This window comes from Emydura macquarii, unplaced genomic scaffold, assembly GCF_026122565.2.
Source record: "Emydura macquarii macquarii isolate MOO-44397 ecotype Brisbane River unplaced genomic scaffold, CSIRO-AGI_Emac_v2 contig_1253, whole genome shotgun sequence".
Classification (NCBI taxonomy): Eukaryota; Metazoa; Chordata; order Testudines; family Chelidae; genus Emydura; species Emydura macquarii.
In genome coordinates, this window is record NW_027131390.1 from 47,157,887 (window position 1) to 47,295,342 (window position 137,456).

General features: G+C 43.4%; 2 protein-coding genes across 6 annotated transcripts; one reads left to right on the forward strand and one right to left on the reverse strand.

The window, feature by feature from the left end:
- Positions 1-5,952: 5,952 nt before the first annotated feature.
- Positions 5,953-77,364, forward strand: FN1 (fibronectin 1). Of its 4 annotated transcripts, XM_067548702.1 has the most exons (46): positions 6,086-6,257; positions 7,920-8,048; positions 9,159-9,296; positions 11,671-11,802; positions 12,107-12,244; positions 15,054-15,212; positions 16,880-17,083; positions 17,943-18,122; positions 19,961-20,137; positions 21,819-21,971; positions 24,036-24,164; positions 25,724-25,867; positions 30,527-30,648; positions 32,098-32,275; positions 32,629-32,805; positions 33,709-33,837; positions 33,966-34,055; positions 34,819-35,013; positions 36,932-37,204; positions 40,261-40,527; positions 41,722-41,816; positions 42,406-42,574; positions 43,099-43,185; positions 44,083-44,274; positions 46,374-46,646; positions 47,726-47,908; positions 49,274-49,363; positions 50,153-50,422; positions 54,020-54,136; positions 54,625-54,789; positions 55,678-55,833; positions 57,063-57,176; positions 59,828-60,097; positions 63,187-63,374; positions 64,973-65,060; positions 65,312-65,488; positions 66,985-67,074; positions 67,337-67,516; positions 68,079-68,168; positions 69,413-69,891; positions 71,249-71,387; positions 72,901-73,065; positions 74,017-74,142; positions 74,715-74,821; positions 75,722-75,832; positions 76,574-77,364. In XM_067548702.1, the coding sequence occupies exons 1-46, from the start codon at positions 6,122-6,124 to the stop codon at positions 76,646-76,648; spliced, it is 7,446 nt and encodes a 2,481-aa protein (XP_067404803.1). In that variant the 5' UTR covers positions 6,086-6,121; the 3' UTR covers positions 76,649-77,364. The 4 variants fall into 4 exon arrangements, with proteins under 4 accessions (XP_067404802.1, XP_067404803.1, XP_067404804.1 ...); XM_067548703.1 differs by lacking the exon at positions 46,374-46,646; XM_067548704.1 differs by lacking the exons at positions 46,374-46,646; positions 59,828-60,097.
- Positions 77,365-80,234: 2,870 nt separating this feature from the next.
- On the reverse strand, positions 80,235-108,890 carry ATIC (5-aminoimidazole-4-carboxamide ribonucleotide formyltransferase/IMP cyclohydrolase). Of its 2 annotated transcripts, none has more exons than XM_067548705.1 (16): positions 108,682-108,890; positions 106,691-106,817; positions 104,119-104,195; positions 102,973-103,039; positions 101,258-101,346; positions 99,994-100,145; positions 99,753-99,909; positions 94,547-94,672; positions 94,272-94,379; positions 92,901-92,986; positions 91,435-91,524; positions 89,754-89,882; positions 88,719-88,811; positions 83,057-83,239; positions 81,490-81,645; positions 80,235-80,581 (listed from the first exon to the last, which is right to left on the reverse strand). In XM_067548705.1, the coding sequence occupies exons 1-16, from the start codon at positions 108,701-108,703 to the stop codon at positions 80,462-80,464; spliced, it is 1,782 nt and encodes a 593-aa protein (XP_067404806.1). In that variant the 5' UTR covers positions 108,704-108,890; the 3' UTR covers positions 80,235-80,461. The 2 variants fall into 2 exon arrangements, with proteins under 2 accessions (XP_067404806.1, XP_067404807.1); XM_067548706.1 differs by lacking the exon at positions 108,682-108,890 and adding an exon at positions 108,336-108,596.
- Positions 108,891-137,456: the final 28,566 nt, after the last annotated feature.

A 137,456-nucleotide genomic window follows, 5' to 3' on the forward strand; every position in this document is an offset into this window, starting at 1 on the left:
ACTGTGCCATCTCTCGATTTTATTGCGAGTCTTGTGATACTTGATGATGTTGTTTTTTAAAGCCCCAGCTTTTGGGGACGTATGTTCTGAGAATTGCAGCTTTCGTTATTAAAAAGGTACGTTTCTAACCCTCGGGGTGGCAGAGAAAAGCCTGAAAACGTGCCAAGTGCACTTGCCTGGTTTTAAAAAAAAACAGAAGGCACCTAAAAAGAAACCTCACATTTTTAATTGGCTTTAAAATCATGATTTTTTTCCAAATATCATGATTTTGGAGGAGCCTCAGGACTGATTTATGACTTTTGAATAGCTGGGGTTGCAATACTGTAGCTCCAATTGCAGGACAGGAGCCCCATTTTGGAATTCCTCATTGGTAGGAAGCCACGTGAGTATCTCCAAGTCATGGACCAAGGTAAACACCTGAATCAAGAAATCGTTATAGAAAGGAGTGGGGAGTGGATTTTCTCTATTGATGTCATTGAACATTTCGAGCCAGGGAACAAATAGTTTTGAGAAGTGGGAGGGATTTCCTTTCGTTGACACCACATTCATGACAATTTCACATAGGCAGACATTCACCCCAGTGCAGACACCTGGCACAATAGCTATGTGCACTTAAGATTCAGTTAAGCCCTCACAAGGAATGAATTTCACTCCAAAAGAGTAAAGTCCCAGATTCCTGGATGAATGTGTCAGAGTTGTTGCATTTAGCATGAATGAAGTATTATGCATGCCACTGAAGATCCCTGATTCTGTGGTAATGAATTAAGCTTTGACTGGACCTAATGGAACCATATGCTTGAAAGTCTGATCATGAGGAGAGGTCTAGCTCACTGCAGGAGTCCTTGCAAAATATCTGAGACCTGGAAACATTGCCTGCAGCTATCACTGTGTCCTGGAAAGGAATCCAGGTTTGCTGTGATTATCATCTGTGTGGGACAGAGAGAACTAAGAAAGACAATGCAGCTTTAATCCTCTGTGCCTCCTAAAAGAGCAATGTATAATTTGGCTTGTTGCTTGCTATTCTGCTTGATGTTCACTCTTTATTGTCGGGAACTGGCATGAATTTACCCAGTCTAGCAAATTCTGCTCTCTCTCACATGCAAACCCCAGTCAATAGGTGGGTCATGGAGAGCTAGATTTGCATATTTCATTGATGGGCTGTTGATTGGGCAAGGAAAGTCAGGAGAACTTCTTTGGCATGCCTGGGTGGTGTCTAGAGTAAACAAGGAGTCAAAGGGATAAGGATGTTTTCAGGAAGAAAAAAAAACTGTCTGCATGAATAAAAATATCTACAACTAAGTGCAAGATTTAGGACAGTATCCCATTAAAGATCAGGAAATGCCACTGAAAGGTGGTTAAAAATTCAAACTAAATGCATCATTATGAGCACATCAAGAATGAAGGTGGTTGGTTTTTTTAAAATTCCCATTGGATCAATGACTAAATTAATCCTATTCAGCATCCTGAGGAAAGCCAAAGAAGACACCATAAACTTCATGAAATGAGCAGGAGGAAAATCTGAAGTTTAACTCTAACCAGTATTATAATTACTGCATGTTGTGTAATGAAATAGGGGAGATTCCTTTGGGAGAGGCAACTTCTAGAACAGCAGGCAGGCAAATGATGCTGAACTATTTCCTTGAGGGAACCATGTGGAAATGAGGCTTATGTATGACTAAATATCAGCCCAGTCTGGGAATAATGTGATGGCTAAATAAACAGATAACTTAAGCACCATGGCAAATTCCCATTTGATTTCATTCTGTGAGCTTCCAGCTGACGGTTCTGTATGAAAGAACTGTACATTTTTCTCTATATTTGTAAATGTAATATTGTGGCAGGGTATTAGTCATGAAGACACCCAGTTGCTAGCACTGTATTTCCTGTTCAATTTTCAGACATTGGGTTGCTTTCAGGTCACCTCAGTGGTGGATGCAAATCATCATTGCTCTCTTGACTTCAAGGGGCTATCCTGATTTACAGCTTCTGCAGGGCTGGCCTCCGGGTACAGTATAGCTACATTTTTCAGATTAATCTGAAGCACCCATTCCTGACATGCTCTTGACATTGATTCTAGATTGCGTGGACCAGTTTAGATTGGGAGCCTCTTGGAACAGGGGTTGTTTGAATGTTTGGAAAGTGCCTAGCCCATTGTAGGTATTACACAAATTAATTATTATCCTTTACTTAGATTGTGAGCTTTCTGGGTGGGAACTGCTTTTTTGTCCTGTCTTCGTTCAGCTCTTAGCACAATGTAGGTCCTGAACTGGGATGAGGACTCCTAGGTGCTATCATAATACAAATAGTTAATAACAATACGCCCATTTGTTGTCCCTTAACCTCTGTCTACTTGTCCGTGTGACCTCAGTACTCCTTAGCTCTTATGCTTTTGAGCAGAAGTCTCTCACCTGGCTATTTTTATTTATTTATTTTTAGTCCTCCAGCAGTCTGAGTAAGACCCGCCCCTGTCTCCTAAATGACTCAACAAATCTCTCTCACACATATCCTCCTTTTACCGCCATTAGTGCTCATGCCATCATTGAAAACCTGTGGAGAAAAAAGTCTTTTAAAAACTTTCAAGCGGCTCGAAATAAAGACGTTTTTCACTCTCCAAACTTCCCCAAATTTTAAACTAGGTGGAGTTGAGGAACTGTCGTCTTTGGCTGTTTCTGTACAGAGCCTACTGCAAAGGGATCCTGATACTAGATTGGATCTCCAGCTGTTACTGTACTACACATGATATTCCATTACATATGTATATTTCCTAAATTGACAGATTTGTTTTCTGATTTGAGGACAGCTCAGCAGTAGGATCCTTTACAAACTGTCTGGGAAAAGTACATTTCTATTGTAATGTAATCATTACTTTAGCCTTTTGTCCCAGCAATGCTCTCCCATAATCTCTCTCTTGTGCCAGGGGACTCGAAATCAGCAATAAAAATGCATTCTGAGATGAAACTCATTATTACAAGGTCTCCACTACAGTGACACTTGCTTTTTTAAAGTCAATTCCTATTTTCAGCAGACAAGAATTGGGAGTTTACCAGTTTGATGATGTACGCCTCTTAAAGGAGACTTTCCCCACCCCTTGACATGGCCACACCAGTTTGGCACATGTACTGAGTAGGATTATATCCCTAATCACTCAAACTAGATTAGAGCTAACCGTTAAAATTGGGGAGGATTACAATTAACCCTTTCAGGGATGAGCTCCCGCCTGCTTACCCACCTACCTTGCTTGACTTGCCCAGTTTCTGCCTCCTGTAAATTACAAGCAGGTAAGACACCATGGTGATGGTTCAGTAGACTTTCCCTGTGCAGAAGAATGTAAATATATATTTTAAATGCCAAAGTCTCAGGAGGTTTAGAAATGAGCTGATTTTCTGAGGGCAATAAGTTTCTCAACAAATTGTGCCGATCCACTGCTAGTGTGGTGGTCGGTGATCATTCAGTGCTTGATGTGCTTGCAAGAGTTCTGTTTTCTTCTGTGTCCGGCTCCAACATGCCATGCATAGAATCATAGAAGAGTAGGGTTGGAAGGGACCAACCCCCTGCTCAAAGCAGGGCCTACCCCAACTAAATCATCCCAGCCAGGGCTTTGTCAAGCTGCAAGACCACAAGAATTTCACAGTACCTGGCCCAGATGCTTTGTCTGGGAAGCTCAGCCCTTAACAACACTGCCCCCAGTACCATATCTAGTACAAATGGGTCCTGATCCAGACTACAGTCTGGACACATTACTGCAAATAATAAATACAAATAACTCAGTAAGTAGTTGTACATGGAATTAGACATCTGTGTTGCATTACATGTGATCTTCCTGCAGAAATCTCTCTGACATCACGGGGAATTCAGCAAAGGGACTAAGAGGGCAGCATGTGGTACATAGCATCCATTCATGTCAGATGAATCAACCTGATAGATCAGGAACCAATCCGGCCTGTTGGGATAATTATCTGGGCTAAGAATGCTCAGAACATGCAGCAGTGGCTCCCAAGGCCTTTGGACCCAGATCATCAAAGAAATTTAGGCATCTAACTGCAATTGGTTTCAAAGGGAGTTAGGCATCCCAATACCTTTGCACTTCTGGGCCTTGGTAATTAAGAAATAACTGCAAAACTGTTACTGGAAGCCTTGCTGATCATCTTGGATGACTTCTAGCTACAGCATGATAAGCTACTGCAAAAAAACCCTTCACCGTTGTGGAGGCGTACTGGTGCTGCAGGGGGAATGGCCACACACAAAGGCCTCACATAGGCCATCAGAGAAGGCATCGCTGTTGGCTGGTCAGGGGCAGGCCAACATAACCATGTTACCATGGATCCAATGACCCTGAACACCTCACAACCACAAGCCGTGCAGAGGGGCATTGTCAACTGCTCCAGCCTACAGGGTGAGGGAGATTTGTACTGCAACCCTGTATTCAGCTTTGGCTTTGATTTTACAGCTCCCCAAAACACCCACCATTATCCTACCCAGAGCCCAGCTGCTTGGGCTTCCGGCAGATAAAGAGGATTTAAGAACACAATTGCACTGCTCAGCCCCCCGGCACTAGAAAATGTTCTGTGTTATCGACGGCTGCGTGGAAGGAATTAGTGAGTACCATTACAATGGTGGCCATGTGACCTTCCCACTAACATGTAGGAGATCCATGTTTGACTGCTGGATCTTGGATCTTGCTTGACAAGGGCTTTGGGGAAGAATTCAGGGAATGATTCCCCCAGCTGTTTGAGGAATGGCACAAGTGGAGTTCGGTCTTCTCATTCCCAGGGGCGAAGAGAATCAGGGCCCCAAAGCAAGCTCTCTAGATTGGAGGATAGCTGTGAAGTATTTTTTTGTTAGCTTGCAAATGTTGCCGGATGTGGGATATGAATGTTAGAAAACCATATCAAAATAGCGCTTGTCCAGTAGTCAAAAGTGAATCTCAACTGTTGGCTCAGAGATAAATAAAGGTAGGATGAAAAAAAAATTAAGCAAAATTTTTAGAAATCCCCCCTACCCCCACCCTCCAAAGAACATCAAAAAGCAGATTGTCAGATTTGCTTAGGAATAAAGGGTTTTAAATACCACCACAATTCCCAAGGGAAGTGGTGAAAGACTTTGCCTTGAGTCATTAACACTAACTTAGATAAGGAATCAGGAAATGCACTTAAGGTTTCTAATTTCGTGTGTTTGCTTTTCTGACTTTTGTTTTGATTTTTTTTGTTGGTATTTATAATTAGGTAAATTATGGCTTATTTAGAAATCAGTTTCTCTCTATGGGCAAAGCACTGTTTCCCTTGTACTAAATGTTTAATATCTCAGTTCCCCCATGGTAAGCTTGCAGGGAGCATGAGAGAGGATTTTTTGGTGTTGGGTGAACGAATTTCAACACTGCAAAAATGATGTAGGTACTTGCAGTGTGTACAGTAAAAAATAAAATCGCCAAGACTCGTCTCTGATTTTTTGCTTTGGACTGATTTTCCCTCTCTTCGCTCAAAGTCTCTGAATGCATACCCTGGAGGGAAGGTATCACCGCCCTGCCCTGGCCCTTTAGGAAAGTGGCTGTGATGTGACTTCTCAGCTCTTTCCCTACCTCCCCTCATTTCTCAGCGTTGCAAAGCAGACGGAGGGGAGAGGGATGCTCCGGGCGTTGGCGCAGCCTGGCCCCGCTCCCTGCGCTTTACACGAGCTTAGCAAAGTTTCAGGGGAAACTTTCCTGCCCGGGGCTGAGCGGCTAATGCAGCTCCTGCAAGAAGCATCTTTTGTTTGCTTATTCCCCCCCTCCCCCATGACGTCGTCTAGGAGCCTGGACCAATCAGAGAGGCGTTGGACTAGCCAAGGGGTGTCCCGGGGTCCCTCCTCCCCTGGCTCTCTCTGTAGCTAGCCCTGCAGGGGGGGTGGGTGTCCCCGGCGCAGGGGCCTATATAAACCCCCTGGAGCCAGCGATCTGCCGCTCCCTCGCCAGCTGGAGGAAGAGAAAGGGACAAGGGAGGAGTGGAAAGGGATCAGCGCAATCCTTGTCCCTGCTGCTCGCTTGAGAAGAGCCCCATGAAAGTTGTTTGCCTTGGGCTTACAAAAGTGAAGAGCTCCCCAGCCCGCTTCTCTCCCTAGTGCCACGTCTCTCGCCAGCCTTTGGAAGATGCCCGGTAGCCCCGGGTGGCGGCTGCTGCTGGTTGCCCTGTGCCTGGGGACAGGCGTGCAATGCTCGCAGCCCAAAACCAGGAGGCAAACCCAACAAATAGTCCAGACACCGGTTCCAAGCGGCCAGAATAAACGTGAGTCTCGGGGGGGAGAAAGGTCCACCGCAAGTGTGTGTGTGTGTGTGTGTGTGGCGGGGGGTTGCTACAGCTGTTGGGAAAGCTTTTTTTGGGAGAGGGGGTGTCAAATTCTGAACTTTTAGAAATCAACCAAACCAAAATCTCCAGCTGCAGGCTGCAGCAGCCCTGGGAGTAGCTGCTTTTTGGTGCAAAGCGAATCCTGCTGTTTAATGCTGTGTTCAATGGAGATCCAAAGTGTTCTCAATTCTAGCGGGCTCAGGTTTTAGCTCATCCAGTCTCTTTTAGCACTTCCAAGCCACATTGCAGCAAGCATTGCCTCTAGAGCGCAAGGGACCCGAGGGCTGTGCCCTGGTGAGCTTGGGGAAAGTTTTCTGCTTGTGTTGGATTGTCTTTGAGTTGCTCTCTGATGCACCCCGGTTGCAGCCCAACTGGGACAGATTCTGCCACTTTTACTCATGCTAAGTAACCAATTGACTCTATGGGTAGCCCCAGGGGTAAGTATAGCATAATCTGCCCCTGTGTCTTTTGTTATTAAGGCAGAAGTATTAATGTAATGGGATCTGGTTTAGTTACAGCAAGCGGTGATGAAATGTATATGCCAATTTTTATTTGAACTCAACAGCTGCTATTTTCATGTTTCAACTGTGTGTGTATGGTTTTCATTCAAATCCTTAGTTAAGAAAACAGTAATTTTATTATTATGTGTACTTAAAAATAGCCTTAACAAAGCAAACCACTAAAACATTTCTTTCTGCAAGCAAAAATTTGGGAGATGTTTGCTGGAACAATTGCTGTAATGTTGTCACCTTTGAAAGCGTCTGGGAACTTGAGGCTGCAATCAGTGAAAAAGTTCCTGGCATGTGATATGATCTCTCAGAGGAAGTGGTGGAAGCCCTGCTGCTTGGCACACTTAGAACTGGACAAAACGCCTGTAAATGTAAACCTGGGAAACATTCCTGCAGTGGCGGGGAGATGGACAGGAACCTATCCAAAGCACACGGAAGTCAGTGGGAGTCTTTCCATTGACTTGAGTGGAGCTTTGGATCAGGCCCTAGATGAGTAGCCTTTTCCATCGCTAGATTTTGAGTCTGTTAACTCTTTGTTTCAAAGTGTCTCTAAACTCCTGTGCAGTTACTGCTTTATCTAATGCAGCCTTTCCCAAACTCTACCACATTGTATACCACCAACATAAAATGCCACCACCTGTAGAGGTGAGGGAAAGGGGCAGGGCTGCTTGAGGGTGGGGCTGGTGCTGGAGCAGCTCCTGGCCAGCTGCTTTGTGTGTCTGAGGGAGAGGGGGGCAGAACGGCTGGGCCGCAGCATTGCTTGGCAGTGGGGCTGGTGCTCTTGGCCAACCCCCCTAGCAGCAGGTGGATGTGTACCATTGGGAGGTGGCCTGCGTACCACCGGCAGTATGCGTACCACGCTTTGGGAACTGCTATTCTAATGTGGTGCAGAGTGACATTCAGGTGCTTGATTTTGCTTTCTCTGTGTTCTCCAAACTCCTATTGTCTCAGTGGGCGTGTTGCATGTGCAAAGCATCCAGGATCTGGACCTAATGCATATTCCATGCATGATTTAATTCTCCTTTTTTTCTCTTGACTGGAGCTCTGTGGTACAGGAGGCTAATGTAACCCAAAACTTCTGTTTCTTTTTCAGAGGGCTGTTTTGACAATGGGAGATATTATCAGATAAACCAACAATGGGAACGAATTTACCTGGGGAACACGCTAGTCTGTACATGCTATGGGGGAAGCAGAGGGTTTAACTGTGAAAGCAAGCCTGAACGTAAGTTGGTGGGAGTCACTATCTTCATGGTGAATGAAGAATGGGTCGTGAGGCCAATCAAAACAAGCATTAAAAAGTTTTAGATGGCTGACCCAATTCTCAGCTGATGTTAATAGGCACGAGAGTCAATAATGTATCTATGCTCATTTACACTGAGGATCCGGCCTGAGATTTTAAGAGACGCTCTTCATTAGACATGGGCCAGCTGCCAGAACCCTTGGTCCAAATAACACTCACCCCAAAGTCTGGATCTGAATCTGACCAGCCAGCTTCAATTCTATAATGAGCTGAACTGACCCTAGATTTGAAAATCCCTAACAAATGCAGACAGTATGACAGATCTGGAGTCAAACTTTGCAGCTCTGACATCTCTCAACATTTTATTGTGTTGCATTGTCTATAAGTTTTAATATGTATTTCATAGCCTCATGTTGTCAAAAGGTTTTTTTAAAAAAAGGTTTTAATGTTGACTTTCTTTTGCAACTTGTTTCACAGTCTAACTTGCATATGAGCTTCCCATATTTGGGTGTGAGGTTGAAGTAACTATTCTTATACCGATTTCTGATTATTCTGATACTACAATGGAGCCTCAACTATCTAAGTGTTATAGGGAGACATGGAATAAATGTGTATAATTGAGCCTTTGGATAAGAGAGATTTTTAAATGTAATGGATGTTGGGAGATGTGACCCTGTTTGGGACAACAGGGAAATTTGGGTAATCAGACTGAACAATATTTATTGGGCTGTATTCACTGGTTTGCTCTGGTGATGCAAAGCAGCCATAAACCTGTCTTAGCTAATTAGATGGTTTATAGCTGTCTTTTGTTGCTGGTGCAGCACAAACCAGCTGGTCTACAGTTGTGCAGAGGTCCTTGTTTGAGCCCTCAATGCTTGGATGAACTGCATTCTACTTGCTTTCATGCTGCCACTCTAATATGTGACTGTTACTCTTCAGAGAAAACTAGAGACATCTGCATTTTCCTATACAAGGAAAAACTGTAGTGGGAGAGGGAGGGGAATAGGAGTATAAATGGTTTGTGTTCTTGCAGTTTGAATGCTACAGCCTACACATTAATTCATGGTCACGTGGACTTTATTTTCCCCTCAGCTGAAGAAACTTGCTTTGACAAATACACTGGATCTACCTATCGGGTAGGGGAGACTTATGAGCGCCCCAAGGACTCCATGATCTGGGATTGTACCTGCATTGGAGCTGGACGTGGGAGAATCAGCTGCACCATTGCAAGTATGTAACAAAGATCATGTAGCTTGAGCGCTTGTTCTTTGGTGTCATGTTGCGCATTTTCCAGAGAGGTTTACGAGATATTCCCAAGCGCAGTGCATATTACTTAGGAGTATGGAGACTGGTGCAATGCCTGCTGAAGTCAATAAGAATCTTTCCATTGAGAAAGCTCATCCTCTTCACATGACTTCAGTGCGGGGGGCATTGAATGGAATTATGTAAGTGAGTAAGGCTAGCAGGATTGGGGCTTTAATTTGAGAGTAAATGTTCCAATCTATGACATGTTAAAAAATAGGCCAAAACTGTGATAGGTGTGTTAGTGCCCTGCCTATAAGACTAGTATAAAGTATGTCAGCTGCTGTATGCTTATTACAGATATCAGAGATGCCCTGGATTTTGATGGCAACTCTGGCATTTGCTCACTATAGAGAATGAAGGCCAAATCCTCAGCTGGTGTAAATCAGCATAGCTCCAATGATTTCAATAGATCTGTGCCAGTTTACACCAGCTTAATATGACGTGCCATAATGTGACTTGCGTGTCACACAGAGTCTGTGTGCTGGAGATTCAGGGGACCAGGAGGAGATGACTCCTATATCATTCCCAACATGCTTCTCCTGTCTTGGCTTCCTCACAATCCCGTCCCCTCTGCTCTCTTCTCATGCTTTCATTTTGTTGCCTCTCTATCTGGAACTCCTTTCCTTTGAGCAGTTGGGCCACTCTTTAAGTCACCTGTTAACCACTTCTCTTTAGCTCCTGGTTTAGAAACAGTTTCTGCTCCCATAGATGAAGAGCACTGGATCAATACATTTGGGAATCACAGCTTTATTGCATCTTTGATACAACAGAAAGTTTGGTTTGGTTTACAGTTTGTTTGCAACATGCAGCACTGCATGGTTCTCACAGGACATCAGAAGTGGACCATCAGTATTAGATGGAAGGAAATGCTCTGGGAAAGGCTGAGAAGCTAGTTCTGCCCCAAATTCAGTGAAGTTGCATTTGGCAGAACTGAGTTTGTCACAGAGTCAGTAATGGGGAATTTATAGTTCAAGATATTAAATGATTGTTAAGCTCTGACTTGCATTTTCTCATCATCATGGACCCGATCCAAAGCCCATTGAAATCAGCGGAAAGACTCTCCTGACTACAGTTGGCTTTGAATTGCTGCTACGGCTCAGATAGTCCTCTTAGGAATTAGACAAAGGTCTTGATCAGTGCTGTGATCCTTATCCAGTCATTTATCTTGAGAAGACTCCATTTGCCATTCTTTCGGCAAATGGGTCTATGCTAACTAGTAGATCTAAGATGTAGTTATTACAAATCCACCTGATCATAACTCTCCCATGCAGGTCTTTGAATTGGAGCACAGTATGATAGCACATTGAATTTTAGATTTATCTGGATTAATACCATAAATATCAACTATAAGGTCCTGTCCCATCAGATCTCCTTGTTCGCTAAATTCTGGCCAGCACTCTTGGGTCTCCTGGTACTAGGCAATTCCACAGTCCTAAGTCAAGCTAGTAGAAAGACCATTTATTTTCACTGCAAAAAGTTGTGAACCATTTTTTATTTTTCTAATTTTTGTGGGAATTTCTAAATGAAATGAAAGGTTTTGATTTGACTCTGAAGCTTTCATGTCAACTAAACTTGAAGAGAAAGTTTTTGGTTTGGCTTTTAAAAACGGAAATTTAAAAAAAAAGAAATTGTAAACCAAAACAAAATGAAAAATGGAATTTGAAATTTAAAGAATGGAATGTCTTTTCCTTAGAAGTGTCCCATCAGAAAGCCAAAAGTATTCATTTAAAAAAAAGACATTTTCCTAAAAAAGTAAAAAAGAAAAAATTGTTTTTTGATGAAACACCGAAGTCTCACCTGAGTTCTGTTGGTGACTGAGGAACTTTAGAAAGTGTCGATGATGCCTGTATCTGGAACTCTTTCTTTGATGTTCAGGGAAGTCCCTCCCTTAGATAGTAACTGCCAGCCAACCAAAACAAGGGCGATCGACGCTAGTGGTCAGAACAGGCATCGGGACCCAAGAACTAGGGTCAGAGCCAGAGACCGCAGTCAGCAGCCAATGGCAAGGGTCAAATAGGCTGGCAAGAACTGGAGCAAGCAGGAGTTCGGGGCCGAGGGCCACGGTGAGGCAGGAATAGTGGTGGCCAGCTGTGCTGATGAGGCTGCCTGGAGATTAGCTCTGCTGCAGGCCTGGATTCCTGACACTAACTCTTCTCCTCTTAGTATTTATCTTAGCTAGGTTCATTTCACATTGCCTTGGGATGCCTGCAAAGGATGCTGTTTCGAGGATAGGGGATTGGATTGTAGAAACTTCGTTCTGTGCTAGGTCATGACTCAAACCATTTTCTGTTTGCCACAGATCGGTGCCATGAAGGGGGTCAGTCCTATAAGATTGGCGATACCTGGCGCAGACCTCACGAGACGGGTGGCTACATGCTAGAGTGTGTGTGTCTGGGCAACGGGAAAGGGGAATGGACTTGCAAACCTGTAGGTATGTCCTGGTTTTGAAACATTTCTTTGAGAAATTAGGCTTTGAAAGTGTTTAGCAAAAGTCTGCAGACGAGGTCATTAAAACAAAGGATGTTCGTTTGAAGTGAGCACTGCCAGTGTCTACAATCATTTTCTATACTAGCAGCTCCCTCCCATACACCAATATGGGACGAAATAGGTGGTCATGATCCCCCTGACACCTATTTGTGACTCCCAGGGTGTTGCTATCTCCAGGATGAGAGCCCTGGTTAATAGAAATGTTTAAAATAAGTAAGAGAACCCTGTCTTTTACTCCATTCCCACAGGTCAGAGATGCTATGATAACACTGCCGGGACATCCTATGTTGTTGGAGAGACCTGGGAGAAGCCCTACCAAGGCTGGATGATAGTGGACTGCACATGCTTAGGCGAAGGCAGTGGCCGTATCACCTGTACCTCCAGGAGTATGTATCAATTTCTATTGCCAAAGTGCTAACGTTATGCAAAATGGTGGATGCACTTCCTTCTTCTGTAGCTCGGGTTCTAAAACGATGTCTTTTCTTATCACTTCTTTGGGGCCCTGAATGCACAAGCTAAGACACAAAATAAGAGAGAGAGAAAAAGGAAGACAATTTCAAGGGTGTGGTGTGCTTGATACTACCTAGAGAAGTAGGTGTAGTATTTGACTGCACCAAAAATGTTGTATGGGATGACCAGATCACAGTCTAACATAAGAATGGGTGGACAAGTCAACATTTGCAAGTGGCTTTTGCCATATCCTGTTCTGGAATCCCACACCCCTTGTGGTTACACTGTGGAGTTAGCTCTCTGTGTCTGTGATAAGTGGTTCTATTGTGGGTCCATGCTGTGCTTATACAGCAAGCTTTTGTGAAATATACATATAGGCTAAATGGCTATCTAGAGGGCCAAAAATTATGCACTGATTTACAGTCTGCATATCCCCCAGGAAGTCAGTGGAATTGTATGGTCTGTTACCCAGCACACAGTTTGGCTTAGAATTGCCCCCATGGAGAGAGAGGAAGATGCTTTTAAAGGGAAATAGCCACCTGGTTCACCTTTTTTGGGATTCTGTTGCTGTTAACTAATCCAATAATTCCTATAGAGATAAAAAAAATGCAGGGTGTCTCTGTTTGTTTTTAACATAATCTAGTGCTTCTGAAAGCCAAAACAATAATTATTTAGTCTAAGGCCTGGTCTACACTGAGGATTTTGGTAATGGTATGAACCTTTAATGTAAATTTGCTGAAGATATGCAAAGGACTTTTAACACCAGTGCATCACTTTTACATTACGACTTTGTACCAGTGCAACTACATTGTTGCAAAATATCCCAATGGAATCCCTATAAAATGTAAATAGGGCCTTTAAAAGTCACTTCTGCTTATTACCTTCTCTTCTACTATGACTGTAATTTAAAACAAGCTCTGTTGTGGAGCTATGACAATCTACACCATCTCAATATCTGCCTCAAGGTAATTTGACCTGGTCGCTTGTACCTTTGTTATGCAGATTTTGAGATTTTCCTCTGTAGCCTTTAAATGGCCTCATGCCCAATTGCCTTGGGATACAAAGCTAATAGCTTTTTGCTAATATAAACAATAGTACTGTATAGAACTAAAACTCAAGGTTTGGGATGAAAGCCGAAGTTCTGGAGAGAGATAGTCAAGAAATAAGCTATGAAACAAAACCAGCCTTGACAATTTCAACTCTGTTTGAAACACATGGGGGGGGGGGGGGGGAACCATTAACTGTCAAATGGGAAAGGACAAAGCATAAAAAGAACATGTTATGTGCAAGCTTTGAAGAAACTGTTATAAGCAATAAAATCAATTTGGCAGTGTCTTTCATCCCGTGGTTCTGGAGTCTGTTGTTGAACCTTATAGGAAATTGCAATCTGTTTGTTTTTTTTCCCAGTAGTGGGTTTTGAGTCTAAAATGTAATCACATATGTAAATACATTGTTTAAGTATAAAATGATAGATGTGGCCCACATAGTAATGATCTGTGGCTAAAATACAAGTATTATGGCCAAGATTTTCCAACGTGACTAGTGATTGGGGGTGCCTAAATTCTTGGGTGCCCAATTTGAGACATCTGATCTTCAGAGGGCAAGTTGCCTGCATTTTCATGTACATATAAATACATTATCAACCCTTCAGCCACTTGCCACTTTATTGGCATATACACAGTACTGTGTCATTTTGTCTACTGTGACAAGTTAATGTGTTTTCCACGTGTTAGTTTTTGACCCAATGTACTCTAGTTTAGCTTAATGGCAATCTGAAGTGATGCGTGCCTCACTCCACAGTTGTTCATATAGTAGGGGAGAGAATTTCTGACCCATGATGAAATGTGAGTCATTGTATCAAGTTGCTGTTGCAAGTGAAGGTAAAATGCTGTAATGGAAGAAGAATGAGTTAATCCATGTGGCTCTGCATTTAGCTAGAAGTACTTTATTATGCTATCATTTGAAACTATTTGCTCAATTCATCATGGGTTGTAGGTTATTAAAGACAACACGGAGAGACAGAGAGTTTAATATTCCCAGACACATGTGTAACTTCCATTAACTATAATGGCAGTTGCTTGCACATTTCTGGGTGAAGAATTTGATCCAAAGATACTGGCCCCTCAAACAGGATTTAGTTCCTTCCATGTGAAATAGGCCCATGAGGTTCAACGGAGCTCTGTCTACAGCATGCAATGACCATGCTAAGAAACCATTCAGAATTAAACATTAAAACTGGTTTCAGCTTAGCAGGGTTTTTCCCCACAATATGGATGAAGCAGAAAGTGTTTAAAATGGTTTTGAAAAATATTAGCCAGAGTGGGCAGTAACCCAGGAGTTGGTTTCCAAAAATCATTTTCATCACACTCTACCTTGTCACCACTGGGAGCAAAATGGTTGAAAACCATTACTGAAACCATGATTAAAATCAATGGGTGAAATCCTTTCCCATTTAAATCAATGGGAATTTTGACGTTGACTTCAATGGGACAAAGATTTCACCCAGTGTTTTAGAATGGCTTCCCAGGATGTGCCTTTCTGTAATACAGTCAGGGCTTTGAAGCACATGAATATCTTGATAGGGGTGATGAGCTCAGTAGTGGAAGATGAACTGTATTGTGGAAGATTAGTCATGGAATATCAACAAAGGACCTTGTATCTTAGCTTTTGCAATGGGGATGCTGATAAATATAGGAAAAACTAAGCCTGGCTTCCTTTGTTATGAATGTTTCCTTTCCTCTGCAGATAGGTGCAGTGATCAAGACACCAAGACTTCCTACAGAATTGGAGATACCTGGAGCAAGAAGGATAACCGAGGAAACCTGCTTCAGTGCATCTGCACTGGTAACGGCAGAGGCGAGTGGAAATGTGAAAGGCATTCATCTGTGCAAACTACTGGCATTGGTAAGTGGTAAATCAGTGGAGGCATTGAACAGTACAAGTCGCACAAAAAAGACTTTGTGCTGAATCACACAATACTGATTTAGGCAAAAATCTTGTCAGAGTTAACTAAAGTTTTGCCAAAGGAAGATCTCTAATATTTAGAGTCATATTCTCAGAGGAGACTAAACATTGTTGTCTTTTGTGCATGAGCAAATGACAGAATTCATGTATGCACAATTTGCATGCACAAAAGGGGTTTGCACGTGCAAATTAGAACATTTGCTTGTTCAAACCTGCAAAAAGAAATCGCATGCACCGCTTTATGGACCCATAAATAGAGGCTATATTTTAACTTCAGGTTAATAGTTTTGAAATCAATAGACTTTCTATAGGGGGGCTTACTTTAAATTTCCTGAATTTAAACTTGAAGACATTGTGGATGTCAGAAGTTAAGCTATTCATATATCAAGATAAATACATCCACTTAAGCTTAAGCTTTAATATGTCACTTGTGTATTAAATGAATTGTATTTTGTATATCAGAGCCTTTGATTTTTTTGTTTGTTTGTTTGGTATGGGTTTACTTAGTTTTCTAGTATACAGTGTCCTCTTTCCTAGGTTTATAGTAAAATATTCAGCTTCTAAAGCCCTCCTCAATATAGGTTCTTTGTCATTTTAAGGATCTGCTGTTTTTTTGCTTTCAGTGTATAAATCTAGCTTTTTCCTTTGGGTGGGTATACTAGTTTTTTTGCTAATAATTTCCTATGCTTGCTTTTACCAGTTTGGGTCCAGAATGAGAATGCTAGTATAGACAGGGCTCCAGGAAACCTCTAGCACTTGAAGAGCAGAGCTCAGAGCAGGTCTTAAACCATGCTGTGCTTAAAACTCCAATGTTGTCAATGCCAGGCCTGCACTTTTGCTCCCACATTGGCTATTGCAGGTGGAACTATCCTGAGGTAGGAAAAGTGGGAAATTTTAGCAAAAGTTTCTGAGTGTAGAAGAGGCCCTTGTGTCTCTTTTCGTATTACTCTTAACTAGAGCTGGTGGGAAAAATTTTCCTCTTGAGAATGTTTTTTGATGGAAAAATACATTTTTCCCCAAAATAGACTTTTCATGAACAAATTGTGTTTCTTTTGAGATTTTTCAGTTTCCCAATGAAACACTGGAAAAAAATAAATCCCCAACCAGTTTTCAGTTTTTATGTTTTGGGTTTTTTCCTCTTCTTTCCCTTTTCCTTTTTTCCTTCTTTACTTGGTTTCAATTTTTGGTTTCAGTTTTTTCATCAAAAAAGTAAAACATTTTCATAGGAAACTTACAATTTTGAGTTTGTTTCCCCTGTCCGTATCCTCCCGCAAATTTCCCATGGAAAACAACTGCCATTTTTTGACCTAATCTATGCACATTTCTTGGCCGTGCAATCACTATTGGGGATGGTCATTAGCATGGGTGGAGGTTTATTTCTTTAATGTGAAAATTCACTAATTGAAGTGCAAACAAATATTGTGAAAATGGAAAGTGATTAATAAACATAGCTGCAGATAATTATGCCTAAGAAAGTTAAATGGATTATAACTTTAGCAGGTTTCTCCACTGGAAAGGGCTTAAGACGTTAACATGATAGCACTTACCCTATTTTTGGATTTAAAGCCTGACGGTTATTCCCTCCTTTCTAACATTTTCTGCCTTAGGATCTGGATCTGGATCCACAACCTTCACAGATGTACGAACTGCACTTTACCAACCCCAGCCTCAACCCCAGCCTCAGCCTTACGGTCACTGTGTAACTGACAATGGGGTGGTGTACTCAGTTGGGATGCAGTGGCTTAAGACACAGGGCAGTCAACAGATGCTTTGTACTTGCCTGGGCAATGGAGTCAGCTGCCAGGAGACAGGTATGAGTTGTTTTTTTGTTTTTTTTCTTTTGAGGCTCATACCTAGACAAATCACGACCCCACTGAGCATGTGCTTAGTTTTAGCTACATGAGTAGTCCTAGTGGAGTCTGTGTTTAAGTGCTTTGTTGGATTGGGGCCCACATGTAGAAGGGCTGTCACTGGATCTTAACTACATAACCCTCTTTAGTGCAGCCTCTGAACTAAGATCCTGATATAAAGGCCATTGAAGCCAGTGGAAAGAGTCCCATTGACTTCAGCGGGTCAGACATTAAGAGAATTTCAGCAGTTGTTTTCACTTGTAGTGAATCCCAGTTTCTAAAGAGAGGAGGACATGCTCTCCTAGGCCAACACTCATAACGTGTTCATGTTAATGGCTCCTACATGCATTGAGGGATAAGAAAACCCCTTGGGGGGTTTGTCCCTCCCTAGAAAGTAGAATCTTGGGGAATGTATAAGGAGGGTGTTCTGAAGAGCATGCAAAATGAGGAACAGTGAACTTGGGGAAGGGAAAAGAAAGAATCAAAATTTCTTCCTGATTTTCATTATTTGGGGCCTGGTTCTCTAGGATAGAAATAACTCCCATTTGAGTTACATACATTCTGCAGTGAGAGAGTAAAGCCATGGGAAACAGAATTGGTAACTTTATTTATACTAAGTTGCAGCAGTATGTTTTTTGGAAGAGGATGTAGGTTGAATGATGATGTTACAGGGCTAGATCCTCAGTTGGTATAAATTGGCCTTGGACAATTGAAGTCAGTATCAATTTGTACCAGCTAAGGATCTGGTTACTTTAGAGCACAAAGAATTGGAGTGGGGACATTGAGCCATAATATAACGTTTTGTTTTGCTTGTTTAAAGCTGTGACCCAAACCTATGGTGGCAATTCTAATGGGGAGCCATGTGTTTTGCCGTTCACCTATGGTGGGAGGACCTTCTATTCTTGTACCACGGAAGGTCGATCGGATGGACACTTCTGGTGCAGCACAACCTCAAATTTCGAACAGGACAACAAATACTCCTTTTGTACTGGGCAAAATGGTAAGTTCATCTAGAGAAATGTATTGGAAAAATAGGTTGAATTTCGAATATCTGGGTGTAGTTAATATAAATAGTGTATGGGCCAGATCTTCAGCTGGTATAAATCGGCATAGCTCTATTGAAGCTTCTGATTTACACCTAAAAGAGGACAAGGTAAAAATGGTAGCTCTGTAGATTAAAATGACAGAGCTGCTCAAGAGATGAATAGTTTTTGTGAACATATTCCCCATCTGCCCTGCATCTTGCAAACATTAAACTCCCAACCCTAGGATGTGGAGAAGGTGTCAGTTACCCTGGAGGAGTAGGAGTAGCTATGGACAAAGGGAAAATGATGGGACTATCTGTCTATCCTTTTTCCCTTGGGGGTTTTCTCTAGCTAGAGAGGATTTCCTCCTGTAGTATTGTATGGGAAAGGGCCCAGATCAGCATTTTTATTTAAGAAAATCTCTGCGTCCTATGGTTGCTCTCCTTACCTGACCTTAAAATTGGAGCTGTTAGCCAGAACACAGCTCACTATCTTTGAACCGAGGGACCTTTAGGTGTCTCTTGTCTGGTTGAATTTCAACCAGTCAGACAAGAGCCCGGGCCCATATAGGCTATGATCTGATCTGTGTAATCTTCTGATGTCTCTCCCTCAATCCTGACTCCCCAGACAGGTTGCCTTATATAGCAGCAATCCTAATCTGCCACTGGGCAGGGGTCCTGGGGCATGACTAATGCAACATTCTACATCAACTGGGGGAAGAGGGGCAGTGTTCCTTTTACAACAGATTTACCTGTATAGTTGCATATCTCAGGAAGCCCATAGACCTGCCAAAAGACAGCCACCAGCCGGACAGCTGAATTTCTGCTGGATCTGACCCTAACTGAATCATGGCTGAAATTATTCATAAATGGGTAGATTTAGTAAAGTGGTAAAATACGACTTCTCAGATCTGTCATTTTTTTAGCAGCATTTTACTCGCAGGGGGATTTTTAATATCTTCTGATTTCTTCAGATGCAAATCTAGATCCCTTTCCATCATGTCTCATTTATTCTATTTTAAGAGAATTCATGGAATTCCGCTGCTGTGGGTTGCATTGGTGCTAGATTTCTAAGCAATCCCTTGTGCTCCATTGTGGGGAGGCGGGGGAATCTCAATATAGGAGGACACAAGTAAAGGCTTCATTCTTCATTCTTCCTAGCTATTTGTACATCACTAAGTTGTAACCCTTTCCTAAGGGTTGTGGTTTTATTTAAAGTCATTGGGCACATCCCAGCTCTCAGTTAAATCCATCCAGCCCCATTTACTTCTGTGAGGCTGCACAGGTGTCATGGAATGGAGAGAATATTTGACTCACTGGGCCAGCTCCTTGGCCTTACTCCGGGTTGTTCTTCACCGCCTTGTTGGTGCAAAGAAACTGCAAAGCAGGTGCATCTGGACCTCTAATGATTCTCCCTGCCAGGGGGATCTATGGACTTTGTGTTACAACTCCTATGCTAAGGCTTTCCCAGGGGGCCTATGCAGGATTTCCCTACTTCTCAACAATTCCCATGGCCAGGCTCATTCTTTGTGTGTGTGTGTGTGTGTGTGAGAGAGAGAGAGAGAGAGAGAGAGAGAGTGAAAGGTGCTTTATGGTTTTACAAACCCCTTGAATGTGGTCCAGCCTTACACAAAGTTTATATTTACAGAATCAAATGAGTCTCAGTCAGACAAGAGGGTTGCGGTTACTCTGGTGATGGGCACATGCAAATTGAGTGTCAGTGCTATGTTCTGAAACAACTCCCTGCTTTTCTGAGGAGGATGCTGGCTCCATGACAGCTCTCTCTCTTTTTTACTCCTTTTTCTTTTCTGCAGTTTTGGTCCAGACACGGGGTGGCAACTCCAACGGCGCCTTGTGCCATTTCCCCTTCCTGTATAACAACCGCAATTACACGGATTGTACTTCTGAGGGACGGAGAGACAACATGAAGTGGTGTGGGACCACCCAGAACTATGATGCTGATCAGAAGTTTGGCTTTTGCCCTATGGCTGGTAAATTGTGGAGGCGGGTGCTGGATTGGAAGATCTCTGGCTGGCCGGCTGGTCTTCAATCCATCGAGGTCTCTTTTCAAGACCAGTGGTTCTCAGACTGGTCTGTGAACTGCAGCTGGGTTGTAGAGTCTTTACAGGTGTCCACTGAGCTGCATCTATCACTGTGGTGAACCAGACACCCTTGTTTCAGTCATTAGTGGCCTGCCAGGTAGTGGTCACTCAATTCAAGTTTCTTCTAGGGCTCCTAAAGGGTTTTTTGATCAGTGACTTTGATATTACAAACAGAAAATAATTTACTTTGCCCATTTGCTGCAGTAAATTATGGGCCAGATCTCCACGTGACGTAAATTGGCATAGCTTCATTGATGTCAATGGAGCTATAGAGGCTTACACCAGCTGAGGATCTGGCCTTCTATCAGCAGAAGCCTTCTCCCTTGCTACTTACTCATCCTTTCGTCTTGCCTGATCTTGCAATTACGGATGACCCTGTGTTTCTAACATCAGTCTGTTACCATGGCCGTTATGCCGGTCTCAGTTTGTGCAAGTCTTAGTGATGTCAATAGGAAGTGTGTGTGTGTGTGTTTAGATCTAGGGCAGAGGCAGGCACGAGGATTTTCCTGCCAGATCAGGAGGACACAAGGTAGCTGTGAGAACCCATTTTTAAACACCAAACCTTTTATCACTAAATAGCTCTCATGCTACATTTGCTAGCCTGCATACAATGCAGTGTGGAAAAAAGGAAACTAGTTTACACTCAGAAGAGTGCTTTTTATGTGAGGATCTCAACATTCTTAACAAACATTAACTGAGCCTCACAGAAGCGCTGGGATGTAGGTGACAGGTACAAGGATCATTCTTCCCACCATTGAAATGCAGCCACCTTTGGGATGGAACACAGCCAGTGTTAAACAGCGCCCAGGGGCGCGCTATAACATTTGAACATGAAATGGCAAAGAAGAATACCCTATTCAATTGAAAATGTGAAGGCAATTTTATTTCAGCAGAATGTAATCACCTGTGTTGGAATTTGGCCAGGACATAAAAGAACAAATTCTTTAGAAAAGGTAATTTTAGGTGAAAGTGTAGGACGAGGTCTTCAGCTGATGTACATTGTCATAGTTCCAAATACTTTAACAGAGCTACAGAAGCTGAGAATCTGGTCCATACTTTTGGACAGCTTGGTAGAAAGCTTGTGACAAAAGACATTTCCCTCCACTCCTGTTTACCGAGAGGTAAAATGACAATTAAGTGATACGGTTTCCTCTTTCTTGTGGTCCTTTAAAGACAACATGCCTGGTCTTCACTCCCTTTGTGCCTTGAATAGATACTTACATCTGTGTAAAGTGAGTGCCCAGTAATGGCAGCTTTTACACCCACTTTGCACAGCCATCCATAACTACACAAAGCAGTGGGCCGTCCTTCCCTCATCTCTGTAGTTAGAGCCTAACCGTTTTGGAAGTAGAAAGACTTGACTTAGAGTGAATAAAATAATGTCAGGGACTTGCATTTAGAGAACATCAGCACCTAGTGAAAGTGGGATTTGTATACATAGTGAGGCCATAAAACACCCACATTAGGGTTTGGAACCTGTAACACAGTGGGAAGATGCATAGCAGATTATATGAATGTTTGTGTTCATGGTAACTGCAGCTAAATAAAACCCATTACATTCCTTGAACAGCCCATGAAGAAATCTGCACAACCAATGAAGGTGTCATGTACCGGGTTGGAGACCAATGGGACAAACAGCACGACATGGGCCACATGATGAGATGCACTTGTGTAGGAAATGGCCGTGGCGAATGGACCTGCATTGCATACTCCCAGCTCAGAGGTCTGTGTCTTAACTTATGCACCAAGGGCCTGATCTGGCTCAAAGGGATTCTTTCCATTGGCTTCATTGGGAGCAGGCCCCAAAAACTGATTCTACATCAGCAGGTCTCACTTGCAGAGATCAGGTGGGATATTTGTAAAAAGATCTAGATGTTGTTTACGTTCAGGAATAGTGCCAATTCAGCACTCACAGGTAGTAAGTTGAGGTAAAGCTCGGTTAGCTTGATCAATGCACATCCCTTCATTCTCTCGCCTACATTTAAGGGTCAGCACCATTGCAGCTACTCTGATTGATGAGTTAGGGCTATTCTCAAGTGCAGACAAAGCCCCTGTCTAGTCTGAAGTTTGAAGACAGGGTTAAAGGGCAGTGCAGTCTTGTTTTGCTATTCTGCAGTGAGGTTTTTAATTCCTCTGTGTAGGATGAATTACCTTTGCAGGCTAATCTATATGAAAAGATGACAGGACAATACTGAGATTTCATTTAAGCAGCCCAAGTGGGGAAATGCTTAGACAGCACCAAAAAAGACTTCAAAGGGGAGAGCGTAGACATTTGATCATCCTAAAGCTACTTATAGCGTTGGATTCATGTCTGGAAAAAGCAGAGTGGGTGCTGTCAGAGAGCCAAGAAAAGACGCTAGCACCACTGCTGAAATTGGATATAATTTATACGGAAAGGCACTCTCAGGGGCTTTGAGGCTTTCCATGCGTTTTGTGCAGAACGGTGAGTGATGCACAACTAAAGGATCTGCTGTTCAGTAAAATGCCCTTCTAACTCTGCCTGAACGGCCAGCGCTCTGCTTTCTGGTCTCTGAAGGATGGGTCTGCTTCTGGTAGGGACAGGGGGAAGAGAGTGAAAGGAAACTGTCAGGTTAAAGCAACTTCTGCTGAAAAGAGCGAAGTTTCCTAGTCAGGAAAATGATTTCCTTTTCTTAAAAGGGGGGAGAGATTCTCTCAACACTGCTGTTAGATCACATCTGTCTGGGAAACCTCTGTGGCCCTTTTTGTAATATCAGAGCATTTATAAAGCCTCAGTGGATGTAGCCTCACAACACACCAGTGAATCAGGGAAGTACTCTCTTCATTTTACCGATGGGAAAGGGAGGGGAAGTGCAGGTTAAATGATTTGCCCAAGGACAGGAAGTTTGTGCCTGAACTTGAATTGAACACAGGTCTTTTGAGACCTGATTCCATGCCCTATCCACTAAATCTGCAGAGCAGCTAAATCCTTCTGCAGATAACAAGCCACATGTCTGATGGTTGACTGCTTCACAAAACAGCTCACTTCTACAGGGGTTTTTGAGTTTATTTGTTTTCTTTAACTAGCTTTTCTTGATCAGATTGCTTTAAGGATAAAGTGTTAGGGCCAAGTTCTCAAATGATATAAATCATCATAGCTCTGTTGAACTGATTGGAGTTGTACCGTTTTCATCAGTGGGTGATCCAGCCCTGCACAGTGCATTAGTGGCTATGAGTAATAACGTGGATATATAATACATCAGTTCTTCTCTTGGGGTTACAGCAAGGGGTTGTCAAGATTCCAAGCAAATTAAAGTGCTGAGAGCATTTTGGGCTGCATCATGATACCCTTACACGTGTTAAGCAGCACTGATTTCAGGGAAGTAAAATACTACTCAGTGTGAGTAAAGGTATCACAATCTAACCTTTTATAAGCAAACCCAGTGATTTTTACATGTCATTTTAGATTCTGTTTCACATGCTATAATCAACATGCAATGGGAACCCATGTAGCCCTCCCCTTTAAATAAGGCTTAATTCTTTGAGCCTGGATACTGCAAACCTCACAAATCCATACAAATTGCCCTTATTCACAGAAGGGGATCATAGTGTATATTCATATCCTGGGAAGATCACACTTACTTTTGAGAGACACCTGAAGGGCTGTCTCTCTTTTACACTATGACTACTTTCTGTAGCTTTTCATGGCAAAAAGCCGTCTTGAACTGATTGGGAGGGGGGAACAATACGCGCAGTAGAAGAAGCATTTTGTAACCTTTTTTTATTTACAGTAATCGTTCACTCAATTCTCGTGTTCTCTCTCAAACAGACCAGTGTATTGTTGGTGACATCACCTATGATGTGAACCAGACATTCCACAAGCGTCATGAAGAAGGACACATGCTGAACTGTACATGCTTTGGCCAGGGTCGTGGGAGATGGAAATGTGATCCTGTCGGTAGGTTAATTCCCAGATGCTCCCACTCGCCAGGGCCAGGTTGTAGCTATGCAATAACAAGGAAATGTGTGATAAGGCGGATGTGTGAAGTCAAGCCAGATCTTTGGATGAATTTTGCCCTCTGGGAGTATTCCTATACTATAACACACTCTGCTTCAGCAGTTGCCAACATTCTGGGGTAACTGAGCATTTTAGCTACCCGTTGGACTGAACTCTTGACAAGTAAGGCGTTCAGCAGGGATCTCAGCTTTCATGTCATCAGCTGTTGTATGGAGCAAGGCAGAAATGCTAAACCTTAGTAAGTTGCTCTTTTTCCTCCACTTTGCTGAAATCTTCTGGTCTCTTGACTGAACTGAAAAGCATGGAAGACAGCACCAGCAAATATTATCTTACCATGGGCTAAACTTATTTTATTTGGCTGTCCGTTATACTGGGCAGCCAAATAAAAAGAGACCAGGCCTGTGTTAAAAGGGCATGTCGTAACAGCGCTCCAGGGTTTAGCTAAAATGCTGGACTGAAATGAAGAGATTTCTACTTTACTGACCAAAAAACGAACTCTGATCTGATAAGAGTTAGTTGTTTGATCTGTGATTACCAAACGCAAGAGAACTTTAGTATATCTTCTTTGGCAATAGTTCAGAAATCCCCAATGGTTAAATTCTGCTTTATTTATAGTATGTCTGCCTAGATTTACTGGAGGAGATCAGATAATAAAGTTTTGTGCAAATTGCACCTTTGAAAGAAGGAAAGAAATTTGTTTAAAATGAGTTGGAAAATATCATTAAAGGTGCTGCCTCTTGAATTTTGTCATGGATTTCTCCAAACCTAGGTCATGTTCTTCCAAAGGGATGATACAGTTAATTCTCATTGCAATCCATCAGTAAAACTTCTACTGAGCCAGTTTCAGATGTGACTTACGCTCACATATGTCTGGAATCAGTGTGTTTGAAGTTAATTGTGTTCCTCTAGAGCAGAGGTCCCCAAACTGTGAGGCATCTGTCCTCTTACAGGGGGTGCAGAAGAATGTTTGGGGAGGTGCGGCAGGGCCTTGCCCAGCCCTCACGTGGGGCGGAGAGGGAGCATCACCCAATTCCCAGCCCCCACTCCCAGCCGCAGCCCTAGCTGCATTCCAGGTCCCCAGCTGTGGGCCCCAGCCCCAGTTCCCAGCCCCTGGTTCCTGGGGGTGTATAGACCAAAAATGTTTGGGGACTGCTGCTCTAGCGCTTACACCTGAGTTTTGCCATTGACTTAAATTAGAGAAGAGCAGGCCCAGTGGCTGAAGCAGAATCAGGCTCCCCAATAATATCTGCTGGCCAGATCCCCGTGGAAGAGAAACTCCCATTGACTCTAGCGGGAGGAAGGGCTGCAGAATCCGAGCCTGTCCTTAGTGTTATCATTGTCCGTTGCCCCTTTGAATAATGCTTTCAGTAACACTGTTTGCAATGTGTTTTTCTTCAGCCCTCTCTTGTATGTTAACCCCAGGTTTTTTGTTCTGGTTTGGTTTTTTGACCATTTAAGTCAACATTTGACCCTAACCTGTACCTGTTTCATGCCTTTAGACCAGTGCCAGGATTCGGAATCCCGGACCTTTTATCAAATTGGTGATTCATGGGAGAAGTACGTTCATGGCGTTAGATACCAGTGCTATTGCTACGGCCGGGGCATTGGAGAGTGGCACTGTCAGCCTCTGCAGACCTATGCAGGTAAGAATCCTAAAGATTAAACACATTCCCCTGACTAACTCTATGTTTGTATGATAGGATAGGATGGGGCTGCCTGAGGTGAGCATAGGGTAAACAGCCAGTCTGCTTCCTCTCCTGATTTTAACTATCTGCATGTCCTTTCATGTCCTGATCAACACCAAATGAGGCTAGGTGGTTTCACTATCTATAACGAGCAAGGAACAGTTCGAATTCTCTAGATTCCTTTGCCTGTGGGTGGTTTGCAACTGTTCAGCTCCCAGCTTGTAGGAAATTCCTAAAGGGCAAATGACCCAGTTGATTTCCTTTTTGCAGCAGAACCATTTCCACCAGAAGGCAGACACAAGAAAGTATCAAGCTTACTAGCAGAGGGCCAGACTGAGTGCAAGGAAAACCTGGAGTCATTCTGTTGGCTTCGTGGGGTTACTCTAGATTCACACTAGAATCTGGCCCATTGGGTTTTACTTCCACTTCGATGTTTCATTGAAATTATAGATCTGCTATCTATCTATTGCTTGAAGCTATCATGCTATTCCATGTATGGACAGACCTTTCTTACCCAACACACCTGCTGAAGCAAAATGCGCCATGGCAGGGAATGCCCTTCCATGGTCAGTGCCCTGAACAAAACTTTTGAACTCTCCTTTGCCCAATCAATTCCAGGAAATATTCACAGCTGTGGTCAATGTCTCTGTTTGCTGGTTTGTGCTTTTGTAGTTCCATGAACATAACATGATAAGAGAAGCAGTTGCACCAACCTTTCCGTTTAAAGGTTGCTTCTCCCACTGTGCCTTCGTTTTAAATTTAAATTTTACAGTCAAACACTCTGAGTAAAGGATTTATGGAAAACCAATTCCACCCTCAATTTATTGTTTGATTCACTGGTCCAAATCCTGCTTCCACCTCCATGTAAATATGGAGTAGCTCCATTAAAGTCGATGGAGTAATTTCAGTGCATAGCTTATTGTACATCAGCAAGATGGTTATTATCAGTCCCATTTTGATTATAGGCAGAAAAATTGCTAATAAAGTGAGACTCAGAGAAAGATAAGTACTCAGTTAACAACCATTGGACCAGTTTGGTATTTTACAGATCTGTGTATTTACTGTCTTATCGCACAAATTTCTCTGAGGCAAACAGCATGCTTTAATAACAAAAGGATGTTGCGGTGAAGATGTAACAATGTCTGAGTGGCTTTTTTAGTTTATATAAATGGAATCCAGGTGAAAACACAGTTAAAGCCAAATAACAGGATTGCGGTGTACATACATATTTGTGCTATGGGGAATAAAATGATCTGTGAGTAGCTGGCAAGTTAGTACTCATAAGTAGAACTGTTCAGGAATTTTTTGATCAACTGTTTTTCCATCAGAAAATGCCAATTCACCCAAACTGAAGTTTTTTCGAGAGAAAAGTTAGGTTTTGACAAATTTTTCACTTCAAAAAAATGTGGGTGTGGGGGGGGGGGGGAAATGAACCACTTAAAATTGAAGCATTGCATTTTGACATTTTTTGGAATGAAAAATTCCAGATTTCTGGTTTGAAATCACGTTTTGTTTTGAAATTTAAGCAATTATAGTTTTTTAAAAAAAGAATTTTTAAAAGAAGTATTGAAATGATCCATGTTTCAACTGACATAAGCTGAAATATTATTTTGGTTCGTGAACATTTTTGAGATTTTTAAATTTTTGTCCCAACTGGGGTCTTGCCCTATGGCAGGGGGCAGTAATCACCTGCCTTTCTGCTCATTTATTCCTTCCTGCTCTGTGGCGAATTAGTGGCTCTGCATTGCCTGCTTATTCTCCACCCAGCTGCATGGAAGGGGCATGACAAACCAGCAGTAGCTTTGGCCCCACTCCTTCAGGCTCTGGCCATGACGGTAGCCCATGCAGGGGTATAAAGTGGGCTCTTTAGATCCCCTTGCATCTTGTACGGCCCCCATTATGCTAGTACCTGAGCACTTTACAATCTTTAATGATTTATCCTCACAAGGCCCCTGTGAGATAGGAAAGGACACGAGGCCCAAAGAGACTGTGTCTATAATGCAAAAAAAACCGAAACCAAAAATCAACCCACAGCAGCGATTCTCAGCACTTGGGTCAATGAACTTGGGCTTGTGGGGCTCGTGCTATGGGGCTAAAAATAGCAATCTCAATGTTTCCCATCAGGCTTTGAGACACCCCCCCCCCCCCATGCCAGGTTTCAGAGCCCAAGTTCCATCCCAAACCCAAATGTCTATAGTGCTATTTTTTAGCCCCATCCCAGGAGCCCATGCGTCTGAGTCAGTTGCCCAAGGCTCTGAGACTCAGGGCTGTGGGATGGCTTGGTTTTTTTTGCAATGTAGATGTACTCCAAGTGATTTGCCCAAGGTCACACAGGAAGTCTGTGGCAAAGCAGGGGACTTGAACCCACGTATCCCAGGCTAGTGCCCTAATCGGTGTGACCTTGGCCAGATTACGTAGTCTCTTTGGGCCAGACTCCTAACTTCTATTGATTTCAGTGGAAGACAGGAACGTAAATACCTTTGTGGATCTGGGCCTTTGCGCCTCAGGCGCTAACCATCCTTCCTCTCTCTTTGTGGACAGAGACAGGCTTACCACTGAACTCTATATAGGAGACAAAACAGGAACTGGAGGGTAGAACGAAGGACTGCCAATGAAGGGACGAGTAGGACGCAGACCTGGATTTCTTTGCTTAGTTTCTCTAATGGTGCTTGTTGAGCCACATTGACTCCTCAGACTTCTAAAACAAACATCTCACTGAACTATGTGAAATATGTGCTCCCTTAGCCTGGAAACCAGGGCTTCAGGCTTTCTTTAGACGTGCAAGTGACTGGAAATGTGTACATAAATCAGATATAAAGTTCCTGAATGTAAATTTGGGGTTAGATACGCTTTGAAATAGTCCCAATTTGTTTAGCTCGAAGTCGTCTTAAGTACATGCGGGTATGTGTGTTACACGGTTGTCCAAACAAACTATAAAAGGAAATGGCTAAAATAACAAATTGTCCTTCCGAGTCAGATGGCTCTACGCTGGAGTTCTCTGGGAACTTACACCTATTCGTGTAATACCATATGAGCGTTCAGTGGTCAGACCTTTTCAGCATTTAGTTGAAAGCTTTTCACAGTGTATTTCTGGGGAAGGGACGAGGAGCAGGAGAGAGGAGCATGAACAAGACAAAAAGGAGCTGTGAATGATGGGCTTGATCTAAGACCCAATGGGACTGTGAATGCCTTTCCATTGATCTCCAGAGGGCAGTGGATCAAACCATTAAAGTCTCTCATGCCGATTCAGCAGAGCACTTAAACATATACTTAAAGTAGCTGGGACTTACTCAAGTGCTTCAATGCTTTACTGAAAAGGGATGCACTTAAAATACATGCTGAAGAGCTTTTATGACGGTGGGCCTTTATGACTTTACAAGACTGCTTCTTTTGCAGGCCTACAACTAAACCTCCTGGCTCTCTGTTGCTTTGTGGGCAAGTCATGCATTTTCTCCACTCAGCTGCTTAAGACCATCCTTTGAAACCCAGCGTTTATAATGAGTTGATTCAGAGAGGCTGTAAAATGTACAGTATCTTTTAACTGATGATGTTCTGTCATTAACTGAAAGGCTGCCTCCTCTAATAAGATGGAGAAATGTATCATTTTGAATACATGTAATGGAGATTGTTAGAAATCCTCCCCCCCCCCCCCTTTTTTTTTTTTTTTTTTTTTTTTGAAGCACAAGACTGGAGTCCTTATCCAAACAATAGCATGATGATATGGGGCCACATTCCATCATGCTGAATAGTACCTTATTGAATGAGTAGTCCCATTGAAGGATGGAGGTGCTGCTAGCCCTACATAACTGCAAAAATGTGGTTATTTTATATGGAAACTTATTCCACCACCAGTTTTGCTCTTGTTCTAATACATGTAGGAGACTTCTGAAGCTTTTACTGGAGGTAGCTGTATTATTGATCGTGTACCTTTTCTCCAGCTGGTCAGCATCTAAGATTCTCCAGCATTCTGAAGCACCCTGATTTTACTGTGTTGCCTTGATGCCACCTTGGGACCAGACCCTGATTAGTTTTGGAGATCAGCTTTCCTTTTGGGAAAGCATTCCATAGATCCAGTCCTGCAAGGTGCTGACCATAACCCAACTTCCATTGGCTAAGGCATTGAGGATCCTCAGCAACTTGCCAGAGATCTTTAGTGCACATAGGATGAGGATTTAAGTAGGCGGAATTCTTCACTTTTAAAAACGAATCCAAATGGCAGAAAGTAGTAACTGATAAAACTGCATTTATAATAAGCATGTGCTGAAAAATGTCCGCTTGTTCCCTGTACTCTGCCAAACTATTGGGCTCTGTTTTGCATGTCTTTTTCTGTACCGCTTTTGACACACGGCTTCCGTCACAGACACAAATCTTCCATCATAAGTTTACCCAGACCGCATGTGCCAACTCCAACAGAGCAACAGGAGATAGGTGTACCGGATCATTTGTTACAATGAGTGTTGGAGCATGGGGGATGGAGTGGAAACCTATTTATTTCAAACCTTTGTAATAATATTACACGAGCAAATGTATTTGGATTAATAAATCTTAGAGAGTCTGAATCGCAAATCAGAGGGGAAATCTCCCTAATTAAGTTAAAATGGGAAACTTTCATTTCAGGTTCCACTGGGCCTGTGCAAGTGATTATCACAGAGAGTGCAAGTCATCCCAACTCGCATCCTATCCAGTGGAATGCACCTGAGCCCTCTCACATTTCCAAGTACATTCTCCGATGGAAACCGGTGAGTGCTTCCTTCAGTCATCCCAATACCATCTGTCCATGTTTACAGCTCCCGCCAGGCAAGACGCTCAAAAACCAAAAATCAACACATTCTTGGTTTGGGGCTTTTAATGATTTTTCCAAGGAAAACCTGAAAAATGTTGATTGAAAACAGAAATTTCCTCATGAAAATTCCCATTATGTTAACATTTTTTTAAAAAAGGCATTTTTGCTGGGGAAAAAAAATCAGTTTTCATCCAGCTCGAGTTGACAATTCAGTGATCTTGCCCTACTGTAAAGGACATTTGGATTGAAGATTAGAGGTGGCTGACATTATCTAAGCATGTACAGTGACCATGCACATCTGTGAGTGAGCATTACTGAGCAACGTGCTTGTGAATTTATTATTTCAATGGGAGTTAGGCATGTAAATACCTTTTGAGGATCTGGGCCTACATAACTAGCAAATATGCTAGGAAACTATGCGAGGTTGAGATTATATGTCTGCTCTATGGCGGATGAATAATATAAATCCTTGTGAAAATTTCCTTATTTGGAGGGAACATTGGCTTTGTACCCCATACATATTACTGGAACAACTGGCATAGATTGTATCACCTTAACGAGGAGGTAAAAATGAACAGGATACAAAGATGTAAACAGTTGACAGAAGATTAAATAAACACAAGTAATCTCCTTTCTTCTGTAACGTCTGAGCCAAAACTGCTTAACCACAGCTTGCTGACTTGTTCCTATTTAAGAATGATTCATTTTAACCAATGCAAATGAATCATCTTACAGTTCCTTTACAGTGTAAAGTTACTCTTTACAGATGTCTACTCATCTGCTAAGCATGTTGGTGCATACCCATTGTTTGGCATTACGAGAACAGTCAGGGCCTGGTCCAAAGACACCTTGAAGTCAATGGGAGTCTTTCCATTAATTTTGAGGGACTTTGGATCAGGTCCTTAAATAAATGGGCTTTAAACAACGGGATGCTGACCTTAAAAAGGTGGGCATTTTTTTTAGCACTTCCCATAGTTAATCAAATGTGGGTTAGCGGGGAGGAACCTGGCTGAGCATCGTTCTCAAAGAGTCTCCCAGTGCATTATTGGATGACCCCCAAATATTGTACCTGCCGTAGAATGGCTTTTCTTACTTGACAAATGCTTGCAGTGTATATATTGCTGCTAAAACCCTTTCAAAAGAGAGCCATTAAAATATCAGTGCACACTCCTAATTTTAACAGGATCATTATCCAGTATTTCATTACAAATTAACCACACCAAAATGCCTATGGGCACCACCCCGCCCACACTCCTCCTTCCCTTGTCTATGCTGATGTGTGTCTTGCCACAGATGTAGACGTCCAGATGCTCCAGTGACGGGCAGCCATGTAAAAGCATAGTTATATAGCTCTTTCTGCTTCCGGGGGTCTCTTTCATTGTATTGGATGTCTTTGTTCTTTTAGAAAAACAGTAGAATGAATTGGAAAGAAGCCACCATCCCAGGTCACTTGAACTCCTACACGATCTCAGGCCTGAAGCCTGGTGTGGTGTATGAAGGGCAGCTCATCAGCGTGCAGCAGTACGGACACAAAGAAGTCACACGCTTTGATTTTACCACCACTAGTACTACACCTGTGTCTAGTAAGTAACACGGTGAAACGGCATTTCCATACAATGGCCTTCCTGTATTTTACTTTCTTGTAGGGTAGTTTCCTAAGTTATTTGTTTCCTGTTTAAAAATTCAGCTGGATCCTCTGTGGATATTATTATAGACTATTTTTTTGCTTATTTGCCACACTGCACGCTTACTGTTTTAGAAAGGTAGTAGGCACACCTAGAGCCTAGCTGGCGTAAATCGATGTAACTCCACTGACATCAATGGAGCCATGTTTATTAACATGAGCTGAGGATCTGTCCCTTACTTTCTATTGGGTTGGCATTTTGTTAATTAAAATAAAACCTTCTGACCTCTCTTCATCTGTTTTACTTTGCAGGCAATACCCTTTCGGGAGAGACAACTCCCCTTTCTCCTGTGGTTGCTACCTCTGAATCGGTCACAGAAATTACAGCCAGTAGTTTTGTAGTCTCCTGGGTTTCCGCTTCTGACACTGTTTCAGGATTCCGTGTTGAGTACGAACTTAGCGAAGAGGGGGATGAGCCGCAGTATCTTGGTAAGGCAGATGTTTGAACCTATTCGGTCAGTGTTCAGCTGGGGTAGCTCCGTGTTGGGGAGTTGGTTCTCCCACTCTTATGTCTGGGTAAATTCTTAGAAACCATCCTTTTTCCAAGCTATGACAAACACTTGTTTAATAGTTTGGTTTTTTTTTCCATTGAGACTTCCACATTCTGGAATATCAGCCTTTTAGACTGGGAAGGATGATCTGGTGGTTAGAGCACCAGGCTGGGACTCAGGAGATGTGGTTCTTGTTCCTCCCTCTGCCATAAACTCTCTGTATGACCGTGGGCTGTCAATCTTAGTTTCTCTGTTTCTCAATTCTCTATCTGTAAAATGGGAACAATATTTCACAGGGGCGTTATGAGGACAGTGCTTCAACGCTATAGGGATTTCAACGCTATGGAAAAGAATCTGCGGGAAAAGATGACGCTCTTGGATTTATTTCCATTCAGCTCCTGCCCGCCACTGACTGTTTAACAGGAACCATACAGATAATTCTGCAAAACTTCCCTGACTGAGCTGGAAACTCAGGGTGTTGGTGTGAAATCAGTGCTGGACTCATAGCAGTGGCAGAGTGCAGATGGGTGCTGTGCAAACCCACCTACGCATCCCTGCTAATGCACCTCAAGCCTGACCTGCGCTCTTCTGGCTATTTCATGCCCCAGCTCTCTTCTAAGTAGCCTGCCAGTTGTAGACAACTGTCCTAGACTCTTTGGAGCTTTATGAGGGAGACTAGTGAGCAGGCTCAAACCAACCAAATTTTATCACAAGAAAATTGTGACTCAACGGAACCAACCCAGAGTTTTTGGTTGGTTGGTTCAGTGAGGGAAAAAGCACCATTGCTAAGTCTTTTTTCTATATTCTTTTCTTTTTTTTTTTCCTTTCTTTTTTTGCAAAGATCTCCCGAGCACAGCCACTTCTGTTAACATTCCGGACTTGTTACCTGGACGCAAATACATCATCAATGTCTATCAGATCTCAGAAGAAGGAGAACAGAATCTGATCCTGTCTACTTCCCAGACAACAGGTACGCAGTGGGATGTGCCGCTTGGCTTTGGAAGTTGCTCTTCTGTGGCTTGCTCTCTGAGAGGTTTTGCCATGTCTCGGACTCACTTGCTTTTCTTATTTGTTATTCCCTTTGACTCTTTTAAACAGCCCCCGATGCACCTCCTGAACATAATGTGGATAGAGTTGATGACACCTCCATTGTCGTTAGCTGGAGCAGACCACAAGCTCCCATCACAGGTCTGCCTTATTTACGTGTAACTATTTTAAAGTGTCAATGGAATGCTTTCAAAACCTGATGTTCAGAAAAGAGGAGCCTACAAAGCGCAACGTAGCAGATGAGCAATTTGGTCCACACTGGGTCAACCCCTGGAAAGTGTATTTCAGACATGGGGAGCGCAAATTTCACCTTGCAGGCTGCACAGTTGAAGCTGTAGAGACCCTGTAATGTCTGGTTCATGATGGGTTTTACAATTTGAACCCAGTAGTTTAGTGGGCGAGGTGCAAACTAATTTCTGCAGGTTCACTTGCTGATCCACGTTTGACTAACCACAACCCCGTGGTCCTCTGAACCCATGGCCTCTGCCTGCCCCCATGTCATCCTCATAACAAACCTGGGAAGCATGTTCTTATTCAGAATCCTAATCTGTACTTCAAAGTGTGGGGGTGTTCAGATCTAGGCTTAGGTTTGGCCTATGTTAGAGATTCATAGATTTTTAAATTCCAGAGGGGTAGCCGTGTTAGTCTGTTTCTAGCAAAGCAGTGAGAGTTCCCACAGGTGCCACAGAACTCTCATTGTTTTGCTATCGATTTTTAAGGGACTACTGTGACCCTCCAATGTGATCTCCAGGGGGGTCTCAGATGGGGGAAGCGCTGAATTTCACAAAAGGTTCAGGAGAGTTTTTTGGATCCTTGGGGGGAAAATGTGTTCTCTTCTTTTTACAGTTCCTTGTGCTGGTTGTAGTGATTGCATATGGTGATCATGTGTGTTTCATCACATTAGGCTACAGAATTGTCTATGCCCCATCAGTGGAAGGTAGCAGCACAGAGCTCAACCTGCCTGAGACCGCTACCTCTGTGACCCTCAGTGACTTAATGCCTGGTGTGCAGTATAACATCACTATCTATGCGGTGGAAGAAAATCAGGAGAGTACTCCTGTCTTTATCCAGCAGGAAACCACAGGTGTCCCACACAAAGGTAACAGCCAGCCCACTCCCTGGGATATGGTTCATACCAAAGGAATTTGTCAGACACAGTAGGGCCAAATAAAAAGAAAAATGCAGCCTCTAGAGTCCAGCTTTAGCTGTAAGTATACCACCAGCAAATGCTCTGAATGGGTATATAGTCAATAGTGCCCTTTACCGTAAACCTCACCAATTTTTAGCTAATCTGTATAAGCTTTAAATATTAACATATTAAAGTCAAATGCTGGTTTCTGCTAATCAAATATTGCCACCTTAGGATCGCTACTTTTCACTAGCAGAGACTTAATACCCATTTAGGCCATTTCTACACTACAAAATTACATCAACCTAACTTACGTTGGCATGCAGCCACCACAGCTATCAAATCACTTGTGTGTGCACACGCTTGACTCCTTGTATCAGTGGTGTACATCCTCACCAGGAGAATTTTTATCAATTGTATTGTCAGTGTGGGGAATTGTGGGACAGCTCCTGAAAGCCAGTAACTATCAACACAAACAATGCATTGTCTGCATTGACACTGTGTCAACCTAATTACATAGACTGTCACTCTACGCTGCTCAGAGAGATGGCAATACTAAATCAATGCAGAGAAGCACTCATTTGGCAGGAAGCCAAATGTACGTGAATGTGATACTTCCACAGCAAGGCTGACGCAAGGCAGCTTCAGTAGAGATCATCTTTTTGTTCTGTTTGTACAGCACCTAGCACAATGGGATCCATAGTCAGGATACGAAGGTGCTATTGCAATACAAATAATAAATAATGCAAATACCCAGCAGTAAGATTACAGGCCAGTCAAAAGACTGTAAGACTATGTCTACTCAAAGGGGAAAAATCTCAACTGACTTTTCTAAGTCACCATAAAGGTTCTCTTGACAAATCATGTTACCAGTATTGAAAAGGTATCTTGCTGCTTTGATACTTCAGATTTCAGATGTCTAGGGTTTGATACCCTTATCCACATTTATAAACACCTGAATAATTAACCATATTTTTTTTTTCAGGTACTGATTCCCTCTGGTGAAGTCATTAGGAGGGGAAATTGCTCAGCAACTATATGGATTTGGGAGCTTAACTGTAGACACCCAAATCTGAAAGAAAAAATTGCCCTTAATTAAAAAAAAAAAAGTAATCAATTAGGCAGTGTAACAGAACAAAAAAGAAATGTACTGTAAGAATTAGGATCTGGTGTGGTGACAGTGGAATCAGATGTTCTTGCGATGGGAACAGTGCCAGGAATGGACTCGGCCCAGTGATTTTATGATTTGTCACCCATATAGTCTGAGAACGACCAAAGTTTGTTTTGGTTAACCATAAGTGCTTGTACGGACGAGTTAATCAGAAACCTCAATTGAATGGCTCTGATACAGTGCCATTGAAGCCAACAGGGGTTTTACCATTGACTTCAGTGAAGCTGGGATCAGACTGGTAGTTGTTTAATTATAAACAGATTAAGTTTAAAATTAATTATAGACTCTCCAATTATTCTGCTGGGTTTCAAAGCCTTTTCTTCTTAATTAGCAAAAGAGCTGCTTGTTTCTAGTCATTGGATTGTTATTTTGGTTTTTTTTCAAACTCGTGGCTCTGTACAAAGTTGACATTCAGTTGCTTTGTGCATTTGATTTTTCAGCGTTTTTTTGGTGCCAATGAAATGTGATATGCAAATCATAGACTAAAATCTTCTGACCCACCCGCTGTAATTTCAGATGTACAGTGTACACAGGTATTTTCTTGAAATCATTTGTTAAGATAAGGCTTATTTGACATTTTCTGTTACGTAAACAGGCTCAGTGAAATGTGTCAGATTTTAGTTATTCAATCAGAGCTTACTACTTTCTTGTTCTGCTCCTTATTCCTGAATTCTGGTGGGAATCCCTCTGACTTACCGGAGGTCTGTCTTCTGTCAGATGCTGTTCCTTCACCCACGGACCTGCAGTTTGTGGAAGTCACCGATGTCAAAATCACCATCTTGTGGACCCCGCCATCAAGCGTAGTGTCTGGCTATCGGGTGGAAGTGATCCCACTTAACCGCCCTGGTGTACATGGGCAGAAACTGCCTTCTACCAGGAACTACTTCGCTGAGGTTACTGACCTTTTACCTGGAACCACCTATCTCTTCAAGGTCTTCGCAGTGCTCCATGGCAGGGAAAGCAAGCCACTGACTGCAGAGCAAATGACTAGTACGTGTCTTTCCTTTAAGTTTTGTTATGGGGTTGGAAGTGAATATTTTTCTTTCTTTTAGGGTAACATGTAAACACAACACTTAAACTGGAGCAGTTTGGTCCATCCATGAGGCACCCCCAGTAAGCAAAATGATAGGGCTGAGAATTCAGCTGGTCCACCAATGATCTCCTTAGAAGATGTATTCTCTTCCAGTGTTTTCGAATAGGGGTTTAAATCTCATTGCATTTAGAAACAATTTAATTTGGCTGGAGTTTGCCTTTTTTTTTTAGTTGATTGAGAATGAACGTGCCCTTCTGGCTCTTTCCTGGTAAGGGTCTGAGGCTGTGACTTTTCAAAGGCACCTAAGAGTGCATTTCAATGGGATTTGGGAGCCTAACTTGCTTAGACTGCCTTTTGTAAATCCCAGTCTAAATGCTAATTGCTGACTTCCATTGACTGCCATAGGAGCTGTGTGTACGCCTGTAAGAACAGGAATTGGCCCATAGTTAAAGTGACAATGCATTCCAATTTTGCCTCCTCAGTCCTGGTTTGTCATAGGACATCCTGGTACTCCTTTCAAGATGCCTCATCAATCGAAACGGTGGGGATACAAAATATTTTATCAAAACCTCCGGCTACCCTGCTATAAGGTTTTTTTTACAGCTCTGTTTCACTGTCGTCACGTAGAGCTTTAGTCAAAGCCCATTGACGTCTGTGGAAGTTTCTGCACTGTTTTAAATGAATTTTGGATCAGGCCCTTAGCGACTGTATGTTTCCTACTAATCACTGTTCGAGGTCAAAGCCTCTCATAACTTTGTCAATGATGACAGTACAGCATCAGACTGATGCAGTGTCCCAGTCAGTTCAGTGCAAAACCTCTCCTCTGGCTGCTTGTGGTGAGGAGACAGGGACTTCCTGGCAGTCCCGCTATCCCTCACTTCCCACAACCATAGAGATGCCGGATGCAAGGGACAGAGGGATGCAAAGGAAAGAGGCAAAGCTCAGCATCTCTTTGATTTCCCCATGTGTAAAATGGATAGAATGGTACTGACCTCCTTTATAAAGTCCTTTGAGGCCTACTAATGACAAGTGCTGTGTAACAGCTGGGCATGGCTGCTGTTTGATCCACTCCTTGAAGGGTTTTCCTGACCCCAGTGAAGCAGATCAAAGAAAGCCAGAATGTGGCTCATGTGAGTATTTCACAAACCTAAAAGCGTGGCCACAAAAGTTTCCCAGTTTTTGGTTCAAGGCCAGGCTTTCAAAAGTGTTCAACTCTCATTGATCACATATTTTGAACAGTTGTCCTCACTATTGAAAGTCTGGTGCAGAGTGTATAAAAGAGGAGCAAAAGACATTTTGATCTTTCATTTCCTCAGAATCAATCAGTTCAGCTGCCTGGACATTCCAAAAGCATCTACACAACGTAGGAGCGCAAGTCCCATTGAAAACGCTTTTTGAAAATCCCACCTTGAATTCCCATCACTGTTTACAAAAAAACCCCAAAAAACCTCAAGTGGCCAGATTGTTCACAAGAGCTCCGCTCCAATTGAGACCTAAAAGTTCCAGTGTTCTCACCGGGAATTGCTGGGCGCAGAGCACTTCTGAAAATCTGCTCACTTCATTTGGGTGCCTAAATGGAAGCTGAGCTCTTTTGCAAAACTGACCCCAAATGTTTATTTGGAATATAAAGCTGAGCATAGTCATTTGAATTGGTCTGCACAGACCTAATAACAAATCTTTGTTTGGAATTGTTTTCCATTGGTTGTGATCATCCACTTAACTGCTTTGTCTACATCACATTGCTAAAAGTATTCAGATAAATTACGTACTGTGATTGAAAGTTCTGGGAAAAAGAAATCAGCCAGGGTTTCCAAGGAAAAGGCCTCCAGCAAAAGTCTTCCCATAGTGCAAACTTGCTTCTCCTTTTTTCCTTCTGTTAAACAGTGACCTCTAAGTAAATTATGATTGTGTGTGCTTTTTTTAATCTGTTTTGCATGGGTGAAAGAAGTCATAAAAGCCTAATAAGTTGACGGGTCAAATTCTGTACCGATGTAAGAGAGAACCAGATATAGGTCTACATACGAGAAAGAGATACAACACTATCATTTTGTGTGAGGAATAAGCCCAAGTATCAGTAGAGCTACATATCCTCTGAAATTTAAACCACTGGTTCTCAATGTGGGGGTCAATAACAGACTTGAGGAAAGTCACAACTATCCTCCCTTTTCTTATGATCATCCTCCATTTATTTATAGATTGGGGAAGGAGGGTATCCCCCCCCCCCCCCCCCCCCCCCCCCCCACAAAAAATTTGATAAAAATGAAAACACTGAGAATCCAAAAACTGATTTTTTTTGGAGAGGTAGATTCCATTAACAATTTTTTTTTTTCACAAATTTCCATTTAGTCAAAAAAACATTTTCCATTTTAAAAGAAGCAAGCTTAGATGGAAAAATTTTGACGGATGCTAGTTGTGACACAGGATTGTGTCGTGGAAATGTTGAAAACTACTGAACTAAGCAACTTAGGGCCAGATTTTTAACGGTATTCAGATGCCTAATATCCATTGGGTTTTCTTTTTCCCAGGACCTTTTCTGGACCTTAATTCCTGTAAGTGTGTATTTTGTCAGGGGGTAACATCATCTCTGCTGGGTCTGGATCCCACATAGCACCCAAGTATGGACGTAACTTTAAGCACATACTTTGCTATATTTTGTTACATTTGGGCCTTTAAGGATAAAAAGAATGCCAGTGGTGGGTGTCTTTTCTAGGTCAGGTCATATGAAACGTTCCAAAAACCTTGTATAATTCACATAGGAGAGACAAGCATGCGTAGGGTTGTTTTGCAGCAGAGCTCTCAGCTTGACTATATTAGGTTGACATATTTCTCCTCAGAAACGTGGTGGTGCTGTTTCTTTGTTTGCTTGTTGGTTTGTTTGTTTTTTTAAAATTGGTGCATATGTTTTGGTATTTTAAAAAATAAATGACAGCCAAGATTTTTCAAAAGAGAACCTAAAGTGAGGCCGCGACGCCTATGAAAGAACTAGCAATGCATACTTTGTTTTTCCTTCCAGAACTCGATGCCCCTACCAACCTACGGTTTGACAACATTACTGACTCTGCAGTGCTGGTGACCTGGACTCCACCGCGTGCTCCGATCACAGGATACCAACTGACTGCAGGTCCCACAAGAGGAGGTCAACAAAAGCAGTACAACGTGGGGCCATCTGCCACCAAATACACACTAAGGAACCTGCAGCCTGGGTCTGAGTACACCGTTTACCTTGTGGCAGTGAAAGGCAACCAGCAAAGCAGCAGAGAAACTGCGGTCTTCACTACTTGTAAGCATGATTGGTGCAGATTCATTTGCCAGTAACACTGTCTTCTTCAAAAGCATAGACTTGTGCTTGAAACTGCCCATTCTAACTTGTCTTTCAAAATAAGTCCTTAGAGACGATATTTGAGTGGAGCAGCTCAGGAAATGTTTTTTTCCCTTCCATAAGAAATTTAGACAAAAAAAGCCAAAATGTTTAATTTCCATCAGAAATTTTGGATGAAATGTTTCTGCTTTTTGTTAGAAAAACAAACCTCTAAGTGAAAGTTTCTGAAAATTTATCTTGTCAGCAACCCAAACACCAACACATTTCAGGCAAACATCCATTTTCAGTTTCACTCAACATATTTTGGTTATTAGTTGGGTTTTCAAATTTTTCAGCTAAAATTCAGGGGGAAAAGAATCATTGAAAGCTGACATTTCCCATGGAGATTTCCATTGTGATGAAAAAGCCATTTTCCCTCAATAAACATATTCTATGTTTGAGCCTTTCTGGCGTGTTAGCCAGTGGTTGAAGAGAATGAGTAGCGGATGATTATTTACTCATTCGCATAAAACCAAGGGCAGTGATTTTTCTCAAGCTTGAGCATCTGACTTGAAGCAGATCAGATACTTTTATAGTAATAGTGACAAGTATTGTTTAATATCTCATTTTATCCATACTGGACCTCAGCCCCTTATATTTACGCTGGTTGATATGTACTAATTTAAAGGTTTGTTTCTCCCCAAAGATTATAGTGTTAAAATGAGTTTGGTAAGAACCACTACATACTTGTAGAAAGAATAGGTAGATTTGCTATTTAAATAACGATAAAGCTGTGATATAAACCAACAAAAATCAAAAACCCCTCAAAATCAAAAAGGCTGATAACCAGCATCCACATTCATCCCAGGTGTAACATTATTGACTTCAGTAAGGTTAAACCAGAGGTGCACTTGGCCCATAGGACATTGACATCACCTCTCCCCTCGCTCTCCCAACAAACAAACAAACAACAAACCCCTGTTAAACATCACAAATGGTTTGGAGGAATCAAACAAAAGAACCCAGGGCTAACATTTAATGTTGCACTAAGATGGCACAAATACAAGGCTGAAAGTAGATGACAAAAGTCAACGTGTAGGACAGCAGCACTGGCAGATTTCTATAACTTTCTGGATATCACTGAGTTTGAACTCCATTTATCAATTAATTTCACAGTGCAGCCCATGGGCTCAGTCCCTCCCTATAACATGGACGTGACAGAAACTTCTATTGTTGTTACCTGGACACCTGCGCCAAGGATTGGTTTCAAGGTATTTTCCCGTTGAAGCCTTTGGATCTATTTTTCTCTCTGTTGCTTAATTACATTAGCAGTTATCCAGCTAGGACACAGTTAAGAATTAATGGCCCTAGACCATAGGAATCTAATAGTTTGGGGAAAGAAGTGTAGTGACAAATATGGAAGCACTGAGTACCGTGGGGCAGTATCTTGTGTTCTTAACCTGAAGTGACTATTCAGGGGTTAAAATATGCAAAGGAGGTGATCACACACACCTGATCCAAGGGCCACTGAAGTTAATGGGAGTCTTTCACCTGTCTTCTGTGGGCTTTGGATCAGGCCCATATTTGGGACATCACGATGACAGTCACAGAGCACCATGAGGTTGCATCGTCCCATTCTGCTGCAAGATGCTGTGTTCCCTGGGGCATACCTACATACAGGGCTATCCATGCCCTTTGTGTTCCAGCATAGGCAACTTCCCCACAACTATTCAGCTAGTGATTGGCATGAAACACACAGGTCCATGCTGTTGTCACTTAGGAACATGTGTCCAGTATGCTTTATAGGCACTTAGATGGTTCATATGTAAGGCAACCTTCCCACTTCCTTCTTCTCTACAGTTGGGTGTGCGACCAAGTCAAGGTGGAGAAGCCCCACGGGAGGTGATTTCTGAATCTGGTAGCATTGTTATCTCTGGCCTGACTCCTGGAGTGGAATACATCTACAGCATTTCAGTCCTGATGGACGGTCAGGACAGAGACTCACCAATCATCAAAAGAATAATTACACGTACGACATCTCTGACTAACCCTTACTAATCTTTGATGCTTTGATACTAATCTCTGCTTTGCTATGTAGTTGTGTGGGCAAGTGGGAGTGTACTAGTGGAGGACTCAGGAGGGCTGGATTCTATTCACAGCTCTGCCACTGCCTTGGGCAAGTCTTTGTGCCTCTGTTCTTCCCTATATTTAATGAGAATGGGAATGATAACGATAATGACCTTCCTTTATAAAGCACCTTAAGATGTATGGGCCTGATCCAGCTCCCACTGAATTCAAGTGAGAGCCAAAAGAATTAGTAGTGGTATTGCAACTCCCTAGAACAATAGTTTGCATCTCATTTTCTCTCTCCTCAGTCTCAAAGGAGTCTGTTCTCCCTTTGATATACAGATGTTAACATTACTGCATGTGGCAAGTTGGTGGAATAGCTCCAAAAGAAGCTTTTTAAATTTTGTTCATTTTAAAGGTTTGGGTGTTTTGTTTTTTAAATGACTCTTGGGATTATCAAGTGATCATGCATTTGGTTTCTTGTAGCATTATCCCCACCAACTAATCTGCATCTGGAGTCTAACCCTGACACTGGAGTCTTGACCGTCTCCTGGGATAGAAGCACGTCTCCAGGTAATTACATAGCATCAGAAACTGCTCTCCATTGCCACAGTGTAGATCAAGAACAACGCCACTGATTTACTCCTGAATTACACTAGTGTAATGGATAGCCTCGGGCTTGTTATTAACTAGGCACTGAATAAATGTTTAGCTCCTATGTCATTTTTTGATGTATGTTATTTTTGGTTGCATTCAAATATAATCTGATAGAATACGAATATTCCGCATCGCTGTGTGAAAGTAGTCTGCAACAGGAGTCCTGATGCATTACCTTACATGTCAAATGGCGGTATTTCACAGGATGATAGAGATTGCCTTTCAAGTTAGTTAGGAGTGAGGAGACTGCTCTAGTGTTCTCCCTAGTTAACAGAGAGTCTGAAATAAAGAAAGCACAATAAGGCAGGAAGGGAAAATTTGGGGGGTTAATTAATTGTGTGGCATTTTCCAAAGCACCCAACCTTGACCTAACAATTCTCCTACTGACGGAGATGGGAGTATTACCAATGACTTCCCTGGGAATTGTTCGTCCAATGCGAGTGCTTTTGGAAACCCCAAAACCCCTGAGCTGAGATGCGACTTTCCTTATTTCTTGCCTTATTAGAATTTTGGCTTTGGGGAACTCCTGAGAGTGCGTTTTCAAAGTGTTGCAGAGAATAACCATGTGTCTCCTGTTAATACCCATGGGAGCTGCACAGCGAAGCCCCCTTTTGGACACCTCTTTGGAAGTTTATCTCAGTGTGTCAATTCGAAATGGACTGCTCCTGTGTCGCGTGAGCTCTTGCCTGCCCGCATCAGGGTGGTGGGGATCATCTGTTTAATATCTGTATTTTCTCTGAGAGATTGTATTCAAACCTGGTTTGAATAAATCCATCACAGGATTATTTGATTCCTGCAATCTGTGTCTTTCAGGCATCACTGGTTATCGAGTTACCACTGTTCCTACCAGTGGACAGCAAGGATATACCTTGGAGGAAGTAGTCGGTGCCGATCAGAACTCCTGCATCTTTGAAAATCTGAGCCCCGGCTTGGAGTACAACGTCAGTGTTTATTCTGTCAAGGACAACAAGGAAAGCGTCCCCGTCTCCAAAACCATCACGCAAGGTAATGGAAAGATGAGCAGACCTCCCACTGACTTCCTTGGGGGAGGATTTGCAGGCTTACAGTCTAGCTGCAAGGTAGGCACTTGCCCTTCGTGGCAGTGCAGGTGAGTAAGGGGGCAGCTTACACCCCCTTGCACCAGGAACAGGCTAACTGCATTGGCAATCCATCTGCAGGGGAAGAGCTGTCTCTGTGGAAATACATTGCCTCATTTGCACAGGTGGGCTAGGGAATGGGCAGCGCCTTGACTCCACCCCAGCAGATCTGAGCTGGCAAAGAAAGGGAAGTAAGGAAGTAATGTAGTACTGGTAAGAGATAGCGGCAGATTACTTGGTGGGTATTTCACTACGTACTGGGATGTCTTCCTGTAATTCTCCATTACTACCACAGTCGTACAATAAATATCCAAATCCCTGAATGATTAGGTTTCATTTTGCTTTGTTAGGGTTTTGCTTGGTGGTGTTCTTTCTAATCTAGGAAACAATGCCAGCTATTGTGTTTGACAAATGCTTGCTGTTAACCTTGCTTTTAAAATTTCCATGTGTTGCTGTGTTCTCCCATGGATATCTACTGCAGTGGCATTGTATCATTAAAGCAACAACTTTAACTCCTATACCACTCTCTAATTGGGGTGGGGGAAGCATTGTGATAGGCATTCTTTGTGTCTTTCGGTGCTCTTTAAAGATGATATGGTAAATGCATTCCATGAGGACAAATGGTTATTTTACAGAAAATGGACATTTTGCTGCACTTATTCTGTAAAATACTTGTTTTTCATAACAGAGCATGAAATTGTCGCTCAGTTATTAAACAGCCCAGCCTTTTGCACCATTTCTATCTGATATTTCCTTTTTTCCAGCTAACTCCTAATGACGCTATCACATGAGTAGTAAGCCATAGGTCCTTTCTAACTGAGGGGGAACAGCATCCACAGATCCCATTGACTTCAGGATCATGCCCTTAAAGGCAAAGCAAAATCCCTGATTTCTGTTGGGTCTAACGTTTGGGAAAGAACAGCTTTGCTAAAGTTGTAGTATCCATCGGAATAAATCTCACAGCCTTGTTAGCTATGCAAAAACTACAGGATGCATTTAGAAGGTTATTCAAATGAATCCTAATTCAATGGCTTGGTTTTAAGATGGTAAAGTCTGGTGAAGAAACCAAGTCAGTTTCTCTCAGCCACACTGTTCCCAGCATAACCTTCGTCACATGGTGAAGCTGCGAGTTTCATATGAAAACCCATATCCCAGGAAACTTCATTTTTAACCACTTCCAGTTTTTCTAAGCAAGCTTTATACTACTCCCAAGTCTGGGACTTTTGTTTTAACACCTGGACTGAAGCTGCAGCAGTAAGACTTTAAGAATACTGGGCCAGAACCTCCACTGGTGAAAATCGTAACTCCTTTCAGGTCAATGAAGATACACTGATTTATACCAGCTGCCTTTGTTGACTTAAACAGAGCTACAACAATTTTCACCAGCTCAGGATTGGGTCCACTCCAGCTAGTTCAGCATTCCAAATGGGTCGTGATGACATTATCATCTGAAGAGATGAAGCCAGACATAGTATTCGGACTATTATTTTTTTAAAAAGCCAAAAATTCTAGTGGGTCCATTATCAATAATCCAGTTTTCCTTTGCTTAAAGATGAACAGGCAAGAGAACTTTTTTTAAAAAATGCTTAAATTGGGTAGGTTTCTGTAAGAGAATCATTTGAAAAAACACGTCAGGGTCCAATTGTCTCCTTACAGTAATTTCAATGGGCGTTAAGGGCATAGCTTGCTTAGGCTTTTGAAAGTCCCACCAGGCAGCAGATCTTCAAAGGTGCTTGGGCACCTAACTCCTCCTGAAATCCTACACTCCTGTCTGCTTCTTTTCCTTTGTCAATCTGGCCCTCTGTGTGTTGAAAGGTGCAATTTTGTGTGAGTCAGGGTGGCACCATTGGGCCCTCAGCTGGAAAATATTGCACATCACCGTCATCGCTTTACCGTTTCCTCACTGTTAAGACATGTAACCTGATGACCGCTGCTTTATTTCCCTCACCCCTCCTCTTTTTTTTTTTGCCTCTGTGTGTCTTTGCCGTTCCCCTTTGCACTCAGTAGAGGTGCCCCAGCTCACTGACCTAAGCTTTGTTGACATAACTGATACCAGCATCGGCCTGAGGTGGACCCCGCTAAATGCCTCTACCATTATCGGTTACCGCATCACAGTAGTAACGGCAGGAGAAAGTGTCCCTATTTTTGAAGATTTTGTGGACTCCTCAGTAGGATACTACACAGTCACAGGCCTGGAGCCGGGCATTGATTACGAGATCAGCCTAATCACGCTCATTAATGGCGGAGAGAGTGCCCCTACCACTCTGACACAGCAAACGGGTGAATTTTGAAAACTTCCATCTTTTGTCACCTGGATAGTGTTTCGTGCTGTCACTAGCTGCTGGGATGACTAGGGCTTTCTCTGAGAAGAATTGAGCCACTCACTGTGATGGGAGAAGGGGAGGACAAGGGCCAAATTGTGTTTTAATCTTGGATGGGAAAGGCTCTGCCATTTGCATTTTTTAGCCCTGTGCATGAACTGCATTTTAATAGTGCAGATAACTGCAAAGTCAGGGTCTTATTCATGTCGGCTTTTCAGATTTTCAGGTTACTCTGTTAAGCTTGGGTTATATGATCCCCAAATTATTAGATCCTGAATCACAGTCCCAAAAGTGAAATGGGATCTCCAAAGGGTGTATATGATTCTGGAGATACTCTTTGGTTTAGCCCCGATTCTCTCACTGGTCAAGCCATTTGAGCTATTAGTGTTTTTTTGGTGGTGGCCCAACTCTTCAAACCTTGTCTTAAAAGATGGACAAGAAACATTGCTTCCTGAGCACACGCTAGTGACAGGCATGTCACACTGCTGAGGGTCTCTGTAGTGCATGGGTAGAAGATGAGCTGAGGACTAGTTTTTGCATGACACCCTGTCACGTATGAATGAACTGCTGAGGTTCTAAACCCTTAAACACACAAGCAGACGTAGAGGTGAAGGGACTTAATGGATATACCTTCTCCTCCCCTATGTGTGCATGTGCAATTTTGGATTAAATGACTTTTTCATCTGTAAACTGCTGTCTGGCAACTTAAGCCTCTTTTGGCCTCGTCTCTATGATACAAGATCCGGCTGCAAGGCCGATATTAGAGAAATCTGCTACGTTGTTTTCAAATTAGCTCAACAGAATACATTTAAATATCAGCGATTGCCAAGAGGTTAAAGGAGCCTGACAGTAGCCTGAAGTGTTTTTACCTGTAGTGGAACCAAATGTAGCTTAGGAGTATGTTTGCATGGGTCTGAAACGGTAGCCTCTTCGTTGCATGAGATACACTGTGGATTCCCTGAACCGCCATCTCGGAAAACTCTTACCTTCCAGAAAATGTTAAAAAAAAAAAAAATTCCCAATATTCTTTCCCTGTAGCTGTTCCTGCTCCAACTGATCTGCGCTTCACCAACGTGGGCCCAGATGCTATGCGTGTGACCTGGTCTCCTCCAGCATCCATCGAACTGACCAGTTTCCTGGTGCGTTATTCACCTGTGAAGAAAGAGGAAGATGTTGCTGAGTTGTCCATTTCACCCTCCGACAGCATGGTGGTTTTAACAAGTAAGAGGTTACCTGCCTAGGTCAGCTGAATGTAAGAGACTTCTCGACCGCAGCAGTTCTCAAGCTGAATTCCACTGATTGCTGGTGGGTCTGTGGAGTACTTGCTGGTCTATAGATCAATGTGCTGGCTGTGGTCACATGGTATTAGCTCCCCCCCAGCTTCTAGCAGCTAAATTACATTAAAAATAGATACAAAATACATAAAGTACTTTCTTAATATTACTCTCCTATGTATTAATGGGTATAGCTGCCACATGGACATTGAGCAGTCATGAATTGGGGAGACGTGGTTCTCATGACTGTGAATTCAAGGTGAGTTGGTCCATGAAATAATCTCCATGCTGATGTGGTCCATCCTCTGAACACATTGAGACCCCCAGCTCTGCAGTGAGTTTCTTGTTGGAGACCCAGCATAAGAGGACGGAAAAGCAAGAAATTGATTAGAATAAGTATGATGGACCAAATTCTCTGCTGGTGTTAGTTGGTGTAGCTTTGTTGACTTCAGTAGAGTTATGCTAATTTACACCTGCTAGGGATTTAGTCCATTGTTTTAACAAAGTTAAAGTCAAACCGCATAAAAGATTTCCTGCTAAGCCAAGGATGATGATTCATCATATTGTGGGGCAATTGAGCCTGGTTAGGTATTAAGAGTAAGTACATATTGCCTACTTTGTTTGACAAAAAGTCAATGATTTGCAGTGCATGGGTCTAGATGAAGACACAAAGGATCAAAATAAGCAAACAGTCATTGCCCCTTTGAGTCTTTAGATTTTGGAAAGCAAAACAAATGCTTTATCTGAAATGTTAACAGTACAATGCAACTAATCTGTTGCATTTCTTACACGCATGTAACTAATTTGCTTGTCTTGATACAAAAGTTGTGTTGTTGGAGGGATTTTCCCTAGAAACTGGACAAGTTGGTTGAGTGAGAGACAGTAGCTGCTTTAAAAATAAAGGACCACATTCTTAGCTGGTGTAAATCAGAATCACTTCACTGAAAGTCAATGGTGCTACAACAGTTTACATCAGGTGAGGATCTGGCCCGATGAATCTCAAATGCTTAGAGCTGGAAGGCCTGTATGGAAAACTAATCAGTGCTGACAATGATGCCCTTGCAAAAAAATAATAATAAAAAAGAAACCACCACCACTTGTTGCAGGATAAAACTTCCAATCAAGCAGAAGACCATTCCCACAGCAGAGAATGCTGAAGCTTCAAATGTCTAACTGTGCATTAGGCTCATGTTTTGCAAAATTTGGTTGTTCCACCTAATGAGCTGTATTGGTTAAAATTGCTGAGGTTTTTCAATTGCTCCTAGAGTTTGACAACTGTGAGCATCTAAATTGGTGTGATTTAATCCTTCAGATCTCCTGCCTGGCACTGAATATCTGGTGAGCATCTATAGTGTCTACGAGCAGCATGAGAGCACCCCTCTGACTGGAGTGCAGAAAACAGGTATGTGGAAACCAGCTTGGAAAACTTCTGTTTGCTGCTATCCTTTCCGTTAACTGCCCACTAATAGGACAACTCTAATCAGTGAGGGGATGTAGGGCATAAAAGCCTCTAAGATGTGTATCTCCTTGATGTGTATTTTCATACTGTTGGAGAGTTGCACAAAAGAATTTAAAGGAGTGATGCAGAGACATAGCTTGGGAAGTGCCAAGCCAATGCCAATGCCCCAATGCCCAAAGCGGTCAACGGCCCGGATCTTCAGTTGGTTTTAAATGGTGTATAATTGACTCAATGGGTCTATGCTAATTTACATCCACTGAGGATTTGGCCCAATAAAAGAAAAGCGTTCAGTTCCCCTAAGCGGTGTCCAGACATGTTGGGATCAGACCCCTCCACTGTACTTTTACAACCAAGTACCAGAAATATTCTGATGCTCTTGCATTTTAGCTTTTTCTATTCTCTGAAACAAGAGCTGGGTGTTCTGTTTGGGCGACCATTTAAAACCACCAACTACCTCAAAGTTCAGAGGACTCCAAATGTGGCCCAAACGCGCGATGAGATTCCATTTGGCAATTACATTCCTCTGGTTTATTTTCTTACACCACTGTATAATCTGGATAATTCTATATTTATAGATTCAGTGTTGGACAAAGTTTGGTGGGAGTGCAAGCAGGATTCTGAAATTACATGGGGGCTGAAGGGAAGGAGGGAAATCCCTTCAAAATAAATGTATCCATTATTCAAATAAGCTAAACTTCCCTTTTCTTGGGGATCTTCCCCCACTCCCTTCAGGTCTTGATTCTCCAACTGGCATTGACTTTTCGGATATAACTGCCAACTCTTTCACTGTGCACTGGATTGCTCCTCGTGCCGCCATCACCGGCTACAAAATTCGTCACCATCTTGAGCACAGTGGAGGCAGACCCAAGGAAGACCGTATCCCACCTTCTCGGAATTCCATCACTCTCACTAACCTGGCTCCGGGGTCTGAGTACGTGGTCAGTATTATTGCTCTCAACGGCAGGGAGGAGAGCTTGCCCTTGGTTGGCCAGCAAACTACAGGTAAGTTTGAAAACAAGCCAGACAAAACGTACATTGAAATTCTTCTGCCCCGATGCCAACAAGTTGTTGTCAAACTGAATCCTCTCTGCTGGCTGGTGAGGTAGTTGTAGGCTGTTGTTTGATGTTTGTCTTTCGAGTTCAAAGATGACCATGACGTCACTGGTTAGTTTCATTTCTGTGAATATGTGAGTGGCTGATCAGACCAATTTCGGCTTTGAACCATCTGTGGCACACTGAACAAGAGCTGCGGCTATGGGTTACTTGGTTAACAGCGGACATGCTGCTATTGTGAGATTTACACTGCTAGCACTTCTGCTCTGCCTCAGTAGTTCTCCTCCACTCCTAGACTGTAGCTCCAGAATGGATGAGGCTTTGCCAGGTGGAAACGATTGTGAGCAAGATCTTCCCAAAATTCTGGGTCAATGTTGATACACTCCAAGGGTAACTTGAGAGAGTCCTTGAAACGTTTCTTTTGGCCTCCCTGAGAGCCCTTTCCCTCCATTAGTTTACCGGAAAATATCTTCTTTGGCAGTCAATCATCTGACATTCTGGTGACATGGCCTGCCCATCTCATCTGTGATCTCATCAACAGAATATGACTGCTTGGAATGCCTGCTCGCAGGAGAACCTCAGTGTCTGGAATCTTGTCTTGCCATTTTCTCTTCATCAGTTTCCTCAGACAGCCCAAGTGAAAGTGATTCATCTTCATAGTATGGTGTGTGTCCAGTGTCCAAGTTTCCCATGCATACATCAGAGCTGGCAACACAATGGCTTTGTAGACCTTCAGTTTTGTTTGTTGGCTAATGCTTTTATGCTACTACACATTTGCACGTAGTCTGCCAAAGGTCACACTTGTTTTGGCAATTCTGGCATTGGTTTCTTCTTTGATGTGAACTGCACGTGACAGTGTACTGCCAAGGTAGGTTTGGCTGTTCACTGTGATAGTAGGCTCTATGTATTGCTTTCCTGGTGCAGGTTGGTATGTCACTTCTGTCTGGATTATGTTAATTGTGAGACCAAAGTTGTCACAAGCTGAAAAGAAATAATCCATTCTCAGCTGCATGTCAGACTCAGATTTGGCATTTAGGGAACAGTCATCAGCAAACAAAAGATCACAAACCATCACTTCCTATACCTTGTCTTCGCCTGTAATCTCCTCAAATTGAAGAGCTTGCCATCAGTCCAGTATCTGATGCTTATCCCGGTGTCACAGTTACGAAAGGCATCTGTAAGCACAGCAGAGAACATCATACTGAAGAGGGCTGAGGCCAACACACAGCCCTGCTTGACTCCTTTGGTGATTGGAAATTATTCAGATGACTCACCGTCATCCCATAACACAAGCAAGCATACCATCATGGAATTAGCAAACCACTGCAATGAATTTCTTCAGGCAACCGAATTTTGCCATGATCTTCCAAAGGCACTTCTGACTGACTGTAACAAATGCTTTTGTCAGGTTATGAAAGTCATATACAGGTTGGAGTCCTGTTCCTGGCATTTCTCCTGAAGTTGACAAGCTGCAAACATCATGTCTGTGGTTCCACGACCTTTCCTGAAGCCACACTGACTCTCGGAGAGGAGCCTTTGTTCAATGGATTGCATGAGGCAATTCAGCAGAATTCTGGTGAGAATTTTGCCAGCTATTGACAATGAGATGCCCCGATAGTTGTTTCAGGATTGTCTGTTTCCTTTCCGCTTGTACAAGTGGATGATGGATGCATCCTTGTACTCCTGGGGTATAGTTCCTTTAGTCCACATTGACTAGAAAAATTCAGTCCGTTTCAGTCTTATACAAGCTTCATGCCTTGTAGATGCTGGTCAATCGCTTTTGCAGTTTCAGTCAGTGTTGGGGGATCAGCCAGAGATATTGTTGATATCAATCTAGGCAGTCAATCAATTGCCTCCTCACTAATAGATTATTGTTGATTGAGGGTGTAGTTAAAGTGTCCTGCCCACCTTTGCTGTATCTTTTCTTTGTCAGTGAGCAGTGTGATGCCATTGGCACTCAGTACTGGAGATGTTCTTGATGACGGTGGCCCGTAGATTGTTCTCAGAGCATCAGAGAAGTTCCTTGTGTCATTCTTGTTTGCATAGGAATGAATCTTATCTGCCTTGCTGCTCAGGCATGAGTTTTGCATCTCTCTAAGTTTGTGTTGGACAGTCCTCTTGATGTTGTTGAAGGCTGCCTTCTTAGAGGTTGAAGTGCGGTCTCCTCAATAGGCCTGGTGGAGCTGCTGTTTCTCAGTCTGTAGTCTCCCTCTGTCGGTATTGTTTTCATAAAACCAATCTTGATGTTTACGTATGATGGAACTGAGGGTGTTGGATGCAGCAGCCAAGTACACAGTCTCTAAAGGAGGCCCAATTATTAGAGTTTACATCAATTATTACAAGTTGGTTGATCAGTACTTCAACAAAAGCCTATTTCACATTCTCCTGTTCAATTTGAATACATTAAGTTTTCTGGGTGCTTTTTTACCTTGTGGTCATCTACTAGCATTATCTGGATATTCAGTTGGGAGGCTATAAGTCTGTGATCAGTCCAGCATTCCGCACTTCATGGCTTTTGTCACTCTAACATCCTGTCTGTCTCTTCCCCTGATGATGACTTAGGCCTGGTCTACACTGCCGCCGGCAGTTAACAGGAGATACACAAGCTACATAACGTAGCTTGCTTATCTCCCACTGAGGTACTTAGGCTGACATACTGCGGCGTCTACATGGTGCTGCATCGATGGGAGACGCCCTCCCATCGACATAGCTTTACTCCTTTCGGGGAGTCGACTGGAGAGCCCATCTCCATCGATTGAGTGGGTCTACACGACCCGCTCAATCGATCCTGCTGCATCGATTGCTGTAGAGCCCACTGTGTAGACAAGCCCTTAGTCAATGAGAGGCCAGTGCTTAGTGCATGGATGCATGCAAGATTTCTTGTTATGGCTGGTGAGTAATTGAACTACTGATAACAGAGCAGACAGTTGGCTAGAGGAGAAAGGGCTTGATTCAAAGGCCACTGAGTTCAAAGGACAGACTCCCACTGATTCCCATGAGTTTAGGATCAGGGCCAAAGCATAGAAAACCTAGCTGCTAAGGAGACAAAGTATCTTATCATACAAAGGAGTTTCTGAAGAGGCTAAGTGTTAATTCAGATAGGTTGGGCTAATGTCTAATTCTTTTGTTTTAAATGACCTGGGGGTGGGCTTGCCCCAGAGGAATATGCTACCAGCACTGGTGGATCCATGAGGATTGAGGCCTTGCTTCTTGCCCTCCAATGTGAGACTTCAAAGCCCTCCCAGCAAGGCGAGTAGCCTTCAGAAATGAGTTTTCTGGGCAATTTCCCTCTCCCCTAGGTTTTTCCGCAGGAGGAAAACATTTAGGGCTTGATCTAATGGCCACATAAGTTGATAGAAATCTTTCCATAGCCATTGGATTCAGGATCTCAGCCAGATATGTCACCTAGAGACCTGATGGCAAACTGTGGGCTATTGGAAAGATTTGTTAGTAGCAACAGCTTACAGTGTAAGTGGGGAAAATATGAGCCTGGGGGGGTGTTAAATATTTTTTCTTTTTCTTTTTTAACCCTGACCTCTTTTCTAGTTTCCGACGTTCCAAGGGATCTGGAAGTTACTGCCACTAGCCCCACCAGCCTGGTGATTTCCTGGGATGCTCCTGCAGTTACAGTTAGATACTATAGGATAACTTATGGTGAAACAGGTAAGTGTGTTCAGATATTACCACTTATACAAGAGCTCCCCATTGTCACCATGTGTGATGCTTTAAGCTTAGACCGTTTAAAAACCTGCAGCAGATAGTGAAGGCAAGTGTCACTGTAACATGCAATATGCTCTCAGAACTCAATCGAAGGCAGTGCTTTGATGGATACCCGTTTAGATAAGATGACCAATAAATAAATGTAACAACTGACCTTTAAACGGTGGGGGGAATAATCTTCACTTAGCCCATCCAGAAACTCCATTCATTTCAGGGGGGGGGGGGCGGGTTCCATGGGCCTCTCATTTGCCCCTCGGTTTGGCATGAAAAAGGCTTTTCCAACTCATTGGTTGACCCAAATCCCATTGAAATCAATGGGAGACTTTCATGGACTTCAGTTCTGTAGGTTTTGGACCATCCTTTGTTTTTTGTTTAAAACGTGAGTAACAGCAGCATTTTCATTAGATTTGCTTTCTTGCCTGCCCTCCCAGGTGGCAATAGCCCGGTCCAGGAGTTTACCGTGCCTGGCACCGTATCCACTGCCACTATCAACGACCTTAAGCCCGGAGCAGACTATACCATCACAGTGTACTCAGTGACAGGCCGTGGAGACAGCCCTGCCAGCAGCAAGCCGGTCACGGTCACATACAAAACAGGTAAGGCCCATGGACGATGCTACTCGCTTTTGGTTTAATTGTCCATGGTTTCAGCTGGGAATAATGGGCCCCTTGGCTTTGGTGGAGTCATGCGCCAGATGGATTTGGCCCCACGTGGTGTTAATGTTACAAAATGGGATGGCAGCTTTTGGGGAGGGGAGTTTAGAATAAGACTAAACAAATTTACTGGAGCTATGGATCTGTTGTTTTGGGGGAGCCACTTAACATCCATCTTGGAGTGAGCAAGCCAAGTGAAGATTGGCTCCTCGGACATGAGGTGTCAAACCACTTGTGCTGTTTGATGTAGGATGACTATTCTGGCGGTATCTTATCTTGGACATTTCTAATGCACTGTAGCATTTAGCTACTCTCTGACCCTAAGAGGAATTACCCTGAATGAGCTCTCTGAGGCAGAGACTGTCTTCTTGTTAGTTGTTTGTATAGGGCTTGATCCAACTCCCATTGAAACCAGTGGAAAATCACTTTAATGGCCCTCTTGCACTGCCCTGAATGGGTGTGGGATGTAGTGAAGTAAGCATTATGGACCTGATATGTGATTCTTGATTGGAACCCCTAGTTAGAGTGTAAAGTGTTTGGAGCAGGGACTGTCACCTACTCTGCCTATATGGTGCCTAGTACAATGGGTCCCATTCATACCTGGCCCTTATGTACCACTGTAATAAACACGATCAATCATAATAAGTGCCATCGTGGTACAAATAACAAGTCAGAGCATGATGGGTTTTCCATTAAAAACAATAACCGTCTAAAAGAGGAACAGCAGAATAAGTTGTTGTCGGGAGGTCACAGGGGACCCTACACACATGGGATATGGTGAGGGTCTTCCTGCATTGCAGATGTTCACAGGGATTTTTTTTCGATGTCCAGAGATTGACACACCATCCCAGATGCAAGTGACCGATGTTCAGGATAACAGTATCAGTGTCAGATGGCTGCCTTCGACTTCCCCAGTGACAGGTTACCGAGTGACAAGCGTCCCCAAGGATGGCCATGGGCCCACAAAAATTAAAACAGTCCCTGCAGGTGAGTTTACATCATCCATAGGCATCTCTCCCCAGGTGTCTGGAGTCCATCAACACCACTTCTTAAAACCCCTAAAGGAGTCACTTGAGAGTGCCTGGGGCAGATTTCACGCTACAGGCCTGAGCATGTTTGTCTTAAGGGCTCTTCTGGTTTAGGTTACTTTGGATTTTGCCCTCTGGCACATTTCAGTGTGTTTTACTAGCAGCACTGAGATTAGCTCTCAAGGCTATCCGTTGCTGCAGTCAGGTTAATGTTCAATCCTATTCCAAAAAGCGGTGCAGATCTGGCTGTGTTTGTTTTGTTTCTGTAATGTTGAGAACCTGATTACAGGGGTCCAGGCCTCCAGGTGGGTATGAATTCCAGTGACACTGAAGGGCTCTTTGCACTGTCAGAGCAGGGTGAAGGAGCCGTCGTGTAAATGAATCAGACGACTTGGCACAGCCAATCTAGTCTGTCTCTACTGACGTAGGGCTTCACAGGGGGTCTTAGCCTACAGGTTGGTATCCTCGCTGAGTACTGCAGCAAGGCAAATTCACCACAGTTTGGTCAAGCTTAAAAAAGCATAAGGCTCCCAAATCAAAGTGCGCAGCCAAAATTCCCCATGGGATGAAATGTGTAGCTGCTCGGCTGTGTTACCAGCCCAAGCTCTGCAGTGAGCTCTGCCCGGGGTTTCATGCAAGCAGTTAGGCCAGGAAGCTGGAAAAGGCTGGAAAGGTGGGAGAGCCATAGAAAACCTGCCCCAGCTCTGTGGCTTCTCAACCAGACACCCATAGCAGCTGCAGAGCTCCTGCTGGGCTCAGCCCCCTCCAGCAAAGGCAATAGATATGCCACGCAGTCCCTCTGCCCTCTCCAGTAGGATTCCCAGACAGAGCGACATTGGTCAGTCCCTGATTTTTACCTAGACAATGAGTAATATGGGGCACGTGAGTCCTACAGTGAAATAGCTTTGGTTCCTTTTCCTGGCCCCTCTTGCTTTCCCCAAGCAACACACCCAGACTTTCTGTGGCGATGGGCAGGAGACAATCTGTGTAGCCACTTTTACCTTCACCTGGCCACCACGCACAGCTTTGACTACGACTTTGCTCCCCTCTGTGCCACATGGCACCTAGGAACGAAGGGACTGATTTCAATGGGTGTTTGGCACCTCGGTACCTTTGAAGATCTCGGTTGAAGACACAAAATCCTCTCTCTCTGTTCCAAATAATCCCGGTCTCGTCTTTTCCTTGCAGATCAAACCCAAACGACCATCGAGGACCTGCAGCCCACAGTCGAGTATGTGGTTAGCGTCTATGCTCAGGGTCAAAATGGAGAGAGCCTCCCTCTGGTTGAGACCGCCGTGACCAGTATGTATTTAATTTCACAAAAACAAACCAAGCAACCACCAAAACCATCTCTAGTGTCTTCGGATAGGTGAATCCACTGCGCACCCTTTACTGTGGGCACTCCACAGACAGCTAGGTGCCAGAGAAGAACATGCGTCCTTCTCCCTGAGAAGTACCTAGCCACATAGGTGCCCACTCTGGAGGTAATCAGGGGCTCAGCTGTTGGTGGCTGCTGATCAGCTGTTTCGCGCAGGTGGCCACAGATCAGCTGTTTTGCCAGATCAGCTGATTAACCTGTGCCTCCCAGCTCTGGCTGAGTCTGACCCAGCCTTGGGGCCGCTGCGCTGGCAGTTGGTCCAGCCAGGGGCACTGGAACGGGCTCCCCTCCCTTCCCCCCCACTTTGTAACAAAAAAAAAATGCCTTAGAGTTAGGGGTGGGCGGGGAGTGCCAGGCGTCATCAGCACGCAGTGCCAGCCCCTGCTCAGCTGGGCGGGTGGAGGGAAGATGCGGCACCCCATCAGAAGCCACGTTGGGTGGGTGTGGGGGAAGCTCTGGCAGAAGATGTGGGGCAGAAGCCCCAAGCTTGGGCACCTCAACTGCCAGAAGCAGCAGCAGGGTGGAAGCTCCAAGCTGATCTCTCATCCGTCCCTGCCCCCTGCCTTCCCCTTTGCCCCATGGAGCTAGATCTCACTCTCAGGCTGTGGAGAAATTCAGTCCAAATCTACCTACCTTGGTACCTTCATTGCCCCCTTCACCACGCAGCCATGAATGGATATCACCTGGGAGGCAGGGATGTATTAGCCCCATATGGCAGTTGGGATCTAGGGCACACAGAGGTCAAGTGACTTTCCTGGTGCTAAGCATGGAGTCTATGGCAGAGCAGAAAATCAAACCCTGAATCCCAGGCTTGTGCCTTAACTGCTAGGCAACCCTTCCTACCCCAAGGAAAATAGCTTCCCCCAAAACTGACAGAGTCCCCCCCTCCCCAAACACACACACCTCGCCCTTAAGGGAGGAAGGGGCAGAAAAGCATGAGCAACAGGTAGGAGGCACTCCGAAGAGGGGATCTAGGGGGAGAGGGCAGAGTAGGGGCAGGAAGAGGTGGAGTGGGGGTAAGACCTTAGAGGAGGTAGTGGAGCCAGGGTGGGGCACCCAGGGCAAAACCAAAAGTCCACACCTATGCCTCGCTGGATCAGCTGCCAAAATATGCCATTTCCCACCATGCTGTGCTTTTATTTTCTTTCACTAAAAATGGCCTAAGCAAAATCGTTTTTCCTTGTTTATTTGCCTTTAGCGAATCTTTTAAAATGTTTTGCGCAGACCTCATTTCTAGAGCTGGAGTGCAAAGGTGGTTTCACCCCTTGCTGTCAGAGGGCTAGATTTTGACTTGTAGTGTTTGCCTGAGCAAGGGAATAAGAACTTGCTTTACACCCTTATGTGGGCTACCAGACCTGGGACCATGCCTGCAAAAGTAAGCAGGGCTTACACCCTTGATTATTCACTCCCGAGAGCAGCTGGGTGGGGAATGGGCAGAGTCTTGGCCCATCCTTTCATGTGCAGGCCTGCTGGTATAGGACAGTGGCGGAGTACTACTCGGGGAGCAAGGAGAAAGCAGGGAAGAACCTGTCACTTAGAGGGGTGTTTTTAATGCACTGTCTCTCCCAAAGATACTTCTGGGACATCATGCTCAGACCTATCTATAAAGCCGCAATCTAACCCAAATAATTATAAAACTCCAGTAAGCAGAACAGGAACTTTCTTCAACTGTTCATTGGAGTATTGCACAAGCTGTATCAGTCTTAAGCCAAAAGTTTCCTATAAAATCACCTTTGCTAATCTTCAAGCATAGAAAATGCAGGTCTATAGGGCTAACATCTCATTGCAAAAAAATGACTCTGTGAATCGTTATGAAGATTAATTCAAGATCTTATGATTACAGGCCAGATCCACAGCAGGTGCAAATGGGTATAGCTCCACAGAGGTCTGGCTAGTCATCACCGGAGCTGCACTTATTTACCCTGGCTCAGGATCTTGTGCTCAAGTCTAATTTTATGAGAAGATGACCATGAGCGGCTCTAATTTGTGAGATAATTGTGTGTACATGGGTACCCCAGGCACGCTTGTTACAAAGCCAATGGGTTTCCTTGATTTAGAACGTAATCTACGTAGTTGTTTGCTATCTTTTCAAATGATTTAATTGGATGTTAATTTATGAAAGAAAATAGTGGGACTGATTCTCTTCAGCCTTGCACGGTTACTCACACTGGTGAAGAGTGAGTGCAACATGCGGGTAGCAGGGGCACCTTATCCTGCTGTGCCAATGTAAAGTGTGTGTAAATTGCATTTCCCTCACTTTACGGCCCCTCTGCATGAGCCGAGTGGAGTAAAGGGGCTATAGTGTAAATGAGAATGAGGAACATGGAGTGAAATCTTAGCCTTATTCAAGTCAATGGCAAAACTCCTATGGGCTTCAATGGGGCTGGGATTTCACCCATTGCCTTTTGCATTCACTTTGCAGAGGTGTAAAGAGCTGTGCAAGGCAGGGGAGAATTAGGCACCTGCTAACCTGAAGACTGCTTTGCATGTAATCAAAATGCTTTTTTTTTTTTCTCTTCCCCTCCCTGCAACCTGTTTTTATGCCATAACCTCTTCCCGTTAATTTGCCTAACAGACATTGACAGCCCTAAAGGACTGACATTCACTGAGGTGGATGTCGATTCCATCAAAATCGCTTGGGAGAGCCCCCAGGGGCAAGTCACCAGCTATCGGGTGACCTACTCAAGCCCTGAGGATGGAATCCATGAGCTAGTGCCCGCCCCAGACGGTGAAGACGACACTGCCGAACTCCCTGGCCTCAGGCCCGGTTCGGAGTACACTGTCAACATCGTTGCCTTGCACGATGACATGGAGAGCCAGCCCCTGACTGGGACCCAGTCCACAGGTACACCTTTAACTACATTGCCCAGCAGGCCACAGTAGCAATGGCTTAGAACTTGTTGGATCAAATATCCTTTCGTATGGCCAACTGGGGGAGTACCTCTGTGGGAGCCATGGGGGATATTTGTTCTTGAAAGCGGACTTTGTTTGGTTGGAGAGGTGGATGATGATTGAAGATTGCTAGGTATTTATTAAGTAAACTAAGGGAAGGCTTGAATTACTAACACAGGTCAGCAACTGAGGAGAGCAGAGTTGAGGGCCACATCGCAGACCCTTCCGGGGCAGGGATCTAAGTAGTTTCTGTCACTTTTAGCCCCTGTCCCTACCAATCCGAGTGGAATTCAGGGAGTGATCTGGTCCCCATCACACACTAGAACAGCATAGCTTGAGGAGACAATAACAAGGCCCATCCCAGGAGCACATCAGACACTAGCCGCACCCCCTCCTCTCTTTGGATGCCCATTATGGCAATGGGAGGACCAGGGACAGATGATATAAAGGGCAAAGGATGGTTTCCTGTCCCCTTTGTGCTGCCGGAGTGGTGCAAAAGGAATGGATCAGAGGCCAGGACCCAGCCTTTAAACGTATATATTCTTTCATAAATAAATACTAGGACAGGCCCTGCTATACCCACTTAGCCCTTTTGTACCCCACGTGCTTCCCAATCTTCCTTTTGGCATTGCTCTGAAGGAAAAAGCACAGCCTCTATTTGCTCACAGCCTGTCCTCCGGCTGTCATTGACACCTTTTCCCCAACAGGGTAAGGATCTGCTCCCTTCAAAAGTGTGTGCCTCCAGTACTTAACAATCAGATCCAACTCAGTTCAGAAGAAAACAGATAGGTCCTTGTTTCCAAGGGTACAACAGGAGAAATAAAACTGTTAAATCATCAGATGCCTGACATGGAGTCTGTATTCCGCAAAAACGGAGAAATCATGGTTTGAGATTTTGGCAGTGAGATAAGAGCAGACAGACGAGCACTTAACCACACTGTCAGTTTATTTAAGCTGCTAGTGGCTGTTATACTAATTTAAGCTGTTTAAGTTATAAATTAGAAGCTTACCACAATGAGAAAGGGGAAGCCCATTTTTTTTTTGATAAGCGAGTTGCAATCAGGGAGTGAACTTGTCACGCTGCGCCTGATGGATTCTTTACAGGCCAGCGGAGAGCTTTTGGGCAGGGCGGCACCTGGGGGGTCCCGATATACTCTCTCACCCCCCACCCCTTTCTAGCAATAAGCTTATTGGTTCTATCTCAATCCACTTGGGGATTGGGTCCTAACACTTGTTATTTTTTTTTGCTATTGGCACTTAGCTAAGGACCAATTCACTACAAGCTGCAGTTACTTGTTTACAATTTTTGCTGACCTTTAGTTGGCTTGAACTGGTTCTGTGGTTAGCCTAATTTTCTACAATTGACCTAGTTTTTTGCGATTTAGCCTACCTTTTCATATTGGCCCGAGTTTATGCCCAAATTAGGAAACACCAAGCTTTTACTTAAGCGGCTTAGTATTACCCATAGGGCCTAGCTATTATTACTTATGCTAAGTCGGGCCTAGCTGATACTGCCTCAGGCCTAGCCACTGCCACTTACGCTGCCCCCCGCATTACAAAATTCTTCCGCTCCTTACAGAGTCTATGAAAAGTTCCAGCAAGACCAGCCTGGGTTTTCTCTGGCTCTGGTTATTGCAGGTTATCTTTTTTACTGTCTAACAGCTACAGCTGTGCTTCATTGACAACAAGCACGTTGGTGTGATGCTTTCTTTCACAGGAGTGTGTCGGTTTCTGACAGTCCCCATTAGAGCCTGATCCTGCTTGTTCCATTGATTAATTGTTTTATTAACAAACCTCCTCCTCAAAACGAGAAATGTGTGCACATGCGTGCATGCGCACATAATAATTACTATCTCCTCTATATTAATTGATGATTTTCCTCTTGCAAAATAATTCCCAGTTCACGCCACTGGTTGTACTGGATCTATAATGTGAGCTCTGTCTGCTGCCAGCAATCTGAAATCTATTGCAGAGTTTCCTGTGTTGCCAGTCAGGTCCTGGTAGCACCTTACAATCGAAGCCTCCATTCATTTGCAAATGAAAAGCTGACACTGAAATTCCATGAGTGTAGGGAAGATTATAGTTCCTAATTTACCGATTAATATAAAAAATAAATTAAAATATCCTAAGTGCTAGAATAATTGATTGAAACGGGATAGGCTGTTTATACCTGTCATAAGTGCAAATAGTAGTTCTTAAACCACTGTCTGGGTTTACCCTTTAGGGACCTCATCAAAAAACTATTGGAGTCAATAGAATTCTTTCCATTGCTTTTCATGGGCTTTGAATGAGGCCCTATTTGAGTAAAGCAAGGGAGAGTTGCATTGTAGCTACATGATGTAAAATCAGGGGGCTTTGCAGCAGCATGGTAATGGTGGACATTATGGTAAGCTATACATTTATTCTGTTATAGACCAAGAGTTACAAATAACAGAGGAGCAAGTAAATATGTCCCATGATGCTTCTATTTCTTTAGTTTATGTGAACCAAATGACTTCTTGAACAAAGTTCTTTATTCAAGCGTTGGGTATCTTAGCTCATGAAGATACCATATGTAAGCAGAACAATGGTTTCTAGAGCCCTGATCCTCCACTGCCTTGTGCCCTGTGTAGGTGGCTGCTTTGCTTTGGCAGTATTTTTACATCCACTCTGCACTCACAGGGCCGCCTTCTCCACTCACTCACACTTTTGTAGACCAGGAGTAACTCTGCAGAGATCAATGGAGTTAGACAAGCTGCCACGCAGTGGTGAAACTGACCTAAATGTCATTTTGGGGCATGAAAAGTAGAGAAAGGTAGATGAGGAACTGACTTTGAGACTGACCAATTGAATGTAAGCACCTCCAAAGCCAGCTTTTGATAGCACTGCCACAGAGCTTTTCAGCTCTTTTGAGCCAGACCTCTGTGGACTATCCAGATCTACCCTAGGCCTTCGCTTGTGTATTTCACACCTAAGACTATTTCACGCTTGTGACTGATAATGCTCTCTCGACTGGAGCCACGTTCTTCCAAACTAACGGTTGTCTAATCAAAATTTTCACAGCAATTCCTCCTCCAACAAACCTGCAGTTTGTTCAGGTAACGCCAACCAGCCTGAAAGTCAACTGGAATGCACCCAACGTTCATCTCACTGGCTACAGAGTGCGAGTGAATCCCAAGGAAAAGACTGGGCCGATGAAAGAAATCAACCTCTCCCCAGACAGCACGTTTGCTGTCGTGTCAGGATTAATGGTAACTCTTTGACCTTTGGTTTCAATGTGTGTGGTGAGGGAGGGGGGATGTTGGATTTCTTCAGCAATTTAAAAATGCTTTGGGCCAAAACCTCAGCGGGGGGTAAATCAATATAGTTCCTGTGGGTCTGGCCTTTGTTTTAAGTCTGGTTAGTTGTAGAACATAGTCCCGTGTATCTTAATAGTTAAAAGACAGTGGATCTTGTCTGCTTAAACTGCAGTTTCCCCGTTCCCTCTTCACTCTGCCCCTTCCAATAAAGCCTAGGGACTTTTCAGGCAAATATGTTTCTGCCGTACACAAGTTCCTGGGGTCATTACCAGAGTAATGGAGAAATTTTATGGCCTGGGTGATGCAGGAAATCAGGTAGACTACTGGTTCTCAACCTGCGGCCCAATGAGCATGCAGCTGTGGCCCATGTGACATCCTCAGGGCCATACAGGTAGTATATATACTGTGTGGATGTGGCTCACGTAACACAGAGAGAACATGGTAAATAGGTTGAGAACCACTGGACTAGAGGACCTAACGATCCCTTTTGGCTTTCAATCTGTGAATCTATGAATCATTTTTAAAGAAGCTTCTGAATAATTTGCAGAAATGAGAGATTTTTTTCCCCCTCATTAAATTCATTTTCAAACCTGAATTGGGCCAGATCCAGCTGCTGTGAACTGAATTAGTTCCCATGGCCAAGGGCTGATGATCTGACCCAATTAAACTTAGATCTGTAATTTCCACTGAATTTGTTCTCAAAGCAGAGCACTTTTGGGTAGTGAAAGGTTTCTGTTTGCATTAGGTAGCTCAGTACATGTATTACCTTCGTCTCATGAGTATTACGCTTCTGCAGCCCAGAGAGGCCTTTCTGCCCCCCCAAACTTCAGAAAGTCATCCAGGTTTCCACTGTAATGTCTTCTGCTTCCTTGTGTGTGCGCACCGTTTATAGTGTTATAGATATGTCAATGCTGCAAGCGGATAATCGCACAGCTTTTCTTTAGCCCTCTATCTGGCCAGCAAATACTATGGTTGTACTCCAAAAGTATACGTGGCACTACTGTCTAACACTCATGAAGGATCTTGGGTTTCTAATACAGCTGCCATTGCTCTACCAGCCTTCCCACTCCTATTCTTTTTGTCATGTATTTTTTTCATGTATTTATTTCAAATACATTTTTAAAGTTTGGGTTTCAAGCTGTTGCTAATAACAGTTTCAACCTTAAATTGGTTTGCCTGAGGAAAAAAAAAACAGGGTCCTGATTCTCTTCTGGTTTGCATCCATGTTCTACCAAAGTAACACCATTGATTCGAACTGAGCTATGCTATGAGTTTTATGGAGATGAAAATCAGATCTCACTTTTTTATTTTTATTTTTGCATTTAACTGGAAGAAAATCTAACCGTCCTGATGATCTTTTGCTCACTTGATTTCTATTTTTTTTAGCATTTCATATTTAAATAGGACCTCAGCAGTGACTGACCAATGTGAAACTACCAACTCCTGGATCAGCTCAGGCTTGTTTCCCTGGGTCCCAGCTTTCCCTGCCTATCTGAAGATTAGACATTCCATTTAGCTCCCTTATCATTGTATAACTTTGTCCTTTCTAGGTGGCCACCAAGTACGAAGTCAGTGTGTATGCTCTGAAGGACTCTCTGACTAGCAGGCCAGCCCATGGTGTGGTCACCACCCTGGAGAGTAAGCAATCATACTTTACAAATATCAGCAAGTACTATGCATGGCGTGTCGGTTGTCAGGCAGAAGTCCATGAGCTCAGTCCTGAGTAAGGATGTCTGCATGTTATGCATGTCTGCATGTGGCCCTTTAAAAATAGTTGATAAAATTCAAAGATTCTGTTAGGGGAATTTTTCTTTTAGCCCTCCCCTGCCTACCGCCAAGTCATTGCTTCTGCCCATTCTACTGACCTCCGATCTTGGCTCTCTGTGCAGATGTCAGTCCTCCTCGCAGAGCCCGTGTGACAGATGTTACTGAGACAACCGTCACAATCATCTGGCGCACCAAGACTGAGACGATCACTGGCTTCCAGGTTGAAGCCATCCCAACAGATGGCCAGAACCCCATTCAAAGGACCATTAGCCCTGACGTTAGATCCTACACCATCACTGGTAAATGAGCGTCTTCATCAGTCTCCTCTGTGTAGTAATATCTTTCAGCTACCAGGCTCATCAGAGATGCATTTGGTCGCTAGTCTGTGCTGGGGATACCTTGGTGGGAATGGAGCTCAGATGGAATTTAGGTGCCATTTTCAGGTGGCTTCACATTGATCTTCTAACACACATACACACTAACCTTGAGAACCCTCATTAAAGCTTTAGATTCTACCTCTGAGAGCAGAACTCCCATTGAAGATAACCCAAGTTCCTTGCAAGGAGGCATTGTTGAATAAGCCCTGATTTGATGGGAGCACAAGAAAATAGTCTTATGAGCATTCACGTTTTGTCTGAGGATGGAAGCATTTTCCACAGCAGCCGCCAGGAAGTGCACTTGTTCAGATCTTCCACACTCTCTTAGTACTGGATTTTTCACTTGCACTTTGCAGATCTTGCTTCATTCACATCATGATCAGAGCCCTGTTAGTAGGTCCAGACCTCCAGCTGCCTAATTTTATGCAGGACTGATATTTCTAGACCATCCCCATTAGGAACCTTCCAAAATCTGCATAGATCTCCAGTGACTATCATTCCACTACCCTCTTTGTTCCACTTCCTAGATCAGTGATACTCAGAGATTCAGAAGCCAAGTTAGTGATCAGCATTACCCAAAAGAGTCACAGTAGTGTGAATTCATTGTTTCACTAATTATATATATAATAAGTGAATATATATATATAATATTATATATATAATAAGTGAAACAATGAATATATATATATATATACACAATGGTATTCTCACAGCAAAATGACTAACCAAGTATTATCTAATTGATTAATAACATAGCAAAAGCATCTCGATTGGTTAATAACTTAGATTGGTTAATAATTAAATCACACGCTATTTTAATATCCTGCACTGCAAAGAGTCACAGGAGACACATTAAAGAGCCACTTGCAGCTCCCGAGCTTCAGTCTGAGTATCGCTGCCCTAGATCATCTTGGCATTCAAGTTTTCTGCTGGTTCAATTCAACTGATACATTGTTTCATTTTTCCATTAATTGTCCTAGCCTGATCATTGAGAACTAATGAGAACAGTGTCCCCGTCACCTTGTAGCAACCCTTCATTCATTGATTGGTCATAACTTCAGATACAGGGCACAAAGCTAAGGGAAAGCAATGGTGGGAGTAGGCTGAATATCCTGTTAGAAGACTTGTATTTCTTGGATAAAGGTAATAACAATCGAATATTTATAATTGGGATTTTCATTAGCACTTGGCATTGACCTAACTCTATTCTCATTGAAGTCAATGGGAACAAAGTTAAGGCAACGAGGTGCTTTTGAAAAATCTCAACCCCTAATTTTTTGCAAGTCTACAGCCAACACACTCATCCTAAGTATTAACACTTAGTTAGATTCTACCTGTAGCAGTGATCGTAGCACCTTTCTGTATAACATTTTAACCAAGCAAGGCTGAAACTTTTCCTATTTCTACTCCAATTTCAGGCTTGCAGCCGGGCACTGACTATAAGATCTACCTTTACACCTTGAACGAGAATGCCCGCAGTTCCCCTGTTACGCTTGATGCATCCACTGGTAATGGCACTTTTTATTTATTTTACATAAGAACCGAAATTATACATGTTATCTGAACTTAGGCTTTCCTTGATTTAGATCACACATGTAATTTACCGCATTTTACAGCCATATTTTCCCCTCTTCGAGCATGAAGCGGATTATCGTCAGAAGGTGACTGCAGCCCATGGAAACCCCTTAGTTGTTGTCAGCTGTCAGGGCAGGGGTGGTGCTCTCATGCTTGCATTTATCACATTCTTTAAATGATTTTGTTTGCTCTTAGCCATTGATGCGCCTTCCAACCTGCGCTTCCTCACAACCACAAGCAACTCCCTGCTGATTACTTGGCAGCCGCCCCGGGCCCGGATCACGGGCTACATCATCAGATATGAGAGACCTGGTGCACAGCCCAAGGAGCTGCTCCCTCGCCCTCGCACCGGCACCACAGAGGCCACGCTTATCGGTACATCTGTTCCCTTTGTCTGGTGAATGCCCTCTGCAATGAACTGAGCATCCCAGTTCTATGGTGGTGTGCCCCATGGGGTCGTGCTGGGGAATTGGGAAGGGTGCGGCTATCTGCACCATGGGTCTCGGCCCACGTGGGGATTAGATGCTGTAGAGCCGATATTCCCCTTTCTCTGCAGGTGGGCAGAGCCTTGACTCCACTTTCCCTGTGTGCCAGCCAATGCCGCTGAGCAGGCAGGGAGGGACAAATATCCAGGCCGCTGTGGGTTTTTAGAAAACAAAATATGAGGTGTTTTCAGTGCTCAGTAAGGTAGGAGCTCCAGAGTCCAGGTCGCTTCACTCCTGAGGATTACGGGGGACAATCAAGATCCTACCAGAAGGAAACCTAAATGGATTATTTGTGCTTAGGACCAAAATAACTGGAGAATGCATTGTACGTGTGCAGTCATTGGAAACCGTAGCAGGGGCAAAACCTTGATAAGTCTCTGTTTAGCTATCCCCGACTGTCATTTTGTAATTAGGGGGTTACTTAACCCTGAGGTTCTTCTGTTCCTCCCCAGGTCTGGAGCCAGGAACTGAATACACCATCTACATCATTGCTGTGAAGAACAATCAAAAGAGTGAACCATTGGTTGGCAGGAAAAAGACAGGTAAAATAATTTTCTGGGCCACCACGATGGGAGATGTTGACTTCTCCTCGCTGGGGAATTAGTCTCAGGGTATGTCTATATTGATGGCGGTATTGTTGGCACCGCTGGATTGATTTTGCGGGGTCGATTGAGCAGCAGTGGAAACTCACTCAATCGATCTGGAAGTCGATGCCGCTAATCCACCCCACAAAAAGAGTAATGCTGCGTCAAGCAGAGGGCATTTCCTGTCTGCATAGCATAGTAGGGACGCTGCGGTAGGTAGAAGTTAGGAAGTCGACGGGAGATATGCAAGCTACTCTTCGTAGCTTGCGTATCTTCTGTCGACTGCTGCCGAATTTCGCTGGCAGCGTAGACCAAGTCTCAGCCCTGTGGTAATGTCGTCTTCTCCACAGGGCTAATGTTATAACATAGCTTAACAACATACACCAGTGAAAGGGATATTTTAATCAAACACAAGCTTTCCCTAAGTGACAGGCTACTTGTAGAAAGTAGCATTCTTCCTTCGTTTTCTTTTTCTTCCATAAAAAGAGGGGTACGTTTTCATAAGCAGGGGGTTCTACAACGGAGGAGGTGATCTACCAAACAACGCAAAGCTCATTTCAGTGTGCTCAGATGCTGAGGACATGAGATTGCATCCAGTTTGTTTTTTCCTGTGTACCTAAACTATTATTAAGTGAAGGCTAACACTCACATTTCCTTCTAGCTTGTGATGGGTTCAGTGGGAGAAGCCCATGTAGACTGAAGCTGTTCATTTGATGTACGCTTGATGCTTTTCAATTTGTCTGACTTGTGTCCAATCTGTGAGACTGCCAGGAGAGTGCCGCAAGTAAAATCTCTGCCAGCCAGCTGGAGACCTGCATAGCATAAGAGCAGCTCCCTTAGCACATGCCCAATGTTTTCTTCAATCAATAGACCATGAATGTCAATTTAAATCACATCTTGTTTTCTTAATTTACACACTGGTGGCTTTTCTGGGGTGCAGTGATCATAGCTTTAGCTCAATAGTATGAAAATCAAACTTTTTTTCTAACCTTTCCCACACTTCAAAATATATATTTTTTTTAAATAGCCACCGTAGAATAATCAAGAGAGGTCTTAAACAGTTTGCTGTACTCTTGGAAGAGTTGCTAACACTTAGTTGCTTTGAGCAGTTTACAACATGCACTGTAGTTGCCTAGTTTATCACAACTAATGCTGGGGCTTAAGGCGCTTTGCTTTATTGCTTCTAACCTTTCTTTGGCTAGACGAGCTTCCCCAGCTGGTAACGCTGCCGCACCCCAACCAAGGCGGACCGGAGATTCTGGATGTACCTTCCACGGTGGAGAGGACTCCTTACTTCACAAACAGGTTTGACAATGGAAATGGTATCCAACTTCCAGGCACCAGTGGCCAGCACACACTAGGAAACCAAGGACAGCAAGTCTTCTTTGAGGAACATGGTTTTAGAAGGACCACCGCTCCCACCACTGCCACCCCCATTAAGTACCGACCAAGACCACAGCCCCCAGATGTGGACGAAGAGATCGACCTTGGTAACAGGTACCCAATACAGAGAGTGGACTTGGCTCAGCCTTCGTTCCCTCACTCACTAGGGCCCCGGCGTAATCACACTACAGGCCAGGAAGCTCTTTCTCAGACAACCATCTCTTGGAGACCCCTGCTGGAGAGCACTGAGTACGTCATCTCATGCCAACCAGTCGGCACCGAAGAAGAGCCTTTACAGGTAATTAACTGTTTTTTCTCAGAGGCACTGGAAATTCTGCAGCTATGTTGGGCTTGATGACAGCAGTCCCTGGACGTTTAAGGAGAAATGACTGTGGGATTCTAGCTTCCCACGGTTGCATTGTAGAGTTGGTGGAACCTTAAGAGTGAGATTTTGCTTATATTTGCATCCATCTTAGGTACTTTCTGCATGCCACTTCACAGTGTAGCATTAAGAGCCCTGCAGGGCTGAGGGCAGGACGCTGAGGGTGGCTCCATGCCTGAGGGAAATAGAGGGTACATTGATTAAAACAGAAAGACCCTGAGACTGTTTGCACTGACTTTTCCATAATGCTAATACAGTGAAGGAGATGTTAGGGGCTTTTACCCTATCAAAGTGCTTCAGAAGAGACCTATATAAGGTTGTGGAATCTCCATCATTGTAGGGTTTTAAGAACAGGTGAGACAAACACCTGTCAGGGATGGTCTAGATAATACTTAGACCTGCCTCGGGGCAGGGGACTGGACTAGATGACTTACTGAGATTCCTTCCAGGCCTACATTTCTATGATATTCTGAAATTTGGTAGTACAGTGGTTCTCAACCTTTCCAGACTAGTGTACCCCTTTCTGGAGTCTGATTTGTCTTGAGTACCCCAAGTTTCACCTCACTTAAAATCTACTTGCTTACAAAATCAGACATAAAAATACAAAAAAGTGGCAGCACACAATTACTTAAAAATGGCTTACTTTCTCATTTTTACTATATAATTATAAAACAAACCAATTGGAATATAAATATTGTACTTAAATTTCAGTGTATAGTATATAGAGCAGTATAAACAAGTCATTGTCTGTATGAAATTTTAGTTTGTACTGATTTTGCTTGTGCTTTTTACGTAGCCTGTTGTAAAACTAGGCAAATATCTAGATGAGTTGATGTGCCTCCCAGAAGACTTTTGCATACCCCCAGGAGTACGCGTACTCCTGGTTGAGAACCACTACAATAGTACAATGAGGCAGACAAGTTAATATTGCCAATCTAAAGATGGTCTTATAGCTAAAGTAAAACAATGGAATTTCGGAAATTTGGGTTCTGTTCCTGTTCTACTGAAGATTTCCTGGGTGATCTGGGGCACATCCCTTCCTTTTTCTCTAAACCAAAGATAGTAGTAACCCCCTACCTCCCCATGGTACATGGAGGCTGAATTCGCTGATATGTGTTGGGAACTCTGGGATGCACAGGACTGGCCCCATTTTGCTAGGCACTATCCCATCGCATCTGAAGACACCAGCCTTACCCTGAACAGCCTGCAGCCCGAAAAGCATGCTCCATCTAAAGCCAATATTTTGGTGACGCTGGCTTTATTGTAATTGCAGTTCAGAGTTCCTGGAACATCCTCTACTGCTACGCTGACTGGCCTTACTAGAGGGGCCACCTACAACATCATAGTGGAGGCACTGAAAGATCGTAGGAGACACAAAGTTCTGGAGGAGGTTGTCACAGTGGGCAATGCTGGTAGGTTAAAGCTAAAGAGTCTGGGCAAAACCTTGCTTTGCACATTTTCTCTCTCTTTCCCACAGCATGGATCTTGCTGGGCACTCACTGTGCTGCAGTGCAATACATAAGTGGGATACGTTCACCTTGTTTACACTGGACACTTCAGAAACAATTCTTTCTGGTTTTGTGGCACAGTTAACTATGCAGTACACTGACTTAGAGATATCCTAATCTACTGCCTGCACGTGCATGGAGAGATGAGGTGGGTGAGGACCAACTTTGGTTGGTGAGCAAGAGGGTCCTAGCGGAAGTCAGAGATTCTAGGGCTCTTCTCAGAGAGAACATGTGATGATGCCAGTGTCTTGGCCAACATTCCCACCCAAAATCAAATTACTGGTACCAAAATAACGTATCTAGCACGAGGAAGGGGTTACTCAGATTGCATATCCTCCTCCTCCCCACTTTCTCTCCAGTGACCAATGGATGGTTAACAAAGTTGCCTGCCAGGAGGTTGTCGTTGGGCCATAGGGTCCAGTCAGTATCTCTCTGCCTGACAACTGCGGTGTAACCAACACCTCTGCTGGCTGTAAATCCCCCGGCTGTATATGGGCGAACCGGCTGGGCAGAGGCCGACTCCGGACATAAGGCCACTTGCTCCTGGGGAGGGGGTGCAGCACCTTCCATAGCTAGGAACCCCAGGGGACATGCCAACTTTTTTGGGATCCAGGCTCTGGCATCTTAGAATCAGGCCAACAATTTTTTTTTGTTTTTTCTCCTCCCCTTTCTGTTATTTCCTGGTCTTTTAAAAAAATAAACTGAAAGCAATTTAAGAGCTAAGGAAAGGTACCAGATTGATAGTCACTCTCTCTATAGAATATGTCCAGCAGTGCAGTTCAAAACTTCCCACCACTGCCGCCGCCTCTAATCCCAACGACGGTGTTGGTGGTGTGGACATAGGTCTGCCAGGATCTGAACTGAGACCACTAACTCACCTGACACAGGCTGTCAAGCATCTGGCTGATGAGACACCAATCTCAGCTATTGGTTTCCTAAGGGGGGAAAATCTCTGCATCGAAGCATTAGCCAGCCAGACATCCCCACGTCTCCTCTTATCACCTGGGGTTTCAGTCTGTGCATGAGGTTAGCTCGAGCCCCAGCACGCCTGAAATTTGTCACTCCCAAACTCTGCCTCATAGAGTCCAAATTCCTGCTGCTCCGGGCCAGCGTGGCACGTTTCTCGGTAAAGGTGGGACCATCAGATTGCTGCACTCCAGGACTGAATGCAAAACGTGTGCTCACTTGAAAGCTGGCAGGTCAAAAATGAAAATAACTTTCACCTCTCCGGTTATCATCGCTTTACTGCGCGCTGCCCAATGCAACCATAAAATAAATCCTAGGGCTGCTGTTACGCTGACAATGCCGCCGAGCAGATGCTCGGCCTACTCAGAAGATGCATTCCATTACGACTGTGCTTCTCTTTCGAGGTTTATATCCCTGTATCTGACACCTGCCTGTTCTCTCTCCTTTCCAGTGTCTGAAGGGGTGAACCAGCCAACCGACGACACATGTTATGATACCTACACTGGCTCCTTCTACTCCATAGGCGAGGAATGGGAGCGATTGTCTGAAACTGGCTTTAAACTCTGGTGCCAGTGTTTAGGCTTTGGCAACGGTCATTTCCGATGCGATTCATCTAGTGAGTAGCTTGCTTTTGTCCGTCCAAGCACACCTCTCAGCTCCATGTATAATTAGCACTAATGGCGTGTTTGGCAGATTCAGTCTGACCCAAACGTGGAGCCAATAAATGTACACTCTAGTACATAGTAATGTTTTGTGTCATTGAATGATGGAAAACTTTCGTTAACTGTGGAGACTTACGGCAATCAGCATTGCCAGACAGACCGCACTACTGCAGTAGCATTTAGTTTGAGTTTTGCAGGAGCAGGTCTTAAGTAGACAAAATTCAGATGAAGGGTAGAGGATGAAACAATATCAATGTGATTAAGTGGTTCTATAGGGCAAGTATCTAACTGATGTAAATGATGCTTTTTGTATTACAAAGCAAGCAAAGCAAAGAAGGAATTTCTATAGTGTGTATATAGCTTTGAAAGTAATTGCTACAAGGCAAACATTTGTTCACAGGTCCAATCATTATATTTCATCATGTGGTACACAAAGTTTGTTATTTTCCCATTAGCGGTGTGAAATGATTATACTCTATTATTGGCTCTTTAAAAAAAGATTAGTATTCAGTGGATTGCCCCCTCCCTGTGTCTGTTTAAGCTTCCTTTTTATGTAGTTCCAGGGATTCCTACCTCCACCCCTACAAATGACATCGTTTATTTCTTTCCCCACCCATTTCCTCCTTAAGAGGCTTTTCTACCTTTACCCACGTCTAAAATGGCCCTCCCTGATTCAAAGTTCTAGTCTTGCATCAAGTTCTGGGAAAAGGAAATGCAGCTCTGGACACATCCATAGAGTTGTGTCCATTTACACCAGCAGTCGATTTCTTCTTGGAGCGCACATGGAGGTCAATGGATTTCTCTCTCCTCCCCTTTGGTTGGACCATGAGGCTTCAGATGACTTCTCCACCCCTTAAAGAACGTATAAATTAACCACCTGATTGTTGTTCCTCTGGTTCATTCAGAATGGTGCCACGATAATGGGGTGAACTACAAGATTGGTGAGAAGTGGGACCGGCAGGGCGAGAATGGCCAGATGATGAGCTGCACGTGTCTTGGGAACGGAAAGGGAGAATTCAAGTGTGACCCTCGTACGTCCTTTTATGCTGTACATTCAAGTTAACTCTCATCTTACCTGTGCTAATAGAATCTCATCATTGTGGCACAGAGTGGGTGGAACCTAAATGCAGCTAAAAGAGTGCAACATAAATGTGCCTGTTTTACTCGGAGGGGGCGGGGCCCCAGGCTGGAGTGCGGGTTTGGGAAGGCTAAGCCTTCCCCCACCTATTATACTGACTGCCTATGCTTCTCTGTTAGACAAGGCAGTAGCAGGCTAATCAACCTCTACAAACATTAGAACACTACGTTAAGTGGGTATACGTTATGTGGCCTTTCACTTGAAGATCCGAGCACTTAGCAAACATGCATTGAGCCTCAACACCCCTCTAAGGCAGATAAACATCACCCTTATTTTGCAGATGATGAGTAAACTGAGGCCTTTAAATCAATTGATTTACCCAAAGCCAGTCAATGAGTCACTGGCAGAACTGGGACAGGGGAGCTCTGACTCCTGGGTTCTTGCTCTAGTGCTCCAGATCTTAATATTTAAAAGTAAATATAGACCATGAGACAGAATCTTGCTTCCTCCTTCGATTCTCTGCAGATGAGGCAACGTGCTATGATGATGGGAAGATGTACCACGTAGGAGAACAGTGGCAGAAAGAGTACCTTGGAGCCATCTGCTCCTGTACTTGCTATGGAGGACAGCAGGTAGGCAGGACACATCTGGAATGCTAATACCACTGTGATGAGGCACGCTGTTGGGAAACCCAGGCTTGAGGTGATGGGGTGGGAAATGTGACATTTTATTAATAGCTTGCTAAAACTTTAGAAGTTTAGGGCTGAGTCAGCAGTTACATCATCAGGGAATGCTGTCACAGGATTTACCACCTCTGAAATAAACACAAACTTGGAACGGCCCTTTCACCACAACATCAGAGGTGAAATCTCCAGAAAAGTCAGTTTCCTTTGTGCCTCTCCCACGTTTGTTTTAAAAACACGTCCAGTACACCAACTAGAGGTTCTCCAACTCGGCCCATAGGCCATTACTGGTCTCTGAAGATGGGTCTGGTCACAGCATACTAAGCTCCTCCACCTTTCCAGCTGCTGAATTACTTTCCTGACACTTTTTTTCCTATCTAAGCAATTGCTGTAGTTGCTGCGTGGAAATTTATGTGCTCACACAGCGGGCTGGGGAGTGGGCCATACAATAGCAAGTGGGGGAGAAGGTGTTCGTGAAACAATCTCACTGTTGAAATGCAGCCCGCAGTATGGAAAAGTCTCCGAACACCTGTTGCAGACTTATTTACCCTTTACCCGTGTGGAACTACACCTCCCCCTTACCTGTGAATCAAAGGGTGGCCACCTTGGCAGCGCACACAGCCCAAAGAGAGGCCTGTAGCAAGGGAAGCAGCAAATGGGAATGCATAAGGAGGAAGGTAAAGCAGACCAGTCCCTACTTTAACTTTCACCATCTTCTACTTTCTGGGGGAGGGGTGACCCCTCACTGCAGCACGGGTGTCAAAAGGGTAGCTTCGATTTCAGCACAGTTTCCCCAAGGATGAAGATCTTTAAAAACAGTAGCTGACGGCTGTGTGTGTTTCTCTCCAGGGCTGGCGCTGTGACAACTGCCGCAGACCTGGTGTTGAGACGGCCCCTGAAGGGTCTACTGGTCATTCCTATACACAGTTTTCACAGAGATACCACCAGAGCACAAATACCGTATGTATAGAGACCTCATTTCCATTCATTACGAGTCTTGCCCGGGGGGGAGGAGGGGGGGGAAGCATATGTTACATACAACTCATGTTAATCATCATCCTGGATTAGAAAGAACCTCTTGGTCTGCCACTGACACAAAACCTTTTAAGGTCTCATTTCAGCAAACCTCCCCCTCTTCAGCAAAGAACTTAAGCACGTTGATTATAATGGGATTTAATCACAGGTTTAAGTCTCAGTATTTGCTTTAATACAATAGACCTTCAAAGTTACGAACTGACCAATCAACCACACACCCCATTTGGAATCAGAAGAACACAATCAGGCAGCCACAGAGATTAAAAAAAAAAAGAAGCAGCAAATACGTAAACTACTAAAAAAAATAAAGGGAAAGCAGCATTTTTCTTCTGTGTAATGTTTCAAAGCTGCATTAAGTTTAATGTTCTATTGTAAACTTTTGAAAGAACCACTAGAACGTTTTGTTCAGAGTTACGAACGTTTCAGAGTTACGAACAACTTCCATTCCCGAGGTTCTACTGTACTTTGCTGAATTTCAGCCCTAAATACCAATTGTTCTCCAAACCTTCACATACTAAGGCAAATCAACAGAACGGTCTGTAGTGAGAAATCCAAACAACTGCAGATCCCAAGAAGGGTGGCTGCATTTCTCGGCCAAAGTTACGATGTTCCAGCACTTGTCTTTTACGGTATTGAGTACTAACTGGTTTCCTGTCCTCTCAGCAGAATGTCAATTGCCCGATTGAGTGCTTCATGCCCTTAGATGTACAAGCAGACACACAACATCGACAAGGAAAGTAACATCCAGCAAGTCTTACACCACCACCAACAAAAATGTATCTACCAAGATGAACATCCAAACTGGAGTGATACTAGCAAAATCAGACCTTTAAGAATGGCCTTCCGCTCTGGAGTCACTTTCCCAGCTTTAAGCTCAACTCACAGCTTCTCCAAACATCCGTCTTGGCGTATTTCAGACTTTTCTCATGATTGATAGCAGTGTATTGTCTTGTTTTGCTCAACGTGTTGAATACCATTCAGTATTTTCATTGAAAAAGAGATACTAAATTGTGAATTGGTTGGGGATCAAAATATTATGTGGTTCGGGGGGAGGGGAGGAAGGATCCTTTGACATACAAACAAATTAATGAGAATGACACTAATGTTTAGAGGAAGGAAAGTCCATTGAATGCTTCTGCTTTGACCTGAGCGTGCAGCCAGCAATAACCTAGGGACTGCATCCCCCATCACTGTGGTATTTAAAATATGCACAGTCCTAATTTTTTCTAAATGATCCAGTTTTTCCAACTGTATCTTAGTATCTCATGTTATTTATCAATTTTGTTCTCCACCCTTCAAGTGTTTTTATATGGGGAAAAAATGTATGGAAGACACTTAGTATGCAGTTGACAGAGGAATTTGGTGTAATTATGATCAGTGATTATTTTTTATACTGTAAGTGCCAAAGCTTTACTACTGTGGAAAGACAACTCTTTTAATAAAAGATTTACAAACCAGATGTGTGATTTAGTGATTTTTCATTATGGTTGCAGTGAGGTTCAGGGAAAGAAAGTGTACACTGAACTGGAATAGCACTGACTTTGGAAACAAGATGGGATAGCTATCTTTCTGCAATAAAGTTCAAAATAGGAGAATATTTGTTTTCTTAAAGAAAGTATCAAGGAATAGTTTATTAATTGAATGACAGTAGCACCAAGAGGCACTAGTGGAGATCAAAGCACCACTGAGTTAGTACAAACCCCATAGAGTCAGTACACACAAACTAAGAAAGTGATTGAGAGACCTTCAGGGCAGGGGTAATTAGATGAAAGAGACAAAGGATAGGAGAAAGGAAGTAGTATTCTCTCTGTTTTAAAGATGGGAAACTGAGACAGCGCTTGGGGCCTTGATCCACCAAGGTACTTAAATATGTGACTAACCAATTACATGTGTTTTACTCATCAATTTTAATGGGACAACTGACATGCTTAAAGTTAGCCATATGCTTAAATATTTGCTGAACTGAGATCCAAATGCCTTGTCCAGGATCCCAAAGGAAGTGAAACAGGTAGGAAATGAACCTAGGTCTCCTGAGAACAGGCCTGTGACTTAGCTATAAAACCACTCATACAGAGTAAGCATTTGGGAAGATTATAAATGATCCTAATTAATCTCTCCTTAGAACTGTTGATGCAGAATAATTTAATCACTCATATTTTAGCAAGGGATGGAAATGTACAAAACATACTTGTCTCAGTTTTAAAAGAATGTATAGATTCATACTACTGAAAATGGGCTGTTGCAACTACATTCCCAATATGGCAAAATTAAAAATCAAAGTGCAGAATACAGTTTGTTCAGGCACTCTTGCTAATTAAAGTGATCCTAGTTGGAACCTCAAGCTACTATTTGTAATACATACAATTAATTCCTTCCATCATTTTATTATATGGCACCTCAGCAGAAATATATTAACAATAAATCCGTCTTCCCTTATTGTGGAGAATTTCTGCTGAGGTGCCATATAATTATATATATATATATATATATATAATTAATTATATATTAAAAAACAAACACGGCAAATACATGGGCAACTATTTCTAAACAGGTAACAACTGTGGAATATTTGGAAGAATGTTTTGCTGTGATCTTGTTAGTTAAGGGAATGAAAATGTTAAAATTTGATCACATTGATAGCTCTTATTCACTTACTTCATAGTGTCCCATTTGTTCTGAAGTAAAGTACTTCAGTGGCAATTCTTTGCCAGCAACAGCGACCAAACAGCAGGTCTTGCCTAGATCCGATTAAGTTTCCTACCAATCTGATTTATATTTACTGCTGAAAAGATGCATCCCTACTCCACCCACTTAAGAGAGTTTCTGGAGTTTACTGAAAGAGCAATTTTACAATCAGATATTCAATTTTACATTCACCCAGAAAATCACCACAAATCTAAAAATATTTTCCCTTAGGAATTTTTTTAAAGTAAATTCAGTTGGATTGCAATGAATTAAACTAGGAATAATACCCTTCGCTTTGTAGTGCCTGCATTGCAAAAATCTCAAGATCAACACTTATGTGGCAATACCAAATGTGAAAACTTCCTTCATGATTCCTTGTGCCAAATTCTGCTCTCGACTATACAGGAGTTGCGCTATTCAAGCCAATGGAATTACTCTGAATTTACTTAAATATAAAATGACAATGGAATTTGGCTTTCTGACATGAGAAATATGGCAAAACACAGCAATCATTTTCACAGATTTCTATCACTCAGACAGCTCAATTGTTTGCAACTAGTAAAATTGTTGAAGTAAGAAAGAACACTATCCCAATACTGTTAATAGCTAAATAAGTACCTAAAATATACTAGAATTAGAAAGGTTTAGATCGGTCGAGAGAAAATTAGTTCTCTTTTAAACTAGATTTCCATTATTGCATCTTTTTCAAGATGGTTTATTCATAGCCATCCAGACCTCACTCCAGGAATCTATGCCTTTATGACCTCAACTCTAGATAACTAGCTCATTCTAGATAGCTTAGACACAAATCCTGCATCGTGGCAGGGCGTTAGACTAGATGACCCTTGCAGTCCCTTCTAACACTATAGTTGTATGATTCAAAGGGCAGTGTCCTACCCATGCGACCATGCCAAATGCAGCAGGTGATGTTTTGCATCAGTTGAAGATCACCCCTGAAATGTATAACGCGGAGATGACTCTCACAAAATACAGTTGTATCAGTGGCAAAAGTGAACAAGTTTTATAAATGCAAGCAAAGACACACCCCTTGAAATGTGCTGGCAGTAGCTAAACACCAGCATATCGGGATTTGTTCATATTGCTAAACTTCAGATTTGCACTTGTTTTTCTAATCACAGTTCAGCACTACATAAAGCAAACCATACACATCTGAGAATGGAAGTAGCTCTAGGCAAGACGCCTAGGTACAAACTCTGACTTGAAATATCTTGGTATGAGAACCACGTATGTAAGATTCACAGGGACTTGTATCTCCCCTTTGCGCTAAGAAAGCAATTCAACCCTGCCCATTGGCAAAACACTCATATAGCGGGATTTGGTGCATTGAACCTGAAACTGCCTCAGATACAGGACCAATTACATCTTCACAGCAAAAAACGAGGATAATGGATTGGATACATTGGAAGAAAGCTGCCAGCCCAAAAGAAATCTGTGCAGTTTCAGTTTATAACAGATTTGTATCAATTCATTAAAAATCTGGCTGCAAGGCAGACTTTCATAGTGTTCCATCAGCTTTTTAATGAATTTGTAAAATCTGGGCTATAAAATTTAACTCGTAAAATGAAGCCTCTTGGCCTGAATACACAAAGAATTCGGATGATAAGACTACACACTCAACACAGCCAGAAACCGTGTATTTATTTTCAAAAGAAAATTTCATTTGCAGGTATCAACTTTTGCTTTTATTTGCAGCCAGCAGCAGAGGCTCTGCTTATCGACTACAGGAGGATGCTCTAACGCGCGTGCAGACTGGGTTTCCTGATGTAACCGGTGAAGCTACGGCCACCGCTTATGCCGATGCTGGGGCGGACGAGTGACAGTGACCGGCTGTGACAGCCCATGGTGGGATCAGTGATGGAACAGTCGAAGATTGGTGTGAATGAGCGTTATTCCCAGCTCATTGCATGCTTCGATCACAACTTGGTCAGCTGCCGAGCCGGATGGGGCAGCAATAAACTGTACTCCGCTCTGAACAAAGATTTGGAGAAGCTAAAGGTTAGTGATGAAAAACAAAAACAACCAGAAGAACTGTGCCATGAAACACTGTGCAATACGGTACAACCAGCAGAGACCTGTCCTCTTCTCCCGGCCAGATTGTCAGCCCCCAACTCACTCGGAATATTTGTATTCTTGTAGTGCCTAGGGGTATGTCTACACTGCAGTTAGATGCCCGCAGCTGGCCTGTGCCAGCTGACTTGGGCCACACGGCTTTCAAGTGCAGTATAGACTTCCAGGCTCATGCTCTGGGACCCTCTCACCCCGCAGGGACCTAGTACCCGGGCTCCAGCCCAAGTCTGGAAATCTACACTGCAATTAAACAGCCCCTTAGCTCGAGTCAGCTGGCCTGGGCCAGCCACGGGTGTCTAACTGCAGTGCAGACATACCCTAGGAGTCCTAGGCACGGACCTGCTCCCTGTTGTGCTAGGCACCGTACAGCCACAGAACAAAAAGATGGTCCCGTCCCCAAAGGGTTTACAGTCTGGTCTGTTATTCACATGAGAAGTCCTGGACTACTCCTCATGGAAGTAACTGCTTGCCAGGGTGAGTAAAAGGCTTGCAATCTGCTCCTCTGAGCTTCACAGCACCCTCTGGCTATTCTTTAGCTACATTTGTCATACTTATAACACTCCTTTAATTTTACAGCCAGCATCACTGCTGGGTATCAAACTCCTCTGCAGCAGGGACACCATAATGCCCCAGAGCAATCTCTCCCAGAATGCTGTGGCTCCGGCCGGCACATTTCAAGCACAGATGTGTATGAAATGCAGACATATTCCACATTGCACGATATTAACGAAACGAAGCAAAAAAAATAAAATAAAATCCAGGTATTTCCCTTATGTCACCCTGACATCCCAGCCTCACAATGACCTTACCCCTTTAGCTCTGTCCACATTATCCCTAAAAGGGAAGAATGCATCAGAGCTGAGGGCGACTGCATCCAGCTGGCCAATCCACTCCTTCTTCTCTGCATCAGTTAACTGCACTGGGACCTCCTCAAACATCGCCTTCCATTTATCCAGATCCTCACCCTGCAGAAACAACAGGGTCAGCTTAGTCCGACAGCATTCGTTCTGCTTATTGCTCCCTGGAATATCACTGTGCCAGAAATGGCTTCCGGGCATCCCTCCCAGCTCCCTATTAATGCGAGCAAGGTCATTTCTTTTACATCCAAGTTCACGTATGTTCTGTAGTCCTGGTCTGTCTTGGTGCTCTGCTGCTGCGAACATCAGACCTGGAATTACTAAACCCTAAGTGACTGTGGAAATAGATCATCAACGGCTGCTCATGCTACCCCCTGCTCCTGGCTCATCTCAGGCCTATAGGCTTTGCTTGCCCTTGTTTGTGCAAGACCGCTCTGTGTAAACGCAGAACACACACAAATGGGATTTCGCATAAGGGGCTTCACACACGTCTGACAAAAGGGGATGGGAGGTGGATTCGTACAGTTTAAGAAGGTGACTCATAAGGCAAGCTCTTCTAAGGAAGCAACTGATATATGGATGATTCACTAGCTTCCCATTCCAGCTGTTGTATTTATACTTTAAAAGGGCATATTCTTTACTGTGTGTAACAGCCAGGCCAGTTTGATTCCAGGAATTCAAGCAGCCACACAAATAAATTGCAATCACTCGAGTGAAAACAGAGCGGAAAAAGTTGAAATGCTGGCAACCCTCTGAACCTTTTATTCTTGGTTTTCTAAGAGTCAGAATTAATTTAGTGCTTCTGGAGACTGCTGGATAAAACAGCCCTGGAGATGGACGTGCTCTGAACAGGTAGAATGTCCACGTTCCCCCACGCTGGGAAATCAGGAGACCTGGTTCTATCCCTGGCTCTGCCACTGACCTGCTGTGTGACCGTGGGCAAGTAATTTGCCATCATGCCCCTCCCACCATCCCTATTGTCTATATTGGAAGCTCTTTGGGGCACAGCTTATCACTGCTATGTGTCCAGCGCCTGACCCAATGAGGCCCTGGAGTTGCACCCAATAACACCACCACACCAGCTATCTCTGGCTACATGAGGCTTTTCCAATGCGGTGCCTATGTGTGTCCCTAGGACTGCAGGGATCGTTATTGTGGGGGCAGCATCTGGAGCGTGAACGTTTCAACTTCCCTAGGTTCTGGAGAGAGACTGTCATATTCGCACAGGCCAAGCAGTTCTCAAGCTCTAATGACCTCTGGCCATTAACAGTCTGGGCCCCATTTGACCTGTACCCAGAAGTTGATTGAATGAATCCCAACACCCATCCAGTCCTCTAATACGCCGAACGTTCCCCCCTACACAGAATGACTTCAGGAGACAGATGGGTGGCTGCACTAACCAAGATTCAGGTATCCCTGCCCTGGCACATTCATTAACACTGAGCCCACAAGAAACAATTTCTCGCCTCGCTTTGTGGAACTTCCTGGACTGTCTTTAGGGAAAACTCTTGTGCTTTACCTCGCCGATGGTCCCGGTGACATACTGATCGATGGCATTGGAGATCTCCGCTCTCTTCACTCCAGCTTTGAACTTCATGGCTAGCACTTGGGGATGGTGTCTGAGCCACCAATGGTTCGCCTTGTCACCGGCAAGCCGCGTGCAGTGGATTCGGGACTGCTGGCCTGCTCCCATGCCGATGACCTGAAGCACATGCAGAACGCTGTAATTAACGGCCAAAGCGCATGTCTCTGCGCGTTGTGATCTCTATCAAAGCAGCACTAATCCCAGAGCAATTATAAACAGACAAAGCCTCCTGGATGCCAACTGTTCCTTTATGAAGACAGAGAAAAGCCTTACGGTCCACCTTTGGATGGGAATGCGTGCTCTATTAATACCTACACCCTTCATCCTGCAACTTGTGTACGGTGCAGACCCCAGCACTTGTGAATTTACTGGAGTTCTAGGTCTGGGTTATGTGTGGGCACCAGGGTCTATCTGTGTGCAACAAGAAGCAGGATCGGGACCCAAGTAACCAAGACTGGCACCAAGTTGAGCAGAACGGGCTCTGTCCATAATGTCTTTACATCTCTCCCAGGTACAGCTATGTATACTTTAGTTCTACATCCTACACGATTAGTACCATTCTCATTTTTGTTAAAATCAACATTTTCTAGCCCAGGCATGAAATCTACTTCACTCATGAGGATGTTTGATTATCTCACCCATCCTATATGTAGGTGCCCTGTTCCTATTCATTATTTGCCCTACCACAACACCCAGGAGCCCTGGCCATGGACCAGGACTGCACTGTGCTAGGAGCTGGAGAAATGGACAAACAGAATTCAGGACGTGAAATTTAGCAAGTACTGGCATGCACCTTCTGCCCAGGGAGGTAAACTGTCACACCAAAAAAAAGTTTGATGCAGTTCTGGCTTGCACTTAACAAGTCCTCTGTCTGCTCCAGGAATTAACAGGGTTGGTGAGAGAGTCTAGCTATCCCACCTGTTCTTGGAAAGAGGCATTGGAAAGAGAATTCAGGTCTATGTTCAGATCACCTCCATGGATGTAATCTTTCAAGGCACTCAGATGCTACCATGATTGGCATGGGATAAACAACTATGCTGATTAGATGCAATCTCTGGAATATTACAAACAAGCCCCAGTCAAGTCTGATGAGGAAAATCAAGTATTCAATCTGGATGGCTGGTCTGACACATCAGCGCACAACTTGAAACATCAAAGCTTTGCAGCTGCCAATACATTTCCTATGATGCCATCTGCCAGAGAGAAGAGGATTTAAAAATAGCTGCACGCTAAACGCAGCCCTTTAGTGGGATTGGAGTTTAATATAGAACCGGGTCCTCGGGGACATGCTTCCAACAGCGACGTTTGAAATGGGACTTTTCCAAGCTACCTAGAATGAAAGAGGCAGTGTATCTGCTTTGCCTCTTCAGGCACTGCCCTGGTCAGATAAATTCTTCATTCAACATACAGCTTTTCCTTCCCTCTCTGCATGCATCCTGGAGTTCACATTTTTGGAGAATCTTCTGCTCTCCTGAATCATAAGCCCCATCAGCAGTTTGCACTGTTTAGCTAAGTGTGCCAAGCCAAATGGCATCATCAACTCCACACATACATAGGCCAGTCTATACGGCTGATTGTAAACCACAACCCTTAAAGACGAGGGGGAAGATAAGCCCCAGCGTGCTTCAGGGTGGGTATGTTATTCGCAGGCCCACCGAAGAGGAAGTAAACTCCTTGTTCTACAATATTGCCTGGGTCGTGGTGCAAAAACATTGGCGTCATGTTTTCACACTTCAGTGACTTTAAAACAGGAGTCCCTGGGGTTTGCGTAACGCACCCTTCTCCACCCCCGCCCTCCCCGAGAGCATGCTGGAGAGTCAGGCGGAGCATGAGCTGCACAGCATCTGGACATGGCACAAAATGACAGGTTAGATGTTAATGGATATATGCACTGGCTGGCCTGCTTATGTGTGTGTGTTTTAGGTATTAATATGGCCCCTGTGATATCTGAGAATCTCACAATCTTCTACATACAGATCCTGACCACACTCCTATCAGTGTTATTATTCCCATTTTACAGAACTCAGGTGCAGAGGCTGCAGGTCTTTAGATGCCTAATGTCCACTGATTTCAGGCGCTTTGCGGATGGGCCGTCTACCTCACACTGGAAGGGCAAAGGGTTAATGTAGGCCTGAAAGGCCAATTAACCCACCTAGATGGCGAGCCAGGCCTAAGGAAAGATGAAGCCCAGCTGGGGAGAAGCAGGGTGAGGGGGAAGAAAAGAGAGGCAGTCTGGAGCAGAACATGGCTGCAGGGACAGCGCGTACAGCTCTGCAGTGACTCTTGGTAGCGGGAAGCCCCCGGGAACAGGAAGGAGCCTGGAGGAAGCCTGGTGGAGGTGGGATGGGAGGAAGACACAGGATTGGAGCAAGGTCCTGCGGCTGCCCTGACACAAGGGCAGGGACTAGGCTGGGGAGAAAGCCTGAAGATAGGCTACTGGGGGCGGGAGGGGTCATTCAGGGTGTCTGACAGAGCAGAACATGGCTGCCATCCTAAGGTCCCCAGGCTGGAACACAGTCTAGCGGACGGACCTGGGTTCCCCTACCAGCCACAGGGAAGGCGGCACGAAGCCCCCTGACAAGAGGGGATGAGGATGATTTAAAGCCTGGAGCGAAGGGACTATAGGAACTTTGGGCCCAGAGCTGGGGGCCGAAGACCTGATGCAAGGATTGGGGGTGACTGTTTGTTGGACTTTGTTACCCCACCAGGGAAGGAGCTGGAGGGCCAAGTCAGGAAAAGAGAGACCACCACACGACTGAGTGACCGCCAGCAGCAGGTGCTAGAGGAAAGAGCGGCTCTGCCACACCCAGCCACGAGGGGTGAACCGGGGTGAGTCCACCTTTCTAAATGCCTAAATACCTTGGAGCAGCTGAGCCTAGGTGACTTGTCCAAGGTCACACAGAGCCTGCGGCTGAGCATGGAGCTGAACTGGGGTCTCGAGTCCTGCCGGGCTAGCAGCCAGAATACTATCCAATGGCTGGAAGCTGAAGCCAGACAAATTCAGACTGGAAATAAGGGGGTAAATTGTTAACAGTGAGGGCTATTTACCATTGGAACGACTTACCAAGGGTTGTGGGGCGTTTGCCATCACTGGCCTTTTTTAAAATCAAGTCTGGATGTTTTCCAAGAAAAACACTAGTCCAGCCAGGAATTATTTCAGGGACATCCTATGGCCAGTGTTAGACGATCTGGCCTTAGAATCTATGATCATCCTGGTTCTCTGTCTTCAGTGGCCACGCAGCTTATTAAGAATGATGTACAGATGCACTTTGAAAAGTCTTATTAGCCCCATGGCCCAGGGTGAGTTAAGTTCTGTTTTGCTGAAAGCACTACTCTCATTTTCATCGCCACAGCAGGGGAGTGGAATAGAGTCCATGTTAGGGCTGGTAGCTTTTCATAGCAGTTTTGCAAGGCGAGGCTGGGCACACCAAAGTAGAAACTCCCCTTCATATTTTCCTCCTGCTTCCATTAAGCCAAGATTGAAGAGATAACCAGACTTGCTAGCTCGGAGGACTGTTGTGGAGACGCTGCACCAAGGCCAGTGGCTCTGTCTGACTTTCCAACTCAGCTAGACAGCAACAGATGTTAAAGCTCTTAGCCAAAGGCTGAGTAGAAAGCAATGAATCATTTGTCTTTTCATTCATCAAGATGTGCCTCTTACCAGAGCCGTAAAACCTGTCCTAGGATACCCTCCCCCAAAGAGTAAATGAAAGACCCAGGCAGCGGTCTTTCTTGTGCTGACACCTAATACCATTTGCTCATAATTAACTTATTGCTACTCTGTTTAATAAACCCATAGCATTGAATATTAGCAATGTTACTAATGTCATGATATGAAGCGGCAATACCACCACCTGGGTTTTTTGTGGTGCTTTTCATAAATAGATCTAAAAGCGCTTTATAAAGTACGACCATCTTACAGATGGGGAAACTGAGTAAGTGACTGGGCCAAGGTCATCCAGCAGGCCAGTGGCAGAATCAGGAATAGAACCCAGGTATCGAGTCCCAGTCCGGTACTGTTGCCACTAGGCCACAAGTAGGTAAAATATTCCACTTGCTTAGTGAGCAGATTGGCCCTCGCTGCCCACTCCTACCCCCATATTTGTACCTCTAGGCCCCACTCCCACCTAGAGAGCCCTGTAACTGTCAGAACATTGATGAAGTCAGTGGGGTTCTAGCTGGCCACAGGGAACTACCGACAACTGATAAAGCTTCAGTATCAGAGCTTTAGCTTTTTTATTTCCCAGGCAACCTAGGCAGTCCGCTAAGTTAAGAAATCTACTTTCATGCATCTGGAGTCATCCTGAGTAATGAGCAAAATCTAATGCCTCCTTAAAGCATAGCTTATTATTGCTGTATATATTCACAAGTAGACAAAATGCAAGGTGATTTTGAAAAATATTGTAGACATTTTTCACCTAAGTTAAAATAAATGGGCCCATTTTATCTTTAAGATGCTCTGTACAGAAAAGGGGGAAAGCTTAATTGCCAATTTTATTGTCATAATAATCATAACACCCAACTTTATATCACGCTTTTCATCAGCAGATCTCCAAGCACTTTACAATCTTAATGTATTAATCTTCACAACGACTCTGTGTAGGAAGTGGTATTAACCAAGGTATCTTTAAGGGTGACTTGCAAAGGATATAAGCTGGGATTGTGCCTTATTTTGCTTCTGTATAGTGTGGGGGAGGAGGCAAAGCCAGAAAGTTTATCAAAAAATTCTGCTTTTTTTTTTTTTAAACTTAAGAAATTTTGGCTTTGTCTCACATGGTTAGTGGAATGATGACATCATAATAGTGAACAATTGAGAGTGGAAATGAATTTTAGTCTGTTTAAAACTCTTTGGTAACATTTAAATAAAATGCCTAATGAGCACTTGGGAGAAAGAATGTTTTTGTTAAAGATTTACACCCCACCCATTAATTTATGGTGCAACATTTGACAACACACGGGAAAGCCCACCCCCTATGGTAAGTCTCCAATCAAAATCGAGGAAGACTTGACCTTCCTGACACTCCTAAGTTAAAAGACGAAGAGACTAAAAACCTCATCTATTTACAAAAAGCCCTTCTTCAAAGCAGCAAAAAAAGGCCATTAAAATATATCCTTTGCAGGCTGCCTTTAAATTACACACTTAGGCACTGTCGGACAACAAGTGGGAAACTCATTCTCACATCCTAAAGCCTTAAATGGCCTTTACCAAATAAGTGCTCACAAATAAAAAGACTCCTCTTAAACACCTAGACAGAAGATTAAGAAACAAATAATTCAGGCCCTGATCCTACAAACATTTACCAACATGAATAAAATCATTCAAGTGCTTAAATCGTTGCACGCTTGAGCCCTTCCTCCCTCCATCACCATCCATTCACTTGTCAGGAAAAGACCCCATGATTTTGCTTTTGCGGGCAGCCATTTGAGAGCTATAGAACTTGAGCTACTCTTCCGTGTTACAGTGTCTAAGCCAGCTTGTCTATACTTGTTTAATAGCTTCCAAGATACTAAGTGATTTTACACCCGGTGCCTGACATGTGCCATAGGCCAGTTTGGCAGAGATGGTATACTCCCCTAAGCAGCCCAGTTTGATTACCTGCCCATTCTTAGCATAGCAAACTGAATTGGACTGGGTGTACTTGACAGCGATGGTGGCAACAATCAAATTTTGGATAGCAGATTCAGGCAGCTGAAATGACAGAAAGCGACAATTGAATGCACCACTTAAATAACTGATTTATAATGCCCTGCAACTGGCTATAAACCTGTAAACCAAAAACCACTGCATGTGCTATATAATAGCAGAGCAAAAGGACTAAAAATTACCAGTGATCTGGTTATCTACTTATGTCATCAGTTCTTGTAGGCCAAACCAATCCAAAACTCAGATCTTGACAGCTAATGACTGACCGTCAAATATTGGCCTTAATCCTGAAAACACTCAGACACTTGCTTAACTTTACACAGGAGAGCAGTCCAGTTGAATTCAATACTCACATGCACAAAACATATTTGCCAGATCAGGGCCATCGCTTGAAATGTTGCTGTCAATTTTATTTTACACTCATTCTGCTACTAATTGGTTAAACAGTTTCCCACTTACAATGTCTCTCAGCTCACCGGGAAGTATCTGACTATTTCTGCATTCAGACAGGTCTGTTACTTAAAATGAAAAAATTCAGGCAATCAAATTTAAACACATGTAACTAACTGCTCACTGGTGATGTGTAAACCACCCCTGTATGGAACAAGAGATCTAGGAGTTTATACAACATAATGGAAACAAATTAGACTATTAAACAATGACTCAGTGAGACCACAATGGTTTCTTACCATATGGCTGTGGAACTGTGGAAATTAATAGAGGCAACTTCCTATTTATAATCTTGGTAATCAGCAGTGACGAGCTAGATCCAGCTCATCTTACTCAGGCAAGTAGCTACAACAAAGGCAATGGCTGTACTTGCATGAATAAATTTGGCCCAGTGCATCATTTTGCTGAAAGCCACTTAAAAGTCTGCCTGAGCGTTGTGGGGTCTCTCACATTAGAATTTCACTTCCTTTCCTGACGGGGGGGACACCATTTCGCTCTGTCTTCAAGCTCATTTCTCACTAATTCGCCGACACTTACATTTTTGTTTTTGCTAACAAGGTTCTTGAACAGCGACCGATCAATAACGCCGTTGTTCCTCTTCTGAGTGAGATGCAACCCAAAGATGGTTCGAATCTCATTTTCATCTGGCTCGTAATCAAGGTCCATCTAAAAAGCAAACAAATAGAAAGTAGTACTTCACGCCTTTGAACCTTTCTGATCCAAACTTCCAGCAATGACCAATTCTAATCTGACTTCCAGCAATAGTTTACCTTAAAAAAAAAAGTACATTTTTTGCATAATCCAAAAGAGGTTAGCTGGCAACAGGATGGGATGCCAAATCAGAGGTAGTACCAGCAAACTGGAGCACCAATTTATCAGCACGAAAACATGAAGTGACACTTTAAGGGAGAAGGCCGGTGACAGGAGCGTGCATTGGACATTTAGACACAAAGGGCTGGACTGTGATCCACAAAGAACCACATGCAGAAAGGACCTGTACTACACAGAACTGCCCTCGCCCATGTGATAATGGAAGAGGGCAGCCATCTCTGTAGACTTTCCCCCACTTTTACAGGAGGCATAGATGGAGTGTGGGCTGCCTTGTGTGAAGCAGAAGCAGGATTTGGGAATGATCATTGTCCCTCCACTCTAACATTAAGTCAAACACCAAGCGTAGGGTCCCTTTGGAAGCAATGTGGCGATTAGCAAAGATTGATTCTCTTGAGCATTAAAGGTTTACCAGTTACCACTGCATCCTTGCAAAAGTGATTTAACTTGGGATAGGAGCTACGTGGATACTTTGGTTAAAGTATAAACACCCCTAGGGACTCTACAATGAAACTGGCAGAATTTAAAGTTGCACAACAAATTCAGCTGTATGCTACTTGGCACATTTTGACAGGGGGCATGGGGATGGTAATTTGACTTATCTGGCAGCGTCATGTTAAATATTTGACAAATACTGCTATCAACGCAAGATGGAACCGTGTATTATCTCTGAGCCTAAATTTTGTCTGCAACATGAATTCCTCAATACATGGGATTAAAATGTTTGGGTTTTTTTTTTTTTTTTTTTTAAAATGGCTTGCTGTTGTCTTTGGTTGTACTGAGAGATTGATCTTAACATCAGACAGAAGCTGTTTTGTTGTTTTAAAAAGCTGTGTGCACTGATGTAACAAATTGCTCCATATGGGCATCTCGATTATAAGATTAATGACAAAGCTGGAGAATTTCCTAGATGATGGGGGAGGAATTTGTGAGTGTCAGGAACAGATAGAGAAGGAGAGAGAGGTTTGAGAGAAGTGAGAGCGGTCCAGAAATTTTGTTTCAGTGAAGTATAGTTGCTAATGTGCATATCATTATAAAAAACAATGAAGACGCTACAAAAAATGTCCTGTTTAATATAAGCCTTCACTTTATCTTTATGAACACGCCACTCTGTGATCCTTTAGAAATCTAATCCCAAACTGAATCAAAGCCCAGTTACCTCAATGGGAGTATTCACACACACTTCAACGGGCTTTGGATCAGACCCTAACTGTGTGAAGTTCTAGCGCTGTAAACCTGTGATTTATACGGAAGTTTTTCCAAGTGGTATGGGGAAAGGGCAGCAGAAAAATAAGTTTGTAATGAAAACGGAGCTGAGATGGCGCTGTGGGTGGGCTGAGACGTTGACACTAAGAGACCTCAAATCCCATGAAATATGTAGAACACCCACCTGGAGGATACAGTAGCCTCCATTTTTCTTTCTGGAGAGGATTTTGAGAGCTTCCTCCTCATAGCCAGGAGCCACCACACCATCAGATACCTGCAACACATGCATACACACAGCATTAGAAAAGCAGTTAGAGGCCCGATCTGAGTCTATGGATTTCAGCAGACTTTGGGTGAAGGCCTAAGGACTCAAAGCTGCAAACACTTACACGTGTGAGTAGCATTACAAATGAGAATAATCCATTTAAGGACAATAGGATACTCACATGCTAAGTGCTTGCAGGGTTCAACCATATGGATGGGTGCCAAAATGCCCACCAGAGCACGTTTTTCCCCCACTGATGTCAATGGAAACACATCTCACGCACACACTTCCTATGGGTGAATTCATTCCTGTATCTCTTACAGACAGATTTCTTGTAATGGCATACTAGAAGTATTTTACCTACTGTACAGAAGTGAGATTTGTATCACATTCTCCTTTGAGTATCTCTGAAATTCAGGGGAGATCAGTAAAAGTCCTGGTACCTCTGTGAATCGATTTGCCTACTTGGGTTCACAAGAGAGGCTTTTTCTGACGTTGGCAGCGTTTCTTTTCTAAAAATGTCTACCGCTTCCCTACACAACAGAAGTGATATGAAACAGCACCATTTGTACCCATGCTCTGACGGTTCAGAGACAGGCAGACAAAGAAACCCCTATTTCAAAAATCATTCACTGTTTCAAACTCTCCAATACTTTGAGGACACAAATAGTGACTGAATGGAATTAAAAACTGACAGAAGCAATTCATTTTCATCAGGGCCATAAAGTGACACTTTTCCTTTTCATTTGTACTCTGTTTTCTTCTTAAATTTACCCTGAGGGATACAAAATGCAGCCTAGAACAAACGCTAACTCTGTTTGGTTAAGTATTGTCTTGATTGATTTAACTTCACAATCAGGGTTGTCATCTAATCTAGTGACTTGTGCTCAATTACAGTCAAAAGAATTTGAAGTCCTATAGGTTTGTAGGCTCAGTCTATTGGTCGGCAGCAATCTACAAATGTATTCTTTATTCCCAGAAAAAAGTAGGCAGTCAGTTGTAGAAAGTACTAGGAATTCCCTACAGTTCCATCATAGCTGTCAAATCACCTATTACTACAATCCAATCAGGGGTTTACTGGCAGATGAAGTTTATGATCCTATGTTGGAAGTTAGTGGTTTGATTGTTCAGTTCTCACATTTGCAACCACTGATTACATTTGAGCCACATGTTCTTCAACAGCTGGGAAAAAAATAAAGACTGGTACAGGTTCTGCAAACTGGATATTAAATTACCTGAATGGACCAATAAATAAAAATGAATAAAATAGACAGCAACAAAAATGGGCCAATAAAAAAAAATGTATGAATGGAATTGCCATTACAACCAGTGAGTTCACCAAGAGTGATGCACGCTTCAGAATAATTTGCCGTTCTTTTACTAACCTCTCTGGAAATGATTTTAGCAGTAGGGACATCACAGATATCAGAGAGCGCGATGAAGTCACCAAATGAAGACATCCGATCGGCCCCTGCGAAATAATGTCAAGAAAGTGATACATACGCAGTGTGCACTCTCTCTCACTCACTCACTCACTCACTCACACACACACACACACACACACACACACACACACACACACACCCTTCACGACTCAGCTTCTTTCCTCAGAGACTTTTCTAATTTCATCACAAACCAGAAGACAGGGATATTTAAGAATCACAAGGACGGAAAAATCTAAGCCAGTCTTCCTGACAAGCAAACGCATCCTAAAATATTTCTGGAGGTTAGTCTTTTCCTCCTCCACATTCCCACTTACAAAGCTTCTGTCTTGAATGTCTGATATCACACTGACTTTTCTAGACAAAGCTAGAGACAGAAATGTACATAACAGCAATTTTGTATTTTATATTTAATGTATCAGTGCTCATTAAAACCAGATACACCAGGTGACATTGTGGAAGTTCCCCATTCCGTAAGGTCAATGTTTTAGTCTTATCCTGCAACAACCTAGCCATTCTAATCACTTCTCCTGTGACAGAGAATGCCAATCACGCTGCAGTGTTTTTACATGAACAGTGACCATCAAAGGTGACCTACAAATGGAGGGAAAATATGGGCATGTGCCAATTATTTCCACTTGAAACTTGGATTTTACCTATCCTGCTTTTCTTGGAATGTGACGGACAATAAGAGAAAGAGCAGAATAACATCAAAATATCAAGAGTGAAATCTGAGCCACTGAGTAGGAGCCAAAGGATTTTTAGCCTCCCCCCCCCCCTTTTTTTTTTTTGTTTCTGTTAATACTTTTAACTCAAACATAAGAAAAGATTTATTTGTGAAAGATTCAACAGAACCCCATTCACAGTTGGGCTGAGAGCTTCCATTCAAGTTCTCTGGCTGTCCAGTTCCTCCGGCAAAAGCAGAAAAGAGATTTCTTAGATTTCCAAAGTGAAAACAAGTCGGACTTTTGTACACTGAAATCTTTTCAGGCTTTCCTTCTTCAAAGGAAAAGAACAACCCCAATATTTTGTTCCTCTCTATAGATCACCCTTTGTTGAACTAGCCAAACTCACTTTGATGGAGAGCCCGTCTGGATTTGAATTCAGGTCCCTCGAGAGGAGAATGGATTGTGCATTAATCAACAGACCCTTATGGAGAAAAACTAAAAAAACAAGAGCTACCAGGATCTTCTAAATATCACCATAGACTTGCAAAGAGAAGAACCTATGAGCCACACAGCACATTGTTCAGGGGCAAGTACTAATGGTCTTCTCAGCTCTTTGCACAGATTATTTTATTACTTGCCCTCCCACCTCTTGCTCGTGCATACGCAGTTGCCAGAGGTGTCAGGGTCGCGTGCAAATCATACACCATACAGGCCTTAGCTTCTTCTACTGTAAGCGGCGCTCCAATAGCAGCACCTGGTGGACAAAACGAGAAAAGACAGTGGAAGAACAAAATGAGAATTATATTCCAGTCCAATTCCTACATATCAGCAAAGCCGCCAGGGCATTTTAAAAAGCGAGAGGACAGAGATAGTTGCCTTAATTCCGTCCATGAGAAGAACGTCAATAAGATCCCCTCTTACCTGCAGGACTGACGTGTTTGAACGAGGCTGCTGCAGGAACGTCTAAAGCCCGCTTGAGTTCTTTCACCAGCTGCCAGGCATTCAGAGCATCGCACAAGTTGATAAACCCAGGGGATCCATTCAGAACTGCAGACGGATCATAAATACACATTAAAGAGCGATGGCCCTGCTCTCCAAGGAGCCTGAACATTGAGGACACATTATATTGCATTTAAACTGCCACCGCTTGGAAACCAACATCGTAACACGTCTACAACTGTTTTCTTTTAAACGTGCCGAGCGCGTATGGAAAGAAGGAACTGTCTTTTGTCCTGCTGCCTTGGATATCGCACAACATTAAGTGCGCAGACCAAAGCCCAAAGATACGGTCAAGGTTCTACCTGACTGCCACAGGGGAAGGACGGTCCTGCAGCTAACGCACTGGCCTGAGAATTTGGGAAAACGGGATTCAATTCCTGTCGCTGTCACAGGCTGCCTGTGTGATTTAGGGCATGTCTGACAGGGTGTGCCTACCCCCACAATAGAGACAAGGGAAGTAACCCTGCATTATGGGTGGAGGAAGTCCCGTCCCTTAGACATGCTGGGCATGCTCCGACTGCTGCTTCAGTATAAAAGGAAGCAGCCCAACTCATTCAGGGCTGAGCACCGAGGAGGAAGGACACTTGGTGGAGGCGCTAAGCAGGGAGCCGCTACAGCCCCCAGTCGAGGGAACCAGAGATCTGAACAGAGACCAGCTGCCCACTGCCGACTCCCCGGAGGCAGATGTCCAGGGATCTGTACTGACTGGGGGCCCTGGAGAACCGTGGAACGTTGCCGCTGACGAAATGGTAGGAAGTAGCCCCTGGAGATGGAGCGAGGGGTATCTCTCGCCCGAGACTGGTCAGCGTGTTGCAGCAGGATTCCCGCTGACCAGGGTGGGGACCACTCCTGTCACGGACAGGGCCTTGGGTTGGAACGTGGTGGAGTCCAGTTGGCCGGAGCCCCCTACCCTTCCGCCACTCCCCGTGGGGCAATAGCCAACCCATACCTGAGCGCCAGGCCACAGAGGTACGTCAATCCCAGCCATAGATATAGCCATCCCTGGCCATTGGGCCATATTGTCTCGCTTTCCCTGAATAATTAGACCCCCAAGGACTGGAAGGGGGTGCCTACCCTGCTCCCCCTCCACCCCCGCCCAGCAAGTCACTTAGATGCAGATCTGGGACTAACTCCCATTGATTTCAAACTCCCATTCCAATGGGAGTTAGAGGCCAGATCCTTTAAGGCATTTCAGCACCTAATATCCCTGTGCCTCAGATCCCAACCTGTAAAATAGGAATAATAGCTCTTTCTTCTTCCACCCATTTGTCTCCCTTGTCCATTTTGGGCACAGACTGTCTCTTCTGTCTATATAAATTCTAACACAGTTGGGCCCAATCCTCTAAAGATGACATTGCAATGTAAGTAGTTATAGAGTGTGGGACTATGTTATTTAAATTCGTACATTTCTGTTCACTCGATGGGGGGTCTTCTCGGAAACCCAAGGAGGTTTTTTTAAATTAAGCGAATACAATTCAGCAAGATATCCCAACATGTGCCTAACTTAAAACACGTGAGCTGTCCGATTGACTTCAGCAGCTCTCCTCACAGGGTTAAAGTTAAGCAAATGCTTTTCAGCAAAGCCATGAATCCAGACCTGTAAATGACTCACACTTTAAACCAAAGCTGTAACACCTGTCAATTTAGGCAGGAATATGACTATGATAAGGAAATTGTCAATCCATCCTATATTACATTCGCATTTGCAATATACTGTGCAGACAGGAGAGCAAAGGTGTTCTGAAGTACAATATGATGATGCAAAAATCACCCCCGCTTTGAACACGATTGGAGACAGGACATCACGCCTGGTGGGAAACACTAACAGGGTATTCGCCTGCTGCGACTGGAATGCTAAACATACTGGTTCACCCCATTGCGGTGATCGCTGGAGGCCAGTTGGTTTTACTGGCAGGCATGATAGCTTTGGCTTACTGGGTGAAAAGAACAGTTCAGAGAACACAGGAGGCTGGCACACAATGTCAAATAAGGCCATTGTTCATCTTTCCCAGGAGGCAAGGCCAAACTCAGCCGGTCTGAGTATTGGACTTCTGTAATAGTAACAAAGTCTTTGGTAAAAGCATCATTAAGGAGTGTCTGAGGCCTCTTCTGCAGTGACAGTGCAGCAGAAAGCTAAAAGCAGGAGATCATCTAAACTGCACCAAAACCATACACTATCAGGTTGTTAAGAAAGCACTCCAGCCCTAAGGAAGTACAGCACCAACAGTGACCAGATTGGCAGACATTAAGATGTTTAAAGAAAAGCTTTGCAAGACAACACTCTGTCTGGCAGCAGTTGGGAAATCTATAATTCCCTTTTTACCTTCAGTTGTTTCTGTCTGTTGTGTAACTGGTTTTCACAACATTCGAATGAACTCCTGTATGTAGGGGGTAATGTGTTAAAAAACTGTTCTGTAATGTGCTGTGATTGGTTAAAGAACTGTTCCATAATGTGCTGTGATTGGTTAAAGAATTGTTTCGTAATACTTTAGTAAACATGATTGGTCAAGGTATGGATACATATTAACTATATAAACTGGGGTCCAAAACAGAGCTCTTTGGAACCTAACTCCGGCACACAGCCCAAGATCCAAGCTGTCAGAACTCAATAACCTGCACAGCCAGTCCATGCAGAAGCCAAAGCCAGGGCCCCCAGGCGATCTGATTCTGACTGGCTATGGGGAGAAGCTTGTCTGCCTTACTGGAAGTGGTGGGCATTGTATGCTTAGCGAGTGTGGTCTGTTGGCTAATTGTTAATAAACACAAGTTAAGGATATTACTGTGTAAGGCTCTTTCACTGGGAAAAAGTCCCGCAGAAGTGAGTCCCTTGTGTCCTGAGTACCCTTGGAAAAAATGCCCCTTATGGCCTGGCTTACACCATCTCTCCCTCACCAACTACCCAGTCCAGTCCACCTCATCCTCAGGTACTTTGAGGGAAGGGACTTAATCCGTCCCAACCATTCAGACTCAACAACTTGGCAGGGTCCAGAAATGCATGAATGGCCTTAAGAGAGGGTGGGGGAGCATTGAACCCTGGGTGGGGAGGGGATGAGAGCCCGAAATTACGCAGATAACAGACTGGTGTTAGTTTTTGTAATATTGCAAAAGATCTTTCATCCGAAATGCTAAACCAGAAGAAGAGCACAATCTCTCACAGCACCCCAAAAGTGAAAGAATCCCTAAGTATTTTAATACTACCACGGCTCTTGCACATTCAAAACTATAAACACAAAGAACCACCTGCATTTATGTATCTGGACGGGTAGGAGGATAGGGAAAAAAACGGTTTTGGTGCTCCTGAAAGAGACTAGGACACATGAAACTAATATTGTCCTGCTGACATGCAATGTAGATTTGCTAGCAAATCAGCTTCCAACTCCTGTGTGAGTCTCTGAAGAGGTTCTTGAATTAAAATTACAAAGAAATGTGAGACACTAAGTCCATCTCTAACCAGCTTACTGAATAGGTGTGAGGCATAGAGCCAGAACTTCTGATCAGTAACCCTGCAAACACTATTATGAGGAGACAAAAAGGAGCTAACCCCACCAGAGGTGAGGGTCATTCTGTTATAGGGAATAAGGAAAGGAAAACATAACTGAAGCAGATAATTATCTGAAGAAGCATGAAACAGAAGCGTGCTCTATATTAAAGAATCAGCTAGGGAAAAAAAGTGAAAGTAACCGCTTGGTGAAATTTTGAAAAAGCAAAAGACATGGGGCCATGTCTATACTGACGAGACCCGCTCAATCGATCAGGAAGTCAACTGAGTAAACCACCCCCTCAAGTTGCGTAGCGCTGCGTAGACATCACGCAGAAGGGAAGCAGAGCAGTTGACCTGAGTTATGCAAGCTACTCTATGTAATTTGTGTAACTCCCGTCAACTGCCACCGAATCACCAGGTGAGTGTGGACCAAGCCTGGAAGGGTACTAACTCAGGAGAAGAGGAAGACGAAAAGCATTTTAAGAAACAAAAAAAGGTTTTTCTTCCTCGATTTTAGTAGTAAGTTAAAACTGAATTGCAAAAGCCAATTTTGCCCTTATGCACTGACTTCAGTGAAACTGTCCATTTATACCAGTTAAGAATCTATCCTTTAATATGAAATTACGGCAAATCTTGCAGAAACATATAGACACTGATTTTCCTCGTGAGCTACTGTCTCTTATTCGGTTCATTCATTTAACTGCACAGCACTTCCTGCTCAACTACAAATGCTTTACTAGAGACCTTTGCTGTGTGTCATTTGGACTAAGCAACTGCAAGACATTTCAATCCCAGGCCAACTTCATGCCACAAAACAAGTCTGCTACTGTAATGGAAACAAATCTTTCTAGAACTAAGGTGCAAGGCTAGAAAGTACTTCATCACCCTCATGTGATAGAGCACATCATCTTACTTCTTTCCAAAACCAACAGAAATACTCATCCAACACTTTTGCCTTTCCTGCATTGTTCTTGTTATTATTTTTACGATCTCCACCTAGTAACAATCCTATGGCATTGCTAGGATTTCTTTTGTTCCTAATTGTTCTATGTATGTTCTGCTATCATGGGGATAGGAGAAGAAAACTGCTGCAGGAAACTAGCTGCAGAAGCATTAAACAGAAGCCTGCTAAAGAAACATAGTTAGAAAAATAAAAATAAAAATGAACAACAAAAAATGCTAAAAAGAACAAGCCAGGCACTTGGTTATGCCTGATTCTAGGGAAATGAATACAAACAGTGCCCTAGGATCAGGCAGAACAAGTCAAGCACCAATCTTACTCTCCCTGGGTTTCCCATAGCCCTGCAGGGGAACAAGCAGCTAAAACTGCATCCTCCCTGCTCTCCTGCAATACAGAAGGCAGCGGCCAGGAGAGCTGCTGACCAAGGGCCAATAGCTGCCTAGCGTGCTCCCCCCTCACACTGACCCACTGCTTGTCCCGGGGCTGCCCAGAGGGTGTGCTGGGAGGTGAAGCCCCCTCTTGTGAGCGGAAGGGCTGATCCAAATGCTTCCCTTTTAAAAAGACACAGGGCTCTGCTCAGGGAGACCTTCCCAGTTCAGAATCAAACCCGCGTTTTCCTGACCGTCACCCTCGAGGGCCACAGGCTGGACTCGGCTGCCGTCGCTCAGCCTCTCCTTTGGCCTTACCAGTCAGAGGAAGCTTCGGCCTCAGCGTGTAGAGCCGTGCAGGGGTCTGGTGGGGGTTCATGCCATACCGCAGAGGAAGCTGGGAGACCCCCGTGCTGTACTCTTGCCTGAAGTAATCAGAGATAGCTGCGTCATACTGAGCCGTGTGAGTGAAAGCCTGAGGACAAAACGGGCAAGACAGTTGGGTCTCCAGGACTCGCTCTCCAATGCAGCACAGCTCTGTTCTAAAGAAAGGACTGACCTTCAGTGCCAGCTGACGTCTGGTTTCCAAGGAGGTGTCTTTACTGCTCGATGCCTTCATCTCTTCAGCGACAGCGGGATAATCGGCAGGGTCACATACAACCGTCACACGAGCATGGTTCTTCGCAGCAGCACGTAGCAGGGCTACTCCTCCTTCAAAATAAAGAAACCCAGAAGCATGCAACATTTCTCTTCTGTATCCAAAATACCTGGAACCCCACATCTTAATGTAAGGTTGATACCCTCCAACTTAGAGTATCCCATTCCCTTCTCTACTAATATTCTATGGTGCCTTCAATCTGAAGTTCTCAAAGCCCTTTGCAAATATTAGTAGTCCTGTATGCAAGCTCCAAGATCATCTTTCCCTCTTAAACCGAACTGCACTCCAATCACACAAGATGCCTGGTCCTTGCAAGAGACCTGGTGACCAGATACCAAAGATAGCTTCCATCTCTTCATGAGATGCTGAACTGGGATGCTGTGTCGAAGGAAAAACTAGTCCTGTTAGGTTAGCAACTAACATGAGGAGCAGAACTACATATCAGAGAGAAATCCACATTTCCAAGCCCTACTTAGATGGCACCAAATCAAGGGTCCTACCCAAGTTCATCAGGGAGCAAACTGTGCACAAAGACAAGCCCCTGTACTTGAAACTGCACCTTGCAATGGAATTATCCGTGATCCTCCTGGTGCTTTAAATTGCTTAGCTTTTCTTCTCCAAAGCTTCTATCTATTTCTCATTGCATGGCCATGTGCTACAGGGAGACACTTAATCTGCTCCCCTTATGGGTCTGCCCAACATGTCACATCTAAACAAAACCTCTCCGTGTACTCATGGTGCTGCTGTTACGTCAGGCCGCACTATTCCGCCATCTGAGCAGTGCGTCCCATCAGTCAATTAGAATGAGTCCATGTTACTGTAATTTTCATTATTCTATTCCTAAAGGACATCCCCATTTCATCCTGCCACCCAAACTTTATCAGCACTCACCCTTCAACTGGCAATTACCATAATAGTTTGCCAAACGGCCATGACAATCTCAATGAACTACAGCAACACCATGATACAGATCGATCAATGAAGCGCTCGGAGAGTGACAATATCATTATCACCACTGGAGACCTTTATAGATGCATGAAGTCTTCCAGAAAGAGGGACCGAGGTCACTAACAGACCAGAGATCAATGTCTTTCATCAGCTATCCCTTTTGCCATAGCTATCATGTCAGCAAAAAGTTTGTTCTCATAGTTCCCCATGGACTTACCAATGTCTATGTTTTCAACAGCCTCCTGTACAGTGACATCTGGAGAAGACACAGTCTTCACAAAGGGGTACAAGTTACAAACCACAACTCTGGAAGTGAGAGGAAAAGCTTGAGTTACTCATCAAGAAGTAGGGTAGTCAAGTAGGGCTTAACTGTTCCCTCAGTACAGCCACTGTTTTTTCCTCAGGTCCTGGTTTCAGACATGGGACCAGCACAAAATCCTAACCTCAAATCTGTGCCTCTCCAAAGGAAGTGGAGATTGCTAAAACTCACAGATTCATATATTCTAAGGCCAGAAGGGACATTGTAATCATCTAGTCTGATCTCTTGCATAACACTGGTCCTAGGACTTCCCTGTGTTAATTCCTGGTTCAAGTCCCACAGCTATGCTTGAACGGCAGCATCTCTTAAGAAAACACCCCATCTTGATTTTAAAATCTCCAGTGATGGAGAATCCACTTGGTAAATTATTCCAATGATGAATGACCCTGGGCTAATCATTTTTCAATATGGCCTTCATGAGCCTTTCTTCTCTCAGACAGTCACAATTTCCCATTTTCCCCTTTATTTGCGTCTCACCATATTTCTAATTCCCTTTCCTACTCTTTGCTATGTTTTTCCACCGTCTTCACGATGAGCCACATGCTCAGCAGGTGTAGAGCGGCATAACTGCTTCAGTGACTTTGTGGCCTCTAGTACTTTTATTTATGCAAGTCAAAACGGTAAGCCATTGCATTTATCATCCTGACTAGCATAACTGACTTCAGCGAAGCCATGCAAACCACATCAGCTGAGGACCAAGTCCCATATCTTTTAAGTCAGTTAATCAAAACTGGATATAGTGAAGGCATATCATTACTTACTGTAATACACAGCAAAGAGGACATCTTATTCCCATCTGAATTCAGCCAGGTCTTTTCTAACATCCTGTGGGCCCTGGGCTGGCACCCTCTCTGAACTATCTATGTCCAGTCCTACATTTTTATACCCTAGGCTTTCAAATTCAGCCCAAAAGTGATCTGTGCAGAATAGTTATCACAGCTCAAATCCACCTCCTTCCATGCTGATCAATCCCTCAATAATTTAATTCAGCCACTCATCTTTAAATTGAATGCAATACAAGAGAAGTAGTAGTGGTTACCTATGATTGCCAGTTAAAGTTGATGGTTACTCTGAGGTGACCAATCCCATGGGTGAGTATACCGAATAAAGAAACTAACAGAAGAGATCTATGTTGCTTAGTGTTTTGACCTCATGGGATCCAATCTGCCCTTTCATGTTGACTACAGAAAACAGCTATTTGCTACCTATAATTTGGCCCGACAACTTTTGCAGGTGCCCATCCCAATTCCTATGTTTAATCCATCTAGCTGGGTGTTAAAATTCAAAACAGTGCTGCGCCAATCTCCAAGCATGTATTTATTAAGCAGCATTTCAAAAATGAAAAATAAATGGTCAGGTCAACCCCTCAAGCCATTTTTGCTCTATTTCTAGCCAGAAACATGTATCTGCAACAAACAAACCCTTTGTTTTAAATAAAATCACCGTATCGAATGACTCCAACTGAGAAAGGGAACAAGACTGTGCATGTGCATTTTCCTGTTTGGGGATGGTGCTGCAAGCCTCACCACTTCCACGCATTGGCATTCACCAATTGGTCTCTGAACTTCCTCTCACAATTACTGATTAACTACGCCACATATTCAGACATTTACCTTACAAGGCGGAACTCCTGTTTGTCCATATCAGCTTCATCTTCTGGAATATTACGAGCCAAGATTCCTAGTTACAAAAACAGTAGGTTTTTTTTTTTTTAAAGAAAAATTAAACTTTCTCAGCAGCTTCCTTCAGAGTACATGCTCCATCAGAGATTTTATTCCATAAACACATTCTGATTATGTTTAAGATACAACAAAAGGAGTAGCAGCAAAAATCCCATTTTATTGGCTTTCTGGCTGTTCAAATTTCACTCTACTAGATTTTCCAGCACTAATTCCCAGGGGACTCCAATGCAGACACCCCCCCAAAACAACAACCTCTCTTAATAAACAGCTGGTTGCTTAGATTAAATTATGGGAACTGCCACTAAAGGATTTGGGACAGAAGTCAGGAGAAAAAAGCCACCTGTGACCCGCCACCCACCAATACATAAACCCTATGAAACAAATGAAGAGGTAACAAAGCTGAGTCATGAGCAGAATGCAACAGCTGACAGGCTGGAGTCCAGTAGGGGGAGAGGAATCCAGAAGGGAAGATCCCCTGAAAAGACTACTTTTCCAGTCCTCTCAAGAGTGTAACATGAGATGGCCATGGGTCCAATCCTACTGATCTTAACTGCTGCAACAGAAGATGGAGCAGCCGATGGCTCCTTGAGTAGATTAGCCAAATAACTGGAGCTCTTCCAAAAGTAAGAGCTTGAATCAACCTCAATAACCAAGGAGCCAGGGAAGCTTCCTGAGTGCAGGAATCACTCACTAAAGCCTAAGCTGCCATGTTGCCCCACTCTGCAAGCCAAACCCATCTACAGGCCAAGTTCAATGGAGCTGCACCTGCCGGAAAAGATCGAAATTTGACTCTGCAAGGAGTTTGCAAGGAAAGCCCTAGGCGGGCCACAGTGCACTGCACTATGGCAGCTGGGACGTCATGATGCATTTTCAGAGAGGAGAAGCTCTGCTCACAGCTGAAAGCAGGCTGAGGATCCTAACGGCCAGCTCCCATTGACTGCATTTGGGCTACAATTAGGTGACCTGCACCTTCATCAGTCCTCATTCCCCAATTCTTCCACTCAATTCCCTGAGGAGCCATCCCGCAAGCCACCCCGATTTCCGTTTCAAAATGGAAGCACGTCAGCAGCAACTTACCGGCGTGGACTGCAGGGTGCAGGGTTTTCACGCGTCCCCCTAACATTTCGGGAAATCCAGTCACATCAGACACCTCTCTGCTCCAGGGGAAAACAAAGAGTTGCAATGACCACTCTGTACTGGACAGACTGAGTGATTCAGCAGCCCCAATATTCATTATTCTCATTCACAGCCTCATCTGGTCCCATTTAAGTCAATGGGAGTTTTAACACCGGTTGCAATGGGAGGAGGTTCAGACCCTAAAATCGCCAAACTTTAAAGGGCTGCTCAAGATTAGGAAAGCCAAACATTTAGACTCTGCTGCTTTGCGTGGATGAAAATCATGACTTCTCTGTCTCCAGCCCCTACTGGAGAAAGAGCACGATTCTTGTAAGTGGCAGTCTCCTGTACATTCACAAAAACAGAGCAGATGGAAGACATGATATATAGGTTGTTAGTGTATCTCACACAACTCAATTTCTTCCAGGATTGCATCCTTGTCATGAAGGGCTGATAGACGTTTCAGGACAGGGAGTCATTGAAACTATACTGCGTTAAGGTAGGTATGATTCATGGTTCCATTATGCCTGGCATCTCTCTGACACTCATTAGCAAAATGCTAATGGGAGTAACCATTAGCAGAAACATGCTAGAAAGGCTTGTTTAACTCTCTTCTACAATGTAACTGATTTCCTACACTTAACAAGGCATAGATCCATATTTGATCCAACATGCCATAAAAGGGAAAGGACAATGTTTTCAATATGTGCCCTGAACCACACAGTGGAAGTTCTCAAAATAAATAAACCAACCTAAGGGGCATCAGCTGCTTTTCCCATGAATGGAAACAAAGAATTTTTTAGTCAAACCAAGCTGACCTGCAGTTATTTTGTGAATGGGCTTTTACACTGAAATAACCAAGATTAGTAAAAGCCAAGTCAATGTGACTTACCAAAAAAAAAAAAAAAAAGGAAAAAAAACAACAACAACAACAACAACATAACCTCTGTCTTAAAGTAACTATTTATCCTGGAAGATATGGACTAGATAATTTAACAGCTTTGAGCCTTAATCAGATTTATCTCCTCCCAGATACTAGCAGAAAAAAGGAATGAAGGTAGTTCCCCAAATCGCCCAGGCAGACAGCTGGAGAAGAATTGCTGGAGGAACTGAGAGAATGAATCTTATTTATTATAGATTGGATTTTAAAATCACGCAAGTGATTTAGGAACACAAGCCACATTGACTTTCAACAGAACTTGCACTCCTCAGTCACTTAGGTGTTTTCGATTCCCACCCCGCCCTGGCAATTCATATTACACTAGCATCTGCAGGCTCCAAACCCACTAGCAGCCCCCCCACATCCCACCCAACCCCACTGTGTTAGGCATTGTACAAACCCATAGCAAGGCCAGTCCTTACCTGGAACAGCTTGGTAATTCTGCTTATCGAAGTACGTTAGAGGCCAGGTGTCTCTGAATAAGCTAGTTACACTGTGTTTTCCTTGGTGTAAACAATAACTCCTGTAAAATGTGGCTTTAATCCCACTACTGTTACATTGTTCACTGTTCTCCAGAGTTAGCCTTAGCTAATGCACTAAGAAATAGTGGATTTTGCTTTTCATTTCCTTCACCTCGTGACTGTTTATAGTTTGAGGACAGTAAACAGGGGAAAGACTGAGACTAATGTGACCATCCCTAAGTGCTGTCACATTGAAACAGAGGGACCGGAAACACAATCTTAGGTGAATTCTGGAGGAAGCATAAATTCATGGTGACGCCTCCACAGCTTTTCTTGCCGTGGTCATTTGCGGAGAGGATGAACAACAGCCAGTCAAGCCAAGAGCTTTAACAGATTTGCCATTACTACAGTGGGAATAATTCATATTTGATTGAAACTGTTTTTGAATGGTGGAGCGCGGAGACCCAGAATCAAAACATTTCCTCAAATCACAGGCCCCACTGGCTAGTGACTGTGTATGTCTTCTGTGTTCTCAGTGCTTTCTGCAAATCAGGGCTCCCGAGGGTGACCTATGCTGGCCTCCCAAACACTCAGGACACCCCAAATCTCTTGTCATTTTTTAAAAGGCTGGCCATTGTTTTCCAGATAGACCATTCGTTAAGCACTGTTGTAAGTGTGGTTTCTAACAGAAATAATCTCCAAATCCCCATAAAACCCTGAAACATTTCCTACTCTGTTGCATTTTTACTCTCCAAGAAAGGGCAAAGACTAGTTTTCCACTGCCTACACAGACTAGCATTAGGGTCTACTTTCAAATGTTAAGACAACATATTGCCTCACTGGAGAATAACCGGGTCAGGGCAAACATGAGAACATCTGGACTGTAGGAACCCTCATTTACCCACCAGTCACCACATACAAATCCTTTGGATTCAGTCAATTTGCTTCCAGACAAGTAACACAGATGTTGAGTTTTGTTGCTTTTAAAGGGTATTTTTTCCTTCCCTTCTTTCCCCCCAACATCTTCTTCTCAAATGACGGCAAACTAATCAAGTGATTTAACATTATCAGGTTTTATATATTTTTGGTTGGGATTTATGTTGACGCCAAGAGCGAGAGCACATGCTCTTACCTGACATTGAGGCCAGCATCCCTGAGACAGTTTGCTGTTCCTCCAGAGGCAACCAAAGCCAATCCAAAAGAGTTGAGGCATTTTGCAAATTCCACCAGGCCAGTCTTGTCTGAGACACTAAATAAAGCTAGAAGAGAGAGAACTTTCTGGTTACACACAGGACAATTTTTTTCCTTTGCCACATTGTCTAATTAACAGATTTCAGGCTGAATATGCAACTAACCTCACTAAATGTAATTTTTTAAAATCAAAACTAGAAATCGCTCCTGTAGACATGCTGCATGTTCAAATGCCGACAGAGTCCGCTGCCTTGCTGAATAACTGCAGAATCTAACAGTATCATTAAACGTTTGCCTGTACTTCTGGAAGGCTGTGCAGCCTAGTAGACAGAGAACTGAACCGGGACTAGGTTCCACACTCCCAACTCTGCCACTGGCCTGTTGGGTGACCTTGGGCAAGTCACTGAGCCTGTCTTGTGCCTCACTTTCCCCATCTGTAAAAGGGAGATAATGATACTGATCTCCTTCGTAAAAGAGAAAAGATAAGAGCTGAGTATCAGCTATAATAGTATTTGGGTGAGGTGTTGGGGGTCGGATTTGAATGCCCCATTCCCATTCATTTTAAAAATAACTTTTAATTATTAATGGCGCACAATAATTGTAAGTTCTTATCTATTATCTTAGCAGTGCCGATAATGGCACCAACAACCCATGGGTCACAGGTCCAGCACCCTGACAGCATTAGGCCCTGAACCTGCAAACAGTTACCTGAGTAACTTTATGCATAAAAAACCACACTCAGATGTTAGAGCCCTGCACAGATACGGATCCAAGTTATCCATACTTTAGATTTCATAGTGCTTTATAAGCATTAAACACACACACTCTGCTAGGTATATCTTCATTTTATGATGGGTAAACTGAGGAAAAGAAAGGTTAAATTACTTGCCCCAGGCTCCATAGCAAATTGGCATCAGGAACAGAAAACTTAGGCCCAGTCCCCTGCACTAACTGCAAGATCTTAACCAAAGCCCTGATCCACACATGCAGGCACCCGAAGAACTGATTGCGGAGCTGGGGCTCTTAATATTTCCTAGTGAGGACACCGGCTCCCAGAAAATCAATGAGCAAGTAATAAGGGGCTGAGGGAGACAGTTTTTTTATTCACTAATTTGAAGGAGCATCTGTGTATTCAGAGCTGCATCGGCTTACATGTCTAGCCAAATAACATTTTAACTTTTCACCCTGTCAGCACTGCAGAGCTACAGGAAAGTGAGCTGGGTTCTATTCTTGGTCCAGACATCACCCCAATTATTAACATTTTAACTCTCACTGCATGGGGCCAATTCACTGTTGTGTCTTGCACTTAATGCGGTTATTTACAGTGGTGCAAAGGCCGTGCAAGCCGCCAGCTATAAAATACCCTTCAGTTGCATGTTGCACACTATACTTGTGTTACACAGGCGCACGTGACTGTGATTGGGGACCTGACAAGTTGCAAAGGGAATCCAACCTTGTTTCAGAGGCTCTTAAGGCTTTCAACATGATTTCAAATCAGCCCCTGCTGGGTCGGGGGGGGAGGGAAGAGACTCCTCCTCATTTTTTAAACACCCAACACAAAAAAAACCTCACAGGCACAGCCTAACCTGCCAAGGGAAGTTACGAGATCGGGTGTTCAAACCCCTACTCCGGAACACACACACCCCGCTACTGTTCCCGCGGCCTGGGAGGGGGGGCACCAGAAAACCAAAGCACGGCTGGCTGTAGAATCGGCTCTGGAGCAAAGCAATGGAAAGTCAGGCCCGTGCAATGCAGCCCCGGATTTAAACCCACCCCACCCCAGCCGGCCAGGTCCCTCCCTAGGGGCTAATTGCCGCCTGGCCGGGCGCTGCTGCTGCTGCTGCTGCTGCTGCAGGGAGCTGCAAACACAAGGCCCGGCCGGCGGGGCGGGGCGCTGCACAGCCAAGTCCCCGGGGCGCGCGGCGTTATTACCGAGCTGCTGCCCCGCAGCCATTGATGCTTCTGCGGTGGGCCCGGTGGCGGCTGCTGCGCTGCACCGGAGCGGAGGGGAAAGGGACAAGCTCCACGTGGGGCGGCCCTAGGCTGAGATGGATGGACACTGGGACTACGCGGGACTGGAGGAGGTGGGGCCAGAGTGCATGCTGGGACCGAGCCCTCTGCAGAGAGAGACCCGCCCCACACCCAGCAGCCTCCCCCCTCCCGCCCCCCGGCGCTGGTTCTTGCAGCTGCCTGGGACGGGAGGGGGGAAAGCAGCCGGAATTCGGATCCGAACCGAAGAGCCCGTGTAAACAGCGCCAATTCCACCCGGGCGCAGCCATCCTTGAGCAGCCCCCCGTTGCTTTGGCTGAGTTGGGAGCCCAGATGCTGTGGGCTGGCTGGGCCCTGCCTGCCTGCAAAGCAAACGGTGGGAAGCCTTAGGCCGAGTTTCTTTCCGCTGGGAAAGTTTTACCCGTGTCACTACAATCCCCTTGCAGAGGCTGTGTGACTAGCCAAACACACCGCTTCTCGCCAGGCTAATTTATCCCACTCACAGTCATCAGGGCTTTTGCTGCCATAGCTATGTTGTGGTGTAACACAATCCCACACACGCACCCCTCCCTGACACACAGCTATGCTGGCCAACCGTTCCAGCATAGGCCTGCCCTAACCCAAAGTTTCCTCCTCGAAAAAAAGTCCAGAGCTGGTCGAAATTTTCCAAATTTCAAATGTCAAAAATATTTTGAATTTCAAGGTAAGGATGGGAAATAAAATAAAATAAAAAAGTTTGTGCATAATCTTGTCTGGAGAAAAATGATGTTGCAGTTTTGTCTTAAAAAACCTCCCTATCTCTCCCCCCATCCCGGCAATGCACAAATGACCAGCAGGCAGAACCACGGCCTGTGATTATGATAAAAAATTAAGCCTGCAAGAAAGATGATGCATTTCCCCCCTTTATCCTATAGAGGCAGCAAGAGAGGTTCTGTTCCTTGCAGACCCAATCGATTCTGAAGCTCAACATCAGAATGTAAAATTCCGGACATGCTAATGAAAGTTATTTAGCGCTAATAGAAAACTGATTTTTTTTTTTTTTTAAATAGCCAGGTTTAAAAAATTAAGTTGACAGTATCCCCTTAAATATAGCTAAAGTGCAACAGCAGAGCAATAGAGAAAGTGTATGTTGACCTAGATACCAACACCCAGCTCTTTACATACAACACAGCCTCAGAGTTACAAACACCTGGGCAACAGAGATTGTTCGTAAGGTTATGGTGGTTCTTTCAAAAGTTTACAACTGAACATTGACTTAATACAACTTTGCAACTTTACGGTGCAAGAAAAATGCTTTTAACCTTCTTAGTATAAAATGAAACAAACAGAAACAGTTTCCTTCCTTACCTTGTCAAATCAGTTTTTTAAAAAAAATTCCTTTTTTTTTTTGTAGTTTATGTTTAACACAGCACTGTACTGTATTTGCTTTTTGTTTGTTCCTGCTGCTGCCTGCTTGTGTACTTCCAGTTCCAAATGAGGTTCCAGTCTGTAAGTCTCATGCTCCTAATGCTAAGATTCTACTGTAGCACTTCTCATCAGCAGATCTTAAAGTGCTTTTCAGGTAGGAGGTCAGTATCATTACCCCCATTTTACAGATGGGAAACTATAGAGGGTTTTGCAGTTAAATTATAATATGGACTCTCTCCATATTATATGGCCAAGATCCAGTTATGCTGGGCCTTTATTGGAACAATTAATATATGAAAAATGAAAAATTGTAGGATGCTATGCAATTATCCAGGGACATAAAATAAATTATATTATATTAATCTGCATTATCTGAGAAACTATATATATATATATAGAGAGAGAGAGAGAGAGAGAGAGAATATGTTGTTTAAGAAATAGGTTATTGTACTATTACAGAATTAGTATATGATCATACAATCATTCCTTTAGGTATGTGAAGAGTAGCTTTGACTTCATGGACTAATCCTGCATTAGGTTAAGCATGTGCTTTGCTGGGGATCGAGGCCTACAAAGCTATCAGTTGTGCTTTACTCATACACATATCACCCTATTTAATACGGTTATGTACATAGCACTGAGAAACACACAGGGCCTGATTCCCATTGCCTGCACTTTGTGCAGTCATTTCCACCAGTGCAAAGTAACTTCTGTTTTGGTAGCATTTGACATCCCGAGAGCAGTCATTTTGCAGCAGCATTACTGATTGCACAAGATAGAAGGCAAGAGAGAATCATGCCTAACAATTATGGTTGAAAAAAATCTGTTTTCAGTTTACCTGTACAATTACAAATATATATTTTTCAAATTGGTAGTGAATAATACTGTGTATACAAGTTCCAGAGGGGTAGGCATGTTAGTCTGTTTTCAGCAAAACAATGCGAGTTCTGTGGCACCTTAAAGACTAACAGATTTATTTGGTCATAAGCTTTCGTGGGCAGTTGCATCTGACGAAGTGGGTTTCTGCCCACGAAAGCTTATGCCCAGATAAATGTGTTAGTCTTTAAGGTGCCACAGAACTTTCGTTGTTTTACGGTGTATACAAATTCTTTTGTGAAATGAAAGAAAGAGTTTGAAAGCATGCCGAAAGCACACACACTATAGTGGGAAAAGTAATATTTGAACTTTATGAAGGCAGTTTGAGGACAGGTCACATAAAAAACACAAGTTCATAGATTCATAGAACTGCCCCCCAAAAATGTCTAGAGCAGATTTTTTAGAAAAACATCCAATCTTGATTTTAAAATTGTCAGTGATGATGGAGAATGCACCATGACCATTGGTAAATTGTTCCACTGGTTAATTACCTTCACTGTTAAAAATATATACCTTATTTCCAGTCTGAATTTGTCTAGCTTCAACTTCCTGCCATTGTATTGTGTTATACCTTTCTAGATTGACGGGCCCGTTATTAAATATTTGTTCCCCATGTGGATACTTAGACAAGCTTCTACACAGTATTGCCAACCCATGATTTTATCACAAATCTCACAATACTTGAGATTTATTTTAAATCCCCAGCTGCTAGAATCAAGAGATTGCATGAAAATCTCAGCTTTTCATTTAAAACAAAAGTAAGCTTCTAGCCATGGTTGCCAAGAAAAGCGGGAAAACATAAAATGAGTACAAGTCCAGCACTAGAAGGCAAATAAAAACAACCCTAAATTTGGGGGTGGGAGGCTAACTCTTGATTTTTGAACTCTTAGGTTAATACTGTTTACATAAGTGACAAACAAGAAATAGTAAATAGACAAAATTTGGTACATGTATTACACTTAGAAGCAACTTGTGATGTACAGTAATAAATCTGTTCCAAAGGGCATCTGTGGCCAAATGAAAAATACTATTAAATAGTATGAATGCCATCATTATTATAATATACACCTTAGAGAGAATAGAACTTCCATAAAGAGTACAAATGTAGAGAGTACAATTAATGTATGAAAAATGAAAAACTGTATGACGTTTTGCATAGTTTGTGACAGATATGGGAATTTCCTGCAATATCCTGGACAAACCTTATTGAATTAAGTTAAACCAGACTGAAGTAAGTTTAAGTATCTTAGTAGTTCACTGTATTAAAAATGCCAATGTTTATGTATTATTGTGGGATTGTATGCAACTTCTTTAAGGTTAATGTAGATGGTTAATGTAGATCCTGGAAAGCGTTATGAGCTCCAAAGAATTCTTTCAAACAATGTGCTAGACACACAAATTAAAAGACATTCCTAGGAAATACTGGGTAAGAGGGGAAGGCAATGTCTCCTTTCTGGATCCAACCTTTTGAAGCTGCACCTTGAGGAGAAGCCCACTGTCACCTGTTACATGAACATAAGATCAGAGCCCCAAATGGATAAAAGAGTAATTCACTAATTCACGGGAGATAGTTGTTCTGCGCTAAGGTAGTTATAAACTTGTGACCACGGAAAAACCTCTTGGTGGGATTTGAAGCTTCATCTGGCAGAGCCTTGGTGGAACTGGGGTGATCTTTGGTAAGTTTATTAGCATCCATGTAGATTCTTTAGTTGTTTTTAAATGTTTTCTGTGCAATTCTTTTACCTTTAGAACAAATGTGCTTGCTGAGAAAGAGCTGTATGATAAATTAACTGTGGGTAATTACTCTGTTTTTAGCCTTTCGGGGAAAGCAAAGCAGGCCTGCTTAGGCATTTGGATTTGTAGGATATTTCTAATGCATTATCTGAGAAAATGGAGCGAGAGAGATACACACAGCGTCTGTTGTTTGATAAATAGGGTATATTGTATTATAACAGAACAAGTATTTGATTATACAGCCATGCCTGTATCATAATACACACACAAAAAAAGAGCAGAGGAGTTACAACATCCAAACAAATAGTTAAAGGAACACTGTCAAAATAAATTATAGAATTTGCTTTCCCAACTGATCCAACAGTTTGTTGTCTTTCATGGTACATTGCAAGATTTCTGTCTGTTCAGGTTTACTTGATGGGGTAGGTTGAGCACAGCCTGAGTTTATTCTGTGGCTCACAATGTTTCTTTTGAATTGATGTTTCAGTTGATTTTTTGAGCTGACCGTTGAGTTATCCTTTAGTCATGGATGCAGGTTTATATGTGACATGTATGTGCCGCAATTCACGACAGCCATTTAAAAAAAAATAGAAAACAAAGAAATAAGAGCAAAGCCTTCAAGGGTTTTAGTTTGCTTTTTAAAATGAATAATTACTAACTGCTGCTAATACATTTTGGTGATGATCACAAGCTTAAGGAAAGCTGAAGTACCCCACACTCCCACTCCTTCAGCTATTTAATTTAAAGGGAGAAAGGAGCTCAGTATAGATTTGCCTTGTGTTTTGAGCAACTAGTGAGGGCTCCTTTGGGTTAAAAAATGCAATGAAATCATCATGAAAATTATAAGGAGAGACTAGGGTAAGACTAAGACAAATAATAATAATAGGATCACAGACGTCAAATGTATTACTTTGTTTGTACCAAAATCTACCTCCGTGCACAGACAATCAGACCTAATTAACTGTGAATTCTGCTGCTTTAATGAAGAAAAGAGAGAAGGAGGTCAACAGTGAATAGGGATATACAAAGAACACAATTCCAGTGTTTGCAGTTGTCGAGGTGATACCCCAGTTTTCCCTCTCTGGAGCGGGTAGAAACTAATGGTAATGCCCTTTATCTACCTTGGCTTCAAATCACTATTGTAACTCTAGGTTTTTGCATGCAGCACACTAACAGGATTATAGGAAAAAAGAGGTTGATTTAATCACTTTATTTTGGTATGTTAAAAGGACCTCTGGGTGGCCTATTTTTTTAGTTCCTTCTTAACAACTAATTGTTTTGCTAATTGTTCATGCAAATCAAAAGCAATTCATAGAATATACCTTTTTAGTCAATTATGTTCACAAAATCATTTGTCTTCCTTTATTCCCTTTATGGGACTCCAATAAAAACATCATGGTTCTAACAGCATCCAGACAGATATTTTGTATAATTTAAGGAGAGCCAATACACAACATCTGTCCATACAAACTTTTTTTCATATTAACAGTTATTAAAACCATTGGAAAATGAGAATCCAATGTACAATTCAGAAAGAGGATTAAATTAAAAAAGGCAATTGCTATTATTTGCATTACAATATCACCATTGCATTATGGTAGCATCATTCTGCACTAAGAGGTGAGGGGGACTTGATAACAGTGACCAAATATGTTAAGGGCTATTATAAAGATGACTGTGTAAGATTGTTCTCCCGGTCCATTGAAGGTAGGACAAGTACTAATGGGCTTAATCTGCAGCAAAGGAGATTTAGGTTACATATTAGGAAAAGCTTTCTAATTGTATGGAAGTTAAACTCTGGAATGAGCTTGCAAGGGAGGTCTGCAGAATCTCCATCATTGGAGGTTTTTAAGAACATCTTGGACAAACGCCTGTCAGAGATGGTCCAGGTGTACCTGGTCCTGCATCTGTGCAGGGGGCTGGACGGGATGACCTCTCAGGATCCCTTCCAGCCCTACATTTCTGTGATTCGGGGATGACTCATAATAGTTAAGTTAAGCATATGCGTAAGTGTTTAAAGGATTAGGGCCTAAATAGACAAGGTAGAGGCACAGAGAAGTGAAGTGGCTTACCCAAGGTTCCTGACCAAACCGATTGCCTTCTATGATGAGATGACTGGCTCTGTTGATGTGCGGAGAGAGGTGGACGTGATATACCTTGACTTCAGCAAAGCTTTTCATACGGTCTCCCACAATATTCTTGCCAGCAAGTTAAAGTATGGGTTGGATGAATGGACTATGAGGTGGATAGAAAGCTGGCTAGATCATTGGGCTCAACGAGTAGTGATCAACAGCTCGATGTCTAGTTGGCAGCCGGTAACAAGCGGAGTGCCCCAGGGGTCAGTCCTGGGGCTGGTTTTGTTCAACATCTTCATTAATGATCGGGAGAATGGGGTGAATTGCATCCTCAGCAAGTTTGCAGATAACACTAAGCTGGGGAAGTGGTAGATACGCTGAAGGGGAGGGATAGGATACAGAGTGACCTAGACAAATAAATCTGATGAGTTTCAACAAAGACAAGTGCAGAGTCCTGCACATAGGATGGAAGAATCCCATGAACTACTACAAACTCGGGACAGACCGAGTAGGCAGCAGTTTTGCAGAAAAGGACCTAGGGGTTACAGTGGACAAGAAGCTGTATATGAGTCAGCAGTGTGCCCTTGTTGCCAAGAAGGCTAATGGCATATTCGGCTGCATTAGTAGGAACATTGCCTACTTTTTCACTAGGAGGGTGATGAAGCACTGGAATAGGTTACCTAGGAAGGTGATGGTTAGAGGTAGGAGGTTTTTAAAGCCCGGCTTGACAAAGCCCTGGCTGGGATGATTTAGCTGAGGTTAGTCCTGCTTTGAGCTGGGGGTTGGACTAGATATCTCCTGAGGTCCCTTCCCACCGTAATCATCTAGGATTCTAGGATTCCCATGGGAGTTCAGTGACAGAGCCAAGATTAGAACCTAGCTTTCCTGACTCTCAATCCAGTGGCCTATCCATGGGATCATTTTCCTCTCAGATGTATGGTGCATTCAGAAAGGCTTATTACTACTGCAGGACGGAACATCACCCATTGGGTTATAACATGGAGTGCTAGCATTAACCTAAGCATCCCTTGACTGTATGTTGTTCAAAAGCTGCTCCACACTAAAGAGGCCAACAGCCTTTGGTAGCCAATTAACAGAGGTTTATTTAGCAGCTGTGCAGAGGAAAAGACTAGCCATAGTAACCAGAGAGCGGCTCTAATTATTTTACAGTTCCCCTATGCATTGTTTATCCCTGCGCAAACAGGCCTTTTGATGCTGCAGTCAGTTTATGCTCCGTGGTTGATAAGGAGCCCTGTTTCATTCATCCACATAGGCTGAGCATTCTGCTGGCTATCCTTGGTACATCCGACAGCAGGATCACAAATATAACTATGGTTACTAGCTTGTCAACAACTCAATATTGCTCTTCTAAAGCAATTAGGCCAGAATGTTCAACTGGGACCAGATATTCCAGAGTTCAGCTTCTGTTTATGCACCAGAATAAGTGCCAAGGAGCTGAGCATCCAAAATGCAGCGGTGTTTGGAAAATAGAGCTCATAATTTTGTAAAACTCAGTACTGAGGTAATGTCTACACTCACTATTGGAGGAACTGCTACTCACAAGACAGGCAAAGCAGGTATAGAGCAAGAGCATGTGCTATGGCTAAGCAATAGTGCCACCTATGGATACTGCTACCCTACATTTTTTCTGAAATTCATCTTTGATGCTTTCAGGTCAGTTTGATTTCTGGGTCTGCTTCCGAAAAGAAAGCCTCTTCTATTTTCAGTTGTGCTAGCGTACTCTTGTGGTCAGCAGTGCATTCTTTACTGCATAGTCCTATAACATTTGATTCCCCTAAAAGGATGGGGGTGGGAGGAGGGGGAGTGAGAAGAGATCAGAACAATGCAGAGTGTACTAAACCAAGCTTGTGGTCTTTCCCCCACTCCCCAAAAATGGGCTCAAAAGTTGCATTAGAAAAACAACAGTTCAGTCATCTAAAGCACCAGCAGAATAACTATAAAAACCGGTCACATTAGAAATGAGTAGGTTGCTTAAATGGTCAAATTGAATAAGGCACAGTTGAAAGTAATGTAGTTCTCCCACCTTTAGTTTTGCAACAAAGAAAAAGCCCTTCCCCAGAATCCTTTTTTCTTTCTTAATAGAAATTCTCCCTTTCATCTCAATAGTTCAAGGAGCCACATATGGGAACTCAAAAACAAAAGGCAGTTTTGTGATTATATTTGCCCATGAAGCATGGAGACCTCAAACACCATCCCTCATTAAACACAGCTGAAGTAGGTGCTAATTATTTCAGAGCAGGAGAGTTTTGATGCTTACCTTTTTTGTCAGCACTTGAGCTGTGTCCTCACTTGTTTGTTGAATCCCACAGATTAGCAAAGTAGAAGAATTGTAGCTCCAATCCCTCCAGGGTGATTTATTAGCTTGGCTTTCACTTTACCTTCCTACGCACTTTTATTTTATTTTAAATTCCATGAGCAGGAATCCTGGCTATACACCCATTTCCATGCAGTGGTAAGTCAGGTTCTAATTCTTAAGACATTTGATGCTAACAATAAAGCTGGCTCTAATTTGGGGGTTTATTTTTTTTTAAAGATAAATAATTAATTACAAATGATTGGTTATGATTCAACTTTTACCATTCTAAAGTGCCCCATTCTCTATAACGGACTTAACCTAATGCAAAAAACTGGTGATGTAATTTTGTGGGCACAATTATCTGAACGAAAATTGTAGGCACAGAAAGGAAAGCAGGGTTTTTAAAAAGTGCCATAATCTCTTTGTTTTCTTTCCAAATGGAGCAAATAGCTGAATAACCAGGCCACAAATATTTTTCCCTCAACCTGCATCATGGAACAGCTATGGAGCTTCTCGGCAGAATTCAGAGGAGTTTCCAGGAGCAACGATGTACCCCACCTATGGGCAGAGAAGATGGAAGGACTGTCCCCTCCGTGTGATGACTTATGTTGCCTAGGACCAGAAAGCCATAAGCAACAATAGGAAGCATGTTTTTGCAGAACCGGCGTTGTCAGCTCCATCGTCAATGACGGCGCCAAAGTGTGCTCTGTAGCATTTTCCAGTGTGGACATATCCATTGGCACCATCGGCGCCGTGGCTGTACTCCATGCCGTCAGGTGCTCGGGCTGCATCGGCGCCGTTGGTACTGTGGTTTTCGCCAGTGCCGACGTAGTCTGGTCGGCATGTGTTGGTGCCGTGCCACTTTTTGGCACTGAGGTCCAAGTTGGTGTCGATGTTGAGGCAGTTACACCCATTGTAACGACTTTTGATGGTGCTGTGTCAGCGTGGGATTGTTTAGTTTTGTGTCTCAGCTCCTTAGTGGAGCGATGAGAGTCTCTCCTTGTCATGGAGATCAATGTATCTGAGGAACCCAAAGCCTCTTTGGTACCGAATGCTGTGTCAGCGTGGGATTGTTTAGTTTTGTGTCTCAGCTCCTTAGTGGAGCGATGAGAGTCTCTCCTTGTCCTGAGGAACCCAAAGCCTCTTTGGTACCGAATCCTTTCTCCTTTTCTGGTGACCTCCTTTTCTTGGCATGCTCCATTGTTGGTGGAGTAGAGTGCCTTCTTCTGGTGTTTTTTTGTGAGGAGCTGTTACCCTGCCCAGGGTCTGAGGCAGGTCTTAGCAACAGCTCCATGGGTATTAACTTCAGGCGGAGGTCCCAGTCATGCCTGGCTCTGGCTTTTAGGTTCTTACAATGGATGCATTTCTGGGAATATGCCCTTCACCGAGGCATCTGATGCACTTGGAGTGTCCGTCTGAAGGCAGCATAGCGTCCCTGCATGGGGAAGCTGGGAGAACCCGGCATAGTCTTACTTATAACGGAGGGGTAAGTCTGAAGGGAATTATTATTACTATTACTAATTTTTTAAACAGGGAAGGATTAAGGTAAGGTAAACTAAACTACGGGTAAAACTGACTAACTTTATGGGGGAAAAAAAGACTTATTGAAGATTTCTAGCAGGCTGTGAAGAACTGCTGGGAGCTCCATCTTGGACCATGGACGGTTCAGAAGGAACTGAAGGGCCTTGGTCACGTGCGTCAAAAAGGGCGCCAACGACCCTGCGAGATGGGGATGGCACATGCGCGATACAGGTGGGCACTGCTGGCAAAATCTCCAATCGAGGACACAAGGACACACCAACACCCGGAGTGAAGCACCCATAGGGACACTACTCAAAGAAGAACCAGCAGATATGAAAACAACAAACCAAAAAGAAATTCCATTCTAAGAGCAGCTTATGTCGAGTACAAGAAAACAGTTTTAAAAAGCTTAATTTTTACTGTGTATAATTTAATTTATCCTGGGTTATAGAATTGCAGATTTGTAAGTAATAATATGATTGCGGTAAAAATAAAATCTTCAAAGGCCATTATTTATGACAGGGAGTGTGTCATGGAACATTATTACCTTCAAATAATTGCATAATCTATAGCTCTGTTCCTAAACAATCTACCTGACCTAGTGATCTTCAGCATGGCATGCCTTGTATTTTATTGCTGAATTGACAGATTTCTTTTGTGTTCTCTTTCAATGCCAGATGTTAGCCCAAAACAGGCATGGCGAATGAGTAGTATGTGGAATTAAAGTAGCTAACTGCAGTGCCCACTGTGAATAAAGTGAAGATTCAGTTTAAAGTATTGCATTCAGCATTTGCTTTAAAAAAAAAAAAATCCAATCCTCTCTCTAAGATTTTCTTTTTGCAGATTCAGGCTGCTTCTTGAATACCTGCATATGCCACCAAAGTTCCTTATTATTGGGAGGGAGCTGCAGATATCTTGCCATCAGCTGAGTTCACTAGTCTATGATAGAGAGAGATTGATCAGATATCGGAGAGTGGGACTAGGATAAATCATGTCAAAGCAGCACATGTCAAAGCAGCATCCTAGTCATCCTATTTTCATTGTCCTGGAATTCATTGTCAATGATCAAAATCAATATGGATTACAAAGAAGATACCGCTGGTGACATCTTATTCCAACTGCTCAGTGCAGGTGCCTGTGGAGGAGATTATGGAACAACCTGAAGAAGAGGATCAGAAATTTCTATGGGACTGTCCTATGCCTGTAGAAATTATTCCATCGTACAGAATACCCTCAAGACCAGGAGGACCTGTGATGATGGCTGGATCCACACTCTGTGAGTCAGTGGGTGTTTTGTCATTGACTTTAAGTGGAGCAACATCAGGCCTTACTTTAAATAATGCAGACCGACAAAAACACAGCTCTCTTTAAAAACCAAAACCCTGCACTTTGTGGATGAGGATTGTGTATCAGTTTGACCATGTGACTGTCCAATCTGAATCCTTCCACTGGGTTCCCATGCACTATCACATTGGTTTCAAGCATCTTTTCACCACTTCCAGAGCGCTCTCGAACCTGATGGTAAATTGTATAGTTAATTGCTTGACCACACTTTGGTTTGTTATGAAATATACCCAAGAGACCAAATAACCAATCTTGGTTGGACAATAATATAATACAGGAAAAAGGTTCTATATGATACCAGTCGCTGGGATGCCATCTTGTGCAGCGTTGCTACATTCACCGTATAAAGAAGGTGTCCTCCCAAAGTTACACGTCTAATGTCATCTTTTGGTACCCTACCTGTTTACAAGTAAAAGGCACCGTGTACATCACCTGAAACTGGATTTAACCAGTCAGTTTTCGACCTTGGTCTTCTGGTACCGTGGTGTACCGCTTATCTCTTTGTTCTGAACACGTCCATTCCAGGGACCAAGGGGCGTGAAGGCACCTCCTAGATTTGCACTAGGGTAGAACATTATAAGAAGGGCTATAGTGGGTCAGACCAATGGGCCATCTATCCAGTATCCTGTCTTCTGACAGCGACCAGTGCCAGTGCTTCAGAGGGAGTGTACAGAACAGGGCGATTTATCAAGTGATCCATCCTCTGCCAGCCAGTCCCAGCCGCTAGCAGCCAGAGGTTCAGGAACACGCAGAGCATGGGGTTGCATCCCTGACCATCCCTTCTTTTGGGACATTCCGCTACATGACTGTGAGAATAGTTCCCTACCTGTTGCCATAGTAAAATATTCATATGTCCTGGTCCTGACTTTCCTATCTACTTAAGCCAAAGCTTACTGCAGCTAATGTAATGTGTTATGGGATACTTAGCATAAGTTAACAGAATTACAGGAAATGTATATGCCAATTTAGACTGTGTAACTGCTATGATAGTTGTGCTTAGTCCTATTTGTGCTTAATGCATTATATATAGATATAGATATATATGCTAGCCAGCATATACTGGTCAACAGGCCCCTGTCTGTCATCTTGATTGTTATAGTCAAGGAGACATCTTTGTCAAATTAACATATCGAGCCCTGCTGAGAGACTTTGTATGTGATTTTAACAAACTGTGTAAGCAGCAATATATAATTAATGCAATCAAAACTAATCCACCTTGTAACACAAGCAAAGCCTTGAATGCAACTTCTATCCAAGTGTGGGAAATCAGTATTTCAACCCTCATCATGTCTTGTTTTGCCTTGTGCATGTCATTGCTAATTTGAATAATGTCCGTGTCTTTTCTGTCTAGTAATGGTTTTAAATTTAAAGTGAGTGGATTAATATGCATACTAAAACCTGGTAGGTAAGTTTCAATTTCATCTTGATATTGGGGCTCACTTTGGATGATTGATCAATTTTGAAAAACTGGGATAAGCCTTATTATAGTGTGTCCCACCGTGCTACCTACATGAGGAGTAAAACAGAAATTTGGTGTAGTGACATTACAGGTGAGGCCTGCATATATAAATTTCTTGTAAGTAGTTACTACACAGTACTGTCTATCCATATTATACCTCACCTTTACTGCTTACTTGCCCTTGTTGCACTTTATTTTGCTCCCCAACCACATATGCCAGCTTCTCTCACCATCACCTTTGTGCCTTTTTAGACATAGTCCCTCGTGCATGGTAGGACATCTCTGAGCTCATCCGCAAAGCGCCTGCCCTCTTCATATTTAGAGCCCTCTGACAAGCCCACTTTCTCCATGCTGTCTGCAGGGGAGCTGGTTCAAATAGTTTGAATTTTTCATGATTTTGCTTAGCCAACTAAAAGAATAGTTGCGTTTTCTCTATTTCTCGAACAGTTCTATGGACTCAGGCAAGTTACATCCATCATTCCCTATTCTCTTCCTCATGACCTCAGTCTACCTGTCTCTTGTCTGTCTGTCTTAAACTGTGAGACACTCAGGGCAGGGACCATTTGTGATGGGGTTTGGAGATACTCTGTAATAATTTATGAACATGGTAAGTTGAGTGGTTACTGGGATGTTTACTGTATGAATATATTGATTTAGATTAATTCAGTTTAATTTAGTTTGTCAGAAAACGCAAGAAGGAAAGACACTTTTCAGCAAACACTTGAAAGTTATTAAGAAACAAAGTCTGGACAGAAACACAAGAGATCGAAATAGCTATAGTGGCATTTAAAAGGACTCTGTCTCAAGCGGTGGAGGGGAGCGGAGTTGTTGAAAGAACCAGACTGAGACAGATGATCTCTACTGAAGGTGTCTGAAGAAGTTAGGCTGGGCCAAGGTTTCCATGAAGTAAGACTTTAGGTAAAACAGACATGCATGTAGGCTGTGCTTTTTAAAACCCCTTTTTTGCCAAAGCCTTGTTCTGCTATTAAAATAAAAAATACTTTGGTTTTAAGAAGGCCATTTGATCACAGACTAGCGAAGGGAAGAACTCCAGGGTAAGAATGACTAAGCCCTTGTCTGCACTACAAATTTATGTTGGTATAACTACGTAGAAATCTCCACCGCCGAGCAACATAGTTATACCTATCAAACTCCTAGCATAGACAGCGCTATGTCGACAGGAGGGCTTCTCCCGTCAAAACAGATACCGTCTCTTGGCGAAGTGGAGTACCTACGCTGATGGAGAAACTCTCCCGTCAGTGTAGGTAGCTTCTTCACTAAACACTACAGCAGTGCAGTAAGTGTAGATGTGCCCTAATACACGGGATACTGTAGCCCAGAGCCCAGTCTTGGAGAGGGAGAATTGAACATTTAGAAAAGTATCTAACATATAGTGGGTGCTACCGTAAATAAATAATAATGAGGCCTAAAATGAATCCAAAACCTGACTGACAAGACATTTGCAAAACCTTCTCCATTTTGCCCACTTCTAATCATTAGCACCGCATAGCCTTACATTATCTTTATCTACGTAACACCGTTATTACCGTAACACTGGGCAGAAGGAACAATGACATAAACAATGAATAACACTGTTGAAAGAACAGCCAAAACCAACAAAGTGGTAGCAGCCAGTCCAAATTCCATGCCGGATTACATAATGGGGTAGAGGTGGAAAGTCAGTATCCTTAGTTGGAGGTGATGGATATAATAAAATGTAAAATATCAAATGCGAAGGAGAGAGGTTGTAAGAGGGGATTTCAACTGAGAATGAAGAAAACAAATAAGCAGAATTGGAGCATGAGGTTTCGGAACAGCCCTCTCTGCCTGAACTCTGATCCTGTTCTGAAAAGCAGAATGAAGGAATGGGGCGAGGATTGCTGAGGGAAGGGAGATAAGTGGCAGTTTGAGCAGTAAGACTAAGTGAGAATAAAGGTATAAATCTGAAAGCAACAAGGCGAGAAGTCAGTGAGTTTAACTAAAGAGAAGGCAGACTTGTGAGTAGCAAGGCAGGCCAAAAAATCAGATGTGCTATATAATTCAGAACAAGCTGGCACATGGAATTGGGGAGACTAGCAGAGATAGACTTGCAAAAGCTGAGAGCCGAATACTCAGGTTTTTGTAATGTCAAGAGTAAGAAGCTTGAGGATGTATGAAATATTCATGAGATATATGCAAGGAAGGAGTGGTATTGGCATGATTCAAAAATCATGAGTCAGGCCTTGAAAATAATTTTAGGTTCTTTTTATTTGTCTTCTGGTTTTTTGAACCCTTTTGGGATCATGTTTTAAATTTTTTTTGCAGCCATAAGGGCTAGAAATATACTCTTCTAAAAAGGAAACCTAAGATTCTCATGTATTCATATGACTCCAAAACCTGAGACTTTAAGAAAAAACACTAAATATCGTTAGGCTTGCACTAAAAGCATAAGAGTTGGCGACACTGTGGGAAAGGTAGACATACCACTATGGCTAGCTCAAAGCTAGCTCAAGTAACACTAGCGTTGTCGCCATGGAAGCATGGGAGACAGCCTGGGCTAGCCACTAGAATAGGGACCGAGGATCCCAGATAGGCCCACTGTGCTGCCACCCCTGCTATCGGAGCCACGCTGCTCTTGTGACTCAGAACTCCTTGGGTGTATCTGCATACGATGCAATCACTCCTCCTGCGCACAGTGTAGATATGCCCCAAGTGCTGTTCTCCTCTCCATTACACCGGAGGGCCTTCTCCCAACATACTGTGTTTTAATAATTGTATTTGATGGCAAACATGCTTTTCTCTCGGGAGGATTGTTTAGTCTGGGGGGAAGTATTTTATCTGATTTCCCCAGAATATGCACTCTTTCCTGCCCCAATAAACTGACCCCCACATTTACCATTGTAGCTCCCCACTTTGAAATCTTCGCTTTGCATCACAGCACAGATCTGTGTGATGTGTGTCAGAAGATTAAGTCCATTGTCTTGGAGCAGTAGCAGGCAGCTCTCCTCTGTAGATGAATTAAAAAGGGGGAAATGCACAATGCTTGTGGAATAGTGGATTACATTAGCTTTGCTTATCTGTCGTTTAGAGACTTGCTTGAAACACCTTCTGAATGGGAGAAAACCTTCCAATCACAAGCATTTATATTCATGGTCCCCATTCACCTGCCATGCCTCAAGGCATTTGTGAAATGGTTTGCATACACACATCCTCTTGCCCTGGATGAATTCCAGGCTATGGGAAAAAGTTCCAGAGGGGTAGCAATGTTAGTCCGTATACAGCAAAAACAACAAGAGTCCTGTAACACTTTAAAGACTAACAAATTTAATTTCTGCAGGCATAAGCTTTCGTGGGCTATAACCCACTTCGTCAGATGTAAGGAATAGAAATCACATAGGAGGTATATATATACATATCCAAGGGTAAGTAACAACAATGGAGAAGGTAGATTAAAGCAAAGTCCATTCAGTTAGAGTAGTTGAGGCCTATTCACAACCATTGATTAAGAAGTGAGAATGTGAGAACAGTGACAATTACTTTGTGTAATGAGATAACCATTCCAAGTCCTGATTCAGACCCAGTTTGATTGTGTTAAGTTTGCAGATGATTTCTAGCTCAGCAGTTTCTCTTTGAAGTCTGTTTTTGAAGTTTTTTTGTAGAAGTATGGCAACTTTCAAGTCAGTGACAGAGTGTCCTGGGAGACTGTAGTGTTCTCCGACTGGTTTATGGATGTTGTTATTTTTTATGTCTGATTTGTGTCCATTTATTCTTTTGCGTAGTGACAGTCCAATCTGGCCAATGTACATGGCAGAGGGGCATTGCTGGCACATGATGGCATATATAACATTAGTAGATGTGCAGGTGAATGAGCCCCTTATGGTGTGGCTGATGTGATTAGGGCCAGTGATGGTGTCACTAGAGTCGATGTGTGGGCAGAGCTGGCAATGGGGTTTGTTGCAGGGGTCGGTTCCTGGATTGTTCCTCTTGTGGGGTGTACGGTTTCTGGTGAGTATTTGCTGCAGGTTTGGGGGGCTGTCTGTAAGAAAGGCTAGGTCTGCCTCCCACAGCTTGCGCCGAGTGAGGGATCATCTGCTAGGATAGGTTGTAGATCCTTAATGATGTGTTGGAGAGATTTTAACTGGGGACTGTAGGTGATGGCCAGTGGTGTTCTGTTGTTTTCTTTGTTGGGTTTGTCCTGTAGTAGGTGACTTCTGGGTACCCGTCTGGCTCTGTCAATTTGTTTCTTCACATCTCCAGGTGGGTATTGTAGTTTTAAGAATGTTTTATGGAGATCTTTTAGGTGTTTGTCTCTGTCTGGTAGCTGAACTTTGTGACTTTGTTCTGCCCACGACTACTTCAGATTTGGAGCCAATCTATACCTTCAAGACAGTGGCACAGCTATGGGCACCCGCATGGCCCAACAGTATGCCAACATTTTTATGGCTCACCTAGAACAACGCTTCCTCAAAACTCGTCCCCAAGTACCTCTCCTTTACCTATGCTACACTGATGACATTTTCATCATCTGGACCCACAGGAAAGAGTCCCGCGAAGAATTCCACCAGGATTTCAATAATTTCCACCCCACTATCAACCGCAGCCTGGACCAGTCCACACAAGAAATCCACTTCCTGGACACTACAATACAAATGAAGGATGGTCACATTAATACCACCCTATACCAAAAACCAACTGATCGCAATATATATCTTCATGCCTCCAGCTTCCACCCTGGACCCATTACACGATCCGTTATCTACAGCCAAGCCTTAAAATACAACCAGATTTGCTCCGATCCCTCAGACAGAGACAAACACCTACAGGATCTCCCTAAACATTCTTAAAACTACAGTACCCACCTGGAGAGGTGAAGAAACAAATTGACAGATCTATGGGAAGTTGTCATGCAAGTTAAACTTGTGCAATTTGCATTTACTCATCAGTACACCCTGTTGCAGTTTGCAAATAAGGGTGTGTTTTTAATTAGCTAATTTTGTAATAGCACCCAGCTGCCATGGTGATGGATGGACACCCAAGAAATCATTGTAACAATACCTTATAAATGCCACATATCTGCACGCAATGTGTTGTAATAGCGAACACACAATTATAACAAATCTGTAACCCACAAACAACCCTCTCCAGTTGCTTCCCTCTCACCCCCTTCCTCCCTATAACTGGAAGAGTGTTAACGGCCCACTTCACCTTGAATGGTCCCTAGAAATGTGTTAACAACTTAAGCTAAGCAGTCTGTTCCACCTTGTATTTAGCAGTGACATTCTGAGTTAGTTTCCCAGAAGAAGCGATCTGTGTAAGGACGAAAGCTTGTCTCTCTCGCTACCAGGAGTTGGTCCAATAAAAGACATTACCTAACCCACTATGTCTCTCTACCTGTTTGTAATTTTTATACCACATTTTGACAGATCAATTTTTTTTTTAAATACAGTTTTATCTGTAAGAGGGTCAAATGGCTTCATGGGCAATATCACGTTCATTAGTTTTTCTGGTAATTTTTTCATAACTGATAGTTTTTTTTCTATATAGCTCAGTCCTAGACTCTAGGAAAAAGCCTCTAAAAAACCTCCACTGCCAAGCAAAGTAGAAGACGAAGAGATGTTTCATTATCCGGTAAAAAGTGACACATATCCTTATATATCACTTTGATCTGCACAAATCTGTATTTTGTTTGGCTTTATTACAGTAACCACACTCTTAACCTAGTTAGATGGTTTCTGTATTAACTCAATAATATCTAATTTATCTTTCATTCAATTCAGCTTTTACTTGATCTCTTACTGCTAGTCCCTTGGGACCAAGAATTGAGCTTTGCGGTGATTTTTCTGTTCTAGCAGCATGGACCTAAATGTAACTTAGGCTAAGTCTACACTAGAGACACTACAGCTGCACAGCTGTACCAATGCAGCTGCACCACAAGATCTCTTGTGTAGCCGCTCTATGACAACGGGAGAGAGCTCTCCCGTTGACATAATTAAACCACACCCAATGAGAAGAAGCAGGAGAAGCTCTCCTGCCAACACAGCACTGCGCACGCTACTACTTGCGACGTAAGTTTTGCCAGCATCACGAATCAGGGCGACCTCCCTGGGCCCCGCACTTTGGGGGGCCCAGTGCTTCGACATCACAGTGTCGTGTTACATCTCTTTGCACGCACCCATCAGTGACACCCCCCCCCCCGTCCCCACCCTGTGGGAGGGGGAGAGTCTGTGCTGCAGTAAGCCTGCGCTGCACCCCCCTGCACACGTCACCGATTCAACAACCAGCTGCCGCGCACTTCCCTCGCTTGCCTGGACCCAGCAGCAGCCCGGCTTGGGCATGATTTGCAGCCTGCGCGGATTGGGGCCTGGAGTGCGTGGCTGCCAGTCAGTCATCCCAGGTGGGTGGTGGGGGGCGGTGGAAAATGTGATTTGCCCCGCACTCCCCCAGGGTTGGCCTTGGCTGCCATAAGTGGTTGTGTAGACATGGCCTAAATCTTTTGATCGCTTGTCCTCGCTGCTTGTGTGCTTGATTAAGCTATATGGGCTTTTCCAATAATTTGATGGTAGCAAGTACTATGCCAGAAATACCAATGGGGTTTAGAGAGGCTATTAAGTTACTTTTTGTTATATCAACATCCTGCTTAATAGAAGTAGTTTCTAATTCAGTGGACCATGGTAACAAAGCAGTAAAAGTTCTTTTTATTTTACTTCATAAGGTTGTTAGAGTAAAAATGATTTTACTCTGGCTGGTAATTTGTTTTCCTGTATGTATTTTGGTGGCAGACTGGGATCCATTTAATGTGAGTATTCTATCATTAATGAATGTGACTGTATCAAATACCTAATCAATTTCTTTAAGAATATCTATTTGCAGCCTGTTCTGAAGGCAAGTCACACTTGCTCTTTGATCATCAGTGAGGTGTAAGTTTTGACAGTGAGAGTAATTAACTATTAGAACAATTTACCAAGGACCGTGGTGGATTCTTCATCACTGACAATTTTTAAATCAAGAATGTATGTTTTCTAAAAGATCTGCTGTAGGAATTATTTTGGGGGAAGTTCTATGGCCTGCGTTATAGTGGAGGTCATAAATTATCATAATGGTCCTTTCTGGCCTTGGAATTTATGAATCTGCAACTCACCTGGCTCTGCTACCTGATTACATAAATAGGACTTCCTAAACCCCTACCTCAAGCTTCGTTAAGGGGTTTCTGCCCTTATGTAGATGTGTGTGCTACATGGACTGATTTTGTGCCCACTAAATGAAACAAGCTTAAGTTTCTGTTTTAACATTGGATGATCCTTAATTATTTTGTACTCAATACACTTTCTGTGATTACATTAAACTTAGATCCAGTTTCTACTGTGAAATACACTCTTTATTCATTTGTTTCCAATTCCCCAAAACAATCTGTTGCAGAATCTTGCCTAGCACATTTGTTAAGAGATCCAATAAAGAACTTTATCTCTGAATCAACAACAATAAATCCATGGTACGCCCACATCTTGAATACTGCGTGCAGATCTGGTCGACCCATCTTAAAAAAGATATATTGGGTTGGAAAAGGTACAGAAAAGGGCAACTAAAACGATTAGGGGTATGGAAAAGCTTCCATATGTGGAGAGATTAAGACTGGGATTTTTCAGCTTTGAAAAGAGATGAGTAAGGGGGATATGATAGAGGTCTATAAAATCACGACTGGTGTGGAGAAAGTAAATAAGGAAGTGTTATTTACTCCTTCTCATAACACAAGAACTAGGGATCACCAAATGAAATTACTAGGCAGCAGGTGTAAAATGAACAAAAGGAAGTATTTCTTCATACAACACAGTCAACCTGTGGAACTCCTTGTCAGAGGATGTTGTGAAGGCCAAGACTATAATGAGGTTCAAAAAAGAACTAGATAAGTTCATGGAGAATAGGTCCATCATCGGCTATTAGCCAGGAAATGCAGGGGTTGCTGTTTGCCAGAGGCTGTAAGTGGCCAACGGGATGGATCATTTGATGATGATGACCTGTTCTGTTCATTCCCCCTGAAGCACCTGGCATTGGCCACTGTTGGAAGATAGGACACTGGGCTGGATGGACCATTGCTCTGATCCAGTATTGCCGTTCTTATGTTCTAGCGCTATCAGATCTTTGTCCTCCAGCTGGATGTCGATGAATGTATTTTATATAGGTATGGTTTCGTAATTTGTGCTGAGAAGAACACACCTTTAGAGGATGCTTTAATTGTAGGCACCTGAGATAGGGAAGAAGGCCTTTCGGTGATATTGAAAACACCTCCACATTTCTCACAGGGAAATCTGGCTTCTCTCCCTGAAACAGCGTACTAAAGATTGTGGTGAATTTTCCATCACTGTCAACTTTTAAGTCAAGATTGGATGTTTTTCTAAAAGATATATGCTCTAATTTAAACAGGAATTATTTTGGGGAAATCCTATGCTTGTGTTATACAGGAGGTCAGAGAAGATGATCGCAGTGTTCCTCTCTGGCATTAGAATAGATTAATCTATGAATTTCTTTACTTTTGTAGTTTGTCTTTATGCCCTTTAATTAGATGCAGTTCAGTTTTTTGATTGCTTACTGACACTTCTGTTTGGGAAGTATTATTCTAAGCAATGAGGAGAAAGATAGTCCAGAAGAGAATCTTTATAAATGGAGAGATGCATTGGAGAGACATGACCTCAAAATCAGCAGAAGAAAAATAGAGTATATGGTATGTCATTTGAATAATGGGAACATTGAAGAATTATCCCCGAAACTAGATAGGCAGAGAATACCGAAAACGCAAAGTTTCAAGTATCCAGGTTCAGAATCTAGGAAAATGTGAAAACAGAGGATGAAATTAGAGCAGGGATAATAAATGCTGAGCTCAAATGGAGAGAGAGAAATGGTGTAGTATGTGATCGGAAGATACCAGTAAGATTAAAAGGAAAAATCTATAAACCGGTGGTCCATCCAATTTTAATGTATGACACTGAATGTTGGGCAAAAAAAGAAGAAACATGAGCAAATCCACAGAAATGTGAATTTTGAGATAGATGATGGTGTCAGCAAGAACAACCATGTGAGGTATGTGCATGTGCAGGAAGGGGCCATGAATGCTCCATCTCAGAGAAACCTGGCTCCCAGAAAAGACTTCATCTGGAAACAGCGGAAGCCCTAGATCAGGGGACTTAGATGTTGTCCTGAGGAAGGTCCTCATGGTTCAGCTTTGGTGGTGAAACTTGGCCTTTCCCCATTTACTGCCAAGAGGCCTCTAACTTCAGAGAATGGTCCTGGGTCACGAAGGCCTCACTGGTAAGGGACCTTGGATATAGCTGGGGTTGACTAGCTAAGGTTAACTCAGACCCTCCAGCTAGAGATGCTCAAGAGGTGGCCTATTTGTGTGATGTTCTCCCATTGGACTTGAATAAACTAGCATGCTGAAAGGATGCTGTTCAATAGACAAACTTCAGTAGACTCATTAAAATTCATTTGGGGAAACTGAGGCAGAGATGAGAAGGTGATACTCCACTGGGCAGCTAGAGGGCACTCTGGGGTAGATGAAAGGATTACACTCCTCACATAGAGAGATGGCCTTAGCTGCTCGTCCTAGAGGAAATGATCAATAGCTGTGGCTTGTTGAAGAGCAAACATAGATGAAGGTGGATTTGACTTGGGAGTTGGCTTCCAGTGATAAAGGTCTGACCAGCCAAGACTGGTGACTGTGTGTGTGCTCAAGCCAAGGGATCAAGCTTATTATTTATTTGGCCTGGCCCAACTAGAAGAAACCTCTGAAGCTTTAAAGGGAGGGATTTTCATAAGTGCTCAGCTCTAATTCTGCCTGCATTGAAGTTACCATTAACAGCAGAGGAATAGCCAATAATGAGCACACATGAAAAAATCTCACCTCAGATTTTCAGTCACGGGTGCCTGCAATAGGAGCTTGGATACTCAGGGTGTTTGAAAATATGGTCACTTGGTTTTAGATGCCAAAAAATTGAGAGTGTTGACCTAAAACTCTCACGCAGACTGAGTGGTTCTTCTCCGATCTGAACTACTACAAAAAAGAACCTCTCTCCAGTGGCTTGACCCCACCCACAGCCAAGGGTACAGCTCCCATTGACTCCAAAGGAGCAGGCACCATGGACCTATGTGCTTGTATTTCTTTGGGGTTTTGTATCAGCCTAAATATTGTCTGCCTGAAAGGATGGCAACCGCTTTCCTGTGTGATGGCTGTTTCATGGGGAACTCTTATAATTTCCCTATAGGAGAGAGAATTTAAAAAACCCATTGTTTTGCCCACAAAAACATTGGAAAACACCTGGCCCAGTGGCAGCATGCCACCATGGTGGGCCAAGCTTTTCCAAAGCGACTGGTGATTTTTGGTGACCTTGGTTCCTAGGTGCCCAAGGTAAGACCTTTTTAAAGGACCTGATTTCAGAAGGTTCTGAGCCCCTGCCCTCAGATAAACAGGCCCCTTGGGGCTGTCTCAAGTTGGACACCTCAGAACGGAGGCCCCCAGAACCACTAGTCACTTTGGGAAAAATCTCAGCCCCTGATTCCCATGGCAAGATTTACACTGTTGGACTCTTGCTGCCTATTCACAAAGAGCTTGGAGTGGTGCATCAGGCCCCTTTAATCGTTCTCTGAGGGCGAAGGCGTGCCGTGGGTTGCACAACAAAGGCCAGCATAGCAAACAGCATTCCTGTTCAGGCAGCATAAAACTCACACACCTCTTCAGCATCAGCCAAGCCAAGGTGTATCACACTGCCCAGTGTTGCCAAATGCTCCTGCAGAAACCTCCCACGCACAGGAGGAAGATAGCCAGTTGAAAGAGGCGTAACTTTGATTTTTCTTATTGCCGCAAGGGCATTTAATACCAACGACTTAACTCTTTTTCATTGCTGTGCTCTGATTTGTCCTCTCTCTGCTGTGGTAGAAATGAAGCTGGTGCTGCGGTGTCGGGCGCATGGGATAACTGATGAGCTCAGTCCTCAGGTGCTCCTGCCCCAAGCCAGTACAGAAGTTAAGCAGGTGCAAAACTTTAAGAATGTGAGTAGATGCAGCATGCTCAGGACCTTGTTGCATTAGCCTTATCTGGATTTTTCCCTAGATAGATAGATGATTCAGCAGTCAAAGGGTTAATGCTGTTGGCAAAGAATGTAAGAAGGCCAAAAGACTTTTAGTGTGCAAATAAGATGTTTGCCACTGAATAATGCTGCAATTTGATCAAAGACAGTACCAAATCCAAGTGACAATCACAGCAATGGAATATAAATTAGGACCCCAGAATGTGACCTGTTTGCCAGTCACACCGTTACACAAGGCACCCTTGCTGATATCTTTGAAATCATTCTGCATTCTGTGGCTGTTTTCGGGATGATGGCTAGTCTGATTATGCGCCAGTGACTTCCGGGAGAGCTCATCCCTCTCCTCTTCCAGGCCCCGGGTCGCACCTAACCACTGCTCACCTCCCTGCCTCTTAAGCTTTTTCATGGTTTAGTTGCCGCATGCGGTGGCACTGCAAGCTTTTTCCTGGCAGGTGGAGGGCAGTTCTTTCAGCACGAGCTGCCCGCCTGCTGGCTGAAGTATTTGCATGTGCAGATCTGGTCTATCTTTCATCTGCAAGGGAAAGCTAATGGTGGTACCCACCAATTTAATGCCTTTTAAGTTGCTGCTGACTTCAGTATTTGCACGCCAGGCAGAACATCACTTACTAGGCCTGATAGCTTCTCAGAGATTATGGCCCCAATTCAGCCTCCTGTTTAAGCACACAAGTAGGCCCATTTGACATTGCTGTGCATATATTTGTGACTGACAAGTTTTTCTTGCGTACGGTGCCCTTTCCTCCTTCCTTCTTCTGGATGTTTCAATTCCGTATCAAACCGTGTCTCTGAAATGCGCCGTCTGTGCAAACCCCCTGCAGAAACCGTGCTGCAAAGGGGCTCAGAGATCTGAAGCCGCATCTGGATTCACTGGGGAAACTAGATCAGAGAGCGTTTAACATCTTCACATCCGTGATATATTCACCCATTATATGGGAGGCTGGGCTTCATTAACCCATAATAACCAGCCACCGCTGCAATTCCTTTTCTCACATTCATATCAGGTAACTACTGTGGCTATTCTTATGACACTGGATCCCCTCCCCCTGTTCCTTTCTCTGTGCTTGGCTCTGCTGCACTCTGCTCCGTATTCCCCTGATGATGGTGGCACGTCTGACACCACCCCTTTGATGTCACCCTCCAGGGTGATTTATAGGGCTTTTGGATCATAGGCATCGTCCCTGGGAGGTGCAAAGTGGTTCTAAAGAGCAGTTGTCTCCAGGCACTGATTCCCTTGCTTCAGTAGTTGCCCACTGCCACAGGGCTTGGGGGGGGAGGGAGGGGAATTCAAACCAGTGAGAGATTGAGATACCGCCTGCCCTGTAAGCCTGGATGTTTCAAATGCTTTACTGCTGTAACTCCCTGCCTGGGACATTCATAGCAACAAGCAGGCAGGTCACACCCTGAGTGTCTGTGTGTAGCTGTAGCCCTGGTCCAGCAACTCTGACCCCAGCAACCTGAAAACAACACTCCAGTCGCACTCCCTGGTCTCTACCAGCCTCGGGTATTGATTTCCGGGTGACCCCGACACAATCCCAGTCTCGAATTTTCTCCAAACCATGTGCACTGCACAGCCCAGCCCTCTCCTGGACAGTTCAGAAATAAGTTTTGTTTGTTCCTCTCAAGGCACAAAAGCCCAACACAGTTTATTAATTTGGCTGAGGTAAATACCCTCTTCCCTGCAAACAGCACTGAGTTGGTTTATAGTAAAACAAAACTTGTTAACAATTGGACACAGGTTAAGTGATGGCGAGTAAAAGGAATAAAAGTAAAGGTGGTTACAAGCAAATACAAGTGAAAACAGGTATCTAAAAAGTCTAGAACATATCTAGCAAGGTACAGGCTTTGTTCAAGATGGTTTCTCTCACCAATCATTCTTCTTCCCAGCCAGGGTGGACTTTCTCTCAGTCAGGCCTTTCCACAGAAGTATAAGGTGCTGGCTTCCCTTATCTTCATAAGTGAAAGATCTTTGTCTAAGCAGGTTTCTCCCCTGTATTCAATTCCCAGAGACTTCAACCCCCTCTTGGTTGAAGGGCCCGTCTTTCTAAGTTTGCAAGAGCTCTGGTCCTCGTATCAGTCTATTGATAGATACCAAAGGTGGCTTCTGTCTTTGCTTATATCTTCCAAAGTTCAATGCCTTTGTTTCAAGAGGCAGGATGCTGTTTTTCCCTTCCTATGGACCTCCATCACCCTGTATGTAAATAAGGCTTTCATTATTTTGATTCTACCCTGCTTAATTTTCATAGGAGACAGGTAAATTGTTATCTTCTCTCCTGTTTCTCCCTGTTTGGCCGTAGGCTTTAAAGTATATAATTAAGTATCCATATTTCCTCATATAGTGCTAATACAGGCATCGTACGATGATATTAATCCCCATGATGCCTGCAGCTTTCAGAAAAGGACCTCACTCTATACACTTTTATAATACTGTAATATTATGTACAGTCAGTTGATTCAATTGCTTATCACTTGAGATTCATCCCCCCATCTTTATAGACCAGTAAACTTTGCAATGTATTCTTTGAAAAGTAAAACCAAGACCCAGCTTCTCTCTCCTGCTGGGCATAGAGGCCATGCTGTCTCCTTCCCCACTTGTTAGCCTGATCGCTTTGTTTCCCTGATATATACCTGGACCTTCATTGTCTCTGCCTAATGATGGGGCTGCTGGTCAGAGAAGCAAATTTTGACATTTGACAAGGAAGTCATTCCTTTGTCTAGGGTAGACCTGTTTACCAACTCCCCCTGACATGCCTGGCTTAAACACATTTTAGTCATCGTTGTGACGCTAGGCCCAAAACAGCCAAGCAACTCTGCAAGTTGCAGGGCTTAACTCTGGCCATTCAGGATATATTATAGGAAAATACTAAGGTAGTGAGGGTCATTCCTTATAAGTAGACTAGAGCTTTGATATACAAGTGTATTATTGGTAGTTATTTGATGTTATTTATGTATCTCTTGTTACAGGTTAGCAATGTAGATAAACTGCTTTCCTGTCTGTCACTGTTCTATTGATTAGGAGTTCAAAAAAAACATATGAACATTTAGATGGAATTTTGGATGTAACAATACTATTGTTTATATTTCTTTTTGAAGTTTAAGTAGTAAATACCTGTGAATGGTTGTAAATGGCCAATTACCTTGTGCTAAAGTAACCAGTTACCAGTGTGTTCAGGACATGGGAGATGATACTTCAGAGTCTCAAGTAATCATCTATTAATTGTTCAAGGAGATACCTGCTGTCAAGAAAGCATCAGTCAGCCTGCATGGATCTATAAAAGACTCTAGGGGACTGATCCTTTTATCTCAAATCTGTCCAAGCTTGTCAGGGAAAGTTTGGATCGCAAGATTGAGATCCCAGCACCAGCCTGGAATCACCCTGCTAATTCTCATGGGAGAATGTGAACAAACTGCACATGGACTGTTTAGTCTCCATTCCTCTGGATCAATTCATCTATAACTGAAGCTGTGAATCAAAGGACTGAGACCCACCCAGGCACTGGATGTTCACCAGAGGGACCATATAAGCCTGCAAACTCCACAATTCTACTAGAAACCTGATGTAAACAGATTTTCAAATCAATTGTATGTATCTGATTGTTTTAATCATTTAACATTTCTCTTATGGTTTGTTTCTTTCCTTTTATAATAAATCTTTAGTTTTAGTTACTAAAGGATTGGCTGGCAGTGTGGTATTTTGGATAAGATCCAAACCTATATTGATCTGGTACTGTGGCTGACCCTTTGGGGTCAGAAGAACCTTTTTGGTAAAGAGCATAGAGTTTTAAATAACTTATCTCTTTACTGGACGTAGTGGCTGATTGGGAGCCAGAGGCTGAAATGCGGTATAGGGGGCTGTGTATATTTTTGTTTTAGCTTCTCGATAACCTGTGTGGGGAATCAGAAGCATTGTTTGTGTCTGGTTGGGAAGTCTGACTTCAGTGACACCCACCAGTGGTGGGAGAATCTGTTCTCCTTTTGCAGCCTGCCCTGACCTTGGCATTTTCAGGTGGCTGCCCTAGGCACGGACGGGTCACGATCGTTCCAGCATGTAGCCATAACTCTTAATATACACTACATATGTGCATCATGCAAGCATATTAACCATCATTGAGTTATTATTTTTCCAGTGACATCTCACAAGGCCTGTTTTGTACAAAGGTTATTACAGTAGTGTGTAAGGTGTGAACTGAGGGATTGTTAGGGTCAGAACCACACAGCAGGTCTATTACTACATGTTCCTCATGCTATGACACGTGTAGAGTTGGCTCAGTCTTGCAAGGCGCTGAGCACTCTGGTGCTGATCCAACAGAGAACTTAAGAACATGCTCGGTGTTCAGCATGAACACTATTGAAGACCATTCTGTAGTTTGTTTCACTCTCTCCTATTGCACTTGCTAGCTCTTCTGGAGCATGTGGAGGTAAGATTGTAGCATGGGTAGCTAGCTAGCACAGGCAACACTAGTAGTGTAGATGTGGCAGCATAAGCTAGCAACCTGAGTACGAACTCACCGGGAACCCTGGTGACCCTTAGTTTCTCACTGCTTTCCAGAGCTCTCAGTCCAAAACGCATAAAGCTACAATATATAGGGTGAGTAGGCAAGTATACGGAACATGAAGGCATTCATTTACATTCACTAATTTATGCACAGATACCTGTATTTGCATGAATAAAAACTCCTCCTCAAACAAAATCCAGATGCAGGACTATGAAAAAGCAAACTAAGATAGTAAACTGTTTGGGGGAGGGACTATCTTTTTGTTCTGTTTGTACAGCACCTAGTACAATGGGGTCCTGGTCCATAACTGGGGCTCCTACGAGTTACATAATACAAATAATAAATAATAGTAGTAACTAAATAATAGTAGTAACTGGTTTATATTGAATCATGATTCAGAACTCACAAACATGTTTGCAA

Excerpts from the sequence above, each read along its gene's own strand:
- FN1 (XM_067548702.1), top strand. The coding sequence starts at position 6,122 with ATGCCCGGTAGCCCCGGGTGGCGGCTGCTGCTGGTTGCCCTGTGCCTG. Across the intron at positions 25,868-30,526 it reads GCCTCTGCAGACCTATGCAG|GTTCCACTGGGCCTGTGCAA; the intron begins GTAAGAATCCTA and ends CTTTCATTTCAG. Across the intron at positions 75,833-76,573 it reads ACCACCAGAGCACAAATACC|AATGTCAATTGCCCGATTGA; the intron begins GTATGTATAGAG and ends TCCTCTCAGCAG.
- ATIC (XM_067548705.1), bottom strand. The coding sequence starts at position 108,703 with ATGGCTGCGGGGCAGCAGCTCG. Across the intron at positions 104,196-106,690 it reads GATGCTGGCCTCAATGTCAG|AGAGGTGTCTGATGTGACTG; the intron begins GTAAGAGCATGT and ends CCCCTGGAGCAG. Across the intron at positions 91,525-92,900 it reads CTAAAATCATTTCCAGAGAG|GTATCTGATGGTGTGGTGGC; the intron begins GTTAGTAAAAGA and ends CATGTGTTGCAG.